The sequence below is a fragment of the Ailuropoda melanoleuca genome, chromosome 7, assembly GCF_002007445.2.
Source record: "Ailuropoda melanoleuca isolate Jingjing chromosome 7, ASM200744v2, whole genome shotgun sequence".
Lineage (NCBI taxonomy): Eukaryota > Metazoa > Chordata > Mammalia > Carnivora > Ursidae > Ailuropoda > Ailuropoda melanoleuca.
The window spans coordinates 85,436,623-85,580,801 of NC_048224.1; the positions used below are offsets into that span (position 1 = coordinate 85,436,623).

Consider the following 144,179-nt stretch of genomic DNA (forward strand, 5'->3'; position numbering starts at 1 on the left):
GAGTGAGAAGTTCTGTAGGGAAGTGATTGTCCCCAGAAGCGTGTGCGTGTGTGTTGCGGGGGTAGGGGTCACCCTGAGCCAAGGGCCTGCAGTGACTGCAGAGAAGTCCTGTGTGACCGGAGAGTAATAAGGAGAGAAGAAAGCATGCTCACAGGAGACCAGGACACAGACGGTAGATGCTTTATTAGCCATGGAGACAGTTTTGGACTTTTCCTATGAACTTCCTATATAGTTCTTAGGATATATTTTGACTTTTTATTTTTTAAAACATTTTTTTTAAAGACTATTTATTTGCGAAAGGGAGAGCAAGCACAAGCAGGGTGAAGGGCAGAGGGAGAGGGAGAGAGAGAAGCAGACTCCCCACTGAGCAGGGAGCCTGATGTGGGGCTCGATCCCAGCACCCTGGGATCATGACCTGAGCCAAAGGCAGACGCTTAACCAACTAAGCCATCCAGGCACCCCTTGACTTTTTTTTTTTTTAATGATTTTTTATTATATTATGTTAGTCACCATACAGTACATCCCCGGTTTCCGATGTAAAGTTCGATGATTCATTAGTTGCGTATAACACCCAGTGCACCATGCAATACATGCCCTCCTTACTACCCATCACCGGTCTATCCCATTCCCCCACCCCCTCCCTTCCGAGGCCCTCAGTTTGTTTCTCATAGTCCATAGTCTCTCATGTTTCATTCCCCCTTCTAATTACCCCCCATTTCTTTGTCCCTTTCTTCTCCTACCGATCTTCCTAGTTCTTATGTTCCATAGATGAGAGAAATCATATGATAATTGTCTTTCTCTGCTTGACTTATTTCACTTAGCATTATCTCCTCCAGTGCCGTCCATGTTGCAGCAAATGTTGAGAATTCGTTCTTTCTGATAGCTGAGTAATATTCCATTGTATATATGGACCACAGCTTCTTAATCCAGTCATCTGTTGAAGGGCATCTCGGCTCCTTCCATGATTTAGCTATTGTGGACAGAGCTGCTATGAACATTGGGGTGCATATGGCCCTTCTCTTCACTACGCCCCTTGACTTTTTAAGGTATTTTTGGACTTACAGAAGAGTTGCAAAAACAGATATTCTGTGTTCTTTCACCCAGCTTCCCCTCATATTAACGTCTTATAACTGAGTATAATTATTACAACTGACAGCTTCGGATTGGTACAATCGTATTCGCTAAGCCACAGACTTATTCAGATTTCACCCATGACCTTGATCAGCTTCTGGGTCCAATCCGGAATTGCACATGGCATGTGGTTGTCTTTGTCTCCTTCAATCTCACACATGTTGAACCATCTGAAAAGTAAGCAGACAACATGACATTTTACCCTTCAATACGTCAGCATGTTCTAAAAATAAGGAGGATGAACTGTTAGCACACCAAAGGAAATTCATAGCAATTCTCTAATATTCTCTCACACCAGCCCATATTCATTTGTTGTTCTCACAATGTCATTTATAGCTAACTTTTCCATCCACATTCTAACCAAGTTTCATAAATGGCATTTAGTTATTAGTTCTCTTTAGCCACCTCTATTCTAGAACTGCACTATTTAAGTTAAAGTTAAAAATCCAGTTCCTCAAGCACACTAGCTACGTTTCAAGTGTTCAGTAGCCACATGCGGCTTGTAGCTACTACATTGGACGGCACAGGCTTAGAACATTTCCATCCTCCCAGAAAGTTCTGTTGGACAGCACTGTTCTAGAACTTTTCTTCCTATTCTTTTTCTGTGACATTGACTTTTTCTCTGATAAGAAAGTTGTGGTTTAGAGCAGCGTTTCTCAGCTTCAGTGCTACTGACTTTGTTGTAGGGCTGTCCTGTACATTCTAGAACATTCAGTTACATCACTAGGTGCCACTTGTGGCTCCCCAATGACGAAAACCAGAAATACCTCCAGATATTTCCAACTATTCTTAGGGAGAAAAAATCACCCGTGGTCGAGAAACACTGGTTTAGGATGCGTTGTTTTGCTGTGTTTTAATTAATGGACTGAAGAAACCAAAAGAGAGAGACCTAATTTATTCTGTATTGATAGTGTAGTACTTAGTGGATAGTCGATGAAATTCGATGCCTGAGTGACTGGATATTGAAATGTTAGAATTGTAGATGTGAGGGAAAGATGAATTACATCAGGAAAATTTATTGGTCCCATCTGTCCCCCTTTCTCTTCCCATCTTGCTAAGTTTGATCAGAAACGTAGAGTGGAAGGGCCAGAGCATATCTTTCTTTCTGCCCATTTTATATAAAATAGATCAAGGCCCTGTCAAAAAAAAAATACTCATTATCTGCCAAATCAAATCATAATTCAGGGTAGGAAATAGACACATACAAAATTTGAAATTTAAGAACACAGACATAAACATTAAGCACTTAACAAGTTCTTAACAATAATTCGTCAACCCTAGTTGACTCTAAGTACATACAGCTATGAACTTAGCGTTGAACCCAATTATTTATGATTCCATATTTGCAGATTCATCCACTTGGTAAAATTTATTGGGGACCACAACATCATTACTCACGGTGTTCTCGTAGTCACGCACAGATATGCACAAAACACCAGAAACTAGAGTTGCTTGAAATTTGAGTTGCCTGATGCACACGTTTTTTTTGTTTGTTTGTTTGTTTGTTTGTTTTAAAGATTTTATTTATCTATTTGACAGAGATAGAGACAGCCAGCGAGAGCGGGAACACAAGCAGGGGGAGTGGGAGAGGAAGAAGCAGGCTTCTAGTGGAGGAGCCTGATGTGGGGTTCGATCCCGTAACGCCGCGATCATGCCCTCAGCCGAAGGCAGATGCTTAACCGCTGTGCCACCCAGGTGCCCCACCTGATGCACACGTTTTGAGCTGAAGGCAATGCTCTGCCTTCTTGTTTTATCTCTCGTGCTGTTAAGAAGGCCTCCTCATGGTCTATTGAATGCCTTTTTTTTTTTTTTTTACAGTTTTGCACTTTTTGTTGGTGAGTTAGCTGTTTAAAATACCCCCCACTTGTAGTCCTGAGGTGCGCCTAAGCACGAGAAGGTTGTGATTTGCTTTACGGAAAATATACATGCATCAGATCAGCTTCATGCAGCCGTGAGTTATAGCGCTCTCGGCCCTGAATTCAATGATATAACAAAACATAACAAAATGCTATATTGTTGGTAATGTATATATAAGGTTGTTATTGTTGGTAATATAGATAAGGTTGTTAAAAATAAATTATAACAAAATACATTAAATAAGGTGTCTTCAAGCAGGAACCACACATAAAACAAGGTTATATATTGACCAGTTGGTGAAAATGTTGTTACCAGGGGCTTGTAGAAGCCTAGACCTGGATTTCCCTCAGGAGCACACTTCAGTCTTCACGAATTCAGTGTTTATGGCAACTTAGTAGAACATAAACTATTGTAAATGATCAGGGTGCATGGGGGTGACCGGGGTCTGAGGGGTAATTTGGGCAAGCGCAAAGGCATTAGCGCCTCGCCCTTCCCCTCCGTGCAATGCAGCAGAGGGTGAGTGGGCTGTGATGGTCAAAAGCCGGACCTTCAGCTCATTGGCCTGCTTGCTGTGTGTCTCTGGCAGGTGCCTTAACTTCCCTGTCTGTGCTCTCATCAGTGACACAGGGAGTCATAGCCCCTGCCTCTTAAAGGTTCGAGCAGAGAATGACACAGTGTAGGTGAGACTTTCAACCAGAGCATGACAGAGTAAGTGCTCAGTAAAGGATTCTCCTGCAGTCACTCAGGCCTCGTTGACTGACTGATTGATTAATTGGTGGATTGGTTTTATTTCATTTATTTTTTTTGGTAAACATACATGCAGAAGCATATAGGACTAGCAACATACTTAACTCATTAAAAGCGCACGTCATCCAAGTCCCATCTCCTTTCATTAAGATATAAGCTTCCTTGTTATTCTTGAAGCCAGTGTAAGGAAAACCCATTGTTTCATTTAATCTTCGCAATATGTGTCGTCTAATATTTGCATTATACCTTATGGTGTTTTCGTTACGAAGAAACCCATGAGTCAAATGGTGAATGATAAATACCATCCTCTCTCATCTTAGACTCAGATGTTGAGAGAGGGACACGTGGGAGACTTAACTGAATAGCTGTCTTCTTCTTAAACTGGGTGGTGGGTACCCAGGGATTTGTTGCATTTGTACCTATAGCTTTTGCTTGTCAGTATATTTTGTTAGATATATTTCTGAAAGCAATGCATGCTCACTTTAGCAAATTAAAAAAGGCAAAAAATCAAAAATCCTTTCTCCCACCCTTTAGAAGTGTTCACTATTGGCCTTTTGGTGAGGATCTTCTTGGACTGTGTGTGTATTTTTATTTTTATTTTTATTTGTTATTCTGTTAGTTACCATATAGTACATCATTAGCTTTTGATATAGTGTTCCATGATTCATTGTTTACATATAGCATGTGTATTTTTAAAAGTGAAACCAAGATCGCAATATACCTATCTGGAACTCATCCACGCGTTCAGAGGCTCTCTGGCATTTCGCTGTTGGGTGCACCATACCTGTCTAGCCAGTTGCTTCTTAATGTATGTTTAGATTGCTGCCCCCCCCATTATAAATGTGCCATATGAACACCTTTCCATATCTCCACGTGTGCATGTTAGCATTTCTGTCTGGTGTCACAGAAGTAGGATTCCCACTACACATTGAAGAATTAAAGTATATCCTGGAAATGTCCTCTAGAAAGTCCCCTCCTGTCCACCCTGAGAGTGAGGGTCCGCCCCTCTGCCCCTCGCCTGGTCTGGACCCTCCACCTCTGTGACAGTCTGATGCAAAACTAAGGAGTTCACTCTTTCAGCACACACGCCTTTATTACTGAGATCGTCTTGCACGTCGTCCCTGGTCATCTGCATTCCATGTTTCCGCATTTCACCTCTTCCCATGTTTGGTGCATTTCTATAATGTGTTTCCCACGGATTTACCCAGGAGGTCTTTGGGGTTCTGCTCTCTAAGAGTGTACGTAGCATGCTTGACAATTTACCAAGCACTTTTCACATGTGTGATATCCCATAATCTAGCTCTGAGTTGCTTTTTATTGCCTCAGGGTAGTTAGCCTAAAAAGATTCCAACCAGCCCTCAATCAGCCTGCCAGTGGGAGGCAGAGTGTGGACTCCCACCAGGTTTCTAGACTCTAAATCTCATGTTCTTTTGGACTGCAGTTTACAATGTCCATCTTCCAAATTCAGGACCATTTTGGGGAGGTTTCTCTTTTTCTGACAACTGTTTTTGGAAAGCAACGCTCATGAATGGCATAGTCCCTGCCAGAGCTTTCTCAGCTGCTCTGAGGTTGTGTATGGTGTTACCAGCGCAAACCCAGCAATGTGGGTCTTGAAGCTCCGTGGGAATGGGCAGTGGGGGCAGAGGGCAGTGGGCTGCCAGCGGAGGTGAGTTGCGCTCAGCCCGCTGTGTGCTCTTGCAGAGTTCGTGAAGCGGCTACGGTACTGTGACTACCTGGGCAAATATTTCTGTGACTGCTGCCACTCCTACGCGGAGACCTGCATCCCCGCCCGGATCCTGAGCGCGTGGGACTTCAGGAAGTACTACGTCAGCAACTTCTCCAAACGGCTGCTAGATGGCGTGTGGCACCAGCCCGTTTTCAATCTGCTGAGCATTGGCCACTGCCTTTATGCCAAGGCCAAGGAACTGGACAGAGCGAGGGTGAGCAGCTGCCTGTGCGGGACAGGCGGGGCCAGGTGCACCGTCTCAGGGACCCAGATGGACCCTGCAAGGCGCGGATTTACTGCCAGCAGCTGGAGCTTAAGCGTCAGGGCCCTTTCCAAGGCCCTGTACCCGATTTGCTATTTATGCATAGTTTTGCATTTTATACATAGCTTTTGAAATTTATTATTAGTTTTAAAATAAAATTATTTATGTTTAAGGTGTATGGCATGATAATTTGATATGCAAATACAAGTGAAATAATTACTGGTCAAGATAGCTAACATACCCATCTCCTCAGCTACCTTGGGGGTGTGTTGTGTGTGTGTGTGTGTGTGTGTGTGTGTGTGTGTGGTGGGAGCACCTGAAATGTACTCTCCGAGCAAATTTCCAGTGTGTGATAGAGTATTAACTATAGTCATCGTACCATATACTAGATCTCTAGACTTATTCATCCTACATAACTGCACGTTTGTTCCCTTTGACCGACATCTCCCCGTTTGCCCCACCTCCCCCTCCCTGCCGACCTCTGTTCAACTCTCTGCTTCTGTGTATTTGACTTTTCTAAAGATTCCACTTGTCAGTGAGACCATGCAGTTTTTTTCTTTCTGTGCCTGTCTTACTTCACTTAGTACAATGCCCTCCAGGTTCACCCATGTTGCCACAAAGGGCAGGATCTCCATCTTTCATACACAGTTTTGGACTTTCCGCAAAGAAGGCCCCCAACCGCTGTGTAAGCTTCAGGCTCCACACAGCTTGGGTCCCTCCTGGACTCAGTCATGAACCCCTGTTATATAGACTGTTGACTTCAAAGGCTTGTCTCATAGAGTTGTAGCATTTCTAAGTTAGAAGTAACATTTCAATTTGATCTCTATATTTCCTGTGTCATTGATCACGCTGACTTTTCCCCCCTGTTTGGTTTCTCCCATTAGGAAACCCGGGAGCAACTTTTTCATATCAAGAAGCTGTTGAAGACCTGCAGGTTTGCTGAAAGGTACCGGTGTTGGCTGGGGCAGGCCAGGCCTCGTGAGGGGAGGGCTGGGAGCCTCCGCACACCTGCCAGTCCCCTGGGTGCCACCTGGTCCCACCTCCTCCAATCCACAGGGCCCCTTAGCACAGCAGCTCCCTCGGGCCTCTCCTTGGTGATGCAGACCTGTCCTTAAAGTTACTAAACCTTCTGGCTCATGAGTAGTGAACTTAACGTGTTAGAAGAATCAGCCAAAACAAGGATGAAATAACTCTAGCCAGTGGCCATTATTATTGTTGTTGTTTTTATTATTTTAAATTGTGATGAAATACACATAACAGACTATGCCATCTTAACCATTTTAAGTACAAAATTCAGCAGCATTAAGTACATTCACATTCTTGTGCAACTGTCACCACCATCCATCCACAGAAATTTTTTATCTTGCAAAACTGAAACTCTAAATCCATTTAGCAATAACTCCCTCTCCGCCCCCCCCCGCCCCTCCAGCCCCTGGCAACCACCATTCTCCTTACTTTCTCTGAATTGACTCCTCTAGGTACCTTATGTAAGTGCAGTCATTTAGTGTTTGTCCTTTTGTGGCTGGCGTATTGCACTCAACATAATGTCCTGGAGGTTCACCCATATTGTGGCATGTGTCAGAAGTTCCTTCCTTTTTTAGGGCTGAAAAATATTCCATTGTATGTATCACCACGTTTTGTTTACCCATTCAGCCATCTTGGGTTGCTTTCACCTTTTAGCTATTGTGAATAGTGCTGCCATGAGCACAGGTGTATCAATGGCCTTTTAAAAACCCCTGGGAGAGGGGCGCCTGGGTGGCTCAGACTCAGTTAAGCATCTGCCTTTGGCTCAGGTCATGATCCCGGGGTCCTAGGATCGAGCCCCACATCGGGTTCCCTGCTCAGGTCTCCTTCTCCCTCTGGCCCTCCTCCTGCTTGTGCACTCTCTGCTTCTTTCTCTCTCCTGCGCTCTCTCTCAAATAAATAAATCTTAAAAAAAACCCAGCACCCAAAATCCCTTATAGAGAGGCGTGTTGAAATATCATTACTGTATAGTATTCTATAGTATGATGTGGTGTTAATTTCAGTATTGTTCTCTTACTGGTAGATTTTTAATCTAATAGATTTTTCATATATTTATATTAAAATAGATTTTAATATCTTTATAGATAGTAAAGCTAATAGATTTTAATACCTAATAGATACTTAGATTTTTAATACCATTTGTTATTTAACAAACTAGGCTTTAGGCGAATCTCTGAGCACACCTGTAGTATGTCCTTAGGATAAACTTCTAGCAGTGGAATTTCTGGAAGCCATGGCATAAAGTTATAGGCATGAATTCAATGACAGAGAATTTTTTAAGTGAAAAAAGAGGTTATTCAAGGGGTTAAGATTATTTGTTATAATTGATAGGATCATAGTTTTTTAAAAATTTTGTTTTAAAGCTGCTTTCAGTTTCTGATCTTTATTTAATGCTAATGTATTGCTTTTGAATTAAACTTCTTGGGGAGGAGCATGTCTCCTGTAATTATTTGGCCTTAAGCTCTACCTCATGGCACTGGTGTGACAGGTTAATCACTTCTTAGGCTGTCCATTTTCTTGTCTGTAACATATAACAATCCCCACAATTATTACCGACTACAGAAATTTCTTGAGTATCCATTCTGTGCTTCAGATAAAAAATCTATAGGACTCATGTTACCTCCGGGGAGAAAGCACAAACCAATCATCGCCGGACTGTGTGTTAGACACATATGCACGGTGCCTGAGGATGCGAAAGAGGCAACATTTTTAGGTCCTAAGGGGCGGGGCAGGGCAGGGAGGGGGGCTACAGAGCTTCCTGGAGAGAAAGCCTGAGCTTGAAGAGCAGGTCAGACTGAAGAAGCAGCATCAGGGATCCCCCAGCAGAGGAAGCAGTGTGAGCGAGCATCTCAGGTTGGATGGAGTGGTTCAGCACAGTTTGGCATGACTGGAATGTCAAGTCCAGTGTAGGCAGTGGCTGGCTTGGGAACGCATGCATGGTGAAGCCACGAACTGATTTAGGGAATTCAGGAGGAGATCAGTAGGGACTGGAGAAAGTTACATTCAGTATGTGAATGTCCTTGGGACACACAGGTGGCTACGATCAGCTCATACTTGGATGCTTGGGTCTTGTGCTCAGTGCTGGACTCCTGGGTGGGGGAGTCATGCACCTGTCTATGAGCAGTGATTCTCCTGTTGGCTGGATAACAGCATGTGGATGGACTTGAAATTGAGCTGGAATGAATAAGGTAGTCTGTCTTTCTTACTTCTTCTTTCTCTTTCTTTCTTTCTTTCTTTCTTTCTTTCTTTCTTTCTTAATCTCAGTACGTGGGTTTTTTTTTCCCCCAAAAGATTTTATTTATTTATTTGACAGAGACAGCCAGTGAGAGAGGGAACACAAGCAGGGTGAGTGGGAGAGGAAGAAGCACTCCTAGCAGAGGAACCTGATGTGGGGCTCGATCCTAGAACACTGGGATCACGCCCTGAGCCGAAGGCAGACACTTAACGACTGCGCCACCCAGGCACCCCTCAGTACGTGTTTTTAAGACTTGAAAAATAAATGTGCAGTTGTCTTTTGCTCAGTATCTACATGGGCAGGCTGCAAGAGATAGGTTTCTCTACTGGTTCAGCTTTTTGAAATCTGCTTTTATGGCTAAGTTCCTGGCTTCCAGACTAACGTGCAAAATGTCAAATGGTGAGTCAGGTTAACTTGCTCTCAGGTTTTTTTGGTTTGTTTTTTTTTTTTTTTCTAATTGAGTTAAAAAAAAAATTAAGTGTGAGCGCCAGAAGAAACCACTGCCTGCTCGGCCTTGTGTCTCGGCCTCTGCGTGGGCGGCTGTCTGCATTACTCTTTGTTTCTCACTGGCAGCGCGTTAAAGGAGTTTGAGCAGGTGCCGAGGCACTTGACTGATGACCTCCACCTGTTCTCCCTGGAGGATATGGTCAGGGTCAAGAAAAGGCTGCTGGTACCCTTGCTCAAGGACATTCTAAAAGCTTCCCTCGCACATGTGGCCAGCTGTGAGGTAAGGTTCACCTGCGACCGGTGTGTCCCTGAGCTGTCTCTTACCCCTCAGGACCTGGCATGGATGTTCTGGACTTTACCCCATTAACCCCCACCAACCGTGAGGGAAGTGCAGGGAACACTGTTCCCAAATGAGAGAAATGAGTAACAAACAAGGTCATCATGCTGGCAAGTGGCAGGGCTGGGAAGCAAGACTGGGCCAAGTGACTTCTTAGTGTCAGTGCCAAACCCTGCTTGGGGCCTTGCTTGACTCCCATCTGCCCTGACGTGCCAAGGACAGCCGTGTGGACTTGGGATCCAGTGGAACAGGAGCTCTGTGTCTGCGTGAACTCAAAAATTGTAGTGCAGGCATCAGAAACCAGAGTAGATCAGCTAAAAGCACACGTGTGGAATCATGATCTCTCCCTGGTGTCTCAAACTACCTCGATGTGAAATCTCTCCTTGCAAAGCAAATGCATGTGTTCCGTTCGAATCTGTTTACTATGCTGTAGGGTGATACAGCATCCCAATCCTTCTAGAGGCTGACATTCCAGCCTTAAAAATGGATGTTTATAAAGTTCTGTAAAAGTAGTGACTTGGCTTCTCCATCAAAAGAAACATTGCCAGGAGGATTTTAACTTTTTGGCCCCTTCTCTTACAGCTGTGTCAAGGAAAGGGTTTCATTTGTGAATTTTGCCAGAGTACAGCCGTCATCTTCCCCTTTCAGACCGAAACATGTAGAAGATGTTCAGGTATCTTAATAACTTTATAATGTAAGCTTAATAGTAGCCTAATAACTGGAGCACAACATTAACTTAATAACAACTTAATCATTTAAGCACAGCGTTGTTTAAAGTATAATGATGCTGGTGTGTGCCTCTATGTTGGATAGGATAATGGAGGAGTTTTGGGTGCATGGGGAGGAGTATTTGGGTGGGGCAGGGATGAAGGGTGATGTCTCCCCGTATAGTATTTGGAGGGAAGAGTGGTCCCCCTTTTGTCTATGCCCCAGTTCTTTCCACCAGGGCAAGCCACAGCCACCACCCCAGTTTTAGAATTGGATCACAGTCATGCCTAAGGCTGAGGTGCCATCTCTGCCCCCTTTTGTGCTCCAAGGGCAGTTTGAGTCATGGTCACGGAGACCACGCAGCCCAAAAGACCTAACACATTTACTATCTGGCTCTTTACAGAAGAGATTTTCAGACCTTGTTTGTATGAATTAATGCTTCAGGACATCCCATGATCTCTAAACTGTTTCCGGGGAAAGATCTGATCGTGCATTCTGCCTTTACCCTTGATAAGAGCCATTCCTCCCCTTAGACCCCTCCAGGACTCTCTCCCCGAACACTCTAGGCAGGATTGCAGGAGAGGCTCCCCAGCAGAGAAACTCCATGGCACGGATTTGCGTGCAGAAAGCTCACTGGGGCGTGTTCCCAGGCTCAACACCTGTGGGGGGTAAAGTCAGCCGGACTTGGCAGAGGGAGGAGGTGAACCGTGGCGTGGGAGCAACAAAGCCTCAGCACATCTTGCAGGGCACTCTGAAGCAGGATGGACTTTCGTATTGTCATATATTGGGGCCAGGGGCCAGCCAAACCTTTAAACCCTGAGTTGACCAGTCACAGGATGTTGGCCGGTGCCGGCAAAGAGAGATGATCTTGAGGGAGGCAGGTCTCTCCAGTTAGGGCCGTTTCCAGTTAGGGCCGCCTCATGAGCTGTCAGCCACTGGGGAAGCAGGGGCTGATGGGGGGGGGGCACGGCTGCATCCACTACATCAGACTCTCAGCCGCAGGGTCATGACACACCTGGGACTTTAGAGCCCTGCATTTTCAACCTGCCTCGTTTCTTGTTGGACGACTGGTTTCTGGATTCAGACCACCTCTCTCCCCAGGGTGGGGGTGAGCATCTGTGCGAATGTGAGAAGACAAGATAGGCCGTTCGCTGATGGCTGTCCTCCTGCTCGTAGGGTGCAGAGCTTGCTTTCACAAGCAGTGTTTCCGGTCCTCTGAGTGCCCCCGGTGTGCGCGGATCACAGCCAGGAGAAGACTTCTGCAAAGTTTACCTTCTGCAGCAACATGATGCCCTGAGTACTGTGGAAAAGACTGTTCAACATGCCTTATAACACCTATTTGTTTCTATTATTGATAATATTGTTTCAGATGTTGAGTATTGTATATTAAGAAAAAAATGGCTGATATTCATTTTTATTATATATATTTAATGTTTTAAAAAGTGCACTTTTTTTGTTATGAAGCATAGGTTTGTTACTGGTGGTTTTGTTTACAAATGTGCAATGGTTTTGCTGCTAGTGTTTTTTTTTAAAGAGTTTTTTTGATACTTCTTAAATTGTATTTGAGTGGTTGTATGTAGCTAACATTGGAGCCTATTTTTGTATGAATTGTAACTGACAAGACAAGTTACTCTGTTCCTCTTTCTATAAAGCTTGTTTTGTGAAACGATTGGTACTTTCAATGAACAAAAATGCAACCAACAATCTGTTTACTTCCGGGTTTTTTCTGAGTTAAATGCCATTTTGTAACTGTATCCGTATTACGGATTTTCTTGTTCCGGGGTTGGTGTAGAGAGTACACATTACTTCTGCAGCTGCATCGATTTCAAGACGGGCTTGAGTTGCTTAGCGGTGCCTCGAGCTGCTCGTTGAAGCAATCCCTCTTAGAGACGCACAAATCCACCCCATGTTTGTCATTTCTCCTCCACACACTAAGTCCAGGGATGCTTGGCTGACTAGAACTTCATCCCTGCCCTTGAGGATTTTGCCTCATTGATATAAAACTGAACATAAGGCATTTACAGACTTAAATTGTCGGAAACTACTGTTAATGAACCATGTGATTTTAGTAATAAAAATAAAATCATAACCATCAATTAAAAAGGTGAGGTAAATCACTAAACTGTTATGAATTTATTTTTCCTAATATTTCTTTATTTGCTTTCTTAAAACATGTGAGTCTGATTTTTTTCTTCTTCTATCTCCTATATATTCTCTCCTACTTGAGAAGGGTCCTGGCCTCAGGTCCCTTCCAGACACATCTGCAGTCTAAGAGCTTGGGGGTCCTATCCCCCAAGACTCACGTGCCCTCACTAAACCTGTTCCAAATGAACTCCTGAAACAGTAGGGGCAGGCAAGAGAGTGGTGCTGGTTCTCCCCTAACCCCATCCTGTCGTGTGTGTGTGTGTGTGTGTGTGTGTGTGTGTGTGTGTGTGTGTGTGTTGTATTCAGCGGGATAATATTGAGCACATGAAACAAATGAGTTTCTCCCACCAATTTGGTATCTTCCCATCCTGTTACTTGTTTTCTTATCCTAGATGCATCCAGATAGGTGCTCCCATTCATTGTTTAAGCCAGGTCTTTCTCTCTCTTTTTAAAAGATTTGATTAATTAATTAGAGAGAGTGAGTGAGAGAGAGCACAAGCAGGGGGAGCAGCAGAGGGAGAGGGAGAAGCAGACTCCCCACTGGGCAGGAAGCCCAATCCCAGGACCCTGGGATCATGACCTGAGCCAAAAGCAGATGCTTAACAGACTGAGCCACACAGGCACCACAAGCTAGGTCTCTTTTAAATTGAAATTTAGGTACATGGGATAAGATAAAATAAATTTAAAGCAGTGTTTTATTCTTACCCATAGCTTATATTCCTTCTGAGGCATCAAGAGTCAGAGTGGTGTGTTAATATTCCTTATAACATCCCTATGAGGTCGATGTCAAAATCTTCATTTCACAATAAGACAACAGGCTGAGAGAAGAGAAGGACCTAAGTTCCCACAGGTCATGTGCAGGAGAGCTGGCGTCGGCATCAAGTCCGCCTGCCTCCGGAGCCCGTGTTCCTAGCCCCTACCCATGTGGTGCCTTTTCGAGGTAACACAAGCAAAGCCAATCCTAGCTTGTGAGTGCTGGTCAAACCTTAGTTAGCCGCACTGGGCTGAGGGCTTTCTCACTCCTCTTGCATCGATTTGAGGAAGTCTCTGTGGCTTCTGCCTTGCTTGAAGGGTTCTGTGTTCAGGCTGCTGGGTTTGCAAGGCACTGGAATGTGTCTTTCCCATAATGTGTGTGGGACACACATCTTTGATGTTGAGGGAGAGAGAGTGCAAGCAGCTGCCAGGAAGTGATGCTTTCGATTTTTTATTTTGAGGAAGAATGAGGCAAAATAAATAGCCACTCTATGGGCTTGGCTGAGACGTGGTCCCTCTGCACTGTGGTCGTGGACTCTTCTTCCCAGTGAGGTGCCGGTTAGAACCGAGACGTGGCCTCAGCGCATGTGAGGCGCCCTGTGGGGAAGTGATGGGTTGTGCCCTGTGTTGCTCTTTAACGGGACTTACTCATTGTCCTGGTTTTTCCGTGCAACTCTTCCCTGGCTACCAGGAGGAAGATGAAGCCTCGGTCTTTCTCATCCCTCTCTTAGCTGCTGTGAGGTGTCAAGTTGCAGTACTGGGATGCCAGTGATCAATTTTGCCTTTACACTGTTCACTTGGAAAATTCCAGTAACACGTCCCTTCCAGTCATGATTCTCAGCTGCAGCAGGGGTTATACGGGGGGACATGGAGCAAGGAGGAGTGAGGCATCTCAGAAACACGTTCTAGTGGGTTGACTTGGGTGGGAATTGTTGGGTCGATTCCCAGATCCACCACTTTGTATTCATGTGACCCTGGGCAGGCTACTTCAACGCTCCGTGCCTCTGTTTGCAAAATACATGCAGTCAGAGCACTGCAGGAGTGGAGGGATCCACTTGGGACACCACGAGAGCTCATGGAAACTGATCCCGGAAGGCTCAGACAGACCCCACGGTGAAGACAAGGGAAGGAAGAGGCCCCGGGAGAGGAAGAGGAGCCCAGAGGCAGTGCGGCAGACTGCAGGCTTCTCCGGGGAAGGGCGAGGAGATGAGCATAGATAGAACTGAGGGATTCGGTTAGGGAGGAAGCCAGAAAGGCTAGCAGGACCCAGAACGTGGAGCCTAGTGGACACGGAGCGAGAGAGCATGAGGGGCTTTTGAATCCACAGGAGGCAGGGAAGCTTTGAAGGATTTTGAGAGAGAGAGGCTCACAACTCAACCTATACACAGGAAGATAATGCTGGGGCCATGCGGAGGATGGATGGGAGCTGGGAATTGCAGGCTGACCAGCTGATGAGATGAGGCTCTGAACCAGGGCTGCCACAGATGAAATGAGAAGGGAAAGATGCTTGAAAAGGCGGGAGGCGAACGAGCCACTCCTTCTCAGGCATAAAATTCAGGGGAAACTGAAAACTCAAGATTCAAGAGAAATCATGTTTTGTGCAATGTTTTTGAAAATCAATGTCAAAAACTCACGATGAACAAAATAACATTTCAAATAAAGACAGGATCCCACGGTGGGCTGGCTCACCTCAGCCTCACGCGTCTGCCCCAAACCCCAGCCGGGGACCCTAAAGACACTGTGGCCACGGGCAATATGTTGAAAACTGAGGTGGTTGGGCAGGAGGTAGGAGGGGAAAGGCCTCCATGAACCTTTGCAGAGCCCATGCCAGAAAGCAAATGCGGGCCCACATACCACATACTTAAATATGTAAAAATTACACTAGATTTATTTTCTCCTCTTACTGTGATGAATAGCCCTTCGTCAGGACCTGGGAAGGCAGGTTGGAATTCAGAACCTCCCATTCCTTGGTGCCCTGCTCTGGAACACGAGGGCTCCGGGCAAGCTGAGGCCTGGCCTCTTTCCCTTCCCGTCTCTGACTCCATCCCACAGGCGGCTGCCCCCTGGTCTTGGTGCAGGCAACACAGTACACCTTTGAGAGCCTGGACCAAGGGCAGGGTCCTGAGTGTCCTCTGTAAGTGGTCTGGGACTGCAGGGCAGGCAACTCGGGGGTGCCCAGAGCACCGTCTAAAAGGAGGGGCAGAGGCTTTGTTCCATCACCTGTGGGGAGGGACAGAGCCAGAGGAAGGCCACAGGGCAGGGCTCTGGTTCCCAGATCTAAGTGCACACTGACCCCAGGCAGGGGCTGGGGTGGGGAGGTGAAGGAAGGGCAGAAGTGTGGGGGCAGGAGTACAGCAAGATGAGGGGGAGGGGCAGCCCCGGGACCTGAGAAGCCTGGAGGCACAGGCAGAGGCCTGGAAAGTGCAGAGAAAAGTGCAGAATTCATCTAAGCTCTAAGGCTAATTTCTTGGATTCTTAGTCCTCTGGCTAAGAGCTGCCCCTAAGTGCGGAAGGGGAAGAGGTTGTTTTTCTCAGTTTCACACGGAGGTTTCCCAACTGTGTTTGCAGCCTACCTGCCACGACATCCCTCACAAAAGCACTATTTTAGTTTCTGGTGAAGTGAAAAGGGCCATTTCTCCTTTCACAACAGTTGGGGAAATGGTTTATTTAAAGATAGAGATCCTTCGATGTTCTTTTTAAGGAAGCGGGCTTATAAAGGGTGCTGACAAACAAGGCAATGTAATTCTCGACTTTAAACCCTTTTAGAGATGACCCGAGAAGGCTTGTGACCGAGGCTTTCTATATGCCGTGTTTGGTTCATGTTAAACCAACCGAGACCTGGTGGCAGGCCTGAGGTCCCAGTTCCTCCTGGACAAGTCTGCAAGATTCTTTCAGTAGGAAGAGGAACCCGAGGTGTGGGGGTGGGGTGGGGGTGGGGGGCTGCGTGGAGGCATTCGATCACCAGACCTGGTGTCCAGAGTCAGGGGCCTGCACGCTGGCTTGCCACTCACAGACTTCTGCCACCACCCCCACGCAGGGGCAGAAAAGCTTCTGATTGCTCATTTGAGGATCGTCCCCTTCTGCCACCTCCCTACCCATATTACATTGATCTCATCCTCAGTCCCATTCACTTGAGCAAATTGCAACATTAAAAACAAAATAAGGAAGCCATTCAGTATGTGATTTATTGAGCAAGTACTATGGCCAGACACATACAGATGTCTTTGGCAAAGGGCTTGACTATAGATCTGAAGTCTTTCCCCTGGATGCTGCTTCCTATGGATGCCACAAGTGTCAAATGAGACCTTACCACTGCAGGCGGAAGTCTCTGAGGGGACAGTTTCTCTATCAGTTTCTAACAGGAAATGGCTTATTAGTAGCCGGACCAGGGTGTGGGTAAGTGTAATGATGAACATGTGGGTGAGGGGGGAGCGGGGGGGCGTGGACAGAAGACAAGCTCGCTCACTTCTAACGATTCCCTCAGCCTTCCCAGCTAAGTGACCTTAACGCTAACCGGTGATGTGTTCTCCCAGTCCTGTAGCAACTTCAGAGCTGAGGGCAGGTGAAGACTTCAAACAATAATTCTTTATGCTCATGGCTGTTTGCGTCAATAGCATCAGGGCCTGTGCTGTCTGGTAAGAAGAAAGAAATCAATATTTGACACATATCTATTATGTGCTAGAGACTGAGGTTTTATGTTTTAAAATAAATGGCCAGAAAATGTCACTGGGGAAGTGACATTGGTACTAAGTTTTAAGTAACACAGAGTTGACAGACTGCAAAGATTTGGGTCCAGAGCATCCTTTTGGCAGAAAGAATGACAAATACAAAAGGTCCCAGGTGCAAAGGAGCCTTCTGTGTGCAAAAAACAGACAGAAGGCATGGCTGGAGGAGCTCAGGGAGCAATCAGAGAGCAGGCAGGAGCTAGATCATGCAGGCTGCCCAGGCCTTGGTAAGAGGCTGCATGTTTCTCTGCGTGCGACAGGAACCCACGGGGGATTACGTGAAGGGGAGTATGTGCTCTACTCGCCGTCGAAAGTGATCACCTGGAAAAGGAAGTGTGTAGGGGAGGAGGTGGTGGCGGGAGATCAGTCAGAGGTGGCTCCAGGTCCCGGTGAGAGATAATGATGCCTGGGAATGTCAGTGGTGGCGTGGAGGTAGAGAGGTCTGTTGTGATTTAGACACCAAATGTTGTGAGGTGAACCAAAATTATGTCTTTGGCCATGATTACAACTAGGCACCAACCCAGCACATGGGGAGATGGGTTGAGGTTGAAATTTCTCCCCTTTATTTCTAGAACTGTTCAATTGTTTCAGAAAGACAGGGGGAAATCAACCATTTCTCCAGCAGGTGGCAGTATTGCCTTGCGTTCCACACATCACGCGCCTCAAGCAAAGCCACAGGCCCAGGAAGGCTGCCAACCTCTTGTTTCCAGCTCACCTTGGTGTCCGCGTGGCGGGAAGAGAAGCAGCTAAGCAGTCTTTATCATTGTCTAAAATATCACCCTTTAGGAAGGTGGTCTATCAGATTCTGCTTTAACTATGTCATTTTCCCATAATGCCTTTTTAAAAGGAAGAGTTGGTTTTTCCTGTCCTTCCAGTCATTACTGATCACATACTGTGCCCTGGCTGGTTTCCTGACAAGTCCACAGTATCTTTATCACCTTAATGGTGGGGCTTCCAGAGCTGGGTTTTCATGCATGGGGTGGGGGTGGGGGCTGGGTAGCACAGAGTTTGAGAGCTTCTGGATCCAGACCGCCTGGATCTCAAAGCTGGCTCTTAAACTTACTAGTTCTGTGACCTTGTGCAACTTACTTAACTCTTGTGTCTCAGTTTCCTCATCTGTAAATGGGCACAATAACAGTGCCTGCCATGGGAGGTTGTGGAGATGAAACGAGTTATGAGCGTAAAGCCTGCAGGGCAGGGCCAGCCCCGTAGCAAGCACAGGAGGGGTGGCGGTGAATGTTGTCAACATTCTTGTGCGCTTGGTGGGTGAGAACAGCTTTGCAGAGCACGGAGTGCTCATCACCCCAGACCAGAAGTAACTGGCCCCAGACTATCTCCTTAGTCTTTCAAGGTTAGCTTTGAGGTGGTTGAAACCCAAAGTTGCAGCAGACTGAGAAAGGCATAAGGTGTGTCCCTGCTTCTAGAATGATCTATACACAAGCCCTTGTAGAGCAGGGTAGGTACTAAATTTGAACCTAGTCCAACTTACCCCTCCTGTGGGTCCTCCTGACCTCTGGATTTGAATGCTGTAAAAGCACAGCATTTGTGCTCTAAGACTCCATCTGACCCCCTATCATTTACCCCCTGATCCTAATTCCGCATCACATCAGCCTCAGTAAATGGAAATCTGCCCCCATTCCAAAGGTTCTTCAGGGGAAAGAGACACAAGATGTCAACTTTGGCCCCCAATACTACCGTTGTTGGGAAATCCTTAAGGAAAGGGGACTTTGGGGAAATTCATTAAGGAAAAGGGATTCTCTCTGAACTTAGCCTCACAGGGCTTTTGGTTGGAAAATAGAAATTCATTACAGTAGGACCTTGACTGCAGGGTCAGCCATGAGCTGGTCTTTCTTTTGACGAATGTCTAAGTGCCTTGGGTCCATGAGCTGCATCAACAGGGGGAAAAAACATGGCTAGGGAGAATTTGAATACCTGTGGAACAACAGCAGTGACCAAGCGAGGCCCGCCTCCAGATCCCACCCCCAGCCCCCATTGTCAGAGTCACCCAAGAGGTGCTAGGATAGGGTTGAAGCCCCTATGGAGACACAGCCCTTATGTGCACCCCTCAAGCTATATAACTGATGTGAGCAAGTCACCCCGCCTCCCTGGGTCTTCGTTTCCTCTCCTACGAGGTAAGCATAAATGAACTAAAATGGTGTTTCCAGAAGTGAGTTTCCAGCAACATTAGTCCTCTGAGTTGCTCCACGAAGAAAAGAATTCTATGGCCTGAACCAGGGGATTAATCAGGTGCATTTTTCTGCTCACGCGACATTTGGCAATGTCTGGAGCCATTTTGGGGTTGTCATGTGGGGGGAGGGGAGGTGTGCTACGGGCATCTAGTGTGCAGAGACCAGGGATGCGGCTAAACATCCTGAAACGCACAGGAAAGTTCCCACAGCAATGACCCACCTGGCCCAAAGTGCTCCGAGGTGGAGGAACTAATGAGGAACTAATGAGTGGGGGGTATATTGGGGGGTATATGTGGGGGTATATGTGGGGGTATATGTGGGGTATATGTGGGGGTATATGTGGGGGTATATGTGGGGGTATATGTGGGGTATATGTGGGGGTATATGTGGGGGTATATGTGGGGGTATATGTGGGGTATATGTGGGGGTATATGTGGGGGTATATGTGGGGGTATATGTGGGGTATATGTGGGGGTATATGTGGGGGTATATGTGGGGGTATATGTGGGGTATATGTGGGGGTATATGTGGGGGTATATGTGGGGGTATATGTGGGGTATATGTGGGGGTATATGTGGGGGTATATGTGGGGGTATATGTGGGGTATATGTGGGGGTATATGTGGGGGTATATGTGGGGGTATATGTGGGGTATATGTGGGGGTATATGTGGGGGTATATGTGGGGGTATATGTGGGGTATATGTGGGGGTATATGTGGGGGTATATGTGGGGGTATATGTGGGGTATATGTGGGGGTATATGTGGGGGTATATGTGGGGGTATATGTGGGGTATATGTGGGGGTATATGTGGGGGTATATGTGGGGGTATATGTGGGGTATATGTGGGGGTATATGTGGGGGTATATGTGGGGGTATATGTGGGGTATATGTGGGGGTATATGTGGGGGTATATGTGGGGGTATATGTGGGGTATATGTGGGGGTATATGTGGGGGTATATGTGGGGGTATATGTGGGGTATATGTGGGGGTATATGTGGGGGTATATGTGGGGGTATATGTGGGGTATATGTGGGGGTATATGTGAGGGTATATGTGGGGGAATATGTGGCATATTCTACTACTTTCTTTCTCATTACCTCATTCTTTCTTTCACATCAGCATAATGAAGGCAGGGAGATGTATCACCATACATTTTCTTCAATCCGTATTTGTCAAACTTGTTTGATCTTGGAACACTATCTCTCTCTGCCCCCAACGTACATCCACCGCCTGATATCCTCCTGTGGAACCGCCTCGACAAAGTGGGCCATTCGGGGAAATGCTGGCTAGATGTTCCCTAAAGTTGTTTTCCATTTTAAAAACCATTTAAAGACATTTTCCTCTGATGAGGCAGCGTAATGGTGGGTTCTGAATAAAGCGTGGAATCCCGCTGCTTGAGTTCAGTGCTGGGCGACTGGGGACAAGTGACTTCTCAAATGGCAGAAGCAGCAGCACTCAGGGCATGGGGTGTGGGAAGGGTGGCGGGAGGTCAACTCGAGCAGCTTGCAGGTCAGCATCCAGGCCCTCCATCCAATGTCAGTCATTATTTAAGTGTCTTGTTGTTATTTTGATTTTGTCCTTTCCTGAAGACTCAATTTCCTGGCAATGTTAGGTGTCAGTCTGCCCACAAGAGGGCACTGGCAACACAGCCTTGACTGAAAATGTTCTCGACTCTCCTTGGAAGGTCAGGCAGCTTTGGGGTCTCCCCAGTCTGATTTCTCAAGAGCCATGGAACCGCAGATTGCAGAGCTGAAAGAGACCTTGGAGATGATATAATCCAATCATTGGATTTTGCAATTTTTAGGCACAGGAGGTTAAAGGTGGAGCCGGTAAGCGTGACTTAGGAAACCCACACTGTCGCAGGAAAAACAACTTCAGGTGTGCTCTCAGGGAAGTTGGATGGTAGTACAGAGACTCTATTTTTCTAGAAGCAAGGAAGACATCAGATGGGTTAACAGCAATGCCAGGCTGAAAGGAAGAGAAGCCACTGGTATGGCGGAGGGGGCAGAGAGGAGACCTTGTGCCCTTGGACCACCTGAGGGAAATGCAGGGCTGCTGGTGCATAGCTCCACCTTTCTTTTCTTTTTTCTTTTTCTTCCCCTTCTTCTCCTTCTTCTTCTTCTCCTTCTTCTTCTTCTCCTCCTTCTTTTGAAGCAGTTTGGGTCTCTAGTTTTCTGCAACTGAATTGCCTAATGAAGACAAAGAGAAAGTTTTGAAGGCCCTATCTGATTGGAGACCTCATGACGAAGGCAACATTGAACACGTGCGTCTAAGGAGTGGAAGCTCATTGTAAGAGAGCCTGCAGGGGTGTGTAAGAGTTGAGAGGGAATGGAGCAGGGGATGCTCCTCCTTCTTTTCCACCCCCTCCTCCTCCTTTCCCTCCTCCTCTTCACCCCCTTCGTCCACCCCTCCCCCCTCCTTTTCCTCTTTCTCTTTCCTTGCTTTCTCTTCCTTCTTAGCTCTATCAGTAAAACCCTTTTAATTTTGCAATAGTTTCAAGAATTACAGAAGTTGCAAAGACAGTACGAAGAATTCCCATTCTCCTTTGCCTGCTTCCCCAAATGTTGGCGTTCTACCCCTTCTCTGTGGCTATGTAGGCATGAGATTCTGAGACACTTGTGAACAATTGCAGAGATGATGCCCTTTTACCTCCAAGCATTTCAGTGGGTAGTTAAAAAATATATATATAAGGACATTCTCCTACCTAATCAGAGGTCAGTGATGAAAATCAGAAAATGAATATTGATATAATGGTGTTCTCTTCTCAAAAATCTATAAACCTTCTTCAAACTTTGCCACTGGTGTTCTACTCCAGACTCATACATTGCATTTACTTGTCATGCCCCTTCATCTCCTTTAATGTGGGTCAGTTCCTCCACTGACCTTGACAGTCTACTTACTGTGTAGAATGTTCTGTGATCTGGGTTTGTTTTCTCTCACCCGCCATCATGTGCTGTGTTGGGGCAGGGATGTCACAGAAGTGAGGGTGCGTCCTGCTCAGTCAGGGAGACCCACACTCTCTTTCCTCTGCTACAGGGGCAATGGAGCCTCGCCCTTTGCTGGAGCCTAAGGAGCCTCCCGCCCAGTGCCCAGCGCTCTGAGAAAAGCTGGGCTTCCGGGAAGAATTGGCCCTTGAAATAAGTTTTGAAGAATAAGAAAAAGCTTTGAAGTAAAGACCAAGGGGAAGTCCTGGAGGGAGGAAACAGCTCACTTGGTTGGGGGTGAGAAAGTGTACCACGTTGGGGAGCACTGGTCATCTTGTGTGGCCTCCGCAGAAGCCCTGCACACGGCACTATCTCTCACCTCCTCTCACCTGGGGGCTCTGTCCGCCCCCCATCTCTCACCTCGGGGCTCTATCCTCCCCCGCGGTCCAGGCCAGCACCCCTGCCACCACAGGGCCTCCCAGCCATCCTGCCGATGCCCAGGAGAGTCCCCGCCACCTCCAGAGGTCCCTGGGCCAACGCCACTGCCTCTGGGCTCGAGGAGCAGTGTGCTCCATTGGCTGCTGCCTCCGGGGCTCCCCCAACGTCGCCCAGTGGCTCAACAAATTTTTTGCCCTTCCTCTCCCGTCTGTGTCTGCCCAGCTTGACACCTCGCTTGACAGGGGGGATGGAGAGAGGCAGAGCACCCCAGACTCTTAGGGCTGGAATCTCCCCCCAGGGATTCAGACAGCCCCCGTGGAGAACCCCCTACTCTGGGTCCCACTGGAGGTCTCTCCAATTGTGTTCCCACTCCCCCACCAGCCCAGCCCCCCTCAGACAGGCCTCTGAGAGCCCCAGCACCTCCCTCCTCTACAGGGGCTGGCCATCATCCTCCACTCACCAGGCCCCTGCGCCACCCCACTGCCTGGCCGGGCCCAGCCACCAAAGGCCCTGTGCACCGTAGGCATTCAGTGCATTGTGGTCGGGAGCAGACCCAGGAAGGAATGGCTGCAAGGACTCAGCAGGGAGAGTCAGCCCTCTTCCCCCAAAAGGGCATGACTGAGATTCCGGCCACCGCTCCTCACATTCCCGGGCCTCTTTGCCCAACACTAGGAAGCATCTGTCGCCCTTTGCACCTCCACTGCCCCATCCCATCACCTCAAGGCTTTCTACTGGGCCTCTGCCAGGACCTAAGCCCATGAGGCGGGGATGGTGTCAATCCCAGGACCTGGCAGGTATGGCTGCTCAATAAATATTTGTTGAAAGATTTAAAAAGAAGAAGAAGAGACCTGCACCCAGCACCATCTCTCACCTCTGGGCTCTACTCACCTGGTCTCTCCTCTACCTGCTACCACTTCCCCACCTCTTCCCTTCTCTCTTTCCTGGAAAATTCCCACTCAGCCTTCAGAACCCAGTAGAAGTACTTCCCTTCTCTGGCTGCCAGAGAGTGGTAAAGAGCATAAGTTTGGAGTCCAGTGGGCCTGGGTTCAAATCCCACCTCTATCATTTTAGCAAGTGAGTCATCTTGGGCAAATATTTAATCTCTCTGAGACCCAGTTCCCTCCTTGGGTAAATGAGAGGTTGTAGCTGATGCCCCACCGTCTGTCACAGGTGTGGCTACTCTGGACAGGCTCCTCACTTCCAGGATCGACAGCCCGGCAAGTCCTTCCGGTGATTTCTGAAAGTTGCTGGGTGTTGGTTCTCATGCTTTTCCCTCCTTGTAGATTTCCACAGCTGAGATAAATGCTAGCCTGAATTTTGTATGGAGCCTGCTTGTATCTCTAAACAATACAGTGTGTAGACTGCATGTTAACGAAATCATACTACCTCTGCCATTTGTTTTTTTCACTCTGCTCTATGTTCCTGAGGTTCCTCAAGATGTTGAATGAGGCTGTAATGCATTCCTTTTTGCTGCTATATAGCATTAATTTTTTTGCATTAAAATATCAAGATACAATTATCGATTTTATTGCATTCAAATATAAAGATGCAATTTTCGATTTTATATCCTACCAGTGGTACACATTTGAGACTATCCCACTTTTTGCTATTGCAACAAAACTCCAAACTTTCTTAGTCACATCTCCTAATACACTTGTTAAATTTCTCTACAGTGCATACTCAGGTGTGGACTAGTAGTTCCTAACATATAAGTATGTCAACATTTTCTAGGTAACACAACATGGTTTTCAAAGTGTTTGTACCACTTTGTACTCTCTTCAGCAATGAATACGAATTTCTGTTGCTCCATATCCTTGCAAATATCTGGTATCACCTAACTTCTAAATGTTTGCCAGTCTGACAGGTGTAAAGTGATAACTCATTATGGTTTTAATTAGCATTTTGCTGGTTAATGGCCCTAAAATCTGCAGGCTGGTTCCCTCTTGTCACTCAAATTTGAGCTTAAACAACCACCACCAAAGACACTTTGTCACTCAACTACTCCCTATTTTAATTCGTAGTATCTGATATTTTCTTTTCCCTCTTTTAAAAAAATGTGTTTGTTGGTGTTTTTTATTCCTTCTGACCCAGGGCTTGTACATTGTAGCTGCTTAATAGATTTATTGATTATTTGTTAAGTGAATGAATGGGCTAACTTCAATTCTGTTCAGATCAATATTTGCTGGTCAATGGTGCTAGCTTTCTTTGTGTTGGGTTCATGTCTCTCTTTCATATTGCTTTCAGTCTCCTCTCATACCTTCTCCACTGTCTTTCTCTCAATTACCCATCCACTTTTCTCTTTGTTCTCCTTCTTGCGAAATTCTTTCTTCTTGGCGAGGTCTCTCTCTTGCTTCCACACTTGTTACAGGTTTTCAACCTTCAGGAGACCTTACCCACATCTTTCAAAACCAACTTCTCCTGTACCCAGCTCCCTCCCACCCTGTTTGGCATCCACTTGGGCAGTGGTCTGTCAGAAGCAGTCTGGATTCTAGAAAACAAAGAAGAGCAGACAAAGCCATCATTCATTTAAGCCACCTGCAAAGAACCCAGAGAAAGAGCTCTGTGCCCCCATGTCTTTTGTTAGAAGTGATTAACTCTAGAGGCAAAAGTTACATACTCTCTGGAGCTCATGTCAACTTTAGCCTTCTCTCACATATGCTGTCAAATTTCACAACATTGGTATTGCAGAAGCAGGAAATGAGGGTAAATGTACCTGGAAGATAGAGCCATATATCACCCAGCAAAGTTTTAAAGACAAATGAGGGGTAAAAATTACTTCTGAGTAGTGGAAGTAATCTCAGTTTTTTGTGTGTGATATTTTTCTGAAATATACTATGTTACTTCTATATTTAAAATTCACTAGGATACAAATTCAGCGTTCATCATATATTTCAAATGTTGTTCTAAAAAACAATAATTGAGGATGCCTGGGCGGCTCAGTCAGTTAAGTGTCTGCCTTCAGCTCAGGTCATGATCCCAGGGTCCTGGGAGCAAGTCTTGCATCGGGTTCCCTGCTTGAAGGGGAGCCTGCTTCTTCTGCCCCTCCCCCCTACTTTCTTTCTCTCCCTCTCTCTGTCAAATAAATAAATGAAAATCTTAAAAAATAATAAAATTTAAAATTAAAAAAATAAACCCAATTATTGAATGCTATATAAGCATGGCAGATTAAGAACATACTCCTTTCCCCTTATCCTAATAAAATAACTGCAAAGGAAGTAAGAAAATACAAAAGTCCAAGAGGACAAAGTGAATTGGATAAGAAACAGCATCAGATGAAAGAGACTTTGACAAAATTTTGGGTGCTGGAGAATTTGTAACTTATGTTGGTGTTTATCGAGAGAGGGAGCATGATGGGTAGTCAGGGGTTCCTTTTTAGACCCACAGGAAGACTCTGCACAGGTGTGAGGTTCCATGAGGCAAAGGGCTGAGAACAAGGAATTTCCTAGAAATCTGTTGGGAGCAGTTAGAACACCCTCCGCTATCCTCGTGAAGTTAGGCAACTGCCTTCTCACTGGACTGAGAAACTGGAGGCTTGTTCTCATTGACTGGAGTCTGATTCTCTAAAGAAATTGAACTTCAGAAACTTGGAAGAATCCCAGTGAAGGGGATGGGGAGAGATGGGGTGCAAGCTGAAGACAAGGGAATTAAGTAAAAATCTCCCATGGAATAGGAGGCTCTCCACCCCCTCCCCACACTCTGCTTTCAGGAGGTTGGCAGCCAGACTTAACAGCCTTCGCCATCCCTGGGGAGAAGATCAGAGGATTCTGTGCTGGAGTGCTCCAATGAACCTGGAGGAAAGATCCCAGATGCGGACACTGGAGGATTCTCCAATGAAAAAGCACCCTCGCCAATGATCTCAGTGTGGTGAGGCCCCCAAGCACCCACAGCTGAGCTTCATACTCAACTATGAATGGACAGGCAACATCGCCAGAAATTGTGAGTAGCTTCCAAAACAAAAGAGATGGGGGCGGAGGGGAGAGAGAGGACATTGAGGAAACAGATTATGCTGAAAATAGGAAAAAATAAAAAGAATCAATATTCTGTGGTAAAGGAGGAAGGATGAGGTTATAAAGGGGTAGTACAAGGGGGAATCTTAGTGACAATGTTTTTTTTTTTTAGATTTTTTATTTATTTATTCGACAGAGATAGAGACAGCCAACGAGAGAGGGAACACAAGCAGGGGAGTGGGAGAGGAAGAAGCAGGCCCATAGCGGAAGAGCCTGATGTGGGGCTCGATCCCATAATGCTGGGATCATGCCCTGAGCCGAAGGCAGACGCTTAACCGCTGTGCCACCCAGGCGCCCCAGTGACAATGTATTTTATGTGATAAAAGGACAGAGAATTATATACACACCTCGCACGAATGTCAGTTCCTTGGTTTTGATATTATATTACGTGTAAGATGTAAACCATTGGGGAAAATTAGGCAAAGGGGTAAAGGGTGCTTGGGACCTCCCTGTACTATCTTTGCAACTGCCTGCCAATCCTAGAATTATTTCAAAACAAAAGGTTAAAAAACTAATATCCCCAATGAGTTAAGAGAAGATAATGCAACCAAAACCAGCATGACATACTGTAAAAGTAAGCAAAGGAAGAAATGTTTCTTTGAGGTTAAAAATGGTAGATTTCCAAAAAATTAAAGGGCTGCAAGATAATATTGAAGAAATCTCACATAAAATAGAAGTGAAGTTATAGCAGTGGAAAATATGGGAGAAAAATAAGGGAAATAGATCTGTCTAGAATGTCCAATATGACTTTCACAACAGGAGAAGAGAAAACAAGAGCAGGAAGTAGTGAAACGAGAAAAAGCAATGCAATGAGATAAGCTCTCAAACCGAAGGACTGAGTTTCAGCTGACAGGGCTCACGGACTGCCCAGCACAACAACTGAAGAAAGACTCACAGCAAAGCTCGTCATTAGGTAGTTGTGCAATGCAAGAGATAGATTCCAAAAGCTTCTGTAGAGGAAAAAAAAAAAGGCAAAAGCAACAGTCTACAAAGGCTCGAGTCAGACCAGCATCGGACTGCTGAACAGCCATACCAGAGGTAGACAAGGCAAGGAGCCATCCTGAGGGACGGTGCTCCTCTACCCTGAATTCTACAGGCTACACACATTGAGGTTAGAACAAAGGCATCCTCAAAGCCCTCGAAAGAATTGTCTTCCTTTTATACTTTCCCAGGAAACTACCAGAGTCTGCGGTCCATCAAAACAAAGGAATAAACCCAGAAAGAGGAAGATGCGGGTCCAGAAAAGAGAAGATCAAACACAGGAGAATGGCAAATGAAAATTCCTGACATGGCAGTGGACAAAAATGACAGGATAAGATGTGTGCAGCAAGCATGGGCGGGAGATAGGCCAACTTGGAGCAGGAGAACAGGGCTCCAGGGAAGAACGCTGAAAGTAGCTGTTAGGTTTGAGTTGCCTGGAAAATGTTACTGATGAGCCCGTGACAATAACAAGGGGCATTTGGCACATGTAGCCATGCATCGAGGGGACCTGTTTCTGCAGTACAGTGGTTTCACCAGTATCATTGCTCAGTCTTGGAATTTCAGAGCCGGAAGGTGTCTTGGACATCAGACAGTCCAAATCTTTTACAGTTGAGAATCCTGAGAACCTGCAAGTCTTAGCACATTACCCAGTTGTGCAGTGGTTGCAATGCCATACGACATAGAGGCCAATTGTCCTGACTCTTCGTCATGACTAATATTCCTTGAAATTCCTGAAGGAAGCTGAATTTTCTCTGAGGTTCCTGCTGAAGAATCTTTAAGCTCCCTGTGGTGTAGGGTTTCAGTGGAGGGGCTGGGCTGCCCCCTGGGAAGGAACATAGTGTGGAGGATGGGCACAGGCTTTCAGAACAGATCTAGGTCATGTTCCTGCTCTGTCTCTTACCAGCAGAATATCTTTGGAAAAGGTACAAAGTACTTAAATTCTCCACGTTTCTTGGCAAACAGTCCACCTCCAAGGTTGCTAGGAGGATTAGACATACATAACTGAACTCTCTGGTGTTCCCTCTTGTGCTCGGCAGAACAATGGCCCCCCAAAGATGTCTCCATTCGAATTCCTGGAACCGGTGACAACGTGATGTTATCTGGCAATGGGGCAATAAAGGTTTTGGAGGGAATTAAGGTTACTAATCAGCTGGTCTTGAGGAGATTACCCTGGATTATCTGGGTGGCCCAGTGTAATCATGAGGGTCCTTAGAAGAAGAACATAGAAGAAGAAAACTCAAAGAGACGACAGTGTGACAGTCACTTGCCTGCCACTGCTGGCTTCAAAGACAGAGGAGTGTAGGCAGCCTCTAGAAGCTGGAAAAGGCAAGAAAATGGACTCATCCCTAGAGCCTCCAGAAGAAACACACCTTTGCTGAAAACACCTTGGCATCAACCCAGTAAAACCCATTTTAGACTTCAGAACCCCAGAACACTAAAATAACACAAGTGTATTGTTTTAAGCCACTGAGCCGTGGTAATGTGTTACAGCAGCTTCAGGAAATGAATAGACCTTTCATCTGAATGTTGTTTTTGCTCCCCCAGAGTGGTCTTTACATCATCATCTTTTGAAAGATGCAGCTTTCTGGAGGACACGTCTCATAGTGGTATTCTTGGGCAGAATCTGCTCTTAACACAAGCCAACCAAAGCAGAAAGCCTGCTTTTTGGAGCGTGTAGCTTCTCTCTTGCTGCTTCTCAATTCCTTTTAGCTAGTTTGGTTAGAGCTGAATCAAAAGCAATGGTTTGCATTTGGGACCCATCACACCCAGGAGTGCAAATGTACTCTAAAAGAGTTGGCAATCTGGTTTTTTTTTTTCTTGTGCCTAATCAGACATTTTAGTTAGAGCTGCTGTCTTCCCAGAAAGTACTGCCCTCTTGCAATGTGTCAGATGTTACTTGCCAGGAAAGGGTTGAGAGAGAGGGAGGCAGCAATGAGTTTCCGTGGTGACTGGCGGTGGTGGCAGACGGTTTGTGGTCTCTGCCCCTTGCAACACCCATCATCCTGTTTGACACAATCCTTTGATGCAGCATGAATGCCACTGGGGCAGGAGTGAGTGCCTCCGTTTGACCCACTTCCCCTATGCTCAAGTGCAGCTATGGGGATTTGCAGCAGGTGTTCATTAAATTCCACACAATTCGCAGTGCGCAGACACCATGACCTGACCATTGCCAGTCATGAGTTTATATAAGGAGAAAAAGCAGAGTGAGGCTCCACCTAGTTTCCATACGTCCCTCGGCGCCCACAGGCTTCCAGTCTCGTGGGTCAGGGCTCTCAGTTTCTCTGGCGGTGCTGGTCCTGATGCGAGCGCTGACGTGGACTGTCGAGAAGGGGGGCAGAGCACACTTCCTCCTGGTTCCCCAGAGGAAACAAGCTGTTCCTACTTCTGGAACGAGCTGTGGTAGCGTGGGTTACTTTTAGCTTCTCCTTTTTCTAAATTGTTCTTTCCTTTAAAAAATAAAAGTGGTAAGCCTGGCTCCTGGTAGAAGAATGAAGCATGTCATCATTTTTGTTTAGGATTTCTGTCAGGTTGGCTCCCCACGAAATTCAGAAGGATTACAAACTGAAACTATTAGAAAATTGGGAATGTCAAATAAAGGCCATTGAAATAACCACAGTAAGTTACCGTTTTCCTCTATCGACGGATTAGATATTTCAAAAGACAATCCCCACTGTGTTGGTGAGTGTGCGGTGTGCACACAGGTGGGAGGTAGAGATTTTCCAGGAAGCAAATTGGCTTTCTGTGTCAGGAGCCCTAAGCGTGTTTATGGTGATGAGTTTAGAATCCATCCCTCTAAACCTCAGGCTTTCCATTTCCTCACCTGTAAAATCAATGTATTAATAGAAACTGTGGAGTGATGTGAGAAACAAATAATGGATAACGGGCACCCAATGTGCATGGCAATTGTTGGGCATCAGAAGTGATAAAAAATTAAGAATCTTTTCAGATAAAAATGATTGCAACATCACGGCATAGAAATTTCAGGCATTGGGAGCGCCGTGTGCTTGAGCAAACCTAAGAAACACGTCAGGAAGAGTTTGGCTCACCCACTTCCCATTCAGCTCTTGAAATAGATCTCTTAAGATGTCTCAAAATTATGTAAATTGGAGATCTTGATTTAATTCAGACATATTATCATAAAAAAGGATAAGGACTTCTTTGCCATAGGAAAAACACGCATATTATTTTTATGGGATACTTCTGCCCTAACTTAGTGTTCTCTTGAGGGAACATTCTGGTGAGCACCCTGTTCCTGGAACTGCGTGTTTAGCGTGGGCTTACCAACCTTTCTCAGCAGACACTGCTGTAGAGCTAGGGTATGGGTCTCTTTGAAGGTTTTTCAAAGAGCTTTGAAGATGGAATTTTCTGGGGCCCTAAGGCAAAGGAATCCAGATTGGCTGTGGCTGGGAACTATGGGTTGTGGCTTAGATAAGGAAATCACATTCTCTTATGAAAGAAAAGGAGAATACAACTGTTTGGGAAGGCAGTAAAGATGGTGTGCCACAGGAACTCACAGAGAATAAAGAAGAGAGAGCCTTCGTGGTTATGGGATGGAGACCCCGTACCTGGGCCCTGAGCAAGAGAGTGGTCAGAATGGGGAGGAGAGACTGTCAGGGGTGTAAAAGGAAGGTACAGAGGAGTAGACTTGTAGGCCCGGGCCGGGTCCCTCGCATGCGCCCAGAAGCCACCCTGAATGGTGTCTTCATCACGGACCACCCAGCCTTCACCCAGGTGGAGACCACTGAGCCCTCCATCTCCAAGCTGCCTGCAGGAGAGAGCTGGCTGCATCTGCCCCTGTGCCATGCCAGACTAACAGGGGTGATCCCTAGCAGTGCCACAGGCCTGGTTCTGTCCCACTGCCCTGTGCAGACACCTCCCCACAACTTCCCAGGTTACCTATAAACCCAAAGGAGCGTTGGGGGAGCTCCCAGTCCTGTGCTCGGGCAGGGGTCCTGCCACACTGAGCAAGATCTAGACCCTCAAGCTGAGAGAGTGCTTAATGGCATCCCTGCTACCTTTACAATATAATGTTATTTTCCTACTTCTTTTAAGCTTATTTGTCTTTACACAGGAAATACTATTCACTGTGTCCACTAAAAACTACGAACAGCTATAATTCTACTTGTTCAGTCAAAGGGGGGTGGGCAGGGAGCTAGGTCTAATAGTCATGGTAACAAACAGCCTCTGTTATCCTAATGGAATGAGAGCAGTTGGAATCCAAATACAGGGACAGTTGAGGGCTCCTTGAACTTTGCCAAAAGGAATACTGTAGATCATTTTGGGTCTCTTTTCTGGCATATTACCAAATAGAAGGGGAAATGAAATTGGAAAGTTCCAGTTAAGGCAATTCTTTCTATGATGTATGATGTTACAAAGAAATGCCCTTGTCTGGATGCCGTTTTAAGGACTGTCTACTATCATCATGCTTTCTGGGCCAAGAGAACCTCGGTTAAGGTCAGTTGGAAATCTGGCGTCCGAGCAGATATCTCCCAATTAGATAATGACTTTTTATAAACTGTCCCTGTATCTGTCCTAGGCCTTATGGAGACTATTGATCTGGTTGTTGAGCCAAATTCTGCATTACTATAAATGACTTGGGTAATTCTTACTTTTTTATGCCTCATTTTTCAAATGAAAAGTGTATGACAGAAGCAAGAGTGACTCAGATATCAAAAAATGCAATTAATGCGCATCTCTTTTCAGTACAAAAATATATACAACCCCTAAGCTATGTGAAACCGAACTAGAAAAAACTAAAGGAAGAACATCAAGCTGTTATTTCTGCAGTTCTAAGTAAGCCCATTGTTCTCAATAAACTTTAAAAAATTACAATAAGTGCCTTGGCGGAGCCCCTGAAGACTGTTCCCATTTCCCCCATAAAATAGCAACTTAAGAGAAATCCAGTCACAATCCTATTCTGGACATTTCCCTGGCTCCTGCTGAATTTCTAAGCAGCAGCTTTCTGTATTTGGAACATGCCAAAAACGTAACTGGTCCAGGTTTTCCTAGTGATCAAACCTATTCAGTGAGGGGGCGTGGAAATGTTGAGGAGGGTCAGGAATTTCAAAATGACGTGACATTTTGAGGACGCTGACCCCCTATTCTTCTCATGCTCCAGGTGTCAGGAGACATCCTTTCTAATTTTCAGGAGAAGCTGGGATAGAAATTCTCCCCAAAGGGGCAGGTAGTTCCAGTGCCCTGGACTCAAGCATTGCCTCTGGGCAGTAAGGGGCCAGATGGTGAAGCTGGTGTGGCTGCTTTTCTGAGCAAGTGAGACCCGGTGAAGGGTGGAGGCAGCTGGGGGCAGCAAGGAGTAACTTGACCATTACTTTGCCCAGCCCTTTAGAACCTCTTCCAAGGGCTGGTTCTTTCCTGCTTCTGCATGAAATCTCTGGTAGATGCCAAAATCCTTCCTGCCCTTTTGGGTCCTAAGAGCACATCATGGCAGCCACAAAGCATCCAGTCCTGTGTGACAATCACACTGGAAGCCCTTAAGCAAGTGAGAGTAGCATTGGCTCAGGCCTGAAACCCACGGTGGGGAGAAGGGCCCTGATCCACTGTGCGGGTCACTGACCCCTGCCCCGTCCCCTGCTCCATCCCAGCTACCCTCCCCCAGCATCCTCTCCCATCACTTAGCAGCAATTTCTGAGCCTTTCTGAAAGGGATTGGGAGAAGAGGACACAGTCTTTGTCACTGGCACTGTCATGACCAGGCATCGTGCCTCCTGGCCTTGGTGGATGCTCAAAGCTGATTCTGTCTGGGGAATTTCGTGGTTTTCTTAGAGGGTCCACAACTCAGTAGGAATCTGCCACTACAGCTGGCACTAGCTGTCACAAAACTGGTTTTGTTTTGTTTTTAAAGATTTTGTTTATTTATTCGACAGAGAGAGAGAGCACAATCAGGGGGAGCAGCAGACAGAGGGAGAGGGAGATGCAGGTTCCATGCTGAGCAGAGAGCCTGATGTGGGGCTCGATCCCAGGACCCTGAGATCATGACCTGAGCTGAAGACAAACGCTCAACCACTGAGCCACCCAGGCGCCCCAAAACTAGTTTCGTCCACCTTCTTTCCTAGCTCTTTGATTTGGAATGTTCCATATGATACCTCAATTTGGAAACTTACCATTTTATTTTAAGCATTTAAAAAATGGAAACAGCAAGAGTCCCATTTATGCATCCTATTAGAGTTGCTAACCAGCACCAAACAATAGCTTAGCAACCTAAGAAGAGATGNCAGAGAGAGAGAGCACAATCAGGGGGAGCAGCAGACAGAGGGAGAGGGAGATGCAGGTTCCATGCTGAGCAGAGAGCCTGATGTGGGGCTCGATCCCAGGACCCTGAGATCATGACCTGAGCTGAAGACAAACGCTCAACCACTGAGCCACCCAGGCGCCCCAAAACTAGTTTCGTCCACCTTCTTTCCTAGCTCTTTGATTTGGAATGTTCCATATGATACCTCAATTTGGAAACTTACCATTTTATTTTAAGCATTTAAAAAATGGAAACAGCAAGAGTCCCATTTATGCATCCTATTAGAGTTGCTAACCAGCACCAAACAATAGCTTAGCAACCTAAGAAGAGATGATATGAAACACAGGTATAAGGTGCTAACATGTCAACAAAGAGAAGCTGNTATTTATTTGCCAGAGATAGAGACAGCCAGCGAGAGAGGGAACACAAGCAGGGGGAGTGGGAGAGGAAGAAGCAGGCTCATAGCGGAGGAGCCTGATGTGGGACTAGATCCCAGAACGCCGGGATCACGCCCTGAGCTGAAGGCAGATGCTTAACCGCTGTGTCACCCAGGCGCCCCTCTGGTGAATTATTTTAACAAGGATTCAGAGGCAGAAAAGGCTGAGAGCATAAGGGTTGTTTAGTAATGTCTACAGCGAGCGGGGACTATGATGAGCTGGGGCTAGGCATTTTTATCCCAGTAGATGTTGGACACTCGGTAACAGAGAAGATCTTACATGCTTACATGCTGTTCCTAGGCTTTCTTTGTTTGCTGGTTTAGAAGTAGTGTTTTGTTTGTTTGTTTGTTTGTTTGTTTGTTTTTGGTCCCTTTTCAGAGGCATATAGAGGTACAAAAAGGAAAATGGTTTGAACCAGAAGTGGTTGATTTCTTCCTTGCCCATAGGTCATATAGACCAGTGTCTGATGGTTGGGAATCCAACTCTTGGTTTTGACTCAGGTCGTGATCTTGGGGTCCTGAGATGGAGCCCCACATCGGGCTCTGTGCTCCATGAGGAGCCTGCTTTAGACTCTCCCTCCCTCTCCCTAGCTCCTCCCCCCTCTAAAATAAATAAATTAATCTTAAAAAAAAAGTTAAGAGCAGCCTGAAGGGAAAAAGAAATTAGCTAAAAACACATTACTCTAGTAGAGGGAGTATATGACTCTTTCCTGATGAAGTTGATTGGAATGTATTACAAGCTATATTTGTCAAGATTAAGTTTGGCTGGAGATAATAGAAAAGCTCAAAATACTGGCAGTTGGTGGCTAAAATAAGATAGAAATTGGGTTCTTTTCATGTACAAGGTGGGCATAGAGGTCTGATATCGTGGCTCATGGTGTCACCAAGGACCTAGGCTCCTACTTTCTATTTTCAAGGTCACCTCATGGCCCAAAATGGCTACTGAAATTCCAGCCATCCTGTCTGCATTCTAGGCTGGAGGAAAGGGGAGAGATCAAAGGACAAAAAGGGTCTTTTCTCAAATCAACCTGTTCCCTTTAACTAGCCTTCCTGGTATCCTATCCCTGCTTTCACTGACATTTCATCACCATAAGTTAGTGACTGAACCTAGCTTCAAGGGAGCCTGGGAAACATAGTATTTTTATACAGGAGGCAATTGTGCCTAGTTAAAAAGCAGGAGTCTAATCCAAAGGAGCAAAAGGAAAAAGGAGATGTGGGTAACCAATCTTCCGTGCCACACAGGTAATACTGAAAACTCAATGGCTTTAACATCCTTCCTTTCCTTCAGTATATGAAAGTGTTTGGCAAATTATAAAATATTTAGGCCTTATAACCTGCTTTACAATGAATGGAATGTAAGAGTCTGAAGTGATGCCAAGACAGTCCACTATTTGATGAGAGATCAAGTGAGCAAATTAGGAGTATTCAAATCCTAGTGTCTTTTTCTCCTGATAAATAAAGATTGTGGACAAATACCTGAATTATTTTTTAGATGAGAATATATAGTCTGGCATCTCATCTGAGTCTGACAATAGATCAGAATATTTAAAATTGTGAAGTCATTTACACAAGATATTATGAGAGTCACTTTCTGTTTTGTAGAGAATTTATTCAATTGGATAAATATATAGAAGTTCCCTGCCGTGTGCCAGAAAACACCTTAAAAACCCACAAAAGGGAAAATAACATCCCTATTTTTTAAAAAGAAAAAAAAAGGAACAATTTATTAGAATTCGAATTCCTTGAGGACAGGAAATTTGATCTGTTTCATTCACTGCTATAGTTGAAGTGTCTAGGACTGTAACTGGCATACAATAAGAACTCAAAAAACATTTGTTAACTGAATGAGTAAATAAATAAATAAATGAATAAATAAATTCATCCGAGAAAATATTGATCCACCACTTACTCTAAAACAAACAAACAAACAAACAAAAGCTATCTTGGGGAAAAAAACCCACAAATCAACTCAAAAGTATGTATATGTCTGTTTTTATAAAATAGGTATATTTCTGAGGAGCAGAAGAGTAAATCATATTTAGAGCTGACTATTTATTTTTAAAGATTTTATTTATTTATTTGAGAGAGAATGAGAGAGAGAGTATAAGCTGGAGGGGTGGGGAAGGGGCAGAGGAAGAAGCAGACTCCCCGATGAGCAGGGATCCCGAGGCAGGGCTCAATCCCAGGACCCTGAGATCATGACCTGAGCAGAAGGCAGACGCTTAGCCAACTGAGCCACCCAGGGGCCCCTAGAGCTGACAATTTAAAGGTGTCATATAAAGATTTATTTTATGAAGCAAAGAATCCTTTTACAAAGAGAGTAATCACCCTTATTTTGTTGGACAGATCTAGATTTTTAAAAAGTGACATTCGCATAAAATAGCCTCAACTCCATTTTAGTGTCCGGAAGAGAACAGAATATGAATTAAAACCAATATGCAGTTTTGAAATAGCATATCAGTTCTATAAAACTGGTTTTTTTCTATGACACAGTTATAGGTTTGGTGAATTGAATTAAGTTGAGATTTTTTTCAAATTTCTTCCTCTCATGAAATAGAAATCAAGGGAATCACTCCAGAGGCTCCCCTTCTCCTTCATGCCCAACATCCTTCCTGCCAATTTTACATTCTAAATATTTCTGGAAAATTTCCCTCCCTACTATTATTACTGTCATGCCTGGTGGGAAACCCCAGCACCTTCTTTGAATTTTCCAATCTATTTAAAATACACATTTGATGATGTTATTATTCTGTTAGAATCTTCAATGACTCTAGCAGCTAATGGCACTTCTTGGAGCATCATGTGAGAGCTTTATGACCCACCCTGTTTATTTCTCTAGCCTTAAGCCTTGTCTCCCAAAATTCTCTGCTGTAAACTTTATAACATTAACCCTGTTCACTAGGCTTGACAAATATGCCCTCAGGAAATCTTCCTTGAATCTCCATAATTGGCTCTGCACTAATTCACCGTGCTCCTACCATGCTGGGCACACCTCTGTCATGGAACATTCCACATGATGCTTTATCCAAAGAGCCTACATTTCATGGCTCCTGGCATCTAGTAGGAGCTCAATAAATCACTGGTGAATTGAACTCAACTGAAAAAAAAAAAGATCTCCAGGGAACACTAGTTTGAAAGTTTTACTCAAATAAAGTTAATGGGATTATTATTTATTTTCTTTCTTCCACTACAAAACAAAGCATCTTCAGGTCTCCCCAGAGGTATGCAGCAGAAGGGCCCTTTGGGCTCCCACACGTATGTTCTCCAACTACCATTTTCTGATCAAACATATAGCATTTTTTACTGGTGAAAAACAGAAATTCCTGACGTGTTAGAAAAGAGTGGCTAAAAATGGGTTGGCGTTCTTGATTGCACAGTTATGGATTTCTGAGATTAATTGCATTTGGAACAGTTGCGTTGTTTTCTAGCCAAAGGAATCCTATTTAGAGATTAGAAGTGCTTAACTAAGCACAACTTGGGGAAAACAGAAAAAAAGAATCGATTTTTGCCGTTAATCTCTACATCCTCCACCTCCCTTAAATGAAATGCAAACAACAAATAAAAAAAAAATCAGAGATCTTCAATTGACATTCAATCCATTGGAAATGTCCTTCTGCTGATAATTTAAAAGTAAGATAAATTGGAGAAATATGTGTTTAAAATCTATATAAAAAGACAAACCATAACTCCCTTAAAGGCAGCAATCATGGTATTGGAGAAGGGAGAATTGGGTCGAGTCCGGGAAAATACACATTCTGACATTAAAGATATGAACTACCCTTCTCCGAGCACCTGCTGGGCCAAGCCCTGCACTAAGNTCGATTTTTGCCGTTAATCTCTACATCCTCCACCTCCCTTAAATGAAATGCAAACAACAAATAAAAAAAAAATCAGAGATCTTCAATTGACATTCAATCCATTGGAAATGTCCTTCTGCTGATAATTTAAAAATAAGATAAATTGGAGAAATATGTGTTTAAAATCTATATAAAAAGACAAACCATAACTCCCTTAAAGGCAGCAATCATGGTATTGGAGAAGGGAGAATTGGGTCGAGTCCGGGAAAATACACATTCTGACATTAAAGATATGAACTACCCTTCTCCGAGCACCTGCTTGGGGACAAGCCCTGCACTAAGTACCTTGTTGGTCAGTCCTGTAAAGCACCCAGGAGCCTCAGCCACATCACTCCCTCTCCGCTTTCCTTGACTTTATTGGAGGTAAGGACCCTGAGTCTGGGGGTTTGGTCGGGACGGAGTATTACCAGAGGAGAGTGGTTGGCCTATAAAGGGTCCAGTCACTGCTTTGAAACAGGACACCCCTTCGGCGTCCTGGACAATCAACTCTGGGGCCTCAGGCCCTGACCCCCTCACCTGCAGGCAGTGCAGGACCCCGAGTGGTACCACCTGGAGTGCTCACTACAGCTGCGCCAGCCTGAGCTGGAGAATGCTCTGGGCTGCCTTGGTTGAGGACCAGTGCGCCCCCATTTCCACCCCTGCTATCTCTGGCAGACAGTGACCCCGTGGAATCTCTTCAAATTGTCACCGATAGTGTGTTGTTGGAGGGGCAGTTTATGGGAGACAGATTATCGAGAGTACGGGCTCAGGAGCTATGACGTCAGGGATGTGAAAGTTAAGCACGCCCTCTGTGGGTTAAGGTGATGCTTAGGGGCGCCTGGGTGGCACAGCGGTTAAGCGTCTGCCTTCGGCTCAGGGCGTGATCCCGGCGTTATGGGATCGAGTCCCACATCAGGCTCCTCTGCTATGAGCCTGCTTCTTCCTCTCCCACTCCCCCTGCTTGTGTTCCCTCTCTCGCTGGCTGTCTCTATCTCTGTTGAATAAATAAATAAAATCTTTAAAAAAAAAAAAAAAGGTGATGCCTAAACAGTGACACCAGTAAGCGACCTCTGGAGCGCCCGGGGCCCAGGACATGGTACATGCTTCTGCCTCCTTAGGTTCTCTCCCTCTCCCTCTGCTCCTCCCCCCACTCACTCTTGCTCTCTTTCTCTCAAGTACATAAACACATCTTTGGGGAAAAAAGTATTGAACAAAAATAGCAATGAGTGGGCACTTGAATGAGAAATATTAAGATGTGGTTTCAGTTAAAATAATTAAAACAGTATGGTGTTGGCATCACATAGACAAGTTAATGGAATAAAGTAGAAAGTAAAACAAAAAGAAAAACAGGCCTAATTACGTCAGAATTTAGTGCGTCATAAAGGTGGCAGTTCAGGATGGTAGGGTGAAGCTTCAGTAGGTAATGAACAGCAGCACAACTTCCCAGCGTTCTAGAAAGACTTAAATTTGGAACCGCACCTCAGGTTCTATACTAAAGTAATTTTGAGATGCATCAGGATTTATGTAAAATAAGTAAACTACAGACAGATATTTATGTAATTTGGGGAGAAAGACGGACTTGCTAAGCTTAGCAATAAAAGGCAAAAACATAAGGGAATGGATTGATTTTAACCAACATCTGCCCATTTTCCCTAAACCCCAGCCCCCAGTAACCACTATTCTACTCCCTACTTCTGTGACTTAGACTTTTCTTGACTCCACATACATGGGAGATCAGGCAGTATTTTTCATTCGGTGTCTGGCTTATTTCACTTAACATAACGTCCTCCGGGCTCATCCACGATTTTACAAACTAAAACTTAAAATCTTCATGTCAAAAAACTACCCACTTGGAATAAAAATAAAAGGACGGTAGGAAATGGAGAAAAAAACCCTTTCATCATACATGCCGGAAACATAGAATGTTTCCAATTTTTCACTATTATAAATATCCTTGGATATATTTTTGCACACAAATGCAAGTATTCTTGAGCAATAACCTCTTGTAATAATTGTAATGTAAATGCATGTATATTTTAATTTCATTACAACTATTTAAAGATTTAGTTCATCTTTCTGTTATTTTCTTTAAAGTTTTTATTTATATATCAGAGATAGGGAGAGAGCGAGCTTGCATGCCCGCAAGGTGGGGGGAGGAGCAGAGGGAGAAGCAGCTTCCCCAAGGAGCAGGGAGCCCGCCCCAGAACCCCGGGATCAGGACCTGAGCCAACGGCAGACATGTAACTGAATAATGAGCCACCCAGGAGCCCCGTGTTATTGTTATTTGTAACAGCTTATTGGGTGTTAGGAATTTTAGAGGAATCTGACAGCTCTAGATTTTAACTGCTCGGAACATTTTTCCCTCCCTCAGCTTTCAGTTCCAGAACTCTTCCTTGGAGAGAATCTAACTCATGTGTTTTGAGAAGAGCTAATTCCCCCTTTCCCAGTTCCAGAGATGGGCATGTGACTCAGTCCCGGCCGGAGTATTCCATCCATGAAGCTGCATTGCTTTGTTCATATGTGAACACGCGAACCAAGTCGAGCCAATGAAAATCATCCCTAATATGTTTTAGTGTAATGGTTGGGGTAGATAGTGCACTTTTCTCTAAGATTCCTGACATTCAAGCACATGAACCTGGAATTGTCAGTGGCCATCCTTGCTACCTGGAAATGAGGCAAACTTAAAAGTGTTGTTCAGAGATAGATGACAGGTGGATGGATAGGTAGATAGATAAATAGATGACAGGCAGAAAAACAGATAATGCCGTCATGACAGTTTGAGTTCCTGAATTGGCTGTGCCTGAAGACACATGCACAAAGGAATACTAATATATTTCCTTCAAGTGGGTTTCTGTCATTTACAATCAAGATTTTCCTGTTTGTCAGTCATATGTATTACAGATGTTTTCCCGTGTGTTGCTTGGCTTTTGACCTTATTTATGATGATCTTGGCTGTACAGGAATTTTTAAATTTTTACATAGTGTATCTGTTCATCCTTTCTTTTGGGATACATTTCCTGCTAAAAAAAATCTTTCTCATTCTAATTTTTTAAGACCCTATTTATCTATTTATATTTTCAATTTAGACCTTTGAGGAATCTAGAAATTGTTGTGTGTGGTGTGAGGCAAATAATCCCATCTTTAACGAAAGAGTAATACAGGGCACCTGGGTGGCTCAGCTGTTAAACGACAGCTTCTTGGTTTCAGCTCAGGTCATGATCTCAGGGTCCTGGGATCAAGCCCTGGAATCTCAGGCTCTGAGCTCAGGTGAGAGTCTGCTTGAGATTCTCTCTCTCTGCCCCTGCCCCTGCTCGTGCTCTCTCTCTAAAATAAATACATTTTTTAAAAAAGTAATATATAAATGTGCACATATACACATATACATGTCAAGATGGTTATCTCTGGTTTTCATTTGGTGGCATTACAAGGAGAACTTTGTTTTCTTCTTAAGTTTAGTTCTATTTTCAAATGTTTATGTAATAATTATGTCTTAGACCACTTAGGTCCAAGGTTTACACTAACCATGAGGAAATAATGAGATTGGGTTCTAAGTGTATTTCGTATTTGTTCATATGTCTAGGTATATTTATTTTTCTGCAGTGTCTCTAAGATATTATAATTTCCCTTGAAACCTGTTCTTTCTTCCCTATCTCATTTATTTTATTCCCTATCTCAGTATGACATCACCTTGTTACTCAAAGCAAAAAATCAACATTCTTTAAATTAAAAAATAAACGTATTCCTTCCTCCAAGTAACATTTCAGGGACAAAGGCATATAACCTATTAATAGGTTATATGCCACTAGGATTCAATCTCATTTTTTATCTTGTTTTATAATTATGGATATATTACATTTTAATACATGTATTTCTTATTATGCTATAAATATCACCTTCCAGATTACATGTGTGATACGATAGTAACTTCTATATAAATAGTTTTGTTCTTTTGCTGGTGAATATGGTGTGTACTTGTCAAACAATGTTTTCTTATTTCTGCTTAATATCATACTGAGTCTCAAGGAGAAGAATACAAGTATCCCAATTTATTGAAATCAGTAGTCGGAAAAAATACTTTGCCTGGTTTATTTTATCTTGATTTTAATATTACTAAATGAAACACACACACACCTGACATAATGTGTATTTTCTGACATTCTCTAAAGATAAGATACCTGTATAAATTTCAATCATTTGATTTGATCAAGTTTTGTCACTAGCAATGACAGTTTGGATTTAAGTGCACATAAAAAATATGCCGAATATGGAACAATTCTATGCCACTCTAAAATTTCATTGTATATCAAAATGCTCTTCCCTTTCTCTTACTGAACACTAATTCTTAAAGCCTCAAGTTCTACTGTATTCATATGTTGCTTTGCAATGTAATTGTGTAAGTTTTACTCTATTTTCTTGCCAGGCTATCATTGAAGGCCTGTTGGATGCTGGCCCTGGTCCACGGAATCAGGCTTTGTGAGATGAAGGTCAGGATAACTGAGAGATTGTACCAGTTTTCTAAGAGCCTGGGTAATGAATTCAAACAACTAAATATAGGACTGGAATGAATCTTTTATTCCCTAAAACAATCCACAATTGACAGGGTTGGCACTGGACAGATTTCCACAGAAATTCACAAAGAGAACTTGGGTACATGACTTTGAACCCATCTGAGACACAAACCCCAGTGGTGGCTTTGAAATGCTATCTTATCACTTGGAATGGATGCATGAAAATGCCAGTTGTAAGATAAATCCTTTTTTGCAAAGTTTTCCATCGTTTCTTGTTTTATAGCAAACATGCTCTAGAAGAAATTTTCTAGATTTTTACTGAAATCCAAAGACCTTTACCAGTCCTTCTTAAGTAATCACGCTGCAACAATCCCCTAACAGTCACAAACTTTCATAAGGAGCTGGGATTGCAAAGAGGAATCACAGAAGACAGAACCTATACTCTCAAAGAAGTGAATTACTGTAGACATAAACTCTAAGGCTTTCTGGAGTGGGACCGACCCCTAAATCAATGCATGACTCATCAACTCAGAATTTAGAGTTACTCTTCTACTGGGAATACTCTCTGAAATAAAACTGCTTTCCTTTACTTTTCTACAGCAGGAAGAAGAACAGACAAGATACAAAACAGGAAGGTGTGTTGCCCCAAAAACGTCACAGGATCGGATGACTCGAAAACCTTCACTGAACATGGGACCTTGACACCATTCACATCTGGATGCGCTGCAATGGAAGACACGTCAAGTCATTATTTAGTAAATCTCTACTGCAGAAAAGACATTGTGCTTGATGCTATGTGAGACTCACAGTAGTATAAAATAGAGCCTTTGTCATTATCGATCTTACCATCTAATTAAGGAGCTAAAACATACACAAGTGAAAATTAAATGCTAAAAAATAAAGTAGATAAATGTATATAAAACAATCCTAGTTTTCTAAAACAAAAAAGTATAGATGCGTAGCAAGAAACACTCTAAAGATAGATTCCAAGTAGAAAACAGTAATTATTCTTTATAATCTTTTTCTGCATTTTCTAAATTTTCTGTAATAAATATGCATTATTTTTATAATTCAAAATAAATATATTATTTTTAAAAATAAAGGGACTATATCATAGCCTCGTATAGGATTAGTGTTTGTATATATTTTTTAATGCTCCCAAATCAGTTAAAAACAAAAAGACATTGACCCCATTAGTCCATTTACATTAGCACATGAACAGACTATTCACAGAAGAAGAAACCTGAATGTCTAGAGAACATTGAGAAGTGGAGCTTCTCAACCTCATTAATAATCAGAGAAGACAGATGCCATTTCATAATCATCAGATGGGCAAAAGGGAAAAGTCTGACAGTATGAAGTTTGGTGAGGATGAGAACCATCAGGACACTCGTACTTTCTTGGTGGTGTATAAGTTGGTATAATTTACCAATTTTAGATTTAAAAAATAAAAACAATATAAAAGTGTATACATGTTAAATTCTATGTATAAAATCTCAAAAGAGATTTAACGAAATGGCTTTTTATTGCAATACATTTTGTTTGCTTCATATTAATAGCATCATAATATTCCATAATATGATACACCATAATTTATTTTTACCAATTTTTTATTGATGCCCACTGAGGCTGCAATTATCCCTATACCTAACTCTGTATTCACTTGTAACTGTTTCTGAGACAGATTTCTATTTCAACGGGTAAGTAGAATACCGTCCAATTGCCTTCCACAAAGCCTTCACCAGTTTACAGCACTACTACTGGTATGTGATAATCCACTTTTGGGGCATCCAACGACAACATCTAATGTCAATCTTTTTAATCTTAATAAAACAGGTACACAAAAAATCTCTTGCTGCCATTTGATATCGCAGTTCCTTCATTGCTAGTAAGGGTTAACACGTTTCATGTTTTTCAGCTATCTCTGTGTCATCATCCATGAATTGCATATTCCTGTCATTTATACACTTTTTATTGGTTATATCTTTTCTTTGATTCGAGGGAGACATACATATATGTGTCAACAGCTATACCCATTGCAATATCTTCTTAATGGCTTGTCTCTTAATTTCATTGAGGGTGTCATATTACGTGGAATGATTATGCTTTTGTCAAATTTATGAAACTTGGCTCTACTGCTACATATATATTTTACATATATATTTTAAAGATTTTATTTATTTATTTGAGGGAGAAAGCACACGCAGGGGGAGCAGCAGAGGGAGAGGAAGAAGTAGGCTTCCCTCTGAGCAGGGATCCTGATGTGGGATTCGATCCCAGGACCTTGGGATCATGACTTGAGCTGAAGGCAAGTGCTTAACCAACTGAGCCACCCAGGAGACCCTACTGTTTATACTTTTTGTTTTGCCTAAAATATCTTTCCCTATCATGAAGTCATACAGATTAGTCTCCTATACTTGCTTATAAAGTCTTTAAAGTTTTGCTTTTCATATTTAAGACATTAATCCAACTGGAAATGATTGTATATATGATGACAAACAGCAGGAATCTAATTGTACATTTTTCCCTTATAGGTGACCGAATATCTCAGTATTTATTGAAAAGTCTCTCCTTTCCCTACTGATCCACAGTGCTATTTTGTCCCATACCAACTTCTCCCATATGCATGAGAATGTAACTAGACTATGTATTCTCTTCCACTGGTTAATTTGTCTTTCCTTGCACGTAATACTGCCTGTATTACTTTCTCTAATTTAGTAATAAGTCTTATAACTGGTCAGCAATTCCTTTAATGTTAGGTTTCTTTCTCAGGCTTGTCTTGGTTACTTTTGGAGTCTCTGCTTTTCCATACACATTTTATAATCAGCTTACCAAGTTTCTCAGGAGACTCTGTCAGGGTTTTGACCAGAACTACATTGAATATACAGCTCTATTTGGGGAGAACTGATATATTTTTGGCATTGAATCTTATTATACCTGAATATGTATCCTTCTCATTTAATTCAAAATACTTTACCTTTTTGTCAAGTTTTAAGTTTTCTCTCTGTAAATACAGAGTATGTTTCTTTCTGCTATTACAAAAAGTATCATTTAAATATTACATCTCTAATTTTTTTTTAGAGAGAGAATGTGTGTGTGCACATGTACATGCATGCTGGGGAGTGGCACAGGGAGAGGGAGAGTGAGAATCTTAAGCAGACTCCTTGCAAGGATCCCAACGTGGGGCTCAATCCCAGGACCCTGAGATCATGACCTGAGCTGAAACCAGGAGTCAAACGCTTAACTGACTGAGCCATGCCAGTGCCCCTGTATCTCTAGTTTTTTGATGTCTGGTTTTAGTAATACCTTCTTTTTAACACCACACCATAAACATTGCTGTTATTACTGTTTCATAGATCATGTTTGTTTATCCACATATTTCTAATTTCTTTTCCTTCCATTCCTTCTTACATCGCAGAACTTGCTTCTGGAGTCATTTTCGTTTTTCCTGAGGCACCGCCTTTACACGTTCCTTTAGTGAAAATCTAGAGGGAGTGAGTTCACTGCTTTATTTTCTCTGAAACGACATTCTTTCTCCCTTGTTCTTATTGGTTAGTTGTGCTGGGCAAAATCACCTGTCTTCAGTTATCGTCCCACTGTTGCTAACAGCTGACTTCTTATCCTTCACTTATTCTAAGTGACTTTTCGGTCCCGAGATGATTTTAAGTCTTTGCCTTTGTCTGTGGGGTCATTCAGTTTTACCACAAGGTGTGTTACTTAGCTTACATAGAGCTTTCAGCATCTGATTTCATGTCTTTCATTTCTTCTGAGAATTTACAGAATTCTCCGGGACTCTACGCCTATGTTAGAGAATGTGTTCCCATCTCTTTACCTCCTGTCTGCATAGACACAAGAATCTCTTCAGTTCCCTCTGCATGTGTGTGTAATTGTCTATTTAATCCATGCACCAAGTTCATTTCAACTGTTATACTTTTAGTTTCTGGAATTTAATTTCATTTAAAATTTCTCATTCGTATTTGCCCGGCCATATTTAATGGTCTTTTATTTCTTTTTTTTTTTAAAGATTTTATTTTATTTATTTGACAGAGATAAGAGACAGCCAGTGAGAGAGGGAACACAAGCAGGGGGAGTGGGAGAGGAAGAAGCAGGCTCATAGCAGAGGAGCCTCGTTGGGGCTCGATCCCATAATGCCAGGATCACGCCCTGAGCCGAAGGCAGACGCTTAACCGCTGTGCCACCCAGGCACCCCTGGTCTTTTATTTCTTAACCACTTTTAAAATTAAAATTATATTTTATTACTTTAAACACTTAAAGTAGGTATTTCATGTTCTGTAAAATTCTAATACCTTAGATCCTTGGAGATGTGTACCTGTTGATTGGTTTTGTTGACTTTTACTCTCGGTGGCTTATTTCCTCATGTATTTGGAAATTTCTTAAAATTGTGAGATAACATTCATTTGAACTTAATTTTCTGGTTTGTTGAAGTCTAAATTGAGGATGTTTCTTTTGAAAACGTTCGTTTAATTGGAAAAAAAAGGTTTTCACTGCTTGGGGACACTTAGTTCATTCTTGGGTACAGACTTGAGGAATGTCAGGTTCAGCTTTCCTACTTTGTGTGAATTCAAATCTTTTTGTCCCACATCTGTTTACCACTCACTAGCTAGGTTCTACTTTTTTATACCACTTTTTGTCCTTCGAGATTTTTCTTAGTTTTTCATGTGCATTCGAATCTCATGAGCACTGACATCTCAATGCATTAACATTGAAAACTTCGGGTCCTGGTCCCTTTTTTATTGGTAGATTACTAATCACCTTTCTCAATTTCTTTGATGATTACTAGTCTGTTTAGGCTTCCTGCCTTTTATGGAGTCAATATTAGTAATTTATATACTCCTGGGAAATTTACTTAGGCATACAACAAAAATTTGTTAAATCAATAATATAAGCACTGATGAATGTAAAAATTGTTTTACAACATCTGAAGGGAATACGAGATAAGCTAAGTGGACTCCTAGTGCATGGGGTTTAAAAACCCTGGTCCTGAGATTAGGCAGGGATTCTCACACTGGCCATTAATCCCTGAGGAGGAGAAATTGCTCTAAATAAAGGTTGCTCTCTTTCTGGTCTCTGGGAAGTTAGAGTATAAAGCATTTCCCTGTGTAGTGTGCCTGGGACTAAAGAACCCTTTTTTTGGAAGAAACCATTTCTATGCCCTTAGTGATTCAGGGAAAAGATTAATATCACAACTGTATAGATGTCGCCAGCTACACCTCAGCAATTTGTAACTCACCCTGGAATTAAGTAGTAACTTGAGAATATTAGTAAATGGGCTGAATTCAGACTACATTATTATGCCTGAAGAGCCAGAAGGAGAAATTTGAAGAATTCTATGTATGTTCGAGCCTGTGGTATGGGTGTGTTAATAGTAAAACTGTCATGTGGCCTCTAGTAAATAACATTTTAAATGCTTAAAAGTGTGTTTTTATTAAAAGGGCTTCAGAATTTGCTCACCATTTTAGTAGCTTTAGAATTTCCACTGGGATCACATCATAATATTCATGTAGATTATTTTTTAAAAAGAAAAAAGAAGTAATTTGAGTAAGGCTTGGTGGGCTATTCAAAGAATTCTCTTTCCAAAAAACAGGATGAGTGAAAGTATTCTCAAATAGGATTTTTTTCAGGTTAAGCTTCAAAATTGCAGCTGGAAAAGTTGTCAGTTCATTCCCATCAACATTCAGTTTTTCAAGTGATCTGCAAATAAAGGAAATCAAATTTAAAAGGTATTTATGCAATTTATAATACTGAAGTAAAATTTTGTCCTTGTGTTCCTGCAAATTGGCTTCAAATGTAGTAACAATAAAATGCAAGTGTTTAAGTATTTCCTTAGAATCAGAGGATTATAAAGCAAGTGAAACAGTTTATTATTATGCAGATGAGTGCATTTGTGTGACTAGTAGAGTTAAAGCATGTACTTCGGGTCTTTGCAACATGTCATTATGGAAAAAGAAAGAATATAGTATAGTATAATGATCCAAAGAAAGAATATATTTTCATACACAAATTGAACATCAGTACATATTTTTTCCTTCAAGCCTAATCAAACAGTGAAATTACCACTACCAAAATGTATCATGTGCTATGTTGCAACTTTGATTTTTCATCACCGAATCCCCGTGGTTTTAACTGTGTCAGTTGCTTCTGATAACAGTGATTCCTTTGCTCAAAGAGAACCAACTTTACTGATGTTCTCATTTTATACTACTTGCCTTGATGGAGATTTTTTTTACAGTCACTCATCTCCTTTCTACTTAGTGCTGGAGACAGGCAGAAAAGTATCTGTTTATGAGGGACACATAAAAACAAATCAAAGGCTAGTCCAACTTGTCAAAGGAGCTAGGAGTGAAGAGGACAACATGAGGACTGTAGGTCAGAAGTTGCTGGGAACTCTAGATTCTCTTGTGCAGTGTAGTTTCTTCCTCACACAATTTACATTCTTTGGTTCTGACTTCTGCTGACAATGTTAAAACATGGTCAAAGAAGGGATTTGCAACAGTGAAGCTAGGAAGATGGCACCTCAACTCTCTTCATCCCTCAGCCACAGTCTGACTACTGCATTTGTCACAGTTTGGAAAAGGTGAGCAAGACCCCAGGCTTTACTTTGGTCCTAACAGAGAGAGCTGGCATGGTCACTTTGCTCCCTCTATACCAAACACAAGCCTCAGGGCCAGCGGCAGAGAGCCCTATGGACAAGCAGAATAAGTGTGGTGGACTCTAGGGAGATGCTGGTGAGGATCCCCGAATACCCCTGGGGGAGGCCGTCCCTGACTGAGTTGCTTTATCTTAGAAGCTTCAGCAGCCTGGGCTTATCTTTCCTCTCGATGAATTCTGCGGAGTTTGATAGGCTAAACAATCTTTAAAGCTGGAAGAGCTCCACATTGAGACAGCCTTTGCAGTGGAGCCTTCTAGGGAGCAGAGAAACTTCCTCCTGTTACACCACTGACAGTCTCTGAATGGTGCTCTGAGGCTGCCTTTGGTCCTGAGCAAAAGACAGAGCAGCCAGAAGAGAAAAACTCACAAGTGTTCACAGAACAGTGCTCCTGAGGCAATCACACTCTGTGGAGGCAGGGAAGTTGGGGTGGGGAGGAGAAACAATAGAATTCACTTCAAACACACACACACACACACACACACACACACACACACACACAGAGAGAGAGAAGGCAAATAAGAAAAGAAAAAAGTAAATAAACAGTAAATACAAAGTAAAATGGAAGGAAAAAACCTGAATTTATCAGTCATAACAAATGTGACAGATTGAATTCTCCTATTAAAATATAAAGATGGGGTGCCTGGGTGGCACAGCGGTTAAGCATCTGCCTTCGGCTCAGGGCGTGATCCTGGCGTTATGGGATCGAGTCCCACATCAGGCTCTTCCGCTATGAGCCTGCTTCTTCCTCTCCCACTCCCCCTGCTTGTGTTCCCTCTCTCTCTGGCTGTCTCTCTCTCTGTCAAATAAATAAATAAAATCTTTTAAAAAAATAAAATAAAATATAAAGATTGTCACAAGGGAAATTAAATAATTGGTACCAATATTAGAAAAGCAGAGATAAAATTATCTCACTTTACTGAAGATAAGACCATGCTCCTAGAAAACCAAAAAAATCTAGTAAAATGTAACCAGAATGAAGATAATTTGGATTATATTGCTTGATTTTAAATTCATGTAAAGAAGGACATGGCTTTTCTCTATTCTGTACTGGCAACAGTCAGCTGGAAATAAAAATGTCATTCTATTAAGTAGCCATCGGTACAGCTTTTAAATAATTATTGAAAATGTTATGTCTTAAAAATACCAATCATTCAAATTACATTTTTGTAAATGTGATGTTTTCATATATTATGTTTTGTGGCTATTAAGTATATGAAAGGACTCAATTTTCTCCAACACAGTCATCACCAAATCTATCCTTATAGGACATACGACTTTGTGTACTTACGACTTTCAAAATACCTGAGTTTCTGGATTTCATTTGGAATGGAAGCAATACTATTGTAGGAAATATCAAGTTCCTCAAGATGGGACAAAAAAAATAACCTTAGAAAGAGAAAATGAAATTGAAAATGATTATGTTTGTCATTACTAGGCATGAATAAAGAATTAAATCCCTAAGCAAATAGGTAGAAGTATAGAGAACCTACATTTTCCTACGATCTTGAAATTTATGGACTTCTTTTCATTACAGGTGCTTTAATGACAATCAAAGTTCCTAAAATGATTCAGCTATCTTTTAAGACTGCTTTGAAATATTTGGAGTGGATAAAGCCCCGTACAGAAGAAGCCACCTGAGAAATTTCTAACACATTTAGAGATCGCCTTTTCTTGGTTGCTGTATCAGTTTCCTAGGGCTGACCTACCAAATGACCACAAGCCCGGTGGCTCAGAGCAAAGGTTCTGTCACAGTTCTGGACACTGGAAGTCCAAAATCAAGGTGTCAGCGGAGTCTATTCTTTCTGGACGCTGTGGGGGCCCCTCCAGTTAGGTTTTGGGATGGAAAAGACAAGAAACAGAAAAGAAAGGGGTAGGATAAAAAACAATGAGAGGAGAGAGACACATTCTGGTGATGTCGTGAACAAAAAATTCCACATATTTCATGAACAAATGCTATCTCAGAGCTTTGGGAAAAAGAAGAAACCTTTTGGATTTTTGAAATGATCTATTTGTCTTTATTTTACAAGAAAACTAAATAGACAAGTCACAGACCTTTTCATGGTTACAAAACTTCAAACATTTAACCTAAGAGAGTTGATTTTACCTTTCCATAGTATAATCAAGGGCATAACTGTAGCTGTAGAGGGCCTAACTGTAACTCTAGGATGAGAATCCAGTTCTTTGGACCTCCAGAACCTGGGCTTTCCTATCTGCATTTGCTTTATACTCTATGCCCCAAGCAGGTCAAAGCAAAAACAGTAGCAACAAAAATTTAGGCCTTGGTGAATTTGTGCTGTCCATCTCCCTTTGATATGCATGCATAACTTACGTTATTTAATAAAAAATATATACTGCTTTATTTTAGAAACACTAATATTTTTGAGAAATAGCTCCTTAAAACTTTTTGAGTGTAACCAATAGTTAACCAATAGTTCAAACTAATTTGCTTAATCTCTAAATAATGAACAATGTCGACCCTGTAGTTCAGAACAACTTGTAGTTTCTTTAGGAATTTTTACATTTTGCTTAAATGACAGTTATAGTTATTAAAGTTTATAATTACAATTTTATAGATTATTAAATATAAATTTATATTTAGATGCATATATACATATATGCACATGTATACACAGTTGTGTGTGCATGTGTGTGTATATATGCAGGGTTATGTGTGTGTGTATATATGTATTTCTGTGTATATATACACACAGAAATAATAATAGCTATGTGTGCTCACACAGATTAGTATACATACATATATTACTTAGCTCTGTTCACAGGGAGTGTCTAGAAGCAACGTTGTCCCAATAGCAATGGGACATCTAACACCCAGATCTCGGTTTTAAATACCATCTTCCAATAAAAAGGAAGCAGGTTTGCTTAGAGAAATAGCTGCTTCTAGTATCAAGACAGGGAAAATACAATTTATGTTACTGTTGAAAAATACAGATGATTTAAACAGAAATAAAATACACACAATAAGCAGTATTCTTACTTTTAGTGTTTATTTCTTATATATGTTATGTGTAATGTGAAATGCATATATATATAGAGAGAGAGAGAGAAATGGTATAACTTCTACACGCTTTTTTATTCTTTTAAATGACTGAATAGTTTCACAGTTTACAAATGCAGAATTTGTTGGATTGATAATTACAAACAATGCCGGGTGAACAACTTTATAAATGAATTTTGCTGCATTTCCTTAATTACTGTGAGACTCTTCTTTACAAAATGTTGTTCAACTATTTAAGAGTCCCTCTCCCTTTGCTCTTAACCTACATTCAATTTGTTAAACTCTAACTGGAAGACATATCTTGTTTTGTATTTGGCTAAGGTTTTGGTTTAGGAGTTAAATAATTACCAGTCCATATGTCTGGAAAAATTCCATCTCTTTTATACCCAAGTATCAACATTCCTATTATTATTATTTTTATTTTTAAGATTTTATTTATTTATTTGACAGAGAGAGAGAGACAGCCAGTGAGAGAGGGAACACAGGCAAGGGGAGTGGGAGAGGAAGAAGCAGGCTCCCAGCGAAGGAGCCTGATGTGGGGCTCGATCCCAGGACTCTGGAGTTACACCCTGAGCTGAAGGCAGGCACTTAACGACTGAGCCACCCAGGTGCCCCTCAACATTCCTATTAAAGACTGTTACGTGTCATACTGGCTAATTTCTTAGTTTATAGATTAGGAAATTGAGACCAAGAAGGTTGAGTGATTTTCTCCAGATAAAACAGATTATTTTCAATTTTGAAGTTCAAAGTCTAGATTTCCTAATTCCACATGCAGTATCCTTTTCATATCCACAAAGGCTGTCAAGGGATCCGTGCAAGTTTCTCACTTGAGCCTCTTTCTGTGATTTGTGTTCGTTTAATCCATACTCAAATAATGGATCTCTAGGTGAGCATTCTCTAGCCCCGCATTAATAGCCATCTACGGAGCCGCTAGGATTACTTTTAACACAGTGATAAGCAGCAAATTAGCTAATTGGAAGAGAATGAGAATCATTCAATGGCTAAAAAGTTGTTAGCTGCTTTCAAAAAGGAAATCAATCTCTTTCTAAATTATAAACTTTATTTTCTGCACTCATAATCTCAGTCTATGGACCTTACCCAGGTGGAAGAGTGGTAATCAAATTAAAGGCAACGCTGAAAACTCTAAGGAGCTTAAGTTGTTGAATTTCAGAAGGGATTTCTTTGATAGGATTATTTCTCAGTAATAGTATTTGTAAATTTTTAAGACAAAATATCTGAGGAACAGAAAAGAGAAACACACATGAGTAGAATGATAAAGTATCACAGATCTCTATTTCGTACATTTTACAAACCCTTTGAACTAATGTAGTAGAATCAGCAAAGAAACATTAACTGGCTATATCATTTATCTCCTTTTTTTACTCTTTTCCAGGGTATCATAAATGTCTATTTTAAAATTATGATTATTATTAATAAGAAATCAGTGCAATATACACAATGATAAAAATGGACTCACTTCTCTGGGAAAATAACTGATGTCATTAAAGGATAAGTTAAGGTATATCAATTGGGAAGCTAAAGTCGTTAAGTCGGGACAATTCATGATAAAGAAGCCCTAAAAGAAAGTGACAAGAGATAAGAGGTTAATTAACAATGCACAAATATTTTATACAAAAGTAAAAAAAAATGAGCACATAACTGAGTGATAGTGCTTGACACAAGACACTAGCAAGCCTGTACTCACCTTCCATTCATTTATGTCATAATAATAATTCTTTAAATATGGAAAGGGTAGAAACAAAATAGGAACACTGCTAAGTATTCATTTAGGTAATAAGTTTAGTGTTAGATGTGTGACAGGAATTATTTTGATTCAGCACAAGCAAACATTTATGGAGTGTCCATTGCATGCTGAAATGTAAGTAAATATATTTTATATTTAATTATCTCTTTTATCTTATTTTTTCATGTTTCTATTTCTATTTCTGTTATCTTTCTATTAATCTAACATCTATCTAAAACTTCTTGCTTAAATGCCAATTCTGATTGAGGAAAACTATGTCCTGCTATGAACTAAATGTTTGCACTTCCCGCAAACCCATATGTTAAAGCCCCAAACCCCAGTGTGATGGCATTTAGAGGTGAGGCCTTTGTGAGGTAATTAGGGTTAGATGAAGTCTTAAGGGTGGAGCCCTTATAATGGGATTAGTGCCCTTATAAGAAGAGGAGGGGACCAGAGCTCTCTCTCTCCACCAGGTGAGGATACAAGATGAAAGCAGGTGTGAGCAAGAGAACTCTAACCAGGAAACAAATCAGCTGACACCTCAACATTGGACTCCCAGGCTGCCAGAACTGTGAGAAAGTAATGGCATTTTGTTTGTCAGAGCAGTCAGAACTGATTAAGACCTGTCTGGTGCCCCCAGTATCTTTAATACTCCGGGAAGATGGAAAAAATTGTTTCTTAAGGGTCGTAGGATCACTAGTGGTCAACTGAATGGACAAGGAACTCCATTGTTGGAGGATCAGACCTCAGCTTGTAGAGAAGGGGGACATCGCTGCAGGTACATTAGGCTATGCCACATACCATATAAGAGTGAAAGGCTCATGGCTAAAGAACCTTGAAGTTGATAGTACTGGTTTCAAGACTGACCTTTTATTAAAGTATTACTATTCATAAATGTATATATAGACAAAAGTAGGTATTCTTTCTTCCTGTCATAAACACTTCTCTCTACTCAGCAGAACTAGTGCTGTACATACATAGCAGAACTATGTCTGTCATAGTCTCTAATCATTCCACTTAGTGTGCTCAGACAATGAGCACCTTTCCATTTCCTTCTGCCTAGAAAGTTCTTATCTCGTCACATGAACTATATAGTCTTACCTCATCAGTGGCCTGCACAGAGTCAGCTGTCTGCTCATACAAAGTCTGGCCAGAGAGGCCTTCCCTAACCAACCTATGACAAATAGCAACCTCTGAAACCAGTGCTCCAGGGATGATTCCCTGTCCCTGTCACTTGCTTTATTTTTCTTCATAGTTAATCACAGGACATATAATCACAGGACAGACTATGTGCAAATATATGTCTGATCTCACCCCACCAAAGTATAATAATCTCCATGAAAAAGGCATTCTCTTCTGTTTTGCACACTGATATATAGTAAGATATATTTTACCATTGGCACATGGTGGGTTCTTAATAAATATTGGCTGGATGAGTGAATATTCAGAGCCCTCATGTTGCCTCATGTAATCCCAGGGACCTTCCCTGGGAGGCTGGCCCACCGCAGGTACCCTGGGTCTCTCTTTTACCATGCCATCATAAAACCTGTTTGCTGTGGTTATCATGTGAACCATGTGTAGAACTAAGCACTAAGAGGAGTGTGGTCCAAGATGGCGGAGGAGCAGGAGACCTAAATTCTGTCTGGTCCCAGGAATTCGGCTAGATAGCTATCAAACCACTCTGAACCCCTATGAACTCAACAGGATATCCAAGAAAAGAATAGCAGCAAACCTATGAACAGAAAAGTGACCACTTTCTGCAAGGTAGGACATGTGGAGAAGTGAATCTGAGACGATACACGGGAGGATAGACCGCAGGGGGAGGAATCCGCCGGCCGCCAACTACTGGCAAGTGGTGGAGCAGCCGAGCACAAATCGGAACTCGTAGAAGTCTGCTCCGGCGAGGGACATCGCTCTGGTGGCTAAGCGGGGGGTGGGACCCTTGCTGGGACGGTGTGGTCTCAGGACCCTCGGAGTCACAGGAAGACCAGGGATGCCTGAGTGCAGCAGAGCTCCCAGGTATTGGAGCAGGGAAGCTGGCTGCAGAGTGAGCTGAGGAGTGGGCTCTCAGCTCGGGGTGGCCATAAACCGGGATCCGCGGCACACTTGGGCCCCGGGTCTTTGGGCCAGGGCCCAAAAGCCGCAGAACACGGGAGATCCTCCTTCCTTCCCTGGGGAGGGAGCGGCCCAGGAGCATGCCATAGGAATATGCTGGGTTTGGAGACTCCCAACAGGTTCCTGTGCCAGAGGAAGAAATGGTCACAGGCCGGGCGAGCGCAGAGTGTGCCTGAGACCAGGGAGACAGGAGTGACTGACTGCATTTCTCTGAGGGTGCACTGAGGAGTAGGGCCCCAAGATCTCAGCTCCTTCCGGGCCAGAGATTGGAGGTTGCCATTTTCATTCTCATCCTTTAAAGCTGTGTGGAATGCCTTCAGGGAAGAAAGCTACAGAAACCTGAATGGATTATTTAGCCTGGCGGGTGGTGAGGGTGGTGCAATCCTGCCTGTGGCAAAGACTTTTGAGAATCACTGCAATAGGTCCTTCCTCCAGTAAATCAGCAAGAATATCCAGCCAAGACCAAGTTTACCGATCTGTGAGAACTGCAAAACTCCAGCGCTAGGGGAATACAGCATGCAGAATTCATGGCTTTTTCCCCATGATTCTTTAGTTTTCAACTTTCATTTTTTAAATTTTCTTTCTTTTTTCTTTTTTTTTAATTTTTTCTTCTTTCCTTTTCCAACCAACTTCTTATCAATTCCTTTGAAAAAATCTTTTAAAATTTTCATTTACAGTCATATTCTGTCCCTTCATTGTATTTAACCTTATTTTTTGTGTGTATATAAGTTTTTCTTTCTTTAAAATTTTGGGATGAAGTTTCTTCTAACAGACCAAAGTACACCCAAAATCTAGTGTATGGCTCTGTTTTATTCACCAGCCTGATCATATTCTTTTTTTCTTTTTCCCTCCTGGTTTCCAGTCTCTTCTGATTGATTGCTGTATATTTCCCTGGTGTCGTTGTTACCCTTTTGGCATTTTGTTCTCTCATTCATCTGTTCTTTTCTGGACAAAATGACAAAATGGAAAAACTGACCTCAAAAAAAGAACAAGAGGCAGTACCAACTGCCAGAGACCTAATCAATATGGACGTTAGTAAGATGTCAGAACTAGAGTTCAGAATGATGATTATAAAGATACTAGCTGGGCTTGAAAAAAGCATAGAAGACACTAAAGAATCTCTTTCTGGAGAAATAAAATCTGACCAAGTTGAAATCAAAAAGGCTATTAATGAGGTGCAATAAAAAATGGAGACTCTAACTTCTAGGATAAATGAGGCAGAAGAGGGAATTACTGATATAGAAGACCAAATGATGGAGAATAAAGAAGCTGAGAAAAAGAGATAAACAACTACTAGATCACGAGGGGAGAATTCGAGAGGTAAGTGATAGCATTAAGTGAAACAATATTAGAATAATTGGGATCCCATAAGAAGAAGAAAGAGAGAGGAGGGCAGAAGGTATATTTGAGCAAATTGTAGCAGAGTACTTCCCTAATTTGGGGATGGAAACAGTCATGAAAATCCAGGAGGCACAGAGAAGCTCCCTCAAAATCAATAAAAATAGGCCAACCACCCCAACATCTAATAGTAAAACTTATAAGTCTCAGAGACAAAGAGGAAATCCTAAAAGCAGCTCAGAACAAGAGGTCTGTAACCTACAATCGTAGAAACATTAGATTGGCAGCAGACCTATCCACAGAGAGATGGCAAGACTGGTATGATATATCCAGGGTATTAACAAGAAAAATACGCAGCCAAGAATACTTTATCCAGCATGGCTGTCATTCAGAATGGAAGAAGAGATAAAGAGCTTGCAGTACAAATAGAAACTAAAAGAATTTGCAATCACCACACCAGCCCTACAAGAAATATTGAAAGGGGTCCTCTAAGCAAAGAGAGAGCCCAAAAGTAACATAGACCAGAAAGGAACAGAGACAATATACAGTAACAGTCACCTTACAGGCAATACAATGGCTCTAAATTCATATCTTTCAATAGTTACCCTGAATGTAAATGAGCTAAAGGCCCCAATCAAAAGACACAGGGTATCAGATAGGATAAAAAAGCAAGACCCAATGATATGCTATCTGCAAGAGACTCATTTTAGACCCAAAGACACATCCATGCTACTGGACATCAAAAGAAAGGTAGGGTGGCAGTCCTTACATTAGACAAATTAGATTTTAAACCAAAGACTATAATAAGAGATGAGGAAGGACACTATATCATACTTAAAGGGCCTATCCAACAAGAAGATCTAACAATTGTAAATATTTATGCCCCTGACATGGGAGCAGGCAATTATATAAGCCAATTAATAACAAAATCAAAGAAACACATAACAATAATACAAAAATAGTAGGGGACTTTAACATCCCCCCTCACTGAAATGGACAGGTCATCTAAGCAGAAGATCACAAGGAAATAAGGGCTTTAAATGACACACTGGACCAGATGGACTTCACGGATATAGTCAGAACATTCCATCACAAAGCAACAGAATACACATTCTTCTCTAGTGCACATGGAACATTCTCCAGAATAGATCACATCCTGGGTCACAAATCAGGTCAACTGTTACCAAAAGATTGGGAACATTCCCTGCATATTTTCAGACCACAATATTTTGAAACTCAAACTCAGTCACAAGAGGAAAGCTGGAAAGAACTCAAATACATGGAAGCTAAAGAGCATCCTACTGAAGAATGAATGGGTCAACCTGGAAATTAAAGAAGAATTTTTAAAAATTCATGGAAACAAATGAAAATGAAAACACAACTGTTCAAAATCTTTGGGATGCAGCAAAGGCAGTCCTAGGAGGGAAGTATATAGCAATAGAAGCCTCTTTCAAGAAACAAGAAAGATCTCAAATACACAACCTAACCCTACACCTAAAGGAGCTGGAGACAGAACAGCAAATAAAGCCTAAACCCAGCAGGAGAAGAGAAATAATAAAGATCAGAGCAGAAATCAATGAAATAGAAACTAAAAGAACAATAGAACAGATCAACGAAACTAGGAGCTGGTTCTTTGAAAGAATTAAGAAGATTGATAAACTCCTGGCCAGACTTAACAAAAAGAAAAGAGAAAGGACCCAAATAAATAAAACCATGAATGAAGGAGGAGAGATCACAACCAACACCAAAGAAATATAAACAATTTTAAGAACATATTATGAGCAACTATATGCCAACAAATTAGAAAATCTGGAAGAAACAGACCCATTCCTAGAGATGTATAAGCTGCTAGAACTGAACCAGGAAGAAATAGAAAATCTGAACAAACCCATAACCAACAAGGAAATTGAAGCAGTAATCAAAATCTCCCAAAAAACAAGAGCCCAGGTTCAGATGGCTTCCCAGGGGAATTCTACCAAACATTTAAAGAAGAATTAATACCTGTTCTTCTGAAACTGTTCCAAAAAATAGAAATGGAAGGAGAACTTCCAAACTCATTTTATGAGGCCAGCATTACCTTGATCCCAAAACCAGACAAAGACCCCACCAAAAAGGAGAATTACAGACCAGTATCCCTGATGAACATGGATGCAAAAATTCTCACCAAAATACTAGCCAATAGGATCTAACAGCACATTAAAAGGATTATTTACCACAACGAATTGGGATTTATTCCTGGGCTGCAAGTTTGGTTCAATATCTCCAAATCAATCAATGTGATACACTACATTAATAAAAGAAAGGACAAGAACTATATGATCCTCTCAAAAGATGCAGAAAAAGCATTTGACAAAGTACAGCATCCTTTCTTGATTAAAACTCTACACAGTGTAGGGATAGAGGGCACATACATCAATCAATACCATAAAAGCCATCTATGAAAAACCCACAGCAAATATCATTCTCAGTGGGGAAAAACTGAGAGCTTTTCCCTGAAGGTCAGGAACATGGCAGGGATGTCCACTATCACCACTGCTGTTCAACATAGTACTAGAAGTCCTAGCCTCAGCAATCAGATAACAAAAAGAAATACAAGGCATCTAAATCGGCAAAGAAGAAGTCAAATTTCACTCTTTGCAGATGATATGGTACTTTAGGCAGAAAACCCAAAAGACTCCACCCTAAAACTGCTTGAACTCATATAGGAATTCTGTAAAGTGGCAGGATATAAAATTAATGCACAGAAATCAGTTGCATTTCTATACACCAACAATAAAGACAGAAGAAAGAGAAATTAAGGAGTCAATCCCATTTACAATTGCACCCAAAACCATAAGATACCTAGGAATAAATATAACCAAAGACGCAAAGAATCTGTACTCAGAAAACTATAAAATACTCATGAAAGAAATTGGGGAAGATACAAAGAAATGGAAAAACATTCCATGCTCATGGATTGGAAGAACAAATATTGTAAAAAAGTCTATGCTACCTAGAGCAATCTGCGCATTTAATGCAATCCCTATCAAAATACCATCAGCTTTTTTCAGAGAAATGGAACAAATAATCCTAAAATTTGTAAGGAACAAGAAAAGACCCTGAATAGCCAGAGGAATGTTGAAAAAGAAAACCAAAACTGCAGGCATGACATTTCCGGACTTCAAGCTCTATTACAAAGCTGTACTCATCAAGACAGTATGGTATTGGCACAAAAAACAGACACATAGATCAATGGAACAGAATGGAGAACTCAGAAATGGACCCTCAACTGTATGGTAACCAATCTTTGACAAAGCAGGAAAGAATATCCAATGGAAAAAAAGACAGTCTCTTTAACAAACGGTGTTGGGAAAATTGGACAGCCACATGCAGAAGAATGAAACCGGACCATTTCCTTACATCAGACATAAAAATAGACTCAAAATGGGTGAAAGACCTAAATGTGAGATAGGAACCCATCAAAATCCTTGAGGAGAACACAGGCAGCAACCTCTTCTACCTCAGCTGCAGCAACTTCTTCCTAGACACATCACCAAAGGCGAGGGAAGCAAGGGCAAAAATGAACTATTGGGACTTCATCAAGATAAAAAGCTTCTGAACAGCAAAGGAAACAGTCAACAAAACCGAAAGACTACTGACAGAATGGGAGAAGATATTTGCAAATGACATATCAGATAAAGGGTAGTATCCAAAATCTATAAAGAACTTATCAAACTCAACACCCAAAGAACAAATAATCCAATCAAGAAATGGGCAGACGACATGAAGAGACATTTCTCTAAAGAAGACATCCAAATGGCCAACAGACACATGAAAAAGTGTTCCACATCACTTGGCATCAGGGAAATACAAATCAAAACCACAATGAGCTACCACCTCACACCAGTCTGAATGGCTAAAATTACCAAATCAGGAAATGACAGATGTTGGCGAGGATGTGGAGAAGGGGGAACCCTCTTACACTGGTGGGAATGCAAGCTGGTACAGCCACTCTGGAAAACGGTGTGGAGATTCCTCAAACAGTTGAAAGTAGAGCTACCCTACAACCCAGCAATAGCATTACTGGGTATTTACCCCAAAGATACAAATGTAGTAATCCAAAGTGGCACCTGGACCCCAATGTTTGTAGCCACAATGTCCACAATAGCCAAACTATGGAAAGAGCCCAGATATCTATCAACAGATGAATGGATAAAGAAAATGTGGTATATATATGCAATGGAATATTATGCAGCCATCAAAAAATGAATTCTTGCCATTTGCAATGACGTGGATGGAACTAGAGGGTATTATGCTAAGTGAAATAAGTCAGACTGAGGAAGACAATTATCATATGATCTCACTGATATGTGAAATTTGAGAAATAAGGTAGAGGATTGTAGGGGAAGAGAGGAAAAAATGAAACAAGATAAAACCAGAGAGAGAGACAAACCATAAGAGACTCTTAATCTCAGGAAACAAACTGAGGGTTGCTGGAGTGGAGGGGGGCAGGAGGAATGGGGTGGCTGGGTGATGGACATTTGGGAGGGTATATGTTATGGTGAGCGCTGTGTATTGTGTAAGACTGATGAATGAATCACAGACCTGTACCCCTGAAACAATACATTATATGTTAAAAATAAAAAAGTAAAGTAAAATAAAATAAAATTTAAAAAGGGGGAAAAAAAGAACAAAGCACTAAGAATGTGGAGGCCTTCCCAATCTCTTGAACTGCTCTAGCAACCTTTAAGTACTTATATCTTGGGTCTGTCTTTTTTATTCTTTTATGTCACTCCCACAGAGCTTAGGATTCTACTCTGGAGTCAGATATTTTTAAAAATAATATTAATGACTGTGGAAATAAAGTTTTTCTTCACTGGCTCCACCCAGCTCTTTAAAAGCTACATTCTTTCTCCATTTAAAGCAAGAATTAGCAAACTACACTCTGCCACCTGTTTTTTTAAATAAAGTTTTTCTGGAACACAGCCATGCTCATAAGCTTAAGTATCGCATATAGCTGCTTTTGCACTACACAGCAGAGTTGAATAGTGACAGAGACCATGCAACCCTCAAAGCCTAAGATTTTACTATCCAGCCCTTTACAGAAAAACTCACCAACCTCTGATTTAAAGTAATTCATTCCTGTGGCATCTGTGTGGCTCAGTCAGTTAAGCATTCTACTCTTGATCTCAGCTCAGGTCTTGATCTCAGGGTTGTGAGTTCAAGCCCCATGTAATAAATGAATGAGTGAGTGAATGAATAAAATAATTCACTTCAGAGGGCACCTGGCTGGCTCAGTCAATAGAGTATGTGACTCTTGGTCTTGGGGTTGTAAATTCGAGACCCATGTTGGGTGTAGAGATTACTTAAAAATAAAATCTCTTTAAAAAAAATAAAGTAGTTCACTTCAAAACCAGATAATCTGATTTTTCACTTCTCCTAATGATTAACAACCTTATTTCAAAGCAACCTGCTCACTAAAACCAAAAAGGTAAACAAACACAACACGATAAATGCTTGGAGAATTACCAAGTTGGCTTGGACTTAATAAGCCAAACTTCTAGAAAGAAGAGAATCTCAGGATGGTAGACAGAATACTCAACACTACTGTTCTCCCTGTCATTTGCCTAATCAAAAGCTGTGGACAAGAAGTTGAGTAGAATTATAGCCAGTCTAACAGGGCTTGAGAGATAAAAATTGGAATTCATGGCTTACCAAGGCCAAGGGGGCCTCAGACTTGGTATGAAAGGGGTGAAAGGCTACAGCCCTAGGAGAAAAAGTTAACCAGAAAGCTCTATAAAAATTGAAGCTTGGATTAAAATAAAGCACTTTGAGGCCTCTGGTCCAAGATGGTGACGAAGAAAGACCCTCAACTCACCTTCTCCATGCACTTGCCCCATCTACACCTATTTATAGAGCAGTTCCTCCTGAAGAAGAACTGAGAGCTGACTGAATGGCTTCTGCACAACAGAAGATCGAGAGACCATGCAGAGAGCATCAAAAGAGATGGAAACATGGTAAGGCAGGGAACCCCCACCCGCCACGCTGCCTCTGGAACTGCAGTGGGGAGGGATAGTGCTGAGGGACCAGGAGCAGATTCACCTACCCTGAGGCACAGAAAAAAAAGCCGCGGCTTGAAAGAGCAACTAGAATAAAAGGAACCAGCCCTAGAGCCCTGCCAAATGGCAGGAGAGCTGCTGGAAGTCTCTCCCGGTTTGCAGGGCTGGTGAGCGCCATGCTTTATGCTCCCGCTCCACCTTCATAGCGCAGAGGGGGCAGATGGGAGCAGGGTCCCAGAGCCCTAGCCAGCCTGTCCCCTCAGCGACCCCCAGACCCCTACCCCACACCAGCCTCAGGCTCCCTGTAAGACAGAAAAACTGCAGTTTCTAAGAGCAACTAGAATATAAAAGATGCAGCCCTAGAACTCTGCCAAATGGTGGGGGAACTACTGGAACTCATTCTGGGTCAGAGGGGCTGGTGAACACCTCATTTAACGTGTCCCCTCCACCTTGATAGAGCAAACAGGGTCTGGGCACCATGGTCTGCTTGTCTCAGTGAGCCCTGGGCCCCTACCCCACACCAGCACTAACCACCCCACCAAGGCAGCGCCAAGACGGTACACACTGAGACACTCCTAGTCAGTACTCACTACAGCTCCAGCCATCAAGGCAAGGTGACACAGGTGCAAAACACCCCAGAACACTCCAGGCCTGCACCACTTGAGCTCCAGATGGCTTGTCAGGAAACCCCTAGTGCAGATTGCCCTGGGACTTCCTGGCTTATGCCTGCTATGGTCCCAGCAGCCCCACCAGGGTAGTCCCTGTGCAAAACATCCCAGGGAACCCCCAGCTTGCCCCCTGCCTCAGCTCCAGCCACCCCACTAGCACCCTCTGTACAGAGCACCCCAGTACACCCTGGTCTGTGCCCCATCTCAGTTCCAGCCACCCTACCAGGGTGACCCTGTGCTGAGCATGCTAGGACCACTTGGCTTGTACCCACTTAAGCTTCAGCTATCCTGTCAGAGGACCCTCCATACAAAGAATCCTAGGGCCACCCCAGCCCATGCCCACCTCAGCTCCAGCCATCCCACCAGGGTAGTCTCAGTTCAGACAGCTCGGGGATCCCCAGACCATACCAGCCATAGCACATGACAGCAAATGTCTGAAGAACACAGAAACCAACTTGAATGGGCTTTTACTAATGAAATCTGGAACAATTTAAGAATAAAAATAAACAACAGTATAACAGATTATACTCACCACATGAAACAATGATGTCAATTAATAAGTAAATTTAACATTTGATGAAAAATGGGATTATTTGCATGGTTTTTTGCATATTAAGTACAAAGGGGAAAAGAGTAACAGTGGAGAAGCTCTGAAGATACTACTTTAAACACGGAATCTAAGTAAACCCTGTTAGTAATGGGATAAATCGAAATCATTCACCATGTGATAAGATAGAATTAAAAAAAGCTTTTGAGATATTAATGCCAAAGGTTAATGACCTATATGTAATCATTGGAAAATAAAAGACAAATGCACAATAATGCACATTTTGCAAAATAACTTGCCTGTAATTTTTAAGTTTCAAAGTCGTGAAAGTCAAAGAAAGCTGGAAACATACCAGCTTGAAAGAAACTGAAACAACTGTATTCAACATGTGACCCTGGATTGGATCCCTCTGTGATAAAGAACATTATGGGGTAAATCAGCAAACTTCAAGTGGGATCTCTTGGTTGAATAGAGTAATGAATCAATATTAATTTCCTGATTTTGAAGGCTGCCCTGTGGTTACGTAGGAGAACATCCTTGCTTGTAGGGAATATGTACTAAAGCACTCAGGGGTAATGAAGCACCTCTGTGGGTTTCCATTGTACTTTTCTTGCAATATCTCTGTAACTTTTAAATCATTTCAAAATTGAAATATTCAAAAATATGACATTTCAAACCTTGGGGGAGGTAGTTGAAGTTAGGATTACAGGAAAATTTGCAGCCTTCAACTCATAAACAAGAAAAGGAAAGGCTGAAAATCAGTGGTGCCCACATTCATATAAAGAGTTAGAAGAAGAACATCAAATGAATCCCTCCAAAAGAGGAAAGATATTAATAATAAAAATAAGAGCAAAAATTAATAAAAAACAGAATGGCAAGAATCAGCAAATCAAAAAGCTCACCACATGAAAAATGAATAAGAGAATATTATCAGAGTTTGTTTTTGTTTTTTGTTTTTTTTTTAACTGACCCCCTCCTGAGTTTTTAATTTTAGTCATTCTAAAGAATATGCTATGGAATCTGACTGTGGTTTCAATTTGTCATCCTTGATGAACAATGGTGAGAACATCTTCATGTTCTGGTTGGCCCTTAGTATATCATCCTTTGTAAAGATCTGTCGAAGTCTTCTGTCCTTTTTCTTTTCTTTTTTTTTTTTATGTGAATGGCAGAATTCTAAATGACCTCTATGACTTTGTCCCTGGTGATAGTCCTATGTCAGTTTTTAAACCTTTGACTTTGTTTCCACCAACCATGCTAAATTTACTTATTGGTAGAATTTTTTTTGAGATTCTTAAGATTTTCTACATAAGCAATCATGTTGAATGCCAATGAAGATAGTTTCACTTTTTCTTTCCAATCTTCTTATCTTATGTAAGTGGCTAGAATCATCATTACAATGTAAAATAAAAGTAAAGGAAAAAATTTTCTTGCCTTGCTCCTAATCTCAGGGAGAATGTATTCAGTCCTTACTAATTATGCATGATGTTGGTGGCAGAGTTTTCATAGATACCCTTTATTTAGTTATGAAAGGTTTCCTTTAACCCTAGTTTACATAGAGGTATATTTGTTTTCTTTCATCTTTTTTAAAAAGACTTTACTTATTTATTTGAGAGAGAGAGAGAGAGAAAGAACGCACAAGCTGGGGGTGGGGGGACAGAGGGAGAGGGAGAAACAGGCTCCTTGCTGAGCTGGGAGCCCCAACAGGAGGCTCCATCCCAGGACCCAAGATCATGACCTGAGCTGAAGGCAGATGCTTAACCGACTGAGCCACCCAGGTGCCCCTTTCTTTCATTTTAAATGTGTGTTGAATGTTGTCAAGTTTTTTAATTTATTGAGATGATATTGTTGAGAATAACACACCTTCAAATATTAAAACAACTTTTAATTTCTTGTGAAAGTTTCATTTAGTCATGATACATTATCCTTCATTTTTAATTTTTGATATTGCTGAATTCGATTTGCTAATGTTTTGTTGAGAATTTTTGCACTTAATTTATGAAAAACAGTCGTCTATAGTTTTCCTTTCTTATAATATCCTTGTCTGACTTTGGAGTGGGAGTTATGTAGGCATCACAAAATGAGTTCATGTAAACTGGTGTTATTTCTTCCTTAAGTGTTTGATAGACTCACCAGGGAAGTCCTATGTGCCTAGAACTTTCCTTGAGTGAAGGCTCTTAATTAAAATTTTAATTAGATTTTGTTACAGGAACAAAACTATACTGGTGTTCTATTTCTTGTTGTGCCCATTTCAGTAAGTTGTGTTTTCTAAGGAATTTTTCCATTTCATCATGGCCGTGGCACTTACTGGGAAAAGGTTGTCCTTAGTGTTTTGTTATCTTCTATTTTAATGTCTGTGAGACTGAGGTGATTTCCCCTTTTTTTATTTTGAATTTGGTATTTAGAGTTTTCTTTCTTTTTCCTTAACCAGTCATAATATGGATTTAGAAATTTTATTAATCCTTTTAAAGAAGTAATTCTTGTCAAATGCCTTTTCTACATCAATTAAGATGATTATGTTTTCTGCCTTTATGCATTAATGTGTATTGATTGATTTTCTTATGTTGAATCATCTTTTTATTTCAAGAATAAATGTCACTTTGTTATTATGTATAATCCTTTTAATTTTTTTGGATTCAGTTTGCTAGTATTTTGCTGAGGATTTTTATCTATTTTCATAAGAGGTGTTGGTCTGTGGTTTTCTTTGGTGTTTTTTGTTCCTTTAACATCTAGGTTATATTGACAGCATAGAATGTGTTAGAGATTGTGATATTCTAATTTAAAAGAATATGTATTTGGTCACTCAGATGACAAAAATATATCTCTCATATATATTTGGTCTTTATTCGAAGCTCCTGGCTCACAGGTCCCCCAATTCTTGAAATTTCTAGAGGCATAAGAGCAGTGGGAACATCTTTTATTATATTTGATCGCCTGTCCTCAGTTCCTAAAATTACTTAAAAGCCATAAAAGTGAAATGCATAACAAGGCCCTTTCAACTGGTTTTATGTTAATGAGGTGACTTTTGGAAAGCACTGAAGGGTGGAGGCTGGCTTCCAGGGGATTGGCATTTTCTGCCTCACCAACTCCCCCTTCCTCCAGAGAGGGGAGAGGGTTTGGATATTGAGTTTAATCACCAAAGGCCAATGGTTTAATCAATTATGCCTATGTAATAAAGCCTTCATAAAAACCAAGACGACAGGATTTGAAGAGTGTCTAGGTTGGTAAATACGTGGAGATTTGGGGAGAGTTGTGCCTGGAGAGGGCATGGAAGCTCCATATCCTTTTTCCATACCGTGTCCTATGTATCTCTATATCTGACTATTGACTCACATCCTTTAATTCCTTTAATATCCTTTGTAATAAACCAGTTATCTAGTAAGTAAATGGGAGTCCTGAGTTCTGTGAGCCACTCTAGCCAATTAATTGAACCCAGGGAGAGGGTCATGGGAACCTCGAATTTATAGCCATTGGTCAGAAGTGCAAGTAACAACCTGGGCTTGTGATTGGCATTCTGAGTTGGAAGGCAGCCTTGAGGGACTGAGCAGTTTACCTATGGAATCTGTCGTTAGGTAGCGGCAGAATTGAGCTGAATTGTAGGATACCCAGCTTGCGTCTGAGAATTGCTTGGTGGTATGGGGAAACTACTCCCCCCCACCATGGTGGAACTGGGTTCAAAATACTATTAGAGATATTTCCTCCTCTTTTATTTTCTAGAAGAGCTTGAGAAGTATAGATGTTCATTTTTCTTTAAATGTTTAGCAGAATTCATCCACGAAGCCTTCCATTCCTGGACTTTTCTTTTTTGGGAGGTTTTTGATTATTTATTCAGTTTCTTTACTCATTATAGTTCTGCTCAGATTTCTATTTTTTGTTGAGTCAGTTCTGGTAATTTGTGTTTTTCTAAAACATTTTGCATTTCATCTAAGATATTTAATTTGTTGGCATACAGTTGTTCATAGTATTCTGTTATAACCCCTTTTATTTCTATAAAGTCAGTAGTAATGTCTCTGTTTTCATTTCTGGTTTAGTTATTTGTTTTTTCTCTTTTTTCTTAGTTTAGCTAAAGATTTGTCAATTTCATCGATCCTTTTAAAGAACTGACTTTTGCTTTTGTTGATTCTTCTGCTTTTCTATATGCTATTTCATTAATCTCTGTTGTAATCTTTTTCACACACTGGTATGATGTATTTGTTGTAATCAGTGAACCAACATTAGCACACATCATTATGAACCCAAGTCCGTGATTTACATTAGAGTTCAAACTTTGTGTTGAATACTCTGTGGGTTTTGACAAATGTATAATGAAATGTATCCATTAGCACAGTACCATACAAAATAATTTTACAGCCCTGAAAATCCCCTATACTCCTCCTACTCATTCTTCCCTCCCTCCCCCAACATCCCTGGCAACCACTGCTATTTTTACTGTCTCCATAGTTTTGCCTTTTCCAAAATGTTTTTTTATTGTTGTTCTTTGATTACTGCCTTCTTGGAGTTTAATTATTTTGCAATCGGCCATGTTGATTTTCTTCTCATACTCTTTTGTGTATATTTTTAAGATAGTTTCTTAGTAGTCGTTACCATGGAGATTACAGTTGGCATTTTAATTTATAACAATCTAGTTTGGATTGATACCAAGTTAATTTCAATAGCACACAAAATCTTTGTTCCTATACAACTCCACCCCTGCCCTACTTTATGATATTTTGTCAAAAGTGACATCTTTATACATTGTGTGTCCATTTACATGGATTTATAATTATTATTTTATGCCTTTGTCTTTTTTTTTCAGATTTTATTTATTTATTTGATGGACAGAGAGATAGATAGCCAGCGAGAGAGGGAACACAAGCAGGGGGAGTGGGAGAGGAAGAAGCAGGCTCCCAGCGGAAGAGCCTGATGCGGGGCTTGATCCCAGGACCCTGGGATCATGCCCTGAGCTGAAGGCAGAGACTTAATGACTGAGCTGCCCAGGCACCCCTATACATTTGTCTTTTAAATCATATAGGAAATTAAAAAAAGAGTTGCAAACCAAAAATAGAATAATACTGAGTTTTATATTTACCTATGTAGTTACCTTTACCAGATTCCTTTATTCCTGTCTAAAGTTTTGAGTTGCTGTCTAATGTCTTTTCATTGCAGCCTGAAGAACTCTCTTCAGCATTTCATATAGGAAAGGTGTACTAATAACAAACTTCCTCAACTTTTGGTTACCTTTGAACATCTAAATTTCTCATTTGTTTTTCAAAAGGTAGTTTTGCTGGATGTAGGATTCTTGGCTGAGAGATTGCTTTTCTTTCTTTTTAAAAATGTCATCCCATTCCTTTCTGGCTTCTGTGGTTTCTGATGACAAATTGGCTGTTATTTTTGAGAATCCCGTATGCATGACAAATCATTTCTCTCTTGCTGTTCTCAAGATTTTTCTCTAGCTTTTGACAATTTGATTATAATGTGTCTCAGTGTGAATCTCTTTGTGTTTATCCTTCTTGGAATTTGTCAAGCTTCTGGGATCTATAGATTTGTAGTCCTAATCAAAGCTGGGGAGGTTTTGGCCATTATTTCTTCAAATATTCATTCTGCCCTTTTTTCTCCTCTTTTTCTAGGACTTCTATTATCTATATTTGGTACACTTGATGGTGTCTGACTGGTCTCTCAGCCTCTGTCCATTTTTTTTGTTCTTCTCCTTCTTCCCCTTCCCCTCCTTCTTCCTCTCCTCCTCCTTCTTCCTCTCCTCCTCCTTCTTCCTCTCCTCCTCCTCCTCCTCCTCCTACTATTTCTACTTCTACTTCTATTGTTCCTTCTTCCTCTTCCTTTGTTCCTTCTTCTTCTGTTAATCATACTGGATGATTTCAATTGACATATCTTCCAGTTCTCTGATTCTTTCTTCTGCCTGCTCAAATCTACTATTAAAAGTTTCCAATGAGATTTTTGTTTTGGTTATTGTATTTTACAGCTCTTTTTGGTTCTCCTTTATAATTTCTTTCTCTTTTTTTTAAGATTTTATTTATTTATTTGATGAGGGGTGGGGAGAGAGCACAAGCAGGGGGAAGCAGCAGAGGGAGAAGAAGAAGCAGGCTCCCGACCAACCAAGGATCCCGATGTGGGGCTCAATCCCAGGACCCCAGGATCATGACCTGAGCCAAAGGCAGCTGCTATAACCCGCTGAGCCACCCAGGTGTTCCTCCTCTTTATAATTTCTATCTCTTTATTGATAAATCTCTGCTCACACATCATTCTTCTGTTTTGTTTTTTTAGCTACTTTAGCATATTTAAAACAGTTGATTGTAAAGTTTTTTTCTAGTAAGTCCAATGTCTGTGCTTCCTCAGAGACAGTTTCTATTAATTTTTACAGTGACTAGGCCATATTTCTTGTTTCTTCACGTGTTCTATATTTTTTTGTTGAAAACGGAATGCTTTGAATATTATAATGTGGTAACTCCAAAAGTCATATTATTCCCCTTTTCAGGGTTTATTTTTGTTGCTTGCTGTGGGCTGTAGCTGTTGGTTTAGTGATTTTTCTAAATTGTTTTTGTTGTCTTTACATTTTCACTGTTGTCTTTGAAATCTCTGCTCCTTTAGCGTGTGTTCAGTTAGTGTTTTGATAGAGACATCCTTGTACAACAGGACCAGGAGGAGAGAGAGAATAATATTTCTTCTCGCCTTTTCAGATTGGCTCTATTCAGGGGCACCCTTTCAATGCTTAAGCCAGACCATTAAAGCATGGTGAAAGCTTGGGGTCTTCTTGGGCTTTTTCTGAGAATGCATCCTGTGCTGACCATGCACATAGCTTTCTAAATCCCCCAGCATATGTAGGCATTGTTGAATGCCCTCATTTCCCCAAGAAACTCTCTTGTAGCTTTTCCTATTTTTGCAATTTTTCTATGAGTTTGAACTTATTTCAAAATAAAATTTAAAATAGAAAAGCATAGATTTTGAGGTCAAAGAGCCCTGGCTTCAAACCCAAGCTCTACTACTTGTTTGCTGTACGGTCTTTCACAAGTTATATTCATTGGGCTTCAGTGCTCCTATCCGTAAAATGAAGATTTTAAGTTTTAAGAGTAACATTTGCTTTGCACATAGTGGATACTTAATAAATGGTAGCTATTATTATTGCTATTCATCATACCAGGTTTGTGTTCAGCAGAAAGTCAGCCTATGGCTAAATTTGGCACAAGGCCCAAAGATTGCTGACAACTTTAAAATATGATAATTCTGAATTCCACTTTTCTTACCATGCTAGATAATGAAAGAAACGCTATAATGAAAAAACATACAATTGGTTTGGATCTTAACATTTTAAGAAAGTGGAATGAAGGCAAACTAGGACATACATTTAGAGATAAATCTGAATGTGTTCCTGGAAAATCTGTATTGCAACAGGAAAGATCCCTTCAATAACATGGAAATTAACCTAAATTAAGAAACCTAAAGCAAAAATAATTGACAATACAAAAAACAGTTGCCATTAAAAAGATCTAGCATACCTTAAGATTAAGTGCATTTCTTCCATATATTTGACAGTTTAGTACGGCGAGGTTGGTCATGGCTATTACTGTTTCATATCGTGTTGCATTAATAGTCTTGAGACCTCCACCACGTATGAGATGTGCCTGTGATTCCTCTCGTTTTCTAGCTTTAATGATTACTAAGTAAACAAAAGAAAACATGAGACTCAACTGTGTTAGCACTTAGAATGAAAGTTAAAGAGTATTTATGTTATGATAACAGAGAATTGTCATAAATAGGTTAGCTGTGTAAATCTTCCTCAAGAGATTCCTCATAACCTTCACCCACAAAGTCTCAGCTAAACTGGGTGTTGTGTGTGTGTGTGTGTGTGTTTCAAATATCAGAAAGTACAATTGTCTTTCAAAAAGAAAACCATATGTTTATAGATTTCTATCTAGATAAGTTAAATTCCATCAATCTCAGTCTTTTTGTGTTATATGTAAAAATATTTTTAAAAATTTTATTAATTTACATAAGCAACTTCTTGCTTCATAAAACTAATAAAAGACATCATATAATCATGTCAGATAGAGATCACCTCCCAAGGAACAACCTTGCTTTTTCTCCTAATATCATCCTGATGCATGTTTCAAGTGCCTTACGTAATTAAGCTTCTTTCCCTCAGTTTGAAGATCCCACACAAGAAAAGAAAAAAATCCAAACAACTCAGAAGTTAGCCAAGCAGAGATAATCTAAATTTACTTTATCATGACCCTTGTGGGTTTCACCTTCCATCAAAAATGTCCTATCCAAGTATACACCCGAGTGCAGCAGGAAAACATTTTGAAATTTTGTAAAATAAATTTTATGTTCATGGCCATTCTTGCTGCATTATTTGCAGCAACATATTTTACAATTTCAGTAATTCTTATGCCATTGCTTCAACAAAAGGAAATAATACATCCTAGACCAGAGAAAACAATGTTCAGTTTCTGGTTTCTAAAGTAGGCCCTGTGTGCCCATTTCAGATCAATAGAGTAAAAGTTAACTGTAGCAGAAAGATGTGTGATATGATGGAGAGAGTCCTTGTCTTGGGAGAGAGTGGAGTAAGAAGGAAAGGAAAGTCACTTAAGACCTAAGTCTGTGGCCTGCTCCTAGCTCACCCATTCTCATGGACTAAGCCCAAGCAGTTGGTTTTTGAGTGGAAGTGAAGGAGATGGATGTGGAGAGGTAAATACAAATTCCCTGATGGCTCTCTGAAGGATCTGAAGACCCTTAAACTTGCCCGAAACTTTTCAAAGAGGGAACCACCAGAGTGGAACAAACTCAATAAATCAGAAGTGGCAGCATAACTTCTTTCAGCTTATGATACAGAGGAGACCAAGAAGTTAATTTATGTCACAGATAATGGTACAGAACTACTGGGAGGGATAGTGGGTTCAGAGTCCTATGGTTGCTATAGTTAACAATACTGTCCTGTATATTCGAAATCTTAAAAACTCTCATAACAAGAAAAATGTGGGGTGATAGATATTACTTTATTGTGGTAATCATTTCACAATAAGTATATTAAACAGAAAAAAGAGAAAATTCTATGGTTGGAGTGTTCTATGTTTAATCATTAATTGAATCATTAATTTGTTTTACTATTTTTTCTATTCTAGAATTTTATTTGACTCTTGTTTTTAAAAACAAAAATTCTAGTTCTCTGGTAAAATTCTCCAACTTATTATTTTCTTAAACATAGTAGTCACAATTATTTTAAAATCCTCATTTGAAAACTTCATTATCTGATTCTATGGGTCTGTTTCTATTGCCTGTTTCTTTCTACTGATTTTCAGACGTTTTGTTCTGTTTTTAGGGTGCCTTGTGATTTTTTAATTTAATGCTGGACATTGAGAATTTTAAAGGATCAGGATAATGCTACATCTCTCCAACAAGTGTTACATTTTCTTTGATTAGGCAAAATGTATCACTTTGATTCATTAAGGATTGGTTTTGAGCTTTGTTACGGATAATCTATTTTAGTTTTGTGCCTTTTTCTAAAACATCATCCTTATTTCTAATGCAGGGGTCCTCTGGGTCTTCAACTAAAAGCCCAGTGTATTTACAAGGCCCCTACATTTTGGCAGAGCTTTAATTCCAATAACTGTCTTCCATGCCATTATGGAAATATATGTTCACTTCCTTAGCATCTAAGCTGATATTTTCTGCTGTGTTTCTTAGAGTTTTATCCTGCATATGCACAGATTAGAAATCAGCAGATACATATGCAGATATTTGGATTCATTTCTCTCCTCTCTGAGATTTTGTATCTCCAGCCCCAGCTATATTAACAGCTCTGAAGTCTGATGGCTCAGTAAAACTACCCCTTTCTACTTGTGCTCTGTTCTTTAACACCACAAATGACCTCAGGCAAAAGCCAAGGTCAATGTAGAGCATCCCTTATTTCAAAGATGGTAGCCACTCGTGTCAGGCCTACAATGGCTACTCTCCAATACCTTCAATAGCTATTTTATAGATTTTGGGCAGCGTTAATAGCTGATTTTGGTGGGAGGGTTTGTCCAATACACACTACTCAATTGTAGACAGACCAAAAGTCTTCAAGTTATTTTAAAATCTGTACCTGATCATTCTAACACCTGTATCTCCTGTGGGCATTTTTTTACTGTTTGTTTGCTAGTTCTCATTCATTTTGTCTCTCTCTTCACGTGCCTCACAATTATGACTTGTTTATTACACACTGTATTTGTGAAATTATTTGTAGAAATAATGTGAGTCTAGGATGATGGAATTTTCTTTAAAGATTATTTTTCATTTGTTTCTGCTAGGTAACTAAAGTCAAAGCACTTAGAACAGTGTCTGGCACGTGGAAAGTAGTTAATTTTCATTATTTCGTGTTTATCTGCCCCACCCAGATTAAGGATACTTGAGCTTTTATGTTCCCAACATCAGTACAAAGTTTGGTTTATAGTCAATATTTTAAAAAAATAGTTCCTGAGTAAATAGCCTAACGAGCTGAAAATGAGCTGAGACATATATGTGAATCACACACACAGACACTGACACACAAAATCATGAATACTTTTATAGAGAGGTTAACTTAATATACAGTTTTTTAAAGAATGATGTGGCATTTACCTTCAGGCAGGTTTGGTGTGCTTTGCCTTTGAGTACTTTCTACGTTTTCAGATTCTGTTACATGAGTTTCTAGAAAAAAGAAAAAAATGAACCAACTTTTGGATTCTTGTGAAATTCATGTAAAGGGTATTATGATTTCATTATAATTATTCATCTTTTAATGAATTGGTGTTATTCATGGAAATGTGTCCATGAAGTCATCCATCAGCATTGGCTTTCTGCTTCTAGAGTTCATCTAGATTACCTTCTGAATGTTCATTCTCACCGTTCTTTTATGTTGACTTTTTGGATCCTTTGAACTTCCTCATCTGGTTCCCACTACCACCATCTGGGTAGAGCTCCCAGTTTGACCTTGGAAGACCTTCAAGGTCAGTATTTCTATTACTTCAGTCTGGCTCATGTATTGACTGTATAGGCAAAAAGTGATCCCATCATCCACAGCTACAAACTCAAGGGATAACCACTGTTTGCTTGCATGCCTTCTCTCCCCTTTGCTCTACTTGACCCCATTATTACAAACCATGTTCAGAATGGATTTACCTAACAAAGACTGTCTGTGAGGTTTTCTTGGCAAAATTGGTGTTGGTATGGACATGAGACCTGGAAAATGAGTGATACTTAGTACCATGGCAGTATTTTGTTTCAAATGTCTTTCTGCTTTAGCACGCCTAAATCTTGGTACAGGGCTTGACACTGTTGCAGTTGGACCTATCAGAGATTTCCTAAAAATACAGGTAGATAAATGTGGACACTCAGAGTGAACTTCCTTGGGTTTGGGAGGAAGAGCTGGAGAAGTGGTACTTGAAAGTCTGGAGAACTCTGAGGAGAGAATCAGAATGTCTTTGAACATGTCACCAAAATAAATATTTTTTATTTTTGATGCTTTTTCTTTTGATTTTCTTGACCTTTTCATTTGTCTTGTTTCTTCCCCAAAAACTCGAGTTGAGGCTGAATGACAGGTTGGAAAAAATAAGGAACCAGTAGCAGTCTCTGGAATGTGCCAGTAGACATTCTCAAAAGTTTTCCTGGGTATCGAAATAGTAGTCACTCTTTCTTGTATATAATGATCAAGAAAGATATTTTGGATATTGACAAGGGTTTGTGGTTGATTTCTTGAAACAACATCAGGAAAACTAGTTTTCTGTCTTTCAGTTGAAGTGGTTTCATCTTGAAGGAACGTTACATGTTTTGGCTCAGTTTTATCAGTCTTGGCTAAACCAGAAAAAAAAAAAGCACAATTAGTTTATATTAATCAAGGTATCAGGGACAAAACTATTAATGTGTTAGCATGCATAGCTTTTCTTTATTTACTCACCCCTCTTTCACCTTCTAAAAATTTCTGTATATGCTTGCTTAAGTATCAGGACTTTTGTTTAGCTGACTGGGGTTAAAGTTTGAGTGGTCAATTGAGAAAGTAGAAAGACTAAATTGTATTAGGTTTAGAAAGGGTAGGGAGCAACTCTTGGAAGAACAGAAATGATAAAACAGTAGGACATAGAGGGATTTTTTTTGAGTAATTGCAAATAAAACTGGAAATATGGATGGGCAAAATGATTTTGATGAAGTTTTGTTATTTATCATTTATCATTATCTCTTCCTCATTTGAAACTTCTTCGAGCAAAGACATTTCTTTTCAATGCCAAATGGCAGACCAATGTCTGAACATGAAAACATCCTGATATTGGCTACAACATACTACAAGTTCAGTTAGGTTACATTGGTAAATGTTCTTTTTTCTCTTAAGTCCAGAAAGTGCACTGTGCCTGCATTCTTCAATACCTCACTGCACCAAATATGCTTTCTCTTTCCTATGTGACTGAATGTTAAATGACTTTTCTTCCATTGTCTCAGTTGAGTACAATAAATGAAGAGTACAGTAAATGATGAGGACCTCTACATTCTTTTTTTTTTTTTTAAGATTTTTTATTTATTTATTTGACAGAGATAGAGACAGCCAGCGAGAGAGGGAACACAAGCAGGGGGAGTGGGAGAGGAAGAAGCAGGCTCATAGTGGAAGAGCCTGACGTGGGGCTCGATCCCATAACGCCGGGATCACGCCCTGAGCCAAAGGCAGACGCTTAACCGCTGTGCCACCCAGGCGCCCCGGGACCTCTACATTCTAAGGAAGAGATAATAGACTCATTAAAGCAAGACTTGCAAAGAGATGGCCAAAACAAATCCAACTGTCATCCAGCTGTTGTCTGTATATAAGAGATGGCTAGAGACTGGCATGAGTTTAGAGAGAGGAATTCTTCTGAATAGAGCTATTGGGGTGGTATGTGTTTTCCCGACCTTCCCTTCCCCGTAGTGGGTGGAAGAGGATGATTTCTCACCCACCTCAAACCATGTGATGGGAATTCTCAGAGAACCATTTATAGAGAACCGGAGTGTATACCACAAGGAGAATATAACATCTCACCACTCCCCTACTCACATCCCCCACTAATACTTACAGAGTAGCAAAAAAGTAGTAGCCCATCCAGTGCTGTGTTCCAGTTGGAGCAAGGCAAGAGAGTCCTTGAAACTACTTGATCTGTATCTCAGGGCATTTCAGGGGGTACAGAGATTGATGTCTGATTCTTATCTTCATTCCTTAACTCTTCCCCACCCCTAGCCCCTGCTATGGAGGAGCAGAAACTCTTTAAGTTGTGGGGAAAAAAGTAAAGAACAAGGTGGAAGAACTTATTGTGCCCCTGTTTCCTTTGACTTGTCTAAAAATTAGCAGACCTAGTCTGAGTTGGGGGAAGGGGCAAGGTTTGATTGCATGCTAGTTAAAAGTAATGATTTAGATTGAACTATTTGTATGATATCTGAAAATGAAACAGGCGCATAGATGAAAGTGATGAGAAAAGCCTGGGAAGAGAGATGTATTCCGTGTGAGTTTGAAGGGCAGTAGGAGGAGAAGAATGTTTGCTTCCTGTTTATATGGAACTAATAAAAACTAGCTCATTCAATAAAATGGTTACACCACTATCTTCACCTTTTTTTTCTGTCTCCCATATGAAAACAAACATAGTAACACAAGCAAAATTCTCAACAAACTCCAGGACTCCTTCCAACCACCACCATCTCACCATATTTATCCTTCTCCTCAAAGGCAAACTAAGTAATTTACACTCAGTTTGATGTCTTTTCTTCTCCTCTGTTCTGTTTGTTTCACTTTATTTAATCTAACTTTTAATTAAATTAATGGACTTTATTTTTAGAACAGTTTTAGATACCAAAAAAAAAAACCCAAAACCAAAACCTTGAGCAAGAGGACAGTTCCCGTACATTCCCCTCCCCTGCACAGTTTTATCTATTACTAACATCTTGCATTAGCGTAGTACATTTATTACAATTGATGAACCAATGTTGACATACAATTAATTAGAGTCCATAGTTTACATTAGGGTTCATTCTCTGTGTTGTACAGCTCCATAGATTTTGACAAATGCATAATGTCATGCATCCACTATTACAATATCATAAAAAATAATCTCACCACCTTAAAATTCCCCAGCGCTTCATGTATTCAACACTCCTACTCTCCCCGAACAAACTTCTGTCAACCACTGATTTTTTTTTCTTTATTGTGCTGTTGTTTTGCCTTTTGGATACTTCTGAAAATTCATGTTGAGGGTGGTATGATTTCATTATAGTTATTCATCTTTTAATGAATTTGTATCATTCACAGAAATCTGCCTGTGAAGACATCCATCAGCATTGGCTTCCTGCTTCTAGAGTTCATCTAGATTACCTTCTGAATGATTGACTAGGATACCTAGTCTTCTCCTTTTCTAGTTTCCTAAAGTAAAAGCTTAGAGTATTTGTTTTAGATTAATTTTCTTTTCACAATATATGCATTCAAGGCTATACATACTCCCTAAGCCCTACTTTCACTATATCCCACACATTTTGATAGGTTGTTTTTTTTTTCATTTAGTTCAAAACATTTAAAAATATCTCTGTGACTTCTTTGACCCATGTCCTATCTAAGAGTGTTGTTTAACCTCCAAATATTTCTGTTATTGATTTTTAGTTTAACTCCATTGTGTTCTGAGAACAAACACTGTATAATATCTGTTCTTTTAAAAGTATGTTTTATGGCCCAGAATGTGGTCTAGCTTGATGAGTGTCTTGTAGGAGTTTGGGAAGAATGCTTTCTGCTCTTGTTTAATGAAGACAATTGGAACCTGTTGATTGTTGGTATTATTCGGTTTAACTATATCGTTACTGATTTCCCCCCTGTGGATCTATTAATTACTGATAAATGGTGTGGAACTCTTAAACTATAATAGTGGAGTTATCTATTTCTCCTAACAATTCTAGCAGTTTTTGCCTCAGATATTTTGACTCCCTGTTTTGGGTACATGTCAAAGATTATTATGTCTTCTTAAAGAATTGACCCCTTTATAATTAAGTATTGCCCCCATTTATCCCTAATAATTTTTCTTGTTCTGAATCTGCTCTGTCTGAAATTAATATAGCTACTTCAGCTTTTTTTTTTATTAGTGTTAGCATGGTATGTCTTTCTCTGCACCTTTACTTTTAACCTATCTGTGTTTTTATATTTAAAGTAAGTTTCTGGGGCGCCTGGGTGGCACAGCGGTTAAGCGTCTGCCTTCGGCTCAGGGAGTGATCCCAGCGTTATGGGATCGAGCCCCACGTCAGGCTCCTCCGGTATGAGCCTGCTTCTTCCTCTCCCACTCCCCCTGCTTGTGTTCCCTCTCTCGCTGGCTGTCTCTATTTCTGTTGAATAAATAAATAAAATCTTTTTAAAAAATAAATAAATAAAGTAAGTTTCTTGTAGACAACATAGAGTTGGGTCTTGTTTTTTATCTGCTATAACAGTTTGTCTTTTAATTGGTATACTTAGAACATTTGCTTTTAATGAATTATGGACATGATTGGCTTAATATCTGCCATATTTATAAAGTTTTCTATTCATTGCTATTGTTTTGCTTCTTCTTCTTTTTTTAATCTTCCTTTTCTTCTTTTTCTGGTCTCAGTTGAACATTTCATGATTCAGTTTTGCTCCTTCAGTTTCTCAGTTTCTCTCTTAGAGTATCAATTATGCTTCCTTTAAAAAAATTTTAAGTGGTTTCCCTGAAGTTTGTGATATACATTTATAATTCATCTAAGTCTACTTTCTTTTATTTTTAATTGGTATATACTTTATTAATACTTTAAATTCCAGCTATCTTGACATGCAAAAAAACAAGACAACTTAAGTTTGATGTGCTGTATTTAGAAAGGATATTTAATTTATAATAAAGTTCTTTTATTGTCCTCTCAAAGTCTCCTCCCATTTACTTTTCAAACCATTATGACCTGGAACTTTCCACCTCTACTACCAAAGCTGTTATCACAAAATAATTGATACCTGGTTGCTAAACCTACTGGATACATATTATTACTTACTTTATTTGACCTCTGTTTAGGATTTGATACTTTAATCCACTCTCTTCTCAATGAAATTCACTCTCTCCTTGGCTCTCATGAGAACACCATCATTTCTCCATTAATGCCACCTGGCTATTCATCTTTCTCTAGACAAATCTTTCTTTCTCAATTTACTATTTAGTATTCCCAAAGGTTCTATCATTATCCCTCCTCTCACTTCAACTAATTTTCCATATACAATAATAATTCTAAGTTTGGGTCTGGAAGCCCTATGAACTTCAAACTTTTCCTGTCTACACCAAACTCATCAGCAGTTTCTGTTCTCCTTTATCTCATAGAGATACATCTGTTATCTTGTCACACATATGTGCATAGACACACAGAGAGAGAGAGAGAGAGAGAGAGAGGGAGGAATCCTGGATTCCTCTTGTATTAGCTTCCTCTAGCTGCTGTAACAAATTACCACAAACTTGGTGGCTTAAAGCAACAGAAATTTATTCTCTCACACTTCTGGAGGCCAGAAGCCAAAATTTTATCACTGAGTCCAAAATCAAGGTGTCAGCAGGGCCGTGTTCCCTCTGGATTCTCTTGTTAAGGATCCATTCCTTGCCTCTTCCAGCTTCTGGTAGCTGCCAGCACTCTGTGGCTTATGGCCATCACTTTTATCTTCAAGGCCAGCATCTTCAAATCTCTCTTTGCTCCATCTTCATATCATCGTCTCCTCTGTGTGTGTAATTTCCCTCTGCCTCTCTCTTATAAGGATACGTGTGATTGCATTTTGGGCCCACCTGGATAGTCAAAAATAATCTTTCATCACGAGATCCTTAACTTGATTCTGTCTATAACCCCATATAACACTTTTTTTTTTTTTTGGCCATATGAGATAACATTCACAGGTTCTAGAGATTAGGATGTTGATATCTTTTTATGGGGTTATTTTTCAGTCTACCATACTTCTAATTCCTCAGTCCTCACATTTAGCACATCCAATTAATCACCTCCAGGCTATACTCAAATTATATACGTCAGCTCCAAAGCTTCTAATTCCCTACCTCTTTTCCTCCCCCACTTCACTCCCCTTTCCTTTTCTACCATGAGAATGTAGAAGGGAGCTATTGTTTTGATGGATTCGTGTCCCATCTTCATTTGGTTTACAGCGGAGAAAAGGACTGAAAATCAGTGACCTAATTAAGTTCTGCTGTTTCAGAATAGAAAGATAAGACCCACCGACTGAATGACTTCCTAAAGCCATGCATCATATCAGTGTTGGAGCTAAGACCAGTGTTCAGTTCCCTGGACTCCTACTCTAGGGCCTTTTGCACTTTCCAGGTTGCTGCAAGTCAGTAAACAATTGCAGGTCAAGCAAGAAGTATTAAAGTAGTGTAACATCTCACAACTACGCAATGATTTTATAGTTTATCAAGTGCCTTCACACAGGCTTTTGCATTCTAAAGTTCTCTCACAGTTAAGTGATATTAAAAAAAAAACAGATTTTCTCTTCTAATTTTCATGGCCATCATCCTAATTGACATCGATTTAACTTCACCCTTGATTTTCTGACACAGCCTGATAACGTTTCCATCAAATTATCCAAATCTTACCAGTGATAGCTCAGATTCCTTAGTTTGGCGAGTAAAAATCTATGTGATTTGGATCCACTTCACCTAACCTTGCTGGGTAATGACTCATTAATTTTCAGCAGAAACCTTCAGATACTCTAATTATGACTGACGATCACAAAGCCCATACTGCTCGTGTGTAATCTCATTTTTTCGGGTGATCACACTGTGTGGAATACCTTTTCTTACAGACCAACTGAAATAATTTTCTTCTTTCAAAGTGTACCTTAAACCTTATTCAATCCATCTTTCTCAATTAATATAGCCCACACTTACTGTTCTCATTAATTCAATAAATATTTCACACATACCATGTACCAGCTGTACAAATGCCTAGGGTACAATCACACAGCACAGACCTCACTACCAGCAAACATCTCACAGTTTAGTATAGAAACTAGGCAGGTCAACAGTGACACCAGAGGGGGCGTGCCTGGGTGGCTCAGTGGATTAAGCATCTGCCTTTGGCTCAGGTCAGGATCCCAAGATTCTGGGATCCGGTCCCATATCTCACTCCCTGCTCAGCGGGGCGTCTGCTTCTCCTTCTCCCTCTGCCCTTCCCCCTGCTTGTGTGAGCTTTCTCTCAAATAAGTAAATAAAATCTAAAAAAAACAAAAACAAAAACAAAACAAGTACACCAGAGAATGATAAGTGCTTGGTAGGGGTAAACGTGAAATACTGTGGGAGCATTAAGGAAGGTACTCTGACTGGGTGGAGGGGGAAGAGGTGCTTAGGGAAATCCTCCCAGTGAAGATGCTATCTGTCTTTTCAATTCTACACTTTCCTAGTTTTTAATACATTTCCCTATGATTTCTTTTCCTTTTTTTTCTAATATATTAAATTTCTACTTTTACAAAAGACTTTCCTCTGCCATCAGAAACTACACAGAAACTCCTCTATAAAACATACTTCATTCCACTTTTACTAATTCCTCAGGTCTTAATTCAAGCCGCATTCCCACCCCAGTGCTGTCTCGTATCTATGAACTACTGTCCGTACCATTAATTGGACATAAATTCCGTGTTGCCTTATACTGTTATTTAAGGTTCTGATTTTTTGTGTAACTGATCTTCAGAACTTGATTAAAGGTCTTAAAATGTCCTGAAAGGCAGGCACCAGGTCATTCAGGTTATTGATTCCCTATAGTATCTAGAATCGTAGGCAAATTATAGATATTTATTTCAGGGTTTTATTTCAGTGTTTGAACACTCATTTTTATAAAGCGTACTTGAGTCTTTTTACGTATTAATGAATTCATTCAACAAATATTTTGAACACCTACTAAGTGCGAAGTACTCTACCAAGAGTCTTTGGAAACATGGGATTAATAACAGTCAAGGTCATAGAATCTCTGAGGTGCCAAAAAGCAGGAAAGCCCCTCAACAAAAAAAATTAGTCAGTTCTGTACTTGCGGATAAACATCAACTAAAAGATGAATGAAAAAACTACAACAAAAGAACTGGTAGTGAGCAGTAAATGCACATAACTGTGTGGGCATTATTGTTATAGAACAGGTCGTAAACGTAGAAATACAGAACACCAAAGAAATGTAGAAAGGATATAACAAAAGGTGAAAGGGAAGGTGGGATAGGAAATTGGAGGTAGTATAGGCATGTTGACTTATGCATCTTTAATAGCCATGCATCAAAGGTAATAATTTAACATTGTAAATTAAGTTACAGACTAGGCATATATTAACAGTATAACTATGGACACTAAAATAAGGAAATACATTACAAATTAATGAACACAATCAACTAAAATCAAGTGGTTGAGGAGACTGAAAAGGGGAAAGAAGTGGAAATATGCTAATTTTATCATTGCTGTAAGTAAGGAGTCAATAGATATCACATATGGAAAGAGAAGATTAAGGGTCTTATATAAAGTGATAGTTATTCAAGTGGCTCATTTCACTTCATAGCACTAATCACAGGATAATTTTACATTTACTTATATGATTATTTGATCCAACCGGAGGATAACCGATGAAGAGGATGGACAGGGTCTCTTTTGCTCAGTTACACCCCCAATTCCTAGCACTGTGCTCGGAAGTATGGCCGATTCTTGTTATTCCTGAGAGTTCTGTTGTATAAAAATCTCAGTGAACACTGAATTATCCAACACTGAGCCATTGCTTCTAGGAAAAATACAGGGTTAAGTTCCTCTAGGCCTCTGGTCTCAACACTATCAGCAGCCAATCAATACACAGTCTTGTTTTATATGTGTTTCTATTTAAAGACACTTTAATATATATTGTTGATTCATTAATATGCAGCCAACAACACTGCAACTCATGCCTGAAATAAGCATAGCCAACACATACATTTTTCTCTGTAAAGCATACCACAGCCTTTTCGTGCTTAGGAACACAAGATAGCACTATGCCTGGGGCTATTTTAGACAGCAAAATCACCAACAAAAAGCACAACAATTTTAAAAACATGGCACTGAGAAAAGATTGAAAACAGACTGAGCAAGGGGCCATTGTTTACAGTATGAGAGCTGAAACAAGAAGGCAGAGCATGTCCCTTGCTGGAGGTCAGCTGGGAACGTGTATTTTCACTGCCCTGCTTATACTCATCCACTATTGACCAAGAGTCCCTGTATATTGCTACTCTCCTGCATACAGTTTCACCTATTATAAAAGAAGAAAGAGCTCTCTCTACGACTCTGAAGTGTTCCTCATGATAGATCATTGAGTTCAAAAGACAGGGTACTGCTTTGGGGGTTAGAAATAATTTTAGCGGTTAGGTAAATCTGCACCTATAGAATTCACAAACAATGAGGATCAACTGTAGTCGTAGAATTGAATTGGGTGTTATCATCTCACAACAAACATTCGTAAGTTACTGGTTATTAGTGAGTGTCTTTTTCACAATTGTGATTCTGAACTGTGTAGGTTGAGAAATTTCTACGAAAAATAAATAAGCTTAATAACATATCTGATTAATACACATACCTGTATGGACTTTCTTCTTACTTAAAGGCAGCTTAGGGAATTTTGGAGGTAAAGGTCTTCGAAGTAGTTGTGGGTGGTTTTGCATTTTAATTAACAGTAAGCACTGTTTTTCACAACAGTTGGTTAAGCGAGAATTGAAAACGTTTTGAATATGTTTGAATTGTTGCTGAAAAGTCATTCATTAGGATCTGGATTACATCTTAGTGAAAATCATTCTGTGCTGATATTGTACTGAGTCCAAGCAGAATTCCTATAAAAGAGAAGATAAGAAAAAAAAATTCTTTAAAACTTCTAGAAAGGATCTAGATAAAATTTCGGTTTATAATTAACACAGAATTTTAAAATACATATACTATTACCAACCAGGATCATTCTAAAATTCCCCATGTTAGCAAAATATTCAGTCTGCCAGTGTTATATCATCTAGTAAATATTGATTTTCCAGAACAGTAGAAATAACACTTTTTTTTCCCTCTACCTTCAAAATGTTATCACTTTACATATTTGGAAAAAGATTTGGTCAAAAAGATAAGGAAGCCCCTCCATGATAGCCTCTTAAGACTCACAATAACTATTCACAAGTAAGTTGTTTTCTCTTTGTAATAATGACTTGTTTTAAACTGCAACCATTACTAGTTGGGTTACACTATTTAATCAAGAAATAAGATGGTCTTCAATCTAATTAGATTTTCCAGGATCTCTGTTCCAATTAGTACTATTTAGAGATGATACCAGAAGATGGACCCACCCCCCGCAAACATGCGCTTAGTTCTCAGGGCAGCAGGAAAGTGCCAGGTACATCACTATTCCGTTGACAGTCCAGAAGGGAATGCTTTGGAGCTGCATAAATGGGCCATTTTATCCCCCAAAGATAACTTTGCACACAAGCGTTCAAGGTATGATCCCTGTTAGTACGTCCACTTGATGCTGGTAATTTTCCTTCCATATTATAGGCGAAGATCGGTTGGACTCCTCTACTATCCCTTAAGGCAATCAGCTGTTTCTCAAAACAACTGGCTTTCCCTCTTTTCCTCCGAATTTAGGCAGCGAGGTAACGGTCGAGGGAGGTGTGGGTCTTCCCGCGGGAAGCACCTAGGTTACGCTCTTCCCCCGGCAAGGCGCGGCCAGAGACCAAGGAGACTGGCCCCAGCAACCGGAAGCCGATAATGCCGCCCTGCCCGCCGGACTCGCAGGCGCTAGAGGGGTGGGCGGGGCCGGGCGGGGCGCGCGCCCGAGGAGCTCCGCTGAGCCGGCCCTGTCCCCACGGCTCGGCGCGCGCCCCGCCCACCCACTGGCCTTTTCTCCGCGGCGGTGTCCTGCTGTGGGGAGGCTGCGGTGGGGGCTGGAGGAGAAGTGCGGTCCGTGTGCAGCTGCTGTACGGAACCCCGGGGTGACAATCGTTATTACTATTTTCATTCTTAATGACAATGACCACGGTTATTTATTTAGTCTTGATTACACGACGTATCTAGGGTCTGGGCTGGCAGTCTTTAATGCTGCATTTGGGCGCAGCCGGGTCCCGTTGCTGATTTTGTAGTACCCCCGGAAAGCGAACATGCTTGTTTTCTTTCTCTTCCTTTAATGCGAACTGTTTTGTCTTTCTGATCCTTTCAAGTTCCTGGATGAAGAGAAACTGAGTAGGAATAGGGACAAGAAGTGTCCAGACGGGCTCTAAAAGCAACCCATTTCTCACGGTTACAGTGGTTCCCTTTGATTATCTTAGTATGGCTTGTCTCCTCTGTCGTGGTGTTGATGAGCCTGTAATACAGTCTGTAGTACAGTCTGTGTTGGCATGTATGTGCATGTTTCTCTGAAGATTTGAGAGAGGAAGAGTGCGAGAGAGAACTCATCAGGTAGGTGTGTAAATCCCAACTCAGGAAGTTAAGCAGACGGAGCTTCCTTCCAGTCTCATTTTTTTAAAGTACAAGTGTAGGAACTTTAGTAACAGGTGTTGGAAAATAAGAGACTTCTGTATAAATCTGCCTAGCTTTGGGGATCTTTTAAGATTTACTCCCTAACCAAGTCTTACTTTTTTCTCCTTAGGAGCAAGCATATATTTTAAAACAGTCAATGAAAAAACGTGGAAAAGTAAAAAAGTATTTCATCAGACTCTGGGAAATATACAGCTTGTTTTTCTTTAGAGTATTATTAGCACGTGTTTTCTTTTTCCTTGTACTATTACTGGGTCCCAATGAGATTGTGGCCGCAGCCATGAATTTATTCCACTTTGTCCTGTGTCCACTCCATAGATTGATTAGCCTCTCAGAAAGACCAGAAAGTTGACAGCACTAGGCAGATCTGATTGCTAGGCTTTGTCTCAAATAATATTTGTTGTGCATATTTTGTAAGTGTGAAAAATGTTTATGTTTTTAGGCATAAAAATGTGTATTGCGCATACGTCATCTGTTTCCAATATTTAAATTGAGTCCGGTTCCTATGCTCTTAAAAGTTGTTGAAACCATGAGAACTACTGAGATACAGTTTTACTGACCAATGCTTAGCCTTTAAAATTTATGCTTTGTGTGGCCTGGTCACAATCTAGGCAATGTGCTTATTAGTAATTTAAAAAAAATGCTTTGTCACATATGGAATTGGGCACCAGGCTTCATTTCCTGCAGATTTCTTCTAGCAAGTTCCAGGCAGAACCTCGGGCTGTTTAATATGAAAATGATGTACAAAGGCAGGCTGGATTTAGAAAACACAAATCACATTCAATTTGGATTATTTTACTATTTTTATTTAATTTATTACATTTTTTACTATTTTTGAAAATGTTACTACCTCATTTTTTTTTTCCTTTTAAAAAAAAGCGTGTCTCTTTAAGGACTGTAGCTCTGTCTTTAAGGGTCTATTTTATCTGTTGTACAGTATGGTCAGCCTATTTATTTGTCCCATTAGCTTCGCAGTTTGGCAGAAGCATGTGATGAAGCTTGTGAAACTGAACCACAACACTTTGGCTCTTTTAGCAGATTGTATTAGGGAGGCCAGAGTAATGGTGAGCCAAGGTTATATACATCCTGTGTTTTCGTGCTTTTTTTTTAATGCTGCTAAAATGAGATAAAAGCTTAGGCAAAAGCAACGTTAGGCACCCCGCAAGTAATGCTATTGATTTTCCTAATGCGTGGGGAATACTTGGGGAATCTCAGATTTGACTGTTGGTGAAAGGACAGCTCTGCTCGAAAGGTGTAGAAATTGTTGCTAGAAATCTTTACTATTTTCCATATACCTGTCACCTCTCTTCTTTTAAACAGAACAGGTTTACTGAACAGTTTCAGTGTAGATTTAATCTAACATTTTACCGTGTAGAAATAACTGCAGTAATTTGTATTTTTATGCATATTAGTTTTTAAGAAGTTCTTTTTAAAAATGAGGAGTTATTTTTAAGTGCACAGTGGTTAAACTGTTGAGTCCCCACAGTAACCCAGGGCACCACAATGCTTTTGAGAAAGAGCTATTTTCTTGGTCTGAATTTATTCAGTTATATATACAGTACTGGGAAATGTCTTTACTCTTCACCAGTCACAGTAGCTTAAATTTATACGTCTATTTCGTGTGTTTTCATTATGCAACATAGAGAACAGTTTTGTATTTTCTTAAATGTTAATAAAGATATTTTGAAGCTGCTTTTCTTTTCACCTCTCATATCTGAAAACTTCATTTCTGTTCTTAATTAATTATTTCTGGCCAGTTAGTTAGTTGTATCTTTTTGTCTTTCAGGGTGATAGTTATTTCCTTTCCTTTGTTTGAAGTAGAGATTGATCCTGAGAGTCCCTTAAAGAAAAAAGTCATTACTAAGGAAATGATTTAAAAATTGTTCATAAGAAAATGTCATACAACCTGCATCATAGAATTAAAAAAAAATCTTAAAAAATTTCTAAACATAATGAAAGGACATTGTCTGAAAAGCATATTCATGAATTCACTCATTCATTCCAGAATGATTTATTGGAGACCTACTATGTGTAACATACTTTGCAGGTGCTAAACTTTAAGCTTTATCCAAGCAAGTTATAATGATTCGTTTGAGAATTTATAATTTTAGATGTTGAAATGAAATTTTAAATCATTTTCAAAGGCTTTTCTTATCTATAACTACTTGAGGTTTTTAAAATTTTTAACTTTTTTCTATTAGGTTATTTCGGTAAGATAGTGTTATTTATTCACACTATCCCGAATACTTGGAAACAGTTGTGTATTTCCTTTGCTTCAGTGATGGTTTTAGGCTGCTCGTCTGCACACAGCAGATATTAAATATCTATGTATATTGCGTGACTGTGTCCTTCACCAAAAAAAGGTAGAAAATATTGGTTTCCTTAATGTTCTGTTGACTAAGCAACCTTGCCTTTGGTGCTGTGAATGATGCAATGTCAATATTGGTTACTTACTCTGTGGGAAGGCACTGTTCTTAGCTTTGATTTTGTTTTATCCTACTCCACAATTATCATTGCTAATTGAACATTCTAGTATCTGCATCAAATTTCAATCAAAGGCAGCATAACATAGCTCAGCTCAGCAGGGTTCAAATCCCTGGCTGCCTTTTCTTAGCTCTCTGCCCTTGGACCAGCTGCTGAACCTCTCTAAGCCCTTTTGGTTTCCTCACCTGTGAAACTGGGGTAAAATGGGACTTAATGCAGGGTATTGGGAGAATCTAAAGCAATAATCCTGTGTCAGGGAGTTAGTTTTGTGCTGTATACAGTGAGTCCTCATTAGATGCTAATTGTTAGAAAACAAATGGCCTGGGTGTCCTGTCTGCATTGTCCCTGCTTTATGTGATAATAGTTGGTGATAAGTGAATCCTGGGCATTTATCCATAAACTATCACACCTAGTTTGCTGCTGTCTGGGGCATGGCAGAGAACCTCGCCTGCGGCTCTCAGATTGTAAAACAAATGTGTGCTGTAGGCAGGCTCCTGTGTCCTGTCACAGATCCTATGCCCCTCTGGGCTGCAGAGGACCTGTGGGACAGCTTGTACCTGAAAGTGTCCGAGGCACTGATGTAAGTAAGGAGACCTTGATTTGTCCTCCACGTGAGTCGAGTCTGCGAGCTGCTGTCAGCATTGATTGCATTGGACTGAATCCATGGTAAATCTCAACCAGTGACCCAAGGATGAAAGGCGCCTCGTTGTCAGCGTCCTCCGGGCCAGCTCGCTGGTGAGCCTGACAGAGGTGGAAAAGGCCAAAGGGCTGCAATGTGACCCTCCTTTGAATGGCTGGAGGGAGAGGTGTTCCAAAAGCACAGAACCCTTCCCAGGTGTTTTCTCATGTGCACGTTCGTCTACTGACTCCTTGGAACCAGCAGGGATTTAGTCCTAAATTTTTAAGGAACACATGCCATGCCCAAAGGTGTATGAGCTGTATGCCCTCTGTTCAGTCCTCAAAAAAGAAATGCAGCATTTAGAAGCAGAGGTGAGCAGAAATGCTTTGTGATGACACTCTTCATTCCAAGACGCATAGCAATTTATGATCTTAAACAGTAAACACAATGGCTTTGCTCTTCAATCCTAACGTTCTGTTTTATGCTCACAACCCTGACTAAGTGTATGTTTTATTCTTAAGTGCAACAAGGCTAAAATGATGTGTGGAGACCAGGGTAGGGAAGAGCACAGATTGCCTGGACATGTGATGGGTGCATCATATCCTCTGTTGATGAGGAGCTTGCATTTCCTACACCACAGCTAGACAAGTAGAACGCTGGCCTGCCATCTCAGCATTGTGCAGTGAGTCCAGCACACTCTTGACAGCCCTTCAGGTTTTACAACAATCTCAATCCCTCACCCTTACGTTCTGATGTCAGAGACTTTAGCAGGGTTGAAATGAGGGAGTTCCAGGACATTGCCTCTCTCCTCATCCTGTCCCAGGTAGTGGCCTGCCTTGGTGGCATGGAGAAAGTGACTTCATTTCCTCCACCAGATATGCCAGGTGAAGTAATATCCTCCAAAGGAAGGAGATGTGGTGTCTGTCCAGCTGTAGTCAGGAGCCATGCGGAAGACAGATTGTCGTTCTTTACTCTTCCCGCCACTGCAATTCCAAGCAGAACACCTACACGTTCCTCTGTTTGACATATTAATATGGCTCTGCTTAAGACTTGCTTTAAAGAAAAAGTTCTGTAACTACGGGAGATTTACGTGCAAACCACCAATCAAGATGAGACTTAGTCTGTGCTTGTGCTTCTCATTGGATGGTACCTTGCTCTGAGCCATGGGACTTTTGCATGCCATTGCTGGTGGGGGTCCCTTCCTTGTGCTCAGGAACTCCACACACCCCTTCACTTACCAACCTATCCAGAATCAGACCCATGAGGAGATACCTCTAGTCATCACTTCTTGCAGCAGGAGCTAAAGAAACCAGAACATTCCCCCCTTCCTTGCCCCCTTTCCCAAGCCCAGACTCATGGCATTAAGAGATTGCTTCCAGTGGATTTGTAACTTGGTGTATCACTTTACCCAAGTGATCCTACTTGGGACGAGAAAAAAGCATCTCATCCTGAACACTCACTCTGGTTATTCTCAGTACATAAGTGTGAAACACGTGGTGTCCCCAGTGAGGGTAAAGGGAGATGACACTCATGGGGTCAGTGAGGAGCTAAAGTGATTGACCACAGTGATTGAAAAGTGGAGCCATTACTATAACAATTCTGGCTTGCCACCATTTGCTTAGTAGAGATTAGTTAGTTAGGAACCAGCAGGGCCGGTTTTGCTCATCTACTGTAAAATGAGCTGTGATGAATTAGAGCAGTGTGCTTTTTAGACCCACACCTGATGACTAGACTTGGCCCAGAGTGTTCCTTAATATGTATACCTAGCTTATTGATCCTTACTTTCAAGGGCAAAAAGTCATTTTGGAAATGAAGTGTTTTCCATAAGGTGTAGAAGTTTAGAGCATCAAATGCTGCAAGGACATCCTACAGTAGTGAAGGTGTGAATTTTAAGAGCCCAGAATTTTCCATGAGTTATTGACATGAGCTGGCTGGAGGATAAAGGAATCACATAAGGGAAGGGCTCTGGCTGAAATGGAAGGAAGGACTTTACCCCCTGCTTGACCACCAGACCTCTCCCAAATGACCTCTGGCCTTTTGAAACATCCTCACAAAGACAAACGGGCACCATTCCAGTAAGAACAAGTAAGGGAACGATAGCACACATGTATGGGCAAAATGGTAACCCTCAGACGGCCAAGCACCATGTGGCTGGCTCAGCCCTCCACCATCGCTCAGTCCCCGGCTTGCAACCCAGCAAAGGTAACGCTTGGCCCTGCCAAGTCAGTCCACCTGGCACAGTGAGACGAGGAGGCACCCAACCCCAAAAGGGGAAGTGCATGCCTCCCTTACCAGCAGGACCCCTCTGACACTCCGCCAGCAGCAGCGACCCAGGTGGGTAGCTGGGAATGGAAGTGAGGGACAACCTGGAGCTCTCCAGGGATGCCAGGAGTTCCAGGTGCAGCGCACTCAGGTTCTAAGGCTGGAGAAGCCTGGCGGTGGTGGTTCGGACCCCTGCCATGGGGAGAGCCACTGGGGACACAAAGCCAAGAGGCCAGGGAGTGTCCACTGTGTCAGAGGACCCAGGCCCAGCAACACCACTGAGGGGCAGAGGGCAGGAGGGCCAGGGGGGACAGGGGTGGGAGTTCCAAGGTCAGGGAGGAGAAGGACTGTCCCATTCCCCAGGAATGTCTGTCTCTTGGCAGCCTGGGCTGAGGCCCCTCAGGAGAGCACAGGGTCACCATATCGAGCTGATAGGCATCTTTCTTCCAGGCACCACATAGCACCTGTCTGAAGTACAAGGGATAGACTTTGGATGGGGTCAAGGTACAGCACAGGGAGTTGGTACCAGGGGTCACGCAGCCCTAATGAGAGAGAAGATCAAGATCCTATCTCCTGATACCGTACATGCCCTTTATAGCAGTTGTATACTGTTTGTTTTTAAATGATGGGTGTGTTTCCTGAGTGTGTGATCATGAAGTTTACATAAGAAGTATCATTACTGAATCCACTTCCGGACCGCTGTAGCCTGAATCTCCAACAGAAGATCCAAGAGAGCTGTCGGGATTGTTGTTGTTGAGAAAGTTTCTCAGACTGAACTGGGACTCAGAGGCCTGTGTCACCTCAGGTGGCTAACTTCTGTGAAGCTCAGTTTCCTCACCTTTAAGGCTCTTTCCATATTCCTGCTCTATGGGTCTGTTACTAATTTCCATTAATGAGCAATTATTCGCTAACCAAGTGTAGCTAAATAATTATTGGATATCTTGACATTTCCCACATACACCAGTCTTGGAGTAAGAGTGTCTATAAATCTATTTGTTTTTCAAGTACTAGACTAGGTGATTTTATTTGCTATTAAATAATATCTGTTAAGCTTGGTGGATGTTAACACTGAGTTTGGTATTTCTGCAGTTTAATGAACAAAAACGTGTGTGCTCTATGAATTCTGATCATTTCCTCCTTCAACTTTCATATTTTTAATTGAGAGTTTCAATATCAAAATAATTACTGCTTTTTGGGAAAAAAATAATAGAAAAGTGTAGAAAGTAAATGTCTTCTCCCCAAACCATTTATTATATAACATAATTAATATACAACTAATTAATATATATAATTTCATATATCAATAATTTATAATTTATACTATATAATTATGTATAATTTTTAATTTAAGAGATTACGTTGTCTATATTATTTGGTGACTCAATTTTTTTCATTTATTTTATTTTATCTTAGGGATCCTATGGACCATATTTATAGACCCACTTTACTCTTTCCAATCCAACCTTTGATTGTACAGACTCAGAACCTTGCTTTTTCAATCTGCCCACGTGTTGTTAAGAAATACTGAACTAGGGGTCATGAAACTAGTACATGTTTATTGTAAGAAAATCAATTATGCAAATCAACAAAAAAAAGAAGAAAAATTTCCTGTAATCCTTTTCATATAGAGATAACAATTGTTAATATTTTGATATATATAACTAAAAGCATTTTATATATATAACATATACATATGTACACATATATGTGTTTTAATTTAAAAATATTATTTCTTTGCTATTTTATAACCTTATTGTTTCTTTCAAAAATATAGGAATTATGGGGCGCCTGGGTGGCTCAGTCGTTAAGCGTCTGCCTTCGGCTCAGGGCGTGATCCCGGAGTTTTTGTATTGAGCCCCACGTCGGGCTCTTCCGCTGGGAGCCTGCTTCTTCCTCTCCCACCCCCCCTGCTTGTGTTCCCTCTCTCGCTGGCTGTCTCTCTCTCTGTCAAATGAATAAATAAAATCTTTAAAAAATTTATATATATATAGGAATTATTTTCCCTGTGACATAAGCAGTTTATGTTTTTTAAAAAGATTTTATTTATTTATTTGAGATGAGAGATCATGAGTGGGGGTGGAGGGAGAAGGCAAAGGGAAAGAGAGAGAAATAAGCAGATTCCCCTGTTGAGTGCAGAGCCGGACATGGGGCTCTATCCAGGGCCATGAGATCGTGACCCGAGCTGAAGTCAGATACTTAACCTACTGAGCCACTCAGGCATAAACATTTTAAAGCTTTTTGATAAAATGTTCACTATTTGTCTTCTAGAAATCCTGATTTAAGTTCCCACCAGCTGTGTGTGTTTATTTCCCTTCATGGGAGCTCACTCATCCTGGGAATTAATCATTTTTTAATCTTATTCTGATAGATAGAAAATAACATCTTATTTTTAATTTGTGTTTGATTATTAATGAGCTTAAACATTCCTCTGTTTATTACCGAATATAATCTATTATAAATGATTTATCCTAGTCTGTTGCCTATTTTTACATTGTAGTGTTTATTGTTCCCTTCTAATGATTTTTAAGGGATCTTTGTATATTATGGTACCTAATATATCCAGTTTGCTTACCTTGGCTATTTAAGATGAGAGGTGAAGTGGTTACATATTTGGGCCCTAAAGTGAAACAGACATGGTTTGAGTACTGGCCTCACCATTTACTAGTTACATGACTATGACTTTGGTCAAATTACTCAACCCTTCAGCCTTAATATCTACATTGGGACAATAATGGCACCTACCCCATAAAGAGCTGTGAAAATTCAATGAGAATGTCCTTGAAGTGCTTTAACATGGTGCCTGGAGTATTAAAAATGCTCACCAAATGTCAACTTCTTATTTTTCTCAATGACAATTCAGAACCTAATAGTAGAAAGGAAATGTGACACCATGACCATTATTATTATAATTGTATGTTAACAGTGACTTTGTTGCTAAATTATACTAAAATGGAACTTGTGCTCTTAAAAAATACATACATATATAGGTATTTATTTACCTATACATATATCATATGAACAGTCATGAAGTTATACATATGTATTTATACATGTGTATATGTGTATGTATAAAGTTATTTTATACTTGAGCATGTGTAATTTATTTAATTGGTTAGAAATCAATGCTAGGAATTTTAGTTTTTACGTGGTTGCCAGTGCGGAGGTGGACAGCCTCCTACCCATCCCAAATACATAGAAATGTCAGATAAAATATGTAGCTGAGGGGCGCCTGGGTGGTTCAGTCAGGTGGGTGTCTGCCTTCGGCTGAGGTCATGATCCCAGGGTCCTGGGATCAAGTCCCACATCGGGCTCCCTGCTCAGCAGTGAGACTGCTTCTCCCGCTTCCCCTGTTTGTGCTCTCTCTCTTGCTCTCTCTCTCTCAAATAAACAAAATATTTTTTTAAAAATGTAGCTGAGATGAACAGAAAGGGAAATAAATACTCGCGTTGGAAAGAAAAAGAACTCAATGGCAGTGAAGTCAGCTCAGGGTGAAGCCATGGTAGTCCACAGAGATGTCCGATTTGGAGTGGGCTTGTAGGGGCCAGGCACTGGGATTGTACCACCTACATGGGAAGTAGGGAAGAACTCTCTAGTTTGCAGCGGCAGAGAACTGAAACAAAATACCCTGCCTAGTGTTGAGAGCCTCAAAACTGAGATCCTGCCTCTGAAACTAGACCATCCACAACCTGGCCGGGAAAGTAGAGGGGCAAGGGATCTCTCTGGGCCCTCTTATAAGAGCACTTATCTCTTTCATGGGGGCTCTACCCTCATGACCTAATCACCTCCCAGAGTATCATCACTCTGAGGATTAGGTTGGTACATACAAAATCTGAGGGCACGTAGACATTCAGGCTATGGCAGCAGGTGTCCTAGCTTGACTAGAGAAGAAGCTGGTTAGGGAAGGCTGCCAATGTATGTCTGAGAGGAACTCAGATTTGGAACTGGGCATCTCCAGGATCTGCATTAAGAGATGAATTTGGAATTGATGCAAGTTACTCCCTTAATTTTCAAGTGCTAGTGAGAAAAGAACCAGCTCCAAATAAATCATGGGTTTGTGCAAAGTGAAGTCCAAATGATTTCACTGTAGGCTGCAGTAGTTTAAAAGCAAGCGAAATGAAGACTTGATCTCTTGGAGAACACAGTAGGTGGCACGGGCAGTGAATAGAATAACTTATGCCTACAGGGATTGGCACCCCCCTCACAGGGCAGTGGTGATTTAATTCCAGAAAATCACCCCTCTCCTCATTCAAAGACGTACCTCGATTTTGTTGTTTTTGTTTTGAATTTAATTTTTAAGCTAATTTTTGATTTATAGGTAGGATCTAAGTGCATTAGCAGTTTATACCAAGTTTTATGCTTGCTTATTGTCACAGAAATAGTTAAAGACAACTCTGGAAGTCTGGGATCATTTTCCCAGATATTTATTCATGTTAGAGAAATTCTGTCTAGTTGACTCCCCTCATTTTAGAGTTACAGTTAAAATGTAAAAGGAAGCACAGAACGGTAACTAATAATAACAGTAACTATAATAAAAATCGTTTTGTTAAGCATGAATGCTAGCATTTTTGGTGTGTATGCCTTGGAGCTATGTTAGGATGTGCGTGCTGTTTACTTTTCTTATTCTGATGAAGAAACAGGCTTCCAGGAATTAAGAAGCTCATCTAAACTTACAAAGATCATAAACCCAGGAACCAGGTTTGGAATCTAAGCCTTGGTAACTCCAGAGCATCTGAACTACTTTGTTCTAGTGGCTTGATCTGGCCACACAAGTTGAAACTCGGGCAAATCTAGATACTGGATCTTGTGATTTGTGTTGTATATTTTCGACCTCACCTCAGACCTCCATGTCTTTGAAAGTAGATAGCTGAAACCATAGGGTAATTCAAGATTCCATTCTAAGAAAAATGTTTCGTTAGGCACATCTACTATATCAGAAGTTCAGAATGTTTAGTCATATTTTTAATTTCACTTGAGAAAACCTTTGACCTTTCATGGAGTCCCCAGAATGTTTTAATTAGATATTTGATACATCTTTTATTTTCCCTATCACCTGTAGCAACACCAAGTGTTCAAGTTTTAGACCAGATACTGGTCCAATAAGTATTTTTTGGTACTTGTACACTTGCATATAAGTCTAGAGGGACACAAATTGATTTAAGAAGTAATTTCCAGAAGTACGCACAAGTATTTCCACAAAAGCTGGGTATAAATTAATCAGTGCTGCAAAACTTTAAAATCAAAGCTATTTTTCTCCTTTGAAATCATCAGACATCCTCTTCTATAATTGATTGGCTTGGTCTACATTGAAAATCTATTGAAGCAGTTAACCTTTCTCTTTGATGATATTGGCAGCTGTTTCAGGTTATACCTTAGCTAAAGTACTCACTTGATAGACCACAATATGAATATTAAATCAGTTCTCCAGCTACTCAGTACCCGCACCAGGGGAGATGAATGGGGGGGGAGAAAAAACACGCAGAATGCTTGTATTTTAAATTCACGATCACCTAATTAGTAACTACAAAGGGAAAAAACAGTAGCTTTAAAGTGGAGGACCATGGCAGACATGAGGTGCTCCATGATATGATGCACTAAAAAGGACACGTCACTTACGTGGCATTACTGCCAGAAATGCATACCTGATTTAATTGTGAGGAGACAGACAAGCCCAAACTATGGGACATTCTATGACTAGCTTTTTCCAAAGTGTCCAGGTATTGAATGACCAACTGAGGAAGTATCCTTTGTTACAGGGGACCAAGGAGACATCACAACTAAATGGAATATGGGATCACGGACTGGGTCCTACTCCAGAAAAAGAACATTAGTAAGACAATGTGCTAAATTTGAAAAAGGTCTGTAGTTAGTAGTGGTGGATCAATGCTAATTTCCTGATATTGCCAGTTGTACTGTGGTTATCTAAGATGTTAACCTTTAAGGAAGTTGGGGAAAGGGCATATGGGAATTCTTTGAACTAATTTTGCACCTTTTTTGTAATTCTGAAATGATTTCAAAACGAAATGTTAAGTAATTAAAAGAAAAAGATTTTTTTAAAGTGTAATCACTAGCCACTAATGTTGCTCAGGCATCATACCAAATGTCCCTCAAGCAGCCTCTCTTCCAAACCCCTAGCCAACTATTCCATACACTCTCCTTTCTTTACAGCCCTTCTGTAACTCCTTCACCAAACTCATTCATTGTGGAAATAGAGGCAGTCGGAAGAATTTGCACAGGCCCACCTCCCAGCACCTGTGACTATCTACTCTGCTTTATCTCCTGTCTTTGTGGATGAGCTGTCTCTGTTCCTTGACCAGACCAAGCCCCCCACTTGTTTACTGGAGCTCATCCTTTCTTATTTATTTAAGACACTTGCTCCAGCAAATCTTCCCTCTGTCTCTTGCATTTTTTCTCTCTCTTTCTCTCTGATGGGTAATTCCCAGAATCATAGAAACTTACTGTTATTTCTCCCATCTTAAAAAAGACACTTGAGGGGCACCTGAGTGGCTCAGTCGATTAAGTGTCTGAGTCTTGGTTTCGGCTCAAGTCATGAGCTCAGAGTCCTGAAACCGGGCTCCACCTCAGGTTCCACAATCATAATGGAGTCTGCTTGTCCCTCTCCCTCTGTTCTCTCTCTCTCATAAATAAATAAATAAAATCTTTAAAAAAAGACGCTCGAGCCCACTCCCCCCTTTAGCCAGCTTGCACAAAATTTCTTTTCTTCCCTTTAAATAAATCTTTTGAAATTTGTTTAGAGTTTCTATTTCCGATGTCTTTCCTCCCATTCTTTTGGGAAAAAGAGTCCAATGGGGCTTGGCCCCACGTCTCTACCAAACTGTCCTTACGTGATTACTGATGGCCTCCATGTTTCAGTGGGCAGTTTTCTAGCCTTATCTTCTATGACCAGCAGCAGCTTTTCAGATTGGTCCCTCTCCCCAACTTGAGATCTATCTTCACTAGGCCTCTGAGTCATCACAGGCACCTACCTGATCGATTTCCTATCTCTCTGAGAGTTCCTTCTTAGTATCCTCTGCTGGTCCCTCTTCATTTTCCTAACCTTTTACGTTGGAGTGCCTCAAAGCTCAGAGCTTGGACCTCTTCTCTTCCTTATCTACATTTGTTCTCTAGGGGCTCTCGTCCAATCGTATAGCTTTAAATACCACTGATGACTTCAAATTTAACCCTACAGTGTGGGCCTCCAGATACTATAGGCCACTGCCTATGCAAATCTCCTAATTGGGTCCCTAATAGGCACAACCAGTCTAAAACTGAGCTCGTGCTATTCTCCACCCCCAAGCCTGTTCTCATCTAGTCTTTTCACGTGGGTTAATGCAGGCTTCATCCTCCCAGTGGCTCAGGCTAAAGGCCTTGAATTCATTCTTGACTCTTCACTTTTTTATAGGCTGCAAAGAATCTGTCAGTAAATTCTTTCAGCTCTACTGTCAAAATATACACAGAATCAGGTGACTTCTTGCCGTCTCCACTGCTATGACCTTATTCCAAGCCACCCCTGTCTCAAAAATTCTTGCAACGGCGTCCCCCTGGTCTTACTGCACCCAGCTTTCTCTCCTTTGGTTTAATCAGGAGACTTCCTTGCCCGCAATGACTTCTTACAGCACTTCTGATAAAAGCCAGCACCCGGTGCGATCATGCCCGTCTGACCTCATCTGCTGCTCCTCTACCTCTCCATCTTTGCCTCGTCACATTGGCTTGGCAGACGGCAGGTCCACCTTCCCTTCAGGACCTTTGCCCTTGTTCCTCCTGCCTGGAACCTTCTTACCCCAGAATCCACATGGCTTACTCCACTACTCACCTTCAGCACCCATTTCTCTCCTGTTTCAGCTCAAAGGTCGCTTTCTCAGTAAGACCTTGCCTGGTAACCTTCAGAATTTCAATTCGGTATCACCCTTCTCTGCCTAAAGGACACACATGTACCCTCCCACCCCCTACACTTCTATTCCCCTTTCCTCATTTCATTTTTTTCTTCCCAAGATTTATCACTGTCTAATGTATTGTATACTTTGTTATCTTGTGTATTGTCTGCATCTCCCAGTGAGATGGGAGTTCCTGACTGTAGTTCCTGACTACAACTGGTCAGGAACTTTTGTCTGATTTGTGCATGACTGTAGCTCCAGTGCCTCTGATAATACCTGGCACATAGTAAGTGCTCAGTAAATATTTGTTGAAAGAATGAATGAATGGATGCATGAATCTGCACTGGAACCTCAAATTTTGGTGGAACGGGCTTTGAACCAATGGCATGGTTCTGTGCCTTGCGACAACCTTCAGCAGGAATTTGCCATGGCATAGTAATTCCTCAGATTCCCTGCCTTCTTTGGATTAATGCTAGGCATCCAGTATTTACCATACCAAAGATTTTCCCCTCGTCTCCAGCTGATGATGATGCCAAAAATAATGAAAACGTAGGTCAAGCTCATTTCCACACCTTGCATGATTTGTTACCAACCTCTCAGTATCATTTTTACTGTCAAATCATTCATCCCGTATGTACAGTAATAGTCATTATTTTCTCACCATTATTAAGTCTTTCAGTTGTCTCTCTTCATTTCCATTTTAACAGTATGCCGCCTCGGTCAGGTTATTTCAACGTTCTTGAGTCCTTTGCACCGGTTACATATGAGAAGGTTAATCATGTTTATGAATCTGCCATGGCTTCCTTGTTTCTGTACAAACATGGCAAACCTGCCATAGACCAGAGCCTATAAGTTAGAGACATGACGTTTAATTTTTTTTAAATTCATTAACAACATTAACATCTGATTTTTAAAATCAGATGATTTCACATAAAAATCCAGATTTCTGCTTTCTCTTGAGGAATCAAGTTGGCATTCCTTCTGCTCCTACCTGTGGACCAGACTCCAATTTTTCTAGCGGCTGACAGTTTCTGCCACTTTACCGAGCCCACATCACTCTGGTTAATTACCTGCCTGGTCTCTGTAGGTGTTTGGGACTGACTGGAACTACAGGCAGGAAAATTACTTGGAGAAGAAAACTATCCTGTGTGCCCATTAATACCACCTACTAGGGTGGGCAGAGTTGGCCCACCTATTCGGAAGCCTTGTTTTCCTGAACACTTGGAAAAGGAAACTTTATAAATTCAGTGGCTTCAGTGAATCTACCAGCAACAGCAATTTTGGAGCGTTCATGCTTCATTCATTCTGGGACTTTTTAAAAAAAATTATTATTCTTAATTTTAAAATATATTTTTTGCTTAACTTTCATTTACCCTTCATTTCTCTTGATTTATCCAGGAAAGGACAATGGGAAAGAGATGAGATGACAAAGGATCCTTCTTCTTCCTATGTTCTCATTCCTCTGACTGGAGTTTATCACAGACTAGGAGGCTTTTGAAGGCTGAAGCCCTCACAGTGTAGACAGCTGACACAGCCCGCTGGAGAGGTAGCAGGAACCACTCCACTACTCAGGTTAAAATGCGTGACTACTTGGGCATATATTTGTCACATTTTCTGGCTACTATCTAATTCATCTAAAAAAAGAACTCCGTTTGCTGGTTAGCAAGCACTCAGCCTTCATCTGTAAAAAGTTTGTAGCCAAAGGACAACGAGAAAAGCAAGTTAATTAAATGTCAACTGAGATTCAATCCTGTTTACTTTGGATTGGAAGCAAAAAGGCAGGATGCAAATTGTCAGGAGTTAGGCTGTGAACTCTATAGGAACAGACAATGTGTCTGTTTTATCTACCGCTGTAGTCTCAATGTCTTATAAAAAGTAAGATGAATGAGGAAAATAGTGAATGAATTTGAACATTGTGATTATTACAGGCAGAAACAAGTTTTGAGATTTTTCCGGGCACTTCCAGGGTCTCGCCAATGGAAGCAGATCTTACACATTATTGTAAATGGAAATGGATTATTAATATTCTTGTTTGGTCTAAGAGACTTTATTTTAAGCCATTTCCTTTCCCTGAATAGGATTCTTCTCAAAATGGACAGAATTTAAAGTGCACATCCCTTCTCCTTTATTGATACTTAACCTTTACTGGGACAGAAAAACAAGAATAAAATATAGTCCTTTATTATCTAATACAATCTAAAATAATCTGAAATCTAATATAATATTATTTAAGTATATTCCATTACATGCCAAAAAATTAATCAAATTGGCTTTTCTTCTTTGTCCCCCTCTTGATGTTGAGGTCAGTCCTTGAATTTCCGCTCCTTTGCTTCTGAGTGCTTCCTCCTGGAGAGTTGACCCTGTCTCATAGTTTTAATTTTCTCCATGCTGATGAGGCTCAGATCTGTCTTCTGCCTTGACTTAGCCCCACAGCTCCAGTTACATAGCTTGCATTTTGCACCAGTGAGCAATCCTGAACATTTGCAGTATTGCCTTAATGCCATTGTGATCCAGTGGATTTCCTCCACGTCTTCCTAAAATGTCACACCTCGATCCAGGACATCCCTCTTCCCTGAATTCCTTAGCTGCTTAACATCAAAGTCATCCTTGATTCATTTTTCTCCTTCAACCTCTACACATAGCCCAGAAAGAGTCTTATGTGTGTCTCTTGCTTCTGCTGCCCATTGCCGCCATCCCAGGCTGATAGCTGTTGCCTCCTCCCACTCCGGTTGCCATGGCCTCCTAACCCTTCTCCTTCTTTCCAGTCATCGCCCGCCCCATTCCATCTGTCTGCCACCAGGCTGATCTAATATAGCCTATTTCATTGTCTTATTCAGTAGTGCATATGTTTCCTGTGATTCTCTGTACCTTTGTTTTGTGTCTTATACACAGTACATTCTTCATTAAACACAGTAAATACTTGCTTCATAAAGGAGTGACTAAAATAAGGAAACTGTCATATGAGTTTACTGAAGTTACTCTGTGTTTTGGCCGACTATGCAGAGAATGAGCAGCTGATTCATATTTCTATTTAAGGAATGGAGAACTTGACCAGAAATATTTTCATATTGCAGCTGCAGATACACCGTAAAAACAACAACTTTTCCTCTGGGCCTCAGTTCCCTTACCTTAAAATGGAATAAATGCCACTTACATTATGGGGTTGCTGAAAGTATTACATGTGATGTGTGAAGGACTCCAGCACAGGGCACTGGTGGATGCAAAAGAAATTCCAGTTGAATTGTAATAAAAAAAAGACTTTGAATGAATGAACCTGACTTGGCATAATGACATATTTAGGTATTTCCTATAGATCACAACTTGCAAACTCAGATTCTACTGAAACTTGGCACTAGTTAGGACCACCGCATTAGCTGTGTTCGCATACCTTCCCTCATTTATTCTTCAAAGTAGTCCTGTGACATAGGTGGTCTTGTCTCCAGTTGATATTCAAGTTCAGCTGAGTAAAGGGGAAGCACCTGGCACAAGGTCTGTTACATTCACAGGGATTAGGATTTGTCTCTAAGATTTCGAATTTCAGGTCTTTTGCTTTTCCTGTGCACCACGCTCCTCAAATATTTTTCTTATTAGCTTTGTCATTTATATTTATTTTCAGCTTTGCATTGTTAAAAGGCTTATGACTTTCCATTCTAGTACTTGATTCACGCACTCTTTTTCTTTTGTTATTTTCTATATGATTATTTTAAAACCATGGTCCTTCTATTTGTGTTCTTGGTGGCCGGACGTACCTCAAACACTGTCTCAGCAGCCGCAGCATATCTGTTTTCAAAAGTTGAGGAAATATTGTCTTTCCAGCATGGGAAGCTGAAGGGAAGTGGCATACATTCCTTTCAGCCTTCATCTATTTTAATGACTCTGTTAGTGCAAATGGGTTGTAAAATGCCAGTGAATAGCTAAGGCTGTTGTTATAAACTAAACTTACGCAAATTGTCTACTTTTGAAATGGTCCTAGCCTGCCTTGTTGGCTAGATTCAACTTTTTAGATTTTTAGATACTTAAAAATATTGCAGGGATAACATTTTTATGGACTTGACGTTTTATGAAAATCAAATTCGCAGCTAGGAACAGCCCTCTTCCTTTTATACTCTACCTGGCAATAATAGCTATAATTAGCTCTCGTTGCGCTGTGATCAGCAAAGGGTAGTAAAATTAGTGTTAAACAGATGTAAAATCAGTCTTTATATGGCAGCTGCATGCATAAATTCTCTGGAAGACCCCTCATGCTTAGTGAATTTTTGATATATATTTAAAATTTCTAATTACTTTTGTTCTTTGGTTTAACTTTTAAATCCCACATTGTTTATGGAATCAATTTGTCTCCTCAACTAATCAAATATTTATTGGATTTATACTATGAGCAATGAATTGTATGAGGTGCTAGGAGAGGGTGCAGTTCCTATACTCTAAAAGCTAACATTTCAGTTGGGTGAAGCACAGAACATTCCCGCACGATTTGCATATGCTGGTCCTTCTGTCTGAAATGTCCTTCATTGCTCTCTTTCCCCTGCTTGGCCTGGTCTCTTTTGGAGACCGAGCTACACATCTTCTAAGATGCCTTCCTGCCTGCAGCCCCGCCTCACATCACTGGCACCCTGGGCATCTCTCTCTCTCAGTGTGTATTGCACGGCATTGTAATTGCTAGGATGTTTAGTAACCTTCCAGACTGTGAAATCCTTGAGTGTATGAGAGGAGTCTTTTGGTTTTGTTTTCTAAGGGCCTGGCACATAGTATGGTCCTCATAAGAGCTTAACGAATGAATAAAGATGCTTCCAACTCATACAGACATAGAGATTAATGGACAAAGAAAGGTAGCATGCAACAGATGTCAAGAATGGCTCGTAGACTGTACTATAGGCGTTAAGAGGAGAATAAAAAATAAATTGGTCAAGGAAGGATTCTTGAGGACATGTGACCCACGCCACACAGGGCCTTCTGCTCAGAAGGGCTCCATACTTGGCTTAATGTTCTGTTGTCAGCATCTAAAAATTCTTGATCATTTTTGAACATAGAGCCCCACATTTTCATTTTGCACTGGGGCCCACAAGTTATGTAGCCAGTCTTGCTGTTGGTGCTGAGAATGATTCAGACTTACAGAAATGGGGAGTGGGCGAGCAGGCAGGGAGCAAGAGCGCAGGAATCTGATAGGCATATGAGAAATGTGCCTGGCATGTCCCACGGTTAACAGACGAGCTCGAGAGCACCAGAGGGCTTATGCTGGTAGTGTGAGGCTTGAAAGATGGATTGAGGCAGCATTGAGACATTATCCTAGAAGAGATGGGTAATCTCAGATGATTAATGAGCAGGAGAATGGGGGGAGGAAGGTGTAGCTTGATGAGGAGGAGTGTATGGTGGGGATGTGTGGGAGGTATTAAGGAGCAGTGAGGGGGCACCTGGGTGGCTCCGTCAGTTAAGCATCCGACTGTTGGTTTCAGCTTAGATTATGATCCCAGGGTCGTGAGATCGAGCCCCACATTGGGCTCTTCGCTCAGCATGGAGTCTGCTTAAGATTCTCTCCCTCTGCCTCTGCCCCTCCCCGCCCACTCTCATTGTGCTCTCGCTCTCTCTCAAAACAAAAAAAGGAACAGTGAGGTAGGAAGTAGTGAATTGGGAAGCCGACCCCAAGTGCAAGGGTATCGTAGTAAGGGTTTAAGGAAGGTAGAAGAGGCATAGAAAGCACAAAATTGGGAACGACTCTCAGGGAAAAATAGATACAACTTTGGCCACAGGTAAGAAGGAGGAAAAAGTCAGAGGCAAAAAGGACTCGGGACTGTCCTGGGTCAGTGATGCACTCCTGGCTGAACTAAGAAGGGATGGGGTGCCCAGTGGCTTATTTGTCAGAGGAAGAGTGAGTTCAGTTTTAGATAATTGAATGCTAGCACTATTTCAATATAGAATTGCTTATTTTACAATTATGTATAAATGTACATGGAGAAGAGAGATGAAAATGAAAGGATGGTTAACAGAGTCAAAGTCAAATGTTGCCTAAGGGCAAGACATTAACACTAAATCAAGTCCCTTAGACCACAGTTTTAGAACGGGGATGTGATGAGCCACCCAGTGAAGATAATGTGGGAGTTAAGAAATGGGGTTATCCTTGTCTGCATTCTCTCTTCTATTCAGTCTCTTTCTTCCTCTGTATTCTGTCAACTCCTTCTTGTATTTTCCACTTACCAGGTTACCAAGCATCCCCGGAATCTGCCCTCCTCTCTCTGTCCCACTACCACTTACCCTCACCTTTCATGGAGCTGAAGGCAAAGGCCTCTGCGGTAGTGTGATCTTTATCCTCTCCACCCCTGCTCCTTCTCCTTGGAGGTGAGGAAGTTATCCTAAAATATGGGTCTGATTATGTCACTTTCTGTTAGGACACTGCTAAGAATTGTGTCCTTCCCAAAAGATATGGAAGTCCTAAACCCTAGTGCTTATGAATGTGACCTTATTTAGATATTGGGGATTTGTAGATGATGACATTAAGATGAGGTCAGAAGGGTGGGCCCTAATCCAATATGACTGTCTCCTTATAAAAAGGGGAAATTTGGCATCACAAAGATCTGGGTGATGCCTTTATAAGAAAGGATTGCCAGCAAACCACCAGAAAGTAGGAGAGACCCAGGACAGGTGTCCCTCACAGCCCTCAGAAGGAACCAACCCTACTGGCAACCAGACTTTCAGTCTCCAGAACCATGAGACAATAAATATCTATTATTGTAAACCACCCAGTTTGGGGTTTATACTTTGTTACAGCTGCCCTAGGAAACTAGTAGAGGCTTTAAAATAACTGCCCATTCCTTTCAGGGTAAAGACCAAACTCCCTAACACAGCTTGAAAGACCCACCATGATCTGGTCTCTGCTGGATTCCCCAGCCTTTTCTCTTTCTTTGCACCCCTCCCCGATCCCTACCTCCTTGGCACTTTTCACGCCAGGAGTACTCAGCCCTTCTCAGGTTCTAGATGGAGCTTGGTTTCTCTCACCTGTGGTCTTAGGCACATGCCATTCCCTTGTGGTCAAAGTACATTTCTGCCTTTTCCTTCCATCTCCTTCCTCCAGTCAGCTGAGTCCTCTTCATTCATTTTATTCAATAAACATTTTTGAAATGTCAGAGTGTTTAGAAGCTAATAAAGCTGTTGGCCTCATGGACTTCCCAGTCCAGTAGGAGAGCCCAGTATCAAATGAGGTTATAGTTGACAAGAGATGTGAGCAGAATGCTGGAGGCCATAAAAGGCATGGATTATGGAAAGTGCTTAAGTACACAAAACAGAGCTGGACCTGTAATGAAAGGTGCCAACGAGAAGGAATTCAAATCACACCATGGACTCAGCAAAGCTCCCAACGCTGAGGGATCACATACCTTTGAAGGTTGCTGTGAGAGATGGAGCTGGAAAATAGGAGGATTGGTAGACAGTTTATATAGGGAGCAGTAAGTCAGTGGTATCAGACACTAGAACAATTCCTTCAGAATTTTGAGAGGGAATGATTTCCAGTGTGAACTTTCAAGAATGGGACTAGACTATACATGTTTTCAGCTATAAAACGTCTCAAGAAATTTATGTCCCGTGCAACCTCTCTCGGAATCTACTAGAAGATGTACTTACTAAAACAAGGAAGTAGATCAAGAAGATGGAAGGTGTGTGGTACAGAAATAGGAGATCCAACCCAGAGGGAGACGAAGGGGATTCCCAGGATGATGACAGAGGGAAGCTTCTGCATGGCAGCTGGGCAGCAGGACCAGACAGGAGGACAAAGGACCCTGGGAAGCACTCTCCAAGAAGGAAAAAAAGAGAAACAGACTCATCTCCTGATTTTTTAAATTGTATTTGAGCTCTGTTAGAGAGTTTGATAAAGAATTAGTAATACGCACATAGAAACCTAGCAAATGAAGAAAAAGATACAAAAGGGAAATATAAACATTGTGCTCTATGTAACTCAGCTGTGAATATTTATGTAGTCATTGTCAAAATGGAATGATGATTTCACTAAAGAGGTGTTATAACCTGTTTTAGAGGATGGTGGGAGAGCTAGTGGGTACACACTGGGGGTGTAAGGGGTCAAATCTGCATCTCCCTACTAAGACACATACACACACACACACACACACACACACACACACACAAAATCTGAACCTGAACAATCCAGACACAGCATAAGCGCATAAGCATAGCATCTTAGAAATCTTCAGTAGCAGAAGAAATAGCTCAAACTGTCGAAAATAATTGTTTTTGGGGAATGGGAATTGGAGGTAAAGAAGATGTATGTCAGGAGACTGGTGTTTCCTCATAAGCCCCGAGGTAATATTTGACTTCTAAAACCATATACGGTTGACCCTTGAGCAACATGGATTTGAACTGCATGGGTCTACTTATACATGGATTTTTAAAAATAAATAGAGTACAGAACTGTAAATGTGTTTTCTCTGCCTTATTATTTTCTTAATAACCTTTTCTTTTGTCTAGCTTACTTTGTTGTAAGAATACAGTATACAATACATATACAAAATATGTGTTCATTATCTGTTTCTGTTATCAGTAGGCTTAACAGTCAACAGCAGGCTATTATAGTTCAGTTTGGGGGGAGTCAAAAGTTGTACATGGATTTTCAACTGTGTGGGGGGTCAGTGCTTCTAACCCCATGGTGTTCAAGTATTGCTTTGATTAAAATATTAAAGAAAAGATGTCCACACAAAAAAACATGTACACAAATATTCATAGCACCATTGCTTGTACATCTGAAAAGTGGAAACAACTCTCAGTTGTATATCAACTAATGAATGGATAAATAAAATGTGGCATATCCATATGCTGGAATATTATTTTTCTATAGAAAGGAAGGAAGTACTGATAACATGTTATAACATAGATGAGCCTTAACAATATTCTGCTAAGTAACAGTCACTAAAGACCACGTATCATACGATTCCATTTACATGAAATGTCTGGAACAGGCAAATCTAGAGACAAAAAAATAAAAAATAAAAAAGTGTCTGGGGGGTTGAGAGGTGAGGATAAATGGGGAGTAACTGCTGCTGGGTACATGTAGTGTTTCCTTCTGGGATGATGAAATGTTCTAGAATTATGTAGTATGATGGTTGCCCAACACTGTTAGTATACTAAAACCCACTGAATTTCAATTTTAAAAGGTGAATTTTATGGTCAGTCATGTCTCAACAAAGCCAATATTTAAAAATTGAAGAAGGAATGAATTACCAGGGGACAGAGTTGGAAGACAAAATTTTTACCATATAACTTAGAGCATCTTTTAAATTTTAAGCCACATGGATATAATTATTAATCATGAAAGTAAACTTTTAAAAATTTAAATGAAGAATATTTAAAATATGATAAAAGAGAATAAGAGAATTATCACAACCAACACTCATGTATCCAACACTTTTTTTTCCCCAAGTCTGAACATTTTGCTGTGGACATAGTTGAATTCTGCCTACCCTCCTTGATCCCACTCCCTCCTTAACTTAACAGAGGTAACTATGTTCTAAATTGGCATTTATAATTTCCTTAGATGTATTTTTATTATAAACACACACACACATCTATAAGCCACACTGTAATAATTGTTTAAAATGCATACAAATATTAGTATTATTCTGCAATATTTACTTTTCCCCCAGGTTTATTTTTTTTTTAAAGATTTTATTTATTTAACAGAGATAGAGACAGCCAGCGAGAGAGGGTACACAAGCAGGGGGAGTGGGAGAGGAAGAAGCAGGCTCATAGCAGAAGAGCCTGATGTGGGGCTCGATCCCACAACGCCGGGATCACGCCCTGAGCCGAAGGCAGTCGCTTAACCGCTGTGCACCCAGGTGGGTGCACCAGGTTTTTAAGATTTATTCTTGCTTCGGCAATCTAGTTCACTCATTATAACTGCTAGATACTATACTGAACCATAATTTATATATTCACTCCACTGCTTCTTTTGTATTTTTGCTATCAAGCAAAGGGATAATAAGCTTTCACGCACTCATCCCACTCCCTATCTGAGCACCGGCACTACTCCAAGAGTGGAGGAAGAAAACCAATAAACATCTGCCTAATGATCCAAGTCATCTGGCCCGAGGGTGATTGGAAAAGCTGGGAGCAGCAGAGCTGTAAATAGTTGGTGAAGGGGCAGTACCAGTCACATATTTCTGGAACAACCCTGCATAGGAAACCACTCCCAAATCTCACCTTCTTTGCAACAACAAACCTAGGTTTATAGGTCAGCCAGAATGGCTCTGCTTCAGAATGTGGGTCTGCTAGATTCACCCTGGGCTGTGGGTTGGGTTCGGGTTGGCCTCAACCATCTCCTCATTCCACTTAAACAAGGGTGTGTATTCTTCATAGTAAATGTCAGACGTTGAGGAGACCATGTCAGATCATGTAAGCATATTCAAGACCTCTGTTTGTGTCTCCTTTGATAACATTCTAATGCTCCGTTCCCAGCAAGTTACATGAAATAAGCCTGGGTGGCTTACTCACTCTACCTACTCTAGTGGGAGGTTCTGAAAAGTCTCACAGCAAAGATGTCAGGGTAGAATTCCATAGCAAAGAGGTAGTGAAGAACTGGAAAGTATACTTAAAAAAAAAAAAAAAAGGAAACACAAAAATAATACCTAATTGAAAGGGCCATTGTGAGGAATAAATGAAATAATGTAGGTGCAGAGTCTAGTCCAGAGACTGATATAGATATTAAAATACTAGTTAATACTTATGTATCACTTATTATGTGCCAGGCACTCTGCTGTGTTCTCTACATTTATCAATCTAACCTAACCCTCACAACAATTATATAAAACAGATGCTGTTCTTATCCCCATTTTCTAGATAAGGAAACTGAGGCCAGCAAAATGAAGTGATTTGCCCAAGGCCACGTGACTAGTACAGCTGTATAGCTGGGGTTTGACACCAGACAAGTAGCCCACTGTCTTTACTCTTAACCACGCCACTCTGCTCTCTGTGCGCCTCCCAGACCCCAAGTCTGGATTAGTGCTGCATGTTCCCATGGGCACTTTGCTTTTCATCTCATGGTTCTGAGTACTTCTTGCCTTCTCACGCGTCTGTGTCCTTGACTACAGGGGACTATCTAGAAAGGCGGGGGTTGTGCCCATCTTACTTTCGTTCCTTACCCATCAGAGATTGGGGAGGGGAGGTGGAGGTGACAACGGAGTGAGGCAGAGGTGTTCTTCCCTTTGCATCCATCCCACAATGCACGAAGGGGAAGTGAAGGGAGTATAAGAGATTAAAGATGTCAGAAAAATGTGCAGTCATTGATGGAGCAAGGTATTTAAGTAAACAGAAGATACAAGATTAGGATTAAAATGAGGAACTACTGACCTTGAGAAGATACAAAGACACCTCTTCCTTTAAAGATGGAAAGAGGAGGAAAAGGTGCATCTTGTGAGAGCAGAGGAGGCTAGAGGAGGACACTCAGGCCGGATGACTTGGATCATCTCAGTAAGTAAGGGGCAGAAAAGGATGCAGGAGGCTGGAGTGGGAGATTGAGGCAAGAGAAGAGAGTTTGGAACAAATGTCTAACTTTTGGGGTCTGTGATCTCTTTAATATTATGATAAGTAATATGATAAACCCAGGAAGAATATACCCACACAATTAGGCATATAATTTTAGAGGTTGAAAGACCCCCGGTTGGTAATGCTTGCTCTCAGGAAGTAATGAAATTGAATAAGAGTATTTCTGAACAGTAATTTGAAGGCAAGCAGCTTGAATTCTAAGTCTGTGTTTCTGTGACTTGTGCTGATGAGAAATTAGGTGCGGAATTAGGGACTGAGGCTGTGGGCTTCTGAACAGCCCCAGGGTGGGGGGAGAGGGGAGGACAGCAAAGGCCAGGCCAATGAAGAAGTGGCAGAGATGGCAGTAGAGGCTTGTGGAGGGGTGGAGGATGGGAGAGGTCCTCTCTGGGTGTTGGCCATCAGAGGTGCATGGTCTGTAGAGAACAGAAAAATCATAGTAAAACCAAAAGTCAGTTTTCTGCCTATTTTCATGATGCACAAGCAGTTCAAAACACTGACAGTGATAAAATTTGGCCCTCTGAAAAAGCCTTGATCTGAGACCTAAACAATTGCCGGTATCTGGTAGACATATGCCGCTGGGAGGCAGATGCAGAGATTCAGATAGAGGGAGTAGTCCAGGATGTGGGTGAGGTGCTGGTGGGTGGCCGAGGTGGAGCTGAAGCTGAGCTGCTGCTCGAGTAGAAGCCTCCTTCAATGGAGTGGTAAAGTGGCACAATTCAATGGCTTTCATCTTCTAGAAACTAGATGTCTGGAATTCTGAATCCTTCTTCTGACAGCTCGTCATCACCACACGTGTTTCACCTTCTTCCGGTGTCAGCTCTGCTCACATCTGCGTCTGCCGCAGTGGTCCACGGCCCTTTTCACCCCATTTCCTAACAGGTGACATTCATTTACATGAATGTTTTTCTTCCCTACTAGACTATGTGCTCCTTGAGAACAGTGCTTGGACTTTATTCATCCCTGAATCACCAGTGCCTACAAACAGGCACTTGAATGCTTTTTGAACTAACGCGCAAATATATGTTGCTCTCCCTCACAGACTCCTCAGACCTCCTATGACCAGGCACCAGTAGCTACAGGATGCGGCTGCTGTCCTCATCCCAGGTAAATAAATGAGTCTCTGTTTCCCTTTATGATGTGTTATTCCTGGGTCTCCATTCCCTTCATCATTCCAACCTGGGACGTAGAACCAGATTAGGGAGCTCCACATTTCACAGGTTTTCATCCATAAGCCATCAGGACATAATCTGGAGAGTCTGACTGCAGGGCCCAGAATGGTGATTGTTCCCACCAGAGTAGCAACCAGTAGCATTTGGCTGCTTTGTAGTGTGACCGGTATGGTCACAGTGATGCACAGGGGTTCCTTTGGTGTCCCAAAAGAATTTAGGTGCTTCTTGAAACCCCTCTGCATTCTATTAGTTGGGAGTCATTATGCAATGGAGAAAACAGGGTCTGATTTACCTCTCAGTCTTCCTTGGGAGTCACAAGAGGGCTGATAGTTCCCTGGAGGCGAGCCACTTCCAGAATGGACCAAATCTCCACCATCTCTTTCATGACTCCGTCCACCCTCTTCTTCAAGATGGCCTCTATGTGGTTCTGACCCAGAAGTTGCCACACCACGGGCTAATGAAGTAGATAAATCAGAAATATCTTGGTTTAACATTTGAGGTCAGAAGCAGGAACTTTCTAGAGGAGAAATAAAAGAGGCAAAAGAAGTATAAGGGCAGCTCCCCAACCAGAACCCACTGGTGGTGTCCCAGGCCCCCGGCAACTACAGAAGCATCTAGAATGATCAAGCACTATCAAGTTATCATCAGATTGAAGTGTAGCCATAATCCTTATTCCTCAGTAGCTGACTGTTGGAGCCGCACACAGTTTGGGGGCAATCTGGAGATGGCGCTTCGTGTTTAGTTAACATGACTCGGGCACTAACACAACCTTTTTAGCTTCCGCGAGGCCATGAGCACTTGAGCACTTAACTTTTGAAAATGGGAATTTGCCCTCAAGAACAGCATCCAGGGTTTAGAGATAGAATAGAGCTTTTTTTTTTTTTAAATTCTCCTGCTCCTTTTATAAAATGTGCATTCAAAAAATAAATCTGGTCTGTATGAAGGAATCTAGCTCCCCATTTAACTCTAGCAGCTGTCTGCGTGATCTACGGGTGCTCTTTATAGGAGGCGTCTAAATAATTGAAATCTTTAATTGGGTTAAAGAGATCCCTAGCACATAGATGTTCTATAAATAAAAGGATGAGTAAATAATATAGTGGCCTTTCTTTTTTTAGGCCCTTCCCCTTAAAGAGACCATTTTGTTTTGTTTGCTCCAATAAGATCATTGTTCAGGGACACTTAAGAGAGGTTAGGTTTCGTCTGGGGCGGGGCTTTCCCAAGGAAATCCTTTTTAGTTTGCCTCAGGTGTACCTGCCTCCTTTCCCCCTGGCTACTCCACTGAAAACCAATCATTTGTTTGTCTTTGCTGTTAAGTAGCCAGGCACCTGGGCAATGCCTTTGCAGCGGGGGGTCAGAGCGAGTAGGAAAGGTAGCGGCTGACCTTGCCTTGTTATCTGAAATCAGACAGGTTTAAGTAGCCCAGAGCCTAAGAGACAGCTAGAGAAGAAAGAGGGAAGAAGAGAAAAAATGCTTTATAAAGAGGAAGTGGTAAGAAGCTTATGAATTTGTGTGACCTGTTCTGTCAGGTGATTCCTGTGGGGGAGGAGACATGAAAGGGGGAAAAAAAAGTTAGGTAAAATGTCCTTATAAAGACAAAATCTATTTCTTTCCTGGCCGATGATTTGTCATTCTAGTCACTTCCTGCCTTGTGACTGCACACCCGGGTTTGACAAAGTTGTTCTGCAGATCAGAAAGAAGGGGGTTTCTGGTCACACGCTAGTACCAGCCAGTACCACTGAGGACAGTTTTTCTGCAAGGTAAATTTTCTTAATGTCTTTTTGTCGTTTCTAAGTGCTTATGATGTTTTGCTTGTTGGGTGGCTCTGTTTCTGTGGATTGTGGGTTCTGCCTTCAGGGGACCAAGATCCGAGCACCTGTTACCCGAACGCTATGTGAGCCAGGCCATGGTTTAACTGTGGGACCTCTCAGTTCTCTGGGGTGGCTGCTTCTCCAGTTCCCCACAGCTATCACCCCCAAAACAATGATTCTTGGTTTTTCCCCCACCTTTCAAACCAAACTGTGTTTTGATTTATTTCTCTTGCTCCATTTCAGGGAGGCTATTTACTGTGATTTTATTACCTTAAAATGTTTTCAGGAAAGTGCATATTGATCACTTAGATTGCACTGCTCGTTGGCCTAGCAGCAGTTTAATTTTAGCTCCTGTGGTTCTGTTTTTCTAAAAAGTTTCTTTACAATACTTGAGTGGGTATAGTAACATCTCGAGTCATATGTTACTGAGTGTGTTACTGGGTATTTGAGTGATTTAGGCGCCAACGGTTTTTAATGGGTGTGTTTAATAACCACAGGGCATCCGAGGCCCCTCTTCTTCATTTATTCTGTAAAAATAAAAGCAATTTGCCTTGTTTAATTGTACTGCTTTTGCAGAATTGTCTGAACTGTTGGTTAAGCTTATGACCAAACAAATGACTGTTGAAGTCTGGATGAAGGGCTTCTGTCTACAACAGAAATTCTGATGGAGTTGATGTGGGATATTTACTCTAGAAGTTCTGTTCAGTCATAGATTTTGGATCTTATAGCATCAACCTTCATTTAATTATCCTTATCCAACAGTATTAAGATCCATCGACAGATGATAGACATGAAAAGCCATTTGGGCTGGAAATGGATTAATTTATCAGGATGCTTATCAAAACCCAATTTTTCTTATTCAGTAGAGCAACTTGTGTTCTAAAGTTATTTCCTCAGGACAACTTAAAAAAAAAAAACTCAGTCGATAATGGTGGTTTATTTGCCATGTCTTAATTTTAAATTTACATAAATTGATCATAAACTGGTTTCTATTAAATAAAAATTTTCAAAGAACATCTGCACAGGCAAATTTGAATAGAATTAGTTGTGTGCCTATAACTGAATTTCTGAAAGTTGCAAAATGTGGCCGTCCATATTGTTTTACACATCTTTCCTAATGGTTTCAAGCTAGCAAGAACGTGGAATTAGGGGAGGAGGACCTGAATCCCAGAAAAGAACAAATTTTTTAAAATGCTCTTATTTCCGGTAAAAATATTAATGAAAACAAAATAAATTAGAATGTGAAGGTATGTCCGCATTTTCCTTACTTTGGGAGGAGATAAAATGGAATATGAAAAAGTTAATTCAAAATAGAGAAAAAAAGTGTCTCTTGATTAAATCAAGTTTAGACTGTTAAAGTGTCAACCTGATAGATTATAAAATACCCATTTCTCTTCATTCCAGCTCACCCCCAGTAACATCAGGGAAAAATCTTCTGGCTCTTGCCGTTTGAACCAGCACTGCTGTGGTGGGACTTGTCATTAGCTATCTCACTGATGCTTTTCTTTGTCACCTTTTAAATTTTGTCTCCTTTAGTTTGTAAAGGAGAGTATGTCTTGAAACAACTGGTAATTTGGCAAACAATTTCAGTATTTTAATATCATTTGTAATTTTTTTTCTGATCCCTTTGATGAAGGGGAGGAGGCCAAGAAGTAAAGTCTCATTCAAATATTACCTACTTAAAGAAGACAAGTAATAATAGCATTATTATATTATAATATTTATATGTACTTACAATGGTGCAGCCAGTCTTTATGGTTTATCTCACGTTATTCTCTTAACTGCCCTTAGACCTGAGGAGTGGACTCACCATAGAAGGAACTGGCCAAAGGTCGCTGGGCATTTGGAGGGTCAGGGACGGTAGATAGCCAGGGTTTTCAGCTCTGTATTGCTTCTCTATAAGCAGCTGTCTGTTCTAGATCCCCTCTTCCACACCAGCCTATTTTTCCCAGATATAGATCATTAGAGGCTTTTATTTCTGAAGCTGACTGAAGAGATCTTGGCACTCATGAGTTTAAGGGAGGGAGGGGGAGAAAGAGAAAGAGGGAGAAAGAAGAAAAAAAATTTGCAATAAACCCAGAAGCATTTTTATTTTTATAAGTAAGAGATATCGTTGTGGGTTTCATATAATAATAGAATAAAGAAGTATTCTCTTTTAATTAATGTATAATTTTACTAAAGAATTTTACTAATGTATAATTTTACTAAAGAATTTTACTAAAGAATTTTACTAAAGAATTGTGCCTTCACCATCTTGCCTCAACCACTTCCCCAACCTTATTTCATGTCACTTCCTTCTGCTCTGACTCTCCCCATCCTCTCTTGGCCGCGTTCTGGGTGCACAAGACCACAAGCTGCCAGAAAGTTCCATGCTCTTTCACTTCTTTTTGCTCCAACTATTGCTCCAAGTGCTTTCTTCTTTTCTTTGTAAAACTTACAGTCAGTTTCCAAGGCACACATCAAGAAACGTGTCCTTTTTGAGGTCTTTCTCAAAGGATCCTACTGGACCCTTCCCCCATCTTCCTTGCCCCCACTAATGGTTTCTTCTATGTGTCCCTGCTTAGTGCTTTGATCTTAGATAAGTATAGCAGTAATCATACTGTTTTAGCGCTAAGTCCTTGTTTGCTGACAGCCTGAACTCCTTCTCCAGCTCTCCTAGCACATGGGACGTGCTAATGACATTGACTGAATTGAAAAGTTGTCTCAAGTATTTTCTCTCAGCTCCTTAAGATATGCACGGAAGTCTTTTCTTTGACTTCACGTATTAACTGAATATTTACTGAATTCCCCCAGTGACTGCTGTGAAGGAAGCTACGGTAATCATACAATATTTTGCATTCTGCCATGCTTCCTCTTTGCCAAAACACTATTCTTCATTTTAGCCTCAAAGCATTAAATGGACATTGAGTTCAAGGTATTTAAGAAATTGTCCAATGACTACAGCATACAGACAAAACTATAATCTCATTATTTTAGTCTAAAAACATTCTTTGAGCTAAAACTCAACTACCCTTACAGAAACTCTTGCACCGATAATGGGCTTCTTTGATGACAGAAAACACAGGAACAGATATCATTACCTTTTGCTTATTTACTTTGGATTAGTCTAGAAAGTTCTCAAGTCAACTTCTCCTTGTTACCTACAAAATAAAGGCCCTTTATGTATACAGGAGAAAGGGCAAACAAAAATTTTTTTTTAAAAAAGATTTTATATATTTATTTGACAGAGAGAGAGACAGCCAGCGAGAGAGGGAACACAAGCAGGGGGAGTGGGAGAGGAAGAAGCAGGCTCCCAGCGGGAGCCTGATGTGGGGCTGGATCCCAGAGCACCAGGATCACGCCCTGAGCCAAAGGCAAACGCTTAACGACTGAGCCACCCAGGCACCCCAAGGGCAAACAAATTTTTATATTAGTTTAGGTGAAATAAAATTAAGAAACTTGCTCATGTATTATATTAATGAAGAGTTACAATTTAGAAAGTAAGATTGTGAAGGCACTGGATTTTATGACTAATAGCAGATTTTGTAGCAGAGTGACATTATTTATATTAGTCTAATGGTCTCTTTAGGGTTTTTTGTCAGCTAGTTTCCCAAACCCCAGAAATCATCAACTGAAATAAGGCTATGCCATCTGCATATTGAACCCTACGGGCATAAAAATTAGAATTAGAACTCCACCGAAATATAAAACTAACCATTGTCAGCAGATTCCAAGAGTTTCAAGTTTCCCTATTTTGCCAGATGGTAATTCACCTAAATCATAATTGTTCATGTTTCGGGCCACCTGGGTGGCTCAGTGGTTTAAGCGTTCAACTTTTGATTTCAGCTGAGGTTGTGATCTCAGGGTCATGGGATCAAGCCCCATCAGGCTCTCCACTCAGTAGAAAGTCGGCCTGGGATTCTCTCTCTCCCACTCTCTCTGTCCCTCCCCCTGTCCTCTTGCTCTTTCTCTAAAATAAATAAATAAATGTTAAAAATTTTTGAAAACTTTTAAGTTTTAAAAGAAACCATGTTTCACCCTGTTTCCATTTTGAAGTTCTGAGAAGTTGCCACCAGATTAGATATCCACATTCTTGGGGCGTCTCCTTCCAGCTGCTGCAAACACGGGGCTGCCCAGATGGCGTCTCCTGTGGCTTCCCTGAGTTCCTCCTGAATCAACTTCCTTAAACTATCAGACCGTCCCATTGTTTTGGTTTGCCAGTGTGAGTGATTACATCAGTCTTCCCCGTAATTTCATCATCTCTCCATCTTGTAAGACACAGCAAGCAGCAGGGGGGGGAGTGGAAGAATTTCAACTTCTCACCCTAATAATGATAGCTAACACTTACATACTACTCAGTTTGGACTGAGTATTTTCCTAAGTGTTTTTGACCATACTGATGCATTTAGTCATCACTATAATCTTGTGAGGTGGTTACTGGTGTTATCTTCATTTCTGAAGACAAGTTAATCCATTCAAATATTTTATTACTTTAATTTTCCACAGTTGAATCACTTTTGTATAACTGCTGACTTCCAGGAGAAATAATGTTCTCCTGGAATAAACAGGCAGCAGACCATGGTGCATATATGTACCTAAGCTCTTGAGCTCAAATAATCATAATTTATCCCAATAAGTGCATCTATATTATAATTGATTTTACCAAACAGACTTCTTCTTTGTCTATCATCATCATCAGTATTTACCCAGCACCTCTGTGCACTTGACCGAGTATTTATAGTTTTTACCAATTTATAGATCTCTACATGGGTCACAAAACATGATTTCTGTCCTCAAAAGCTTTGAAAAGTTCTTAGTATGAGAAGGTTGGAATACTTTCAGTCAAATGGTATTCACATTCTCTGACTGTTGTGACTGATAGACACATAATAAATTAAATAATTTAGTATTTACACTGAAGCACATATACCCATAATTCTACAGTAATGGCCAAACATAGGTGTCCTACAAACTGTGAAAGAATGAAAGATTGTTTTAATTGTGAGTTGAAAAATAGAGGGGGGAAAGTGACCCACTTTAAAAGTTAAAATAAGTTTGGGTCGACTTCAGAGCCACACCTGTGCATCAGCCCCATTTATAAGTTAAAAGGAGGCTTGTTTCTCAAATGTGGTCATTCATTTTTTTTCTGGGGGAAAGACAAGCTAAAAATGTTAAACTGAGCAACTAGCAAAGCCACCGTACTGTGGTTGCAGCCTTGATTCTTGTTTTAGTCCAGCACCAGTTGTATGACGGATGGATGTTCTCTCTCTGTGTGTATCTCTATCTCTTTTTCTAGCCTGATGTCTTATTCTCTCTCTCTCTCTCACACACACACACACACACACACACACACACACACACACGCGCGCGCGCGCACACACACACACACACACACACACACACATTTTCCTGAGTGGCTGAGCTGAAGTGGAAAAGAGATTATGTTCTCCACAGGCAGAAAAGCCAAGGCACAAAATTCGGCAGGCAAATTAATTATGCATGTGAATTGCAATCTCCTGGATAATTTGTTTTCCTTCTTTCTCTGGTTATACTTTCAAGAGGGAAGTGAATTAATGGAATAATTACTTTGCATTTAAACAACAGCCTGCATTTTGATCCCTCAGCTGGGTAGTCGGCACCCAGATTTACGCAAGCCGTGTATCCGAATATATGAAGTAAAGAGGCTCACAGATGTATTTGTATAACATTTACATCTTCCTTTCGCCATTTCTCAGGCAAAATTTAGAATTCAGGTTGTGTCTTTGTTAACCTCTGGTGTAACATTTTAAAGCGTGGGTCCTGCACACCTCCTTGGTATCATCAGCTCATGTTATTTTCACCAGCAGGGTCCTTTAGGAGAAATCTGGGTAATACGTGCAAAGTGGAAGTATGAACACAATGAGCGCTGTCTGTGCTGTTCCGTTACTGAGCCCCCCTTCTTCATCTTAAAAATGTGAAACAGACTTTCCCTGTTGTTTCCAATGCTTTATAAACATGAAAAAAAATTTCCCTTTGGAAAGATAGAATACTATGGTCGCCTTTGAGACGTTTTTCAGAATTTTCCCTTCTCTTGTTATTTCTTTTTGTTTCGTTTCGTTTCTTTTTTTTTTTTTAAAGATTTTATTTATTTATTTGAAAGAGAGAGAGCGCACAAGCAGGGGGAGCAGCAGGCAGAGGGAGAGGGAGTAGCAGACTCCCTGCTGATCAGGGAGCCTGACTACATGGGGCTCAATCCTGGGTCCCTGGGATCATGACCCGAGCCGAAGGCAGACACTTAGCAACCCAGGCACTGAGCAACCCAGGCACCCCTTCCCTCATTCTTTCAAATTAAGATTTTTTTCATCAAAATATCCTTGATTCTTTGTTTCTTTCCTACGACCACAGAGAAAGGCAATTATGATACTTTGTCTGGTGATCATATAGAATGTATATAATGTAGAATATATTTAACAATGTATATGTTAGTTTTTTTTAATTAAGATTTTATTTATTTATTTGAGAGAGAGAGCACAAGCAGAGTGGGAGGGGCAGAGAGAGAAGGAGAGGCAGGGAGCCCAATGTGGGGCTCGATCCTGGGACCCTGAGATCATGACCTGAGCTGAAGGCAGATGCTTAACCGACGGAGCCACCCAGGTGCCCCTATAATGTTTTTTATACTTTGTGAGTCTGACTGTCGTTTCTGTGCGTGAAACATGGTATTGGTATACAGAGGGAGAGCAAATGTGGATGCATTTTCTAGCTTTTTACTAAGTGTGGAGCCTGAGCAGGCCTCAGTTTCTTCATCTGTGAAATAGGGGAAAGTACAATCTGTTTCCTGGGTCTGTTCTTGGGCTTATTTTCCTCTTCCACTTCCCCCTGCCATCAGCCATTGTGCACATTTCACTCCACTGCACACATCACTGCAGGCTGACCGGGCCCTTACTATTTTTAGTAAGCATCATGCTAAACCCTTGGTGTATATTTACTCTTACATTTTCACACCAAAGCCAGATAAGGTTGATGTGGTCCTATTATAAGAGATGACCAAGCTGAGGTTTGGGGAAGGTTACATCTGAGGTCCCAGAGCCAGTAAGTGCCAGAACCAAGATTTATACCCTGCCTCTTTCCCATTTTATAGTCACAGGTTCCTAAAGGTGTTTTAAAATTTTGACAAAAGAAATGTAATCGCAAATCCCTTTGTCAGTTGGTGTTGGTAAATATTTGCCAGCCAAACCATGGCTTCCAACAGAGTGAGGATGAGTATAGCCCTTCAGATTAATACAAATTTCCTGCCCCCGTGTATCTGTTAGTCCTCGTTTTGTTTTTTTATGAGAGTGACATTATCGTTAGAGATTCTAGAACAACTACCCCAAGGAACCTATAGAAAATGAGGTCCTATTATTAAGAATAAATAGAAGCTTCTGTTGTCATTGCTAATATAGAAACGTGGACTGCACATTGTCTCGGTACTTTTCCAGCTCCAACAGTAATAGAGAAGATGCCTGGAGAATGAGGGAGTGGAGAGTGGATAGAAGTAGAGTCCAGGTGGACAGAATCAGTCCCCGGGCACTGGTGCACGCCTGAGACTGAGGAGGCATGGGCTGATGGTCCTGCTCACACATACCCATAGGTCTCGTTCCTTTTTGTGACTCATGGTGGATGTGGTCAGGCTTTTAAGATTGCTGTACATTTTCCTCTTCTGGTCACACTTCCTCAACTGTTAGGAGGTACTTTCCACCATCAGTATTTCAGGCGAGGCTAAGCCCAGAGCCCCTTGACCATCCGACCTGAGATCAGCCAATACCAAAACCGTTGGCTTCTCGTCTGTGGCATCCATCACTTCTGCAATACCTTTTGAAACTCACTTCAAGGACTCTGGATGAGAAATGTGGTAAATGAGCCCAAACAAGACAAACTAAGGACATTTGAAGATAGAACATAGATGTGAAATCTAGATTTATATGCACACACATAGACACACGTATAACATACATACAGTTAAGTGTGGATTTTAGGTGGTGACTCTATATAATATTTTATATAATTTATAGTGGAAATTGAGTTTGTTCTCCAAGGTAATTTTGTGAAAGTTCTTTTTTTTTATTTTCCTCTTCATTTCTTAACTCCTTCCTTCCTTCCTTCTTTCCTTCCTTCCTCCCTCCCTCTCCTTCCTCCCTTTCCTCTCCTTCTACTCCTTCTTCTCCTTCCTCTCCTTCGCCAAGCACTGTTGTATACAATTTAAACCCTTTATCTCATTGAATTCTAACCCAGCCCTATGGAGTGAGCCCTGTAAATTACATTACCAATATCCCTTTTTTACATATGAACACATGAAGAAACTAAGGCTCAGAAAATTTAAGGAATGTGTACAGAAACACATAGCAAGAAGCAGTTGCATAGAAACGCATCCTTTTTTCATCATACCGTGTTGCTTCCTAGTTTCTTATAGATATACAATTATACATATAATTTCCCAAAGGAAGATAAGATCATTAGCATTTGGATGAGCTTTGTGGGCTGCCTGATACGCCTTTTTGCTGGCCTGGACTGGGTGAAAGGCAGCTCCTGTGGTAGCAATAGGAGAATGGAGCCTATGCCATTCTTGAAAGGCGTGGGAGAAGACCCCCTCTCCTTGTTTTCCTCTCCAACTACGTACCTAAGATATAAAGCACAGCTCATGGACTTTGCATGTGAAGGGTTTTGTTGTTGTTGTTGTTGTTTTTTAACCTGTTAGGTTGTTTAAATGCTGGTGGACTTCTGTTTTTCCCATAACTTGGCTAGACCAAACTAGCATTCTCCAGGCTCCACTTCTCTTTTCAGATCAGTGACTGACTCACTGTGAGACTTTGGGGAGCAACTTCACTTTTCCGGGCCCCCATTTCCCATTTTGTAGCACGTCCAGTTCCCTCCTCGCTTTGCAGGGCTGTATTTTCTAGATGGCAGATGGTGATATAGGGAGGAAGCTATGTCCATTCAAACAAACCAAAATGGCTTGTTGCTTGAGGGCGTTGTGGAGTGTTTGTGTTACCCAGAGGGGATGCTGTAAGCATTGTGACTGAAGTTAGCTAGGACAGCCTAGACCACCAAGGTTTTTCTTCCAGAAACAAGAGCTAGTGAGGAAGGTAACCATGCTGGCACTTCCCCCAATTCTTCCAGGAGCTGCCTCTTGGGCCAATCTTGCCAAACCCCCAACAGCTTCCTTGGTGATGCTCTGCTTGTCTTCTCACTTTGCAGGGCTATTTTCTCTTATACAGTAGTCCCCCCTTATTCGTGGTTTCACATTCCACAGTTTCAGTTACCCACGGTCAGCTGTGGTCCTGAAGCAGAATATCCTCCTTCTGATGTATTTTCAGAAGGTCAAAGGTCAACAGTAGCCTATGGCTACATCATGGTCCTACATCAGTCACCTCACTTCATCTCATCATATTGACATTTTATCATTGCACAGCTTCACAGGAAGGGCAAGTACAGTACAATAAGATATTTTGAGAGCGAGACCACATTCACATACATTTTATTGCAGAATATTGGTAGAATTGTTTTATTAGTTACTATTGCTAGTCTCTTACTGTGCCTAATTTATAAATTAAGCTTTATCATAGTTGTGTATATATAAAGGAAAACATAGTATTTATAGGGCTTGGTACCATCTGTGGTCTCAGGCATCCACTGGGGGTCTTGGAATGTATACCCCATGGATAAGGGGGATACCACCGTTTGGAGAAATGGAGGGCCCTTTTCCATTTTGTCTTTTTGGAAAACTCCAACTGGTTCTTTAAGATGTAGCTCAGTGAAGGTTAGTATCACCTTCTTTGGGTAGCTTTCCCTTCTCTTCTGGGGCAGAATTAAGTGCTTCCCATTCTGTGCTCCCACAGCACCATGATAATAATCCCTTTCGAGTGTGAAGGTCAGGGTGGCCTCTGAGTTGCATAGACATATTTCTTCACGGGACTGGGTGTCCTGAAAGAGCAAGGATTCCCTGCTGTTCATCTTTGCATCTCCAGCACCTAGAGGAAGGCCAGTGCTTTATGAAATGTGATTGGATGACAGGTGTGGAGCTTCTAACGAAGAGGATCCCTTGTGCATCAGAGGCAGGAGGCAGAGGCAGGAACGGGCAAGATCCTCCTGGTGGGGTTCTTGCTCTTAAGTCTTCCCTCAAGATGGTGAGGAATTGAAGAGGAGATATTTAGAACTTGTCAAAAGAGAGAGCCCAGGAAGAGCCCCAGTCATAGGTACGGTCTTGCAAAGGGTGTGTTGTGTGTGTGTGTGCCCTCATTAACACAAGGTCAGAGCTGAGTAACCCCAAAGGTGAGCAGGGAACCTTAAAATACAGAAATCCAGTGGTCACAGGCACAAGGAAAGGTGCCTTCAATAAGACCTACATTGTGTTGGCCTGCAGTGTGGGGCAGTGTCTGGTGCTGTCCCATACCTCCAGGCTCTGGTGTAAGCTTAAGGCTTCCCTAGTTCATAGCAAGGCAACCCTGGGGCCGTTATTAAAATCTCAGTTCCCTCATCTATAAAGAGGAAATCATAATAATGCTCCATAGGTTTGTGGCTAAAGTTAAATGTGATAATGCATATAAAACACTTAGCATTGAATAACCATTCAGTAAACTTTAGCTGGCCTTCCCATTTGTCCTTTAGCTATTGTTTTCTCTGACTCCAACATAGATGGAGAGAACATTCTATGGAGAGAATAAGGATTAATCATCTTTCATAAATAAGGAAAAAAACTGGCTGATCTCTAAGCATCTCCCCATCTGTGGAAATCCAGGTCAAATGTCACTTCTTGTGGGGGCAATGCTTGGCTCTCTAGGCGTGAGCTCTTTTCTCCCTTCCCGTGGATCTAAATTTCCCCCTGTATTGTAGTGACTAGAATCCACTCTCCCCCCTACTAAACAGGCCAGGGCCACATCTAATCTTTGTGTTGTCAGCATCTAATCTAAGGTACCAGGATGTGCACAGAGTAGGTATTTGGCAGATATTTATTGAAAGAAGAAATGTATATATGCATTTGTTTCGTAGCAGATATTTAGAATTACCAGAGGTGAATTTCATAGTCTAGATAGTGCTATGCAAGTTACGTCCAGGGGACCTCTAGCACTCATTCCTCACTATTTCCTGGGTGCTCCTGGTTCACAGAGTTGGAGCGTCCCTGCTGGTTTTACCCTCCTTTGGTCACCGCTTTGTCTCCACAGTTCCTTTCCTCTCACTTCATCAGGCCTCCACTCAAAGTCAGACACTGGACTTGGAGACCCACTGCCAAGCATCACAGGCAGCCAGCAGGGTTTACAGAAACAGCTTGAAGAGGCCCAGTGCCCAGGTTCTGCTACCGCAGGCAGAAACCCACTGGCGGCTGGTGGGGCGGGGCCAAGGGGCATTCCATGGCCAGGTCGAAGACTGCCTAGGGACACTAGCCTCTCTTCAGTCCCCATATCAACCCAGCAAAGTCATTCTTCCAGCAAAATGGTTTCAGGAAATTCGAAGCATTCACTTGCTTGCTCTAGGCATTTGTCCCTTTCCACAGGAGGGATATTTTTACCAGATGCACAAGAATATTATAGTTAACTCCTCAAAGGAGGTGAGTAGACTTCTTAAGCCCTGTATGCCATCAATTAATGGGTTTGTGCGTTCACCTGATTACCTGCCATGTGGCAACGCCGTGAGATGACTTCTGGTCTAGACTTCTAGCTTGTGATCTCATAATCTGCTGGAAGAGATGGGTGTGGACCCAGAGGCCACCTGCCCAGGTCAGGACCAGAGCTCAGAGGAGGAAGAGCTCACTGATCCCTAACCAATAGCCAGAACAGAATGTCTAAACTAATGCGGATTGTTTTTAGAAGCCCGAAGGTGTCATTTTAGTATTTATCTGTGAATTTGGCATTTTCTCTTTTGAACATTGTGCCTCAGGGTGAGTTGTTTTAATGTGGTTTGCTGTTTTGGTTGCGAAGGAAAATCAGGGCCTCATGCCAAGTCAAGAAAAAAATACCCAGAAGAATGCAGTTGCTTAGCCTTGGTCATTATCACCTAGAAGGTACCAGTATAAAGTGTACATAGGATTTGGCACCTGTTGTTTGTAGCTTAGGACCTAGGACCTTGTTAGCCTGACAGTGCCCTCTCAATACCTAGATTAAGTTCTTCTTCATATTCAGGAAACACATGAAATTCTATTTATTAAATATTTGAAATTGTGGGGAAATTATTCTTATTGTATGTTGAGCAGGTCTTCCTTAAAGAACAGCATTACCTCTTAAGTTTGAAAACTTATAAAGGAAAGAGGAAGAATAAGGAGGCATGGACTCCAGGCCCAGTGACAGCAGCCTCTAACTGGGGTGTCATTTTACTCCTCTGTGGCAGGAAGAAAGTGGCCAGATAGGTAATCTCTATGGTCCCTTCACCTCCACATTCTATGACTCTGTTACTCTTATGTCATCATTTAAGGAAGTTGGCATAGACCCAGAATATAGCAAAGAAAGCTATTAAAGATTTGGAAGATAAGCCCCCCAAAAACAGGTTAAAAGAATATTTTTAAAAAGGCTTGGTGGCGATCACTAAGGCATGTGACAGAATTTTTATGAATTGAGCAGCTTCTATCATTCCCTCTGAGAATAGCCCAAGAAAGAAAGCTTTAATTGTATCAGAAAAGATTTAGGTTACACGTAGGGATATGAGACACCAGAGAGGTTATAGGGTTTCCTTATTTGGATATTTTTAAGAAAATAGTAGATGGTTCTCTTTCTGGGACAGTTTGCATACAGTCTTGCCTAGAAACTGGGAGTGAACTGGATCAGCATGTCTTAAGCTGTGCACAGTGACATCTCAGAAAGCAGGTCCCACGTGCCGCTTTGGTAACTTCCCTGCTCTGTGCTGAGCAGCCAAGCAGTGGGCATCTGCCTTGGTCAGTGAGGAGAATGCATGAGGACAGAGATTTACCTGCTGGTGAGGTAAGAGGAGGAGCCAAGAGGAGCTGGGAGATGCTGGGTCCTTTTCGGAGGCAGTGCCTTCCAGGGAAGGCCCATCGGGGTGATTGCCACAGCTCCTGATGACCCCTGCCCCTATTTCTAGGCCCATTTGAAATGCACCTTCTCCGGGCTCTAACTTGTGCATATACTTACCAGCTAGTGAATAGACTTTTGGAACTTCTAACATGGAAGGGATTTCATCTCTCAATTTATAGATAAGGAAACAGAGACCCAAGGAGGCAAATCGGAGCCCGATATTCCAGACAAGCAGTACCTTAGGTCTCCCAGGCCCCCACGCTGGGCATTTTGTCCCACTCCTCACCAGTTATTTCGGTTATGGTTCCTTGGAGGTATACAAGTGTATAAATTATCTGGATACCTTTTTGGCTGATTTAAATGTTTGCTATTTTTATTTTTTGGTCAGTTTCTATGCTCATTTCTTACTCTTAGCTAATCCTTTTTTCACAGTCCTATTTCACTTGTTTATTTTGAATCTTCAAAACTTTTTGCATTGTATTAACCATCTTGCAATAAGTGAGCTGTAATCTCTGCATCACTTTTGAAACCTGACGTTTAACTGTGGGCTCCCTGAAGCCCAAGGCTTTGTGACCCCCATGCTTATAGTCCAGCTACCAGAGTGGTGCTTTGCACATATCCTCATAGAGGATGAGAAAGAATGAATGAATGAACAATGAATGGTGTCTGATATTGAAGTAATTGAGTAGTAGGTAATCTACTAGTCTGTAATAATATTCAGCTTTTTGAAATGATCCAAGGATGCCCTGAAGTTTCAGTAGGGAAGAGTGTGGATCTTAAAAGTCCTTGTGGAAGAATGTAGAATGAAAGGTAGCTGCAGATTTTCAAGACGTTAACACCAGGAGCGTCATTGCCTATACCCTAGGGAAGGAGAGAGGTGACAAAGCATCAAGAGCCTCCACGACCCCAAGCCCGGAGTATCCCCTCTGGTTGCAAGAGGTTTGCTCTGTGTCACATCTGTCATGGCTCTGAGCAACTCGGTAGAAAACAGGTGGCATCAGGGGTGTGCTGGTGGAGGTGGGGAGATGGGCACTCCACGGTTGGTGGCCAGGCTGAACCCTGTGTGCTATGCTTTATACAGCTTCCAAAGCCCCTCAACCGTGATCAGACCACAGAGGCTCCCAGAACAACATGTTCACTAGTTTTGGTGTTATCTCGCCTGCTGGCTTCCCATGGGAGTTTACAGGGCCCAAGACAGATAGAGAACAGAGCCACGGAGTCGGAACCCCCGCCTCCTTCCTGTGCCTTTACCTCCAGGCTGCAGAGATAAATGAGTTCTGTGTTCTGGAGCAGCCCTTGGGCAAATCAGTGTATCTTCAGGGAGAAAAAAGACAATCCAAAGGAGATTTTGACTTGACAGAAGAATTCATAAGAGCTCCTTTTAATGGTCCTCTGTATTTGAGGCTATTTATCTTTATTTGGCTTCTTAAAATCATTTTTAGAAAACATTTTCAGAATCATCCTTTATGTGAAACTTTGGAATATCTGTATCCATGGAGTAAATTACTGGTGGTTAGATCGCCTACAGTGGGCTACTTTGTAACATGAAAGGGACAGAATTACCTGAAGCAAAGCTACTTCCTTGTCTCAGGAGTTGATCGTGATGACTTCTTAAAAACTTAGGGGTATTTTATTTTGCTTCAGACTCCTGTATATTGTACGTTCCTCTTCTTCAGACAGCATAGTTTAGCACTCAAGACTGCAGCGTTAATGATGTTCTTGATGACATGTTGTTTTGGATTATTAACTGTCCATTCACGTGTTTGGAAGTTGTGTAGCTTTCTCCTGTCTACATATTGAAATTATTGAGGTAGAGCTAGGAATCTGGGTCCTGAGTTTCCAGTTTTACTTTACCCACTGTGTCAAGTTGCAGGAAAAGTAGGACACATTCAAAAGAGTCCCTAGGCAATGTGATGCCAGGTTACAGATGGCTCCCTGATCCTGGCGGTTATGTAACTGGGCACCAATTTATCGAACCAAAATACTGACCAGCCCACCACTACCCCCTCTCAGAAAGTCTGTGAGCATCTTACTCTGGGCAGGTCACCTCCTATCCTTTCTGCTGCCTTTTATTATCAATTAGGAAACTCCTCAGAGAAAATCCAGCTGACATTTTTGCATTTATTTTTAGAGAATGTATTTCGTTCTGTAAATTGCACAGCACTGCGTTTTGTAGTAACCTCCTACAAATAGTGTCAGTGTTCCAACTTTAGGGAAGTTGAGTCAGGTGCTTTTATTCTAAGTAGGCATTATCAGAAATTCTCTTTCACTACTGATCTGGAAAATACCGGCCTCCTCTAAGCTGAGACTCAATACTCACTGACCTAAAGAAGTGAGCAGGTTTTGTGGCTTTTGCAATTAGGGGGGGGTTATTTCGTATTCTTAGGACTTTAGAAATAATCTTATAAAGTGAACAACCAGTAGTTTCTTTGGCCAAATGTCTTGAGATTTTATTGCTATTGATTTAATAAATTTAAGTGCTTACAGGAAAACTAGCAGCCAAATGTGACTTAGATGAATGATTTGAGTCTGTCTTCTTAGATTTATGATTTGGGCAGTGATTCAAGAGTAGGGTTCCAGGGGCACCTGGGTGGCACAGCGGTTAAACGTCTCCTTTCAGCTCAGGGCGTGATCCTGGCGTTATGGGATCGAGCCCCACGTCAGGCTCCTCTGCTGTGAGCCTGCTTCTTCCTCTCCCTCTCCCCCCTTGTGTTCCCTCTCTCGCTGGCTGTCTCTATCTCTGTCGAATAAATAAAATCTTTAAAAAAAAAAAAAAGAGTAGGGTTCCAAAATTCACCACTGACTTGCAAGAGACCTTAAAATGGTTTCTGGGAGGGCATTCATAAGGGATGAAGAATATACAATGGAATATTATTCAGCCATAAAAGGAGGAAATCCTGCCATTTGCAACAACATGGATGGACCTTGAAGGCATTATGCTAAGTGAAATAGGTCAGACAGAGAAAGACACATACTGTCTGATCTCACTTATATGTGGCATCTAAAAAAAAAATTAACAAAACAACTAACACTAAACTTATGGAAGAAGAAATCAGACTTGCGGTTACTAGAAGTAGGTGGTGTGGGAGGGGAAATTGGAGGAAGGTGGTCAAAAGGTACAAACTTCCAGTTATAAGATAAACAGGCCCCAGGGATGTGATGTATACAGCTAGCGCTGCTGTGTGGTATATAGAACTGCTAAGAATTGTTGCCACAGGAAGAAAACATTTTCCCTTTATTCTTCTTTCTTTACTTTTTATTGTATCTGTATGAGAAGAGGGACGTGAGTTGAACCCCTTCTGATTATACGTAAATCAAACAATCATGCTGTGCACCTTAAACTTACACAGTGAGGCATGTCAATGATTTCTCAGTAAAACTGAAAAAAAAAAAACAAAAGGGGGCCGCATGTAACGCAGGAGCGGTAGAGTGGAACCGGGAAGGAACATGCCTTCCTCAGCCACTGCTCGCAGGTGCTAAATGGCTCAGCACATCCCTATTACAGCAGCGAGCTCTCTAGAGACACCCGCCAACGTGGTACCGGTAATTTGCAAACTGAAACCCTAACTAATGATCCTTATGAATCTGACTACGAGTACCATAACCCGTACCTTTGAATGTGCATGAAGTGGGTATGTTTTTTCCAGGCAAACATATTAATAGACTGTGTAAAGTACCTAATCTTTGATTCTAACCCCAGCAGTATCCTTCTTTAGAAATGGTCTGATCTGAATGTTTTTAATCCCCTCTTCTTCCTGCTTCCCTGTTTTGTGAACAGGCTGCCATTTGCAAGTTTGTTTCAATTAGTTACACCGTCGCTTCTCGGTTATGGACCTTAATGGCCCTATGAAGCATACCTCCATCCTCTTCCTGCCCTGCTCACCAGCAACCACATTTAAAACTCCAGCCTTGGGGCGCCTGGGTGGCACAGTCCTTAAGCGTCTGCCTTCGGCTCAGGGCGTGATCCCAGCGTTCTGGGATCGAGCCCCACATCAGGCTCTTCCGCTGGGAGCCTGCTTCTTCCTCTCCCACTCCCCCTGCTTGTGTTCGCTCTCTCCCTGGCTGTCTCTATCTCTGTCAAATAAATAAGTAAAATCTTTAAAAAATAAAAAAAATAAAACTCCAGACTTGCTTTGAGAATGTGTACATATACAAAGCATTTCATATCATCAAAATTTTAGTTTTCTTATCTGTAAAATGAAGGAGTTGTAATAAATTATTTCTTAAGTTCCTTCTGCCTCTAAAAGTTGACTTGTGTTTCCAGGACTTCTGCTCATTCTGATAGTAAATGAGACCCTCTCCAGATAGCTGTTCATGCTTCCGCCCAAAACAACACAGAGGGACAATAATTTGGGCTGTTGACTATTCCTTCTCCAATTCACCTTTTTTAAAGTTTATATGTATGTATGTTTTTATTAATTTATTTAAGAGTGCAAGGGGGACAGGGGGAGGCAGAGAATGTCAAGCAGACTGCCCACTAAGCATGGACCCCCAATGCATGGGGCTCGATGTGGGGCTCCCTCTCACATGAGCCCTGAGATCATGACCTGAGCCAAAACCAAGAGTTGGATGCTTAACCGAGCCATTCAGGTGCCCCATCCAAGTCACCTTTTCAAATAAATTTTCCTTTCACTTTTAATCACTGAAGGATTTTGTATTTTTAAAATGTGACACTCACTATATGTAGCTTCTCCAGGTTGATTTCCCCATTTATAAATCTCAGAAAAATACAGTTCTCCCAGATGCTCAGGCTTTTCATCTTGACTTACTTACCATGGTTTAAAAATCACATGGTTTTAAAGTAATGCTTTTTTACCCCCCTTTCTAGGTTTTTAATTTGCATGGGCCATGCAATTTCCATGCTAAAACATTTTCTCTACTTTTTCACTGCACCATGATTTTTAGATTTTCTTTCTCACCTAATACTATAACTCTTTTGTTTCTTCCTTGGCCCTGCTCTTGACCCTTAAAATGTCTTTTCTTTACCTTTACTTGTGTTTTTCACCGTCTCTTACCATGCTCTACAACCTAAAACTCTGTGTCAAAGGAGAGGGCTAAGTTTAGCCTCAGAGATCCCATTCATTCTCCTTACCTTTAACATTGCTTCATGCTCTCAGGGTAACGAGGTCAGTGTAGATGTCCCTCACCTGAAATGAGGAGCTGCACCTGGCTTGTATAGACATTCAGAAAATATTTATAAATGAATGAATTTCTCTTGTCATCCCATGAACATCTGAACCAAGAAGTGTTAAGACACTTAAAAGCAGGAAAGTCCAGCCAGCTCTAAGGCTTTAGACCAGATTTTATCAAAGATCTTGCTAAAACAGGATGGAGAAGAGCCTTCTCTTCATATCTATAGGGAATATTTGTAAAGGCATACGGGAGAGCCTGGCCAAATTAATCACAAGGATTTAGTAAAGGGTACAAAGTTAATGTACTAATTTCTTAACCCAGAAGCCTTGCTTTCCTAACATGTGAAAGCAAGATCTTCCTAAGCTAAGATACCTAGGTAGGCTCTCTGTGTTACAGGTTTTTAAACCTCCCATAGAGTATACGTATTAGATGGCTAATGAATTATTGCTGAGTGAGCGAGCGAGTGACAACATGAATACCTAACACAAGTGTGAAGGGAGTGAACCTGAACAGATAGCATGAGAGAAAAGACTTGAGAATTGGAATCCTGGCTGCTCTCTCCCTGGCTGTGTGGTCTGAGATATGTGTCCTAACTTCTCTGAGCTTCTGTTTCATATTCTACAAAATGGGAATATATATATGTGTGCCATCAGACTTCACTGAGGGACATTATAATAACCACCAAGCTTGTGTTTACTGCATCCCACAAGCGTCCTCTCCTTGAGGCCTGGGCAAAGGGATTGCTATCCGACCTCAGTTCTGTGGCCCTAAAACAATTGGTTGGTTTGGCTTACTTATATAGATAGAGTGAATTATGTAACTGATGACATTTTCCTCTGTCAGAGGCATTAGCCTCTAGAAAACCCGGAGCTAGATTTTCAGCCACTTCTAGCAAAATGTGCAGTCTTACTCTGCATTTGGATGAGTAAACCTGCTCCCTGCCATTATCTTATTTTGCCCATGCTTATCTCTCCTTAACGATTGCATGATTTTGGGGCACCTAGGTGGCTTAATCGGTTAAGTGTCTGCCTTTGGCTCAGGTCGAAATCTCAGGGTCCTGGGATTGTGCCCTGCATTGGGCTCCCTGCTCAGCGGGGAGCGTGCTTCTCCCTCTCCCTCTACCCTCCCTCCTGCTCATTCTCTCTCTTTTACTCTCTCTCTCTCAAATAAATAAAATCTTTAAAAAAAGTTATTTAAAAAAACAAAAACAATTGTATGCTTTTATTCATTTAATTCTTAGGTTTGCAAGTAGTTGTGTAACCTGACTCAAATTGTTCTTGGGACAAGGATTGGTGGGGGGGTGGGAAGGAAGGAAGGAAGGATGGATGGAAGGAAACAATGAAAAAAGAAAAAAAGGAGGGAGACAGAATAAGGGACAAAAAAGACAATGAGGGGAGCGAAGAAGGCAAGAAAGTCAGCTAGCCATTTCCTGTCCCCAAGGGTCACTGCACTGTGTAACTGGTGTTTGTACGGTTAAGTTCTACACAGTTTGACCTTCCTTCAGAGAACCCAGTGAAACTTTTTAGATACATCAGGTAAATAATAACATTTTTATTGATAATAAAACATATTTGTAGAGGAATTGAAATAGCAACAGTATCTAATTCCATGACTTTCAAATCATGCTCCCTTGAGTTCCTACAGGTATATAAGGTGACAGGAAGGGGGCTAGTGGCAGGGGGACATTTGGGATTTTCAACCCAAATGAACATCTCAGAGTTCTTCTTTTTACTCGTTCGCTTTTATCTACATGTTAAGCCTCTGTTAACAAAGAATTTGGGGGGGAACCAAAGTTTGAAGCCACTGTTACATGTACATGACAAAATACTCGGTGGATAATAGATGTAGGTTTGCAAAATTGAGCATAAGGCATTTTGGGGCTATAGGTGTCCGTGTTAAAACTGTTGTTTTTCTGTGGTTGTTGGTTGCCACTGAGGACAAGCACAGCACTAGAGAATGCTGTGAATATACAGAAAAGGAAATTCACTTCAAACAATATCCTGCGACAAATATATTTTTAAAAATCAATAACTTCACTAAAATGCTCAAATTATAATTACACGTAAGAATACCCCATCATCCACACTCCCACCCTACTCATTCATCCCTTCCCCACCAGGAAATCCAGTAAGCCTTAGTGGAGCTCCAATTTGAAATATTCTGGTGTGAATTAGCTAGGGCCATGGAGACTATAATCTGTTTTCTGTTTCATTTTTTTTCTACCCACTAGAGGGCAGCAGTAAAGCACAGGGAAAGGAAAGTAACTCCAGCGCCAACATTAAGTTTCTCAGCAAGACTAGCCTTTCTGAAACAAGAACACCTACAAAGTCCCTCAGATTCCCGTATATGAATTATTAGAGGGTCAGGTTCCCTTCCTCCTTCTCTAAATATTTAGAGAACTTTGAAAACTCCCTTTGAAGTTGTAAAAGTTATCTGTTGGCTTGGCCAAACATATTAATTTTCAATGTGAACATGACATCATTGCTAAAAAAGACATTTATGTAAAAGTTAAGTGTTATAGTTGTATATTACCAGTAACACACTATTCCAAGACTTAGTGATTTAAAGCAACAATCATTTTATCGTATCTCTTGATTCTGTTTGTTGACTGGGAAAAGCTGGGTGGTTTCCCGGCTCTGTGTGATTTGACTGGGACTGTGGACATCCAGGGTCTCAAATCAGCTGGGACATCTAAAGTGGCCTACTCCAGTGTCTGGCGGCTGATGCTGGCTGTCAGCTGGGAGCCCAGCAGGGACTGCTAACCAAAGCACCTAGTCACTGGCTTCTTCATGTGGCTTGGACGTCTCACAGCATGGTTTTTGGTTTCCAAGAGGGAAAATCCTAAGAATGGGCATTCCAAAAGGAAGGAGCCAGAAGTTTCCAGTCTCAGATATGGCTTCTGCTGCCTTCTCAGTGGTCAAAGCAGATGAAAGATTAGCCCAGATTCAAGGGGAGAGAAATCAGCTCTGCCTCCTCATGTGAGGAACAGTCTGTATACACAGGGAGGGAGAAAGTGGTGAGAGCCAATTGGAGACTACTGCATGGAAGGTTAAGAATAAGGCGATTTCTTACATATTGGGAAGATAGTTATAAATCATGAGGGATGCAGAGGGATATTTCTTCATTTAATAAATGGAGATTGCTGCTTCATGTGGTACTTTAAGAATTAAGACACACAGTAGTCATTCCTTATGTTCTTTTCCTTCTGCAGATCTATTGCCTGAAGCAATAAAAATGGCCAGAGGATCAGTGTCCGATGAAGAAATGATGGAGCTCAGAGAAGCTTTTGCCAAAGTTGGTGAGTAGACCACAGCTCAAGTCAGATAATTCTCCTCTTTACCAAGTAGCTTCAGGACAGATTCGGTGAAATGGTAACATAAGCAAAATAATGCAAGTGAAAGGAACACAATGGTATTGGCCAGAGGAGCTGGGGGAACTTAATTTTGAAAGCTCTACTTTAAGAAAAGTACTTCTTTCTCTATCAAAACATGGAATGGACCCTTTCACACCTGCTGCTTTTCTCCTATTTTTATTTTATCTGCTTTCTTTGGTTTCCTTTGTTTTTCTACTGTTCCGCAATTTTTCTTTGTATCTCTAAGCCTGTGATTTATTTTCCCATCTGTTCCTATAAGTCTCTTCAGATTCTTCTCCCAGAATCTCTGTTGTGACATGATGACTCATGTATGTTGGAAGTGCCACTAATGCCCATCTCTTATAGAAACAGGCCGCTCATGAGATTATGGCTCTTGCGTGGGGTTGGGCTGTGGCCCCTGAATGATTGCCTCTCCAGCACACTCCCCTCCCATCTCCCCTTCCCTCACCTCTTCATTCTGTTACCTGAATTGCCCTGAGACTTCCTGTGGTCACTTGCCTTGCAGATACCGATGGCAATGGGTACATCAGCTGCAATGAGTTGAATGACTTGTTCAAGGCTGCTTGCTTGCCTCTGCCTGGGTACAGAGTGAGAGAAATCACAGAAAACCTGATGGCTACCGGTGATCTAGACCAGGACGGGAGGATCAGCTTTGATGAGTTTATCAAGGTGAGTACGGTGCAGAATGCAAGGAGATGCATTTGAAACCTGGGACTTTAATTTGAAAAATATCCAGAAATATATTCCCACCCTCCTTGCTTCAACATTACATATTCTTCCCTTTGTGGTTTTCTTGATCACAGATTGGATTTCTAAAGGTACATTACATTTTGGCAGGTTTTTCACGGCCTAAAAAGCACAGAGGTTGCCAAGACCTTTAGAAAGGCAATCAACAAGAAGGAAGGGATCTGTGCGATCGGTGGTACTTCGGAGCAGTCTAGTGTCGGCACCCAGCACTCCTATTCAGGTAGGCTGTCCCAGTGGGTGCACAGTGGAGGTGGGGAGGGTGCTGGCATGAGGGGAGACTGGCGGGGTAGTGGGAAAGGGAGCCATATGGAAAGGATCTGTGCCTTCCGGGGTTACAGATTCTAAACCTGCTATTCAGACCTAAGCCAACACAAGTTTATTGACTACTGCCTGTTGTCCTGTGGTTGGTGGGTCAGTTCCAGGGCCATAAATTAGGAGGAGCAATCCTAATTCTAGGTAGAGTCCAATACCAAATAATCTCAATGGCATTTAAAAAAATACATCAAGGCTGCCAGAACTCCTTTGTAAGTCTTGTGGATAAAATGAACTACTCAGGCTTCTATCTCCTAAACTTCGTGATTTTTCTCAATGCCTGCTGATTGATCAAAAAAATTGTGTTTTCACTGATTTGGAAGGAAGTTGTATATTTCTTGTGAAGGCTGCCATCCAACACCCTCACAGGATGGTGATCCAACAAATTCCAAGCTGAGTTCTTCAAAACGTTAGCTGATCTCAAAGATAAGTTCATGGTTAAGGACAGTCTGTGATTGTGAAGACAATGTTTAACCTTTTACTTTTGAAGACAGAAATTATATAAAGATGCCTTATGAATCTTCAAGACAGTGATGTGTCATGCACTGAAACTTCTGAGGGATGAAACTGTCATGCACTGAAGCTTCTGAAACTTTTGTGACTCAAGATTCTTCTGAGGGATGCTACTGTTTCCAGTGACACACAATTTAGGAAACACAGTGCTGGGGCACCTGGGTGGCACAGCGGTTAAGCGTGTGCCTTCGGCTCAGGGCCTGATCCCGGCGTTCTGGGATCGAGCCCCACGTCAGGCTCCTCCGCCATGAGCCTGCTTCTTCCTCTCCCACTCCCCCTGCTTGTGTTCCCTCTCTCGCTAGCTGTCTCTATCTCTGTCAAATAAATAAATAAAATCTTAAAAAAAAAAAGCATTTAGGAAACACAGTGCTAGACTGTAAGGCATAACTTGAGGTTTTATTAAAACTTCCAAAATCAACTTCTCGCAGCTTTACTGATAGAAAAGAAAGATTATATCACAAAAGATTTTATTTCATAGCAATTTCATTATGATTGTATAAAGAAACTCAAAGATACTATAGGAATTATCTGTGATCATCCCACATTTAATTTGACTGGGCTTAAGGTAGCCTGAGTTTAATCCTATAAGCATTAGATCACATTCGTATTTAAATTATATCTAAATATAAATAAAATATATCTTCATTATATATATATGTAGTTATATGATACTTACATGTAATATATATAATTATATTATGTATAATATATATTGTATATATGATTATAATATAAAATTATATATTATATATATAATATCTAAATCTGCCTGCCATATATTTTATGACTTGGAGTGAATAGAGATTCTCAGCCTATTCCCCAAGAATCCAAGAGATTCTTTTTAATGTCAAAAAAGGTCAGGGGCGCCTGGGTGGCACAGCGGTTGAGCATCTGCCTTCGGCTCAGGGCGTGATCCCGGCATTCTGGGATCGAGCCCCACATCAGGCTCCTCTGCTATGAGCCTGCTTCTTCCTCTCCCACTCCCCTGCCTGAGTTCCCTCTCTCGCTGGGCTGTCTCTATCTCTGTCAAATAAATAAATAAATAAAATCTTTAAAAAAAAAAAAAAGGTGAGATGATAGGATAGGGGACCAGATAATATCTCAGTGTCTCTCCTGGGCATGACAATCTGAGATCCATGTGTATAATTTTGTTTATGTCAGATTTTCACTTTGCAAGTAAGTCATTTTTATAATTTTATTTGCAGAGGAAGAGAAGTATGCCTTTGTCAACTGGATAAACAAAGCCCTGGAGAATGACCCTGACTGTCGGCATGTTATTCCAATGAATCCAAACACAAATGATCTCTTCAGTGCCGTTGGGGATGGCATTGTCCTTTGGTAAATAACACTTCCTTCTCGGTTTCCAAAGGTTTTTCCTGGAATTTTCGGCAATACCAACAATTCATTGTGTTTATCCTAGGCCAACTTCCTTTGGTGCTCAGCTGGACCCAAAATGCTTTCTGGACTCTTACTTGGCAGGTCCTTGGAAAGCAAACTAATTTCAAAAGCAACTTATAATGAGAAATGTAAAACTGTTATTGTTTGGTTGGAGGAGAGGGATGTGCAGCATAGACACAAATAAATACAGATAAAGATGTAATAATATAAGGCCCAAAGCAATTATTTCTGGAATGTATGCCACCTGGCTTCACCTGAACATGACCAACCATGAGAATAGATAGATTGATAATAGCAGCATGATAATTAAAGAAACCCAATACAAGTCCTTAAGCAAAGGGACTTGGAGTGGTACATACAACATGCACTTCCAATGCTGAGGACACCTGGAAAAAGAGGAATGTTTTCTGTCTGCGGAAGACCTCGATCCACAGATGGTCATGATGGTGTCTTTGAAATGCTTCTGAATCCCTGGCTTTAGCAGCTTCTGGTATCACTGTCAGACATGGTATTTGTGAAGAGGCTTGAAATGCTCAATCTCCGATGGGCACAAGAGTTGAAGGGAAGGGTGGGTGAACAAGACTTAGAACCCCTTCTTTCCTGCTCTGAGCAGAACAATTCTGCTTTCGGTATTTTCTTTTTTATTAGAGTTCACCCTGAGATTTCATTTTAAAAACTTTCAACTGCCATGGGGCGCCTGGGTGGCACGGCGGTTGAGCATCTGCCTTTGGCTCAGGGCGTGATTCTGGCGTTATGGGATCGAGCCCCACATCAGGCTCCTCCGCTATGAGCCTGCTTCTTCCTCTCCCTCTCCCCCTGCTTGTGTTCCCTCTCTCGCTGGCTGTCTCTCTCTCTGTCAAATAAATAAATAGAATCTTAAAAAAAAACCAAAACTTTCAACTGCCAAATAATAAATAAATAAATAAATAAATAAATAAATAAATAAATGTAGCCTCAGGATCAAGTGCTAGTTCCTTCGGTTGGCATCCAATGCACTCCATCATCTTCTCTCAATCTCCTTCTAGTTTTACCTCCCAAGGACCCGCATGACTCAGGTACCCACCCAGGATACTGAGTGAATGGCTGTGTGAATAACTGAATGCATCAGCAACCATATTACCCCTCCCCATACACGTCCTGCTCATAACTGCAACTATGGCCTTGCCTTTTATTTTTCTTCTTAAGAATACCCTTCCCTTCCGCATCTTCTCCTCCTGTAGAAATCCATTTACCCGAACAGTTTCTGGTCTATTCCAGTCCCCCAGGGGTCTCTCCCTTCCATGGATTCCCAAAGCACGTATCTGTAGTACCTTGGGAGCCATTATAATGCTCTTCTTTTGGGCTGTTAGGTAACTTTTCATATCCTTATGTTTTGTCTCTATAATCGCACCATAAGCTTTTCAAGAGCAAGGTCACCTTCTGCTTTCTAAAGTCATCCCTCCCTCACGCCATTTCCTACAGCTTCTAGTTCACCAACAGTTTCAGATTTTTCAAATAATGATTTAGGAGTTTGTTTTGCCTGAATAGCAATAAAGTGTCTTTTGTTTATATATGTGTACACACACACACACGCACACACACACACACACGACAAAGCTATGGAAATACATCTTTAAAGAACACCACAAAAAAGGTAGTTGCTTAAACATTGTTCGTATAAAAGGTTAATGCTGATTTCTCATTAAAAACAAAGAGCCACAGTCAAGTTTACTATTGTTTGAATTTGTTGTTTCTTTGGATTTGCTTTTCAACTTCCTTTCTGTAAATAAGTTGGAGGTGACCTAAGGAAATTTATTTTTTATGCCCCATTGGAGGTTAAACTTAAATGAGTAAAAGCAGTTTTTCATGAATAATAATTGCCTACTTTAGACATCTGATCAATGTATTAGACACTTAATGGGTGAAATTTCTCAAGTACTGATGCAACAGTGACTACAGCAGGATATAAAACATTTTAACTTGATTAAAAGTATAGAGTTCCACCAGGTGTCGGAAATTTAGACATTATATAAGCTCAGAAGTGTACAGGTAGTCATTTTTATAGTGTATAGATAGTCACTTATATACAATTTTCCCAGCTGAGAAAGTAAAGTACTTATGGAGGACTTGCCTTGGCTTTCTACCCAGAATTTCCTAATATGCTAAGGACACCAGGGTGATTTTGCAGCTGCTGAAACACATGAATAAAGTGGGGTCTTTATTTCCTGCCTCAATATATTAGTGTGATTTCAACATTAGCCTTTCCCATAGAGAGTTTGAATCTAATCAGAGCTGCATAACTGATTTTATATCGAAACACTGAATCACACAGATTATATTGTTGTCTTATTTGCTGCTGGTATTGCTAGAATTTAAATTCAGTGTCACTGGACTCTGTTTTTCTGAAGGCAGCTTTCTTTAATTTAATTGTTTCTTTTTTCAGTAAAATGATCAACCTATCAGTACCAGACACAATTGATGAAAGGACAATCAACAAAAAGAAACTCACCCCCTTCACCATTCAGGTATGTCTTCTCTCTGTTACCAAACTGTAAGATTGTGCTTGGAATGAATGAGCCCTGGAAAGGCAGAGCCAGCCTTTTCCAGGTGCTCAGGCATGATTCCCAAACTCTGCACTGCGGTCAGTGGTTCGTCATGACTTGTGGGGACAGAGGGAGACAGTTTTGTTTTATCTTTTATTAATATGACAGGGGAACTGGGAGGGGGAATGTTGGTGGGGTGTTAGTAGTTGGAGGGCATTCTTTGTTTGTTTTGGCCATTTATGAATAAAATTCACATTGGCTGGAGTTTTAACTCCATTTTCCCTAGCAGTTTATCTTTGAGCTGATGCCAAATCCACCCACAGCATGTTAGCTGAAAAGATAAGCCTTTCTAAGAAGTGAGGGGGCTACAAACGGGAAGTTCCCTGGCAGCCTCACGGTGGGTTGGCCACAGCCGCCAGTGTGATAAATATAACTTGGTTTTTTGCCTTAATTTGTTGATTAACTGGAACAGTAACCAGGAGTAAGTAAGCTGTATTTCTGTGTTACGTTCCAGTGTTTCAACACTATTGTAATTCTCTTGCTCAGAAAGCATGTCTCACTCCTTAAATCATGAACAATATAGTATGCTGTTTGATCGTAAGCAGTGCTGTGTACTTTTAAAAGGGAATTGGTAACCAGCATGGGAACAGTGATTAAACCTGTATGAATGCACTTAATGTTAAATTTAATCTTGCTGTTGTATTTTAAGATTGGCCATAAATAGAAATGATATTTTTCGTTCATCATTTGAGCTTTCCACTAGGGCAAAAACCCACTTTTCTGATAGTCCCCTTTCCAGTTCACTGGTGGCCTGTGCCCTAAAAACAACTTCTTTACATTGCTGCCTCTGGTATCTTCTCCTTTGTGGGCCCAAGAACAGTATATAGATTCTAGACTGAAAATGGCATTGATTCTATTCCAACTGTGTGTGAGTTGTATACACATTATATACCTTGTTGTTAGTTATAAGAACATGTAGTCTATATATGTGTGTGCCTGTTTGTGTGTGCATAGGTGTGTGTATACGTAAGACATTATGGATACTCAATAAATTTTCTCAGTAAAAACCACTCTATCTTTTCTATGAATTTGATTTGTGTCTTTTTCATTCTCTTAATACCCAATCTGAAAGTCAAAAAGCTGTTTGTTACTCTTTTTTTATGACTTTGATTTACATCAACGATTGTGCGGTTAATGAGAGCCAATGACAAGACAATGACTACCCTCAAAGGTACCCCTTTATGTCTGGCTGATGGGGATGTTTGTGTGGGCTCCATCACAGGGCAAAGTGGAAAACTGTAAGACTCATTAGTTTCATCCAGGCCAAGATGGGCTCTCGGCTCAGGGTGCCGGTTTGATTGACCAGTCACTGCATAAGCCCAGTATCTGGGTTACCAGATTTTTTCTTTCAGTTGTTACTCACTGCTTTCTCTCAATGTTAAAGTTTAGTGAAGACCACGCCTCTAGACCTGTGAACTTTCCAGAAGCAAAGCAGTGTTGTCATCCCGGAATCATTAGTTGACATCTGCAAAGTCAAAAACAACATGTGTACACTTTTTCTCCCTCAGGAGAATTTGAACCTGGCTCTGAATTCTGCCTCAGCCATTGGATGCCATGTGGTTAACATCGGGGCAGAGGACTTAAAGGAGGGGAAGCCTTACCTGGTCCTGGGACTTTTGTGGCAAGTCATCAAGATTGGATTGTTTGCTGACATCGAACTCAGTAGAAATGAAGGTCTGAGCAAAGCCACAAGTGTTATTAGTGGCATGGCTTTCTGTTAATGCATGTGTTGGGGGCTGTGGGGGGAAGACGTCAGTAATAGTCAAGCTCAAAATCCTTAATTTTTGAAAACTATAGTTACATCGAATCCATTGCATTAATGTAACAGTTTCTATCCACACTGACCAGACTTTTTTAAATGACAGAGCAAAAGCTTTTTAAGACCACAGACTAATAATAATGCCTGTTTGGAACCTACAGCTCAAGTCTAGCTGTCTGGGATCCAACCTCAAGAGCTTTTCTGGGTTCACTTTGCCTCTAGATGCTTTGTAACAAATTTTAACTTGTATTTGATGAAGCGGTTCACATCCATATACTGAAGTGATAGCACCAGGTTAGAAGAAAGTTGATCTATTTCTTACCAAGACTATGGAAGATTACATGTAGGGTTTCAAAGTTTGCAACTAAAT

At 41.3% G+C, this 144,179-nt stretch overlaps 3 protein-coding genes and 2 long non-coding RNA genes across 19 annotated transcripts in view; 3 read left to right on the forward strand and 2 right to left on the reverse strand.

The window, feature by feature from the left end:
• The window catches only part of RUBCNL (rubicon like autophagy enhancer), a 37,332-nt gene extending 24,736 nt beyond the window's left edge, over positions 1 to 12,596 (forward strand). For 9 of the 13 annotated variants that reach the window (XM_011219399.3, XM_019794930.2, XM_034665184.1 and 6 more), the window contains 5 exons: positions 5,437 to 5,675; positions 6,608 to 6,669; positions 9,556 to 9,709; positions 10,349 to 10,439; positions 11,651 to 12,596. In XM_011219399.3, coding sequence (XP_011217701.2) covers positions 5,437 to 5,675; positions 6,608 to 6,669; positions 9,556 to 9,709; positions 10,349 to 10,439; positions 11,651 to 11,763 — 659 coding nt within the window. In that variant the 3' untranslated portion in view covers positions 11,764 to 12,596. Of the gene's footprint in view, positions 1 to 5,436; positions 5,676 to 6,607; positions 6,670 to 9,555; positions 10,440 to 11,575 lie in introns of all 13 variants that reach the window. The other 4 variants (XM_034665186.1, XR_004626736.1, XM_034665189.1 and 1 more) reach the window with 4 other exon arrangements.
• A 13,665-nt stretch (positions 12,597 to 26,261) lies between these two features.
• LOC117803096 lies at positions 26,262 to 43,791 on the forward strand. Of its 2 annotated transcripts, none has more exons than XR_004626740.1 (3): positions 26,262 to 26,587; positions 42,581 to 42,644; positions 43,269 to 43,791. It is a non-coding gene; the product is annotated as an uncharacterized LOC117803096 (long non-coding RNA). The 2 variants fall into 2 exon arrangements; XR_004626739.1 differs by lacking the exon at positions 26,262 to 26,587 and adding an exon at positions 29,924 to 30,255.
• On the reverse strand, positions 42,857 to 86,719 carry LRRC63 (leucine rich repeat containing 63). Its single transcript, XM_034665190.1, has 10 exons — positions 86,103 to 86,719; positions 85,355 to 85,604; positions 75,932 to 76,603; positions 75,392 to 75,460; positions 72,289 to 72,449; positions 53,832 to 53,930; positions 53,453 to 53,589; positions 50,641 to 50,724; positions 48,141 to 48,380; positions 42,857 to 43,391 (listed from the first exon to the last, which is right to left on the reverse strand). Exons 2-10 carry the CDS (start codon positions 85,530 to 85,532, stop codon positions 43,172 to 43,174), a joined length of 1,860 nt encoding a protein of 619 aa, XP_034521081.1. The 5' UTR covers positions 85,533 to 85,604; positions 86,103 to 86,719; the 3' UTR covers positions 42,857 to 43,171.
• Positions 86,720 to 110,377: 23,658 nt separating this feature from the next.
• On the reverse strand, positions 110,378 to 119,173 carry LOC117803095. 2 transcript variants are annotated; one of them, XR_004626738.1, is made up of 5 exons: positions 119,054 to 119,173; positions 118,117 to 118,176; positions 116,772 to 116,975; positions 113,521 to 113,682; positions 110,378 to 112,472 (listed from the first exon to the last, which is right to left on the reverse strand). It is a non-coding gene; the product is annotated as an uncharacterized LOC117803095 (long non-coding RNA). The 2 variants fall into 2 exon arrangements; XR_004626737.1 differs by having other exon boundaries at positions 113,521 to 113,745.
• LCP1 (lymphocyte cytosolic protein 1) overlaps positions 114,844 to 144,179 on the forward strand; it is a 52,703-nt gene continuing 23,367 nt past the window's right edge. The window contains exons 1-7 of the mRNA XM_011219397.3: positions 114,844 to 114,985; positions 136,337 to 136,423; positions 137,004 to 137,167; positions 137,336 to 137,465; positions 139,276 to 139,408; positions 141,891 to 141,972; positions 143,559 to 143,724. Of these exons, the coding sequence (XP_011217699.1) occupies positions 136,360 to 136,423; positions 137,004 to 137,167; positions 137,336 to 137,465; positions 139,276 to 139,408; positions 141,891 to 141,972; positions 143,559 to 143,724 (739 nt within the window). The 5' untranslated portion in view covers positions 114,844 to 114,985; positions 136,337 to 136,359. The remainder of the gene's footprint in view (positions 114,986 to 136,336; positions 136,424 to 137,003; positions 137,168 to 137,335; positions 137,466 to 139,275; positions 139,409 to 141,890; positions 141,973 to 143,558; positions 143,725 to 144,179) is intronic.

Bases quoted from the DNA above. Each gene is read 5' to 3' on its own strand.
- LRRC63 (XM_034665190.1), bottom strand. From the start codon at position 85,532: ATGACTTTTCAGCAACAATTCAAACATATTCAAAACGTTTTCAATTCT. The intron at 76,604-85,354 runs GTATGTGTATTA...TTTCTGGTTTAG, and splicing joins TAAGAAGAAAGTCCATACAG to CCAAGACTGATAAAACTGAG. The intron at 48,381-50,640 runs GTATTTTGAAAG...CTTTATTTGCAG, and splicing joins AATGAAATCCAGAAACTCAG to ATCACTTGAAAAACTGAATG.